Below are 144,179 nucleotides of genomic sequence, written 5' to 3' on the forward strand. Positions count from 1 at the left end.
TATGTATTTTTGTATGTATGTATATGTCTATGTATATATGTATGTATGTAGAGAGAGAAACAGACAGGCATAAATAGAGTATACTGAGAGGGGGGGGAGAGACAGTCAGAGAGAAAGAAAAGACATAGAATGTGCATATTGAGACAGACCGAAACAGATAAGGCAGAGGGAGAGGGAGGAGAGAAAGGTGGAGAGGGAAAGAAAGAGAGGGAGGGAGAGAGAGAAGAAGGGAAAGAGGGAGACAGAGAGAGACACAGAGACAGAGAGAGGGAGAGAGAGAGACAGAGAGAGAGACAGAGAGAGAGAAAGAGAGGAATTACAAGAGGGAGAGAGAGACAGAGAGACAGAGAGACAGAGAGATAGAGACAGAGAGACAGAGAGACAGAGAGACAGAGAGACAGAGAGAGACAGAGACAGTTTTGGGCAGAGGTGAGATTTGAATCCAAAGCTTTTGGCTCCTCAGTTAGGAGATTTTTATAATATATCATGCTACTTCTCAGTACACTCATTTTCAATTTACTTCTTATCTCTGGAGACTTGTTTCCCCTCTGAATATCTATTTTCTGCAAGGGAAATATCTAATATCTGGAACAAAAGCTGTGCTCTAGATTGTAACCACCTTGGGATCTATATCATTTTCATTTTTAAACATAAGGAAAGCAGCAAAAGCTGTGGTGTGAGAGTCCAGAGATCTGGGTAGAAGGTCCTAGATGAAACACCAACTGGCTGTGTGACCCCTGAGAGATCAATTTGCCTCTCCAGGTGGCAGACTTTTATTGTTAGAAAGAACCTTAGAAACCATCCAGTTGACCCTTCTTCCTTTTACAGATGAGGAAATTATGTTTGAATCCTGATGCTGACACTTACTCATTACTTGATTTTGGTCAAGTCACTTCCCCTTCAGTTTTACCATTTGGAAGTTTAGGTCATTGGACTAAGTGATAACCAAGGTCACTTGCTACTTGAAAATTCTATGATTCCCAAGTTATTTATCTACATAATTCTGAATGTCTTTATATCATATAATGTGGAACCTGCTCCAGTTTCTCTCAGTTTGTACTTAGGTGTTCCTAGGATGAACCTGTGTTCAAAGTTACTTAGTAAACCTTAAGAATCCATTTAGACTTGACCTCCCTGTCCCCATCCACTTGTGTCCCACTCTTAGGAAAATTTAGGACTGAGGTTTTGCTTTGGTACTTTTCCTTCACTTATCTCTGTCTTTCCATCTTTCCATTGCCCTCAGGATCCTGTTTCCTCTCTAGCTGTTTCCCCCATTCAGTCCTTCCCAATTCTGCTCAGCTATTTGGACACCTCTTTCCTTCATCAACCCTTTGGCTCTCTATAGTTATACACTGCCATTCTACCTCTTGAAATTATGTTGGAATGGTTAAGATGCTTTGGAATCACTTGCCAAATGATACTTCCAGCAGAATGTAAACTCCAAGAGGATAGGAACTATTTATTTCCTTTTTTATTTGTTTGTTATTCTTAGAATTTAGCCAGGGTCTTACACAGAGTAGGTGCTTAATAAGTGTTGAGTAAATTGAACTGGACTCTATCAAAGCCTGATTTGATAATAGGTTAAAAGGTTATTCTTGGTGGCACTTCATAACTCAAAGAAATATCATGCATATAATTATCAAAGACATCATGCACATAATGATTAGAAATAAATTGAGTCCATTGAACATGTGTATGTCCTCAAAAATCCCTAGGCTTCCTGTCAAAAAATTTAGTGCTTCTCCTACACACAAAGAATATGATAATCTATTGGTCATTTCCTCTTAATTCCTTACTACATTAGTTGATAGGTGGATAAAATGAAACAATAATTAAACAATCAACAGGCATATATGAAATACTACATGGGAAGAACTGCTCTAGATATTGGGAATTCAAAGACAAAAAAAGTAAATGATACAAGTAACTATATATGTGTACATACATTTTATATGTATATGCATTTTATATGTGTATATTTGTACATATCTATTTATCAATCTATCTATCTAGGGAAAGAGAATCTGAAGTCATTTCATGGAGGAGTGACTAGTCAAAGGCAGAGGGATCAGCAAAGTCCTACTATAGGAGGTAGGATCTGATTCATCATGTGAAAGGAATTTCAAAGGAGATAATTTTCTTTTGAAAATTTTATTTAGTCACTTTAGAACATTATTCCTTGGTTACAAGAATCATATTCTTTCCCTTCCTACCCTCCCCCCACCCCTTCCCATAGCCAACACGCAGTTCCACTGGGTTTTGCATGTGTCCTTGATCAGAATTTATTTCCATGTTGTTGATATTTGCACTAGGATGATCATTTAGTCTACATCCCCAATCATATCCCCTTCAACCCATGTAATCAAGCAGTTATTTTTCCTCTGTGTTTCTGCTCTCACAGATTTTCCTCTGAATGTGGATAGTGTTCTTTCTCGTAGATCCTTCCTAGTTTTTCAGTATCACTGCATTGGCACTAATGGAGAAATCCATTACATTTGATTGTACCACAGCGTATCAGTCTCTGTGTACACTGTTCTCCTGGTTCTGCTCCTCTCACTCTGCATCAATTCATGTTCCCATGGAATTTCTCCACTTGATTATTCCTTTGAACATAATAGTATTCCATCACCAACATATACTACAATTTATTCAGCCATTCCCCAATTGAAGGGCATCCCCTCATTTTCCAATTTTTTTGCTACCACAAAGAGCGCAGCTATGAATATTCTTGTACAAGTCTTTTTCCTTATTATCTCTTTGGGGTACAAACCCAATAGTGCTATGGCTGGATCAAAGGGCAGACAGTCTTTTATTGCCCTTTGGGCATAGTTCCAAATTGTCCTCCAGAATGGTTGGATCAATTCACAATTCTACCAGCAGTGTATTAATGTCCCAACTTTGCCACATCCCCTCCAGCACTCATTACTTTCCATTGCTGTCATGTTAGCCAATCCTTGGAGTTGTTTTGATTTGTATCTCTCTGATTATAAGAGATTCAGAATACTTTTTAACATGCTTATTTATATTTTTGATTTCTTCATCTGAAATTTACCTATTCATGTCCCTTACACATTTATCAATTGGAGAATGGCTTGATATTATTTGCACAATTGATTTTGCTTTTTATAAATTTGAGTAATTAGACCTTTGTCAGAGGTTTTTGTTATGAAGATTGATTCCCAGTTTGTTACTTCCCTTCTAATTTTGGTTGCATTGGTTTTGTTTGTATAAAACCTTTTTAATTTAATGTAATTAAAATTATTTGTTTTACATTTTGTGATATTTTGGAAATATATAGAAATGCTGATGACTTATGTGGGTTTATTTTGTATCCTGCAACTTTGCTAAAGTAGTTGATTATTTTCACTAGCTTTTTAGTTGATTCTCTAGGATTCTTTAAGTAGACCATCATATCATCTGCTAAGAGTGATAGCTTAGTCTCCTCATTGCCTATTTTAAAACCTTCAATTTATTTTTCTTCTCTAATTGCTACTGCTAGTGTTTCTAGTACAATGTTAAATACTAGAGGTGATAGTGGGCATCCTTGTTTCACTCCTGATCTTATTGGAAAGGCTTCTAGTTTATCCCCATTGCAGATGATGTTTGCTCATAGTTTTAGATATATCCTGTTTATTATTTTTAGGAAAGGCCCTTCTATCAAAGGAGATAATTTTAAAAAAGTTCTTAACACAGTATCTGACATGAAGGAGCTGTTTAATAAATGCTAGCTCCCTTGCCTTCCATTTCTCACTAAGGATTATAAGAAGGAAGCAAGGAAAAAATACTTTCTAAGCATAAATTTCAGCCTATCAAAAGGCACAGAAAAGGAAATGGAATGCTATGTAGGGGAAGCAGTAAGTTAGACAATGGCTAGATTTCAGGAAGGGTGGAAAAATGTCAAAAAAGTCTGAAAAGCTAGGATTCAATAATTGATTGAATGAGAGAAGTGGGACTAAAAAGATTGCAAAGAGTTAATGGTGACTCCTGGGTTACAAAATCTGATAAAATACTATAGAAATGAAATTGTCATTATTTGTTAAATGGGTAATGCTGGCCTAAACTAGCATTGCTTCCTGGTTCTTAAGTGCCCTGGCCTCATTTATAGCATTTTATATTCTCCTAGTCATTTCAGGATAATCCTCAGTTGGGTAACAACATGCTTTGGTAGCATGAATAAATGCTGGAAGAGCATAAGCAGCTTGAGGCCAGGGGATGTTCCATTTTGTCTTTATAAATTTCTCCCACATACTAGGTGCCATGAGAATTTAACACTAGGCTGTACCCCTTTTCTTTTTCTTTGTACCCTAAGATCAGACCTAGACTTAAAGGGAGAGTTCTGGCATTAAGTTCAACTGAATTGGATTGATCCTGATTGGATTGAGCTGTCACCTTCCCCCCCTCTGATCAAATCAAGACATTGAGGAACAAAAAGGAGACATGCATGGGGGATTCCAGAATCCTCTTGATTCCCTGGAGTCCAGAAGATCTGCCTATTGCTCAGAGTGAGGTAGGAGTCCTCCATTCAGAGTGACTTGGAAAAGAAGGGACATCACTCAGAGTATGGATTTTGGATTGGAAAAGAGGTCATTTTTGGCTGGGAACCAAGGAGAAGGAGAACATGGACGTGGCTTCTGGGCTCAGTGGAGGCTTGGTAACAGAATGGCCAGTCATACATGGCAAGAGTCCTTCTCTTTCTTTGATCTGGTATTTTTAATTTCTTTAATAAATAATTATCAATTAAGATTCAATCTCCAGAGAATTTTAATCTTAGCAGTGCTTATTACATGCTTTCTGAATTAAACTGAAGTCAGTACCCTCCAGTTTTCTCAAAAGATATTCTGTCCAGAAAATTGATCAAAAAGAAAAAGAGGGACTAGACATAAGAGATTGGTTTTAAGGCTCCAGGATCCTGGGTCTGGGCATAGTTTTCACAGCTGAGCTAATTCAAACAGCTGCTATGCATTTGAGGAGCTATTTGGATACATTATGAATCAAAAATCCTCTTTGGCACCTTGAACAATCACAAGCCATCCTGTATGTTCTAGCACTGTCCTTCAGAGAGTGCTCCATTTTCCTCTTTCCATTTGGTTAGAGGGTGTTTTGTTCTCTCATTTGGGCCTAGTGAGAAGTACAAAAAAAAAAAAGAGGAAGCAATGAGTGCCAAAGAAAAGTTGGGCTCATTTGACTCCCGCAGTCCTCAATCTACTTCCTTCTTTGGCTTTGACTCCAGCTTAAGTGAAAAAGCCTTGTCATCTGAGTCACATCAGTGCGTAAACTTTCCCTTAGCTCAGCAGGAGCTAGTTTTGACCAATAATGAAGGCAGGAGGCTGGAAATATGTAGAAATTGGAGTAAAGGAGGCTAGGGTTGGAAGCGACCTTTGAGACAATCTACTCTAACCACTAGATGAAGCATCATCCAATCTCTGCTTGAATACTTCCCAACTCACTACTGAAGTAATCCATTTTATTTTGGGACATCACTAAGTACTCAGCACTTCCCCGACCTAGCTAATTACTCTTCCTCTTCCCCTCTACACTGGCCATTATCCTAATTCTACTCTCTGGGGTCATCCAGAATTGACTGCAGATATAGTTGAGAGTCACTAGTAAATGACAATCAAATCCCTCACAAACATTTTCTCCCCCAGGCTAACTTTCCCAAATTCTTGGAGCTGCTCCTTCATGCCAGGGCTTGTAGGGCTCCTCACCATCCTCCTCTTTCTCCCTCTGGCCTAGGCTGAAGAATTTCAAAGTTCTTTAATACTATGTTCACTAAATAAAGCCCTAAATTATAAACCATACAATAATATCAACTCTGGCTGATATGGCATGGTGTTTTCTCATTTATTAGGGAATAAGAGACTCCTGCATAAAAGTGTCACACTGATGCTGTCTTTAGTCTTGGAATGATCTCCTTGGTGCCTCTGTTTAGCTATGCTTGCTAGCAAGACCAAGAATTTCAAGGAAGAATCTTCTCAACCTCCTCTGAGATCTGATTTCTGAAACAATCCATATAGTTTAATCGACAATTATCTGCACATGTACTAATGTGCAGTTCAATAGACCTCCCTTTAAAATTCCTATAAGATGACAGGTCTTGCTAAAAGGATACATTTTCCCCTGCATATATGCAATTTCCAATGGCCCCAGAGTATCTTAATAAAATATTAGTGGCAGAAGAACCCACAAGCCTCATTCAAGCAAAAAAAAAAAAAACTACTTAAAAAAGAACCGGGTATTATGGCCAGAATGAGAGACAAATTTGTTTGATCTATTTTGAGGAGAAGGCCAGCCCAAGGTCAATTGTGCATCGAGAACAATTGGGGGGAAAAAAACTAGGTAAGATAATTTAAACGCTTTTGGAATTAAGTCAAAGGTTTGACCTGCTCGAAATTATCTCAAGAGTTTGAGCCCTCTGGAATGGCTGACCTAGGAGTTAATTAAAAGACACCGCTTCCACCAACCCCCAAATCAGCTACTCCCTTGAAAAAAGGAACCTGATTTCATATGAGAGCCCCTCCAATAAAAGCTGCAGGTGGCATTTGAATGGAAAGTAGAATTCTATAGGTTCTGCCACCATCAGATCCATCTTTACTCTTCCCCAGAGAGAAAGGAAGAGATGGTTTATCTAGGAGGACTGGAGGGCTTTTATTTGTATTTATTGATTTATTTTGGAGATTCATCTATGGACTCTTAAAGCATTTCCAGACTTTCTGGACTGGCTAAATTTCTTTGGTTAATAATCAATGTCTCCTGCAGCAATATTGTAAATAGGATTTTGTCAAATAAACCCTGGCAGGGGTAGAAAAGAGTTTGAGGTCAGTTAACAATGGCTATAGCTGTCTTCTCTTCACCTGCAAATGAAAGGGTCTGTACTTGAGCTGCACTGATGCTATCAACTGTGGTGTCAAAGCAAGTTGTTTTCTTTCTTTCCTCCAGCGTGAGATGCAGGCTGAATATTCTCTGCAGAGTGCTCATTGTCTCCAGGCCCCAATGCAGCTGCACACACTTCAGACATTCTATTAACTTCTTCCTACTTCCTAGATCATGTTTAAAAAAAGATGGACATTTCCTCTTCTTCATTCCTCTCACACTGAGGAAGTTCCTGGATTCCCAAATTCTGCTTTCTTCCTTATTCTCCTGTGTGTGTGTGTGTGTGTGTGTGTGTGTGTGTGTGTGTGTGTGTGTGTGTGTTGGCTTCCATCATCCCCCACAATCCCCTTAGATTTTGAATATAACCATCACTATCAGGATTACTACTTTTATCTCAATCAGTGGTGTCAGACCCAAATAGGAACAAAGCCACTAAATCATAGGTAAGGATTCCCAGAATTATATATTAATTTATTTGTTTTGTTCAGTCACTTTCAGTTGTCTGACTCTTTGTGACTCAATTTGGGGTTTTCTTGGCAAAGATGCTGAAGTAGTTTGCCATTTCCATTTCCAGTTCAATTTGCAGATGGGGAAATGAGGCAAATGGGGTTAAGTGACTTGGCTGGAGTCATATAGTGCCTGAATGAAGACTCCTGGCTCAGCACTTAATATTCCCACCTAGCTTCTCACATATTGACTTAGAAAACCATACATTAACATTATCTATGGTTCATCGTATTTTTATTTGTTTTGTTAAATATTATATTTTAATTTGGTTTGGGCAGCATTTGGTCTGCCCAAGTTTGACAAACTTAGAGGTCATCTAATCCAACCTCTTTTAGTAGATGAGACAACTGAGGTCTAGAAAAATGGGTTAACCTGTCCAAGGTTCAGTCAAATGTCTAGATGAAAACCCAGGTCTCTTTTATACCCCTCCAGCATTCTTTCCACAGCACTACATGAAACAAAGATGGCATATTGACTTCTTAGGATGCCCAAAATAACTTGCTACCACAGGTCCATGTTACTACCACCAATATTTTCTTTATGATGCCAAATAACTACAAAAGATGGGACACCTTGATGTCAGAAGGAACAAGATTGCAGGTGGTCCAAAGGGCAATAGAGAGGCATTTGGTAGGTGCCAATAGACTATAGAATATAGATTACACATGAGAGACAGTGTAAAAGACATCATGAAAGGAAAAGTAGGGCCAGTCTTATAAGGAGAATTAAGGGATAACAGATGTGCCAAATGTTTAGAAACTGTACTAACCTTCATGAAATATTCAAAAGAATGAGTGGAAAACCTCCAGAGCATGGTCAATCTTCAATTGAGGATTTGGGGAAGAATAAGAATGAGAGGTGGATGCAATCTGTACCAGGACCAGAGTTGTGGCATTAATAATGGAGGTTTGAGAAACCAAGATCTGAAGGTGGCTGGAAAGCATGAGTTTGATCTACTTTCCTCCTGCAATAGACTTTTAGCCCATATTTTTTCTACTTCTTTCTCTTTATTCATTCTCTTTCCTTCTTCTCAGGGAAAAAGGAAGAGTCTGAATCAGAAGACAGTCAATTGCCCTGGAATATGTTGGATGGGAGAGATTAGATTACCTGGAGGAGGAGGCTGGGTTCCTTTGGGATAGGCTAAAGTTCACAGCTTTCTGTACAAAGTGCATATTCCAACTAATGCTTTGGCTAACAGTCAATCACTCTCTGTTAAGTGCCCTTGCTGTTGTTGTTGTTGAGTCATTTTGTCATGTCTAACTCTTTGTGACCACATCTGTGATTTTCTTTGCAGAAATACTGTAGTAGTTTGTCATTTCTTTCTCCAGCTAATTTTATCCATAAGGAAACTGAGGCAAACAGGATTAATTGACTTGCTCAGTCTCAAAATAGCTTTGAAGTCAGGTCTTCCTTATTCCAGCCCAGGCACTCTATTCACTTTGTCACTCAGATGCCCTATTAAGTGCCCACTATGTGTCAATTACTGTGCTAAGTGTTGGGGATACGAAAAGAGACAAAAGATAGTCCCTGACTTCAAAAAGCTTACAATATAATGTAGAAGCAACATGCAAACACATATATGAATATGTATGCATATATGAAAAACTTGAAATATTTAACAGATAGAAGGCACTAGAATTAAGAGGAGTTACAGAAGGCTTCACACAAAAGATTGCATTTTAGTTGGAACTTAAAGGAATCCAGGGATGTCAATAAGCTAAGCTAATTAAGGAGAGCATTCCAAACTTGGAACCTTCAACGACAGTACAGAAATTATTTGAGGAAGGAGTCTGTTGTGATAGAATGAACCCTCAGAAGATTTGGGTTTAATGTCTAATTCTAACACAATAATAGCAAAATGTTTACATTTATATAATACTTGGGGTCCATAATATAACATTTATTATCTTGGTCTTATAAATTAGGAAACAACCTCTGAAAGGTTAAATGAATTAATTGCCTTGGATCACATAACCAATAAATGTCTGAGGTAGGATTTGATCCCAGGTCTCCTGAATCTAAATCCAGAGCTTTGTCCATTACCCCATTCCTCTCTCTCAATAATTGTGTGATTTATGCAAATGGCTCAGTTTCCTTCATTATAAAATAAGCATACCTCAAACCCTAAAATGCTATATGTAAATGTAAGATATCATAAAGTGAGCTATTCAATAGCCCACTCTTGCCATTAGGCAACTAGATGGTACAATGGCTAGTGTTGGACCTGGAGACCAGAGTGATTCCTGAGATCAAATTTTGCCTGAGACAGATCCTTTAATTTGCATACTCTGTATGCCTTAACTTCTTCATCTATAAAATGGGACTAATAATAGCACCTACCTTCTGGTGTTGTGGAGATCAAAGGAGACAATAATTGTAAAGCATTTTGCAAACCTTAAAGTTCTCTTCATTCAGGAAAAACAATGAAGTGAAGTTTGAAGAATCCTCACGAGAATAAGAATTTATTCTCCTTGACCTGAGAGGGAAGATCTAGGACCAATGCATAGGTGTTGGGGGAAACAGATTTTGGCTTCATGGAAGGAGGAACTTACTAGCACTTATAACTGACCACTAATGATTAGAACTATCACACAGTAATGACTTTTCTCCCCAAGAGGGGTATTCAAGGAGCAGATGGACTTTGAGGGACATCTTTGAGGGACATCATAACTCTTTGAGGGACATCTTTGAGGGACATCTTTGAGGGACATCATAACTCTGTGACCCTATGATCCTGTGAACGTTCTTTCCTGTGTCTTATCTCTGCATCTTTCTACTCCTTTCATTTCTTCCTCAAACATCCAGTGCCCATAGAGTATTCTTTGATATCCAAACTCCTACATCCTATTCATGCCTGCTGTTCCCCTAACTCTAAGTCCATTTCCCCACTGACACATGATATCCATAGGGGTTGGAAAAACAGAGTTTGGATCTCTTGTATCTGAAAACACACGCACACACACACACACACACACGATATATTTGTGTGTATGTATCTCACAACTGCATGTAGATATGTATGCACATATATATGTGTCTCACAACTCTATCCTCAGGTCGCTTATTATCTACTTGGGAGCCCAGATACTTAAAGAGCTAAATAATCCCAGAAATCAAAGCAAGTGCTTTCAGAGCTCTAGGAAGGAGCTCACTATAGACTGAGACGATTAGGGAGGATGCCAGGGAAGAAATGGGCTGGAGTTAAAGGTCAAAAGATTAGGAGATTGGGATTTGGAAGAAATAATAAAGGACATCTAGCCCAGGACATTCAGTTCTACTTTGATGGAGGAGGAACTGAAGCTTGGAGATGTTAAGTGACACCAAATGAGAAGTTAAATGATAAATTATCTAATGATAAGATAAAGATAAATAATTTCTCTTCTGATCTACATAGTAAGTATCAGAACCAGCATTTGAATTAAGGTTCTCTGAAATCAAATTCTATGGACTCTTTCTCTTCTACCTCCATTCAAGTAAAATTAGATGAGCGCTGGGGAGGGAGGAGTCTGCAATGCACATGGAAGACTCTGGGAACAAGGAGCAAATCTTGGGTCTTTCATTTTCCTAGGTATGTTAGTAGGCTTTCAACTCTCCCACACCACCCAGATTCCAAAGCTTTAGACAGAGCAAAATACAATGGTCTCTTGAGTATTACAAAAGGGTCATTAAAGCACTATTCTAAGGTCAAACCCTGACCTCCTGCACTCACAGGGCAACTGCTTTTGAGGTGGGTTTGGGATCTCCATTCTGCTTTTGCCTGCAGGCATATGGGCCACATAAACCTAAGTCTCTGAGGGCTTTGTTTCTGATGAGGAAGGAATTTGTGGCTTCCCCCAACTCCTTGTTTTGTTCAAAGAAGCAGCCTAGGCAAAATGGATTCCTTTGCCTTTAGCTTTTACTTATCCTCAGATATTAATTTAGGTTTTAATTATCCTCAGAGTCCTAGACTCTTTGGTAGAAGTTTCTGCATACTGATTTCCCCTGTATCTTTTTAAACTCATCCATGACATCCCTATGGGCTTCCTGTCCTTCTCTCCCAAGTTCCCATCCCATTCTCTCCCCCTCCCCAATTTTAGATGATCTTTCCTTCTCAAGGCCTTTTATTTTAATCTTCTTCCCTTGCTCATCCCCCCCACCACAGTCCCTTCCACCCTTCCTTTCTTCAGCTCCTGCCACTTTAACTCCTATCTCTAAGATCTGAAAGCCCGGAAAAGCCCCTAAATCAGGAAAACACTGCACATATTGGGGCCCTGTGGAATGCTTGCTAGTTACATCTTTGTCAGCGTTGCTGCAGCCAACTCCCATTTGATGGGTTAATGTTTCTTTTATGAAGTGAGGACACCTGATTTCTGTCAGTGCTTGGCTTAAGAATGCATCATCAGCACTGTCTTCCTGGACAGCCATATCAAATAGACAGAAGAAAAAGTAACCCAACTGGTAATCAGATTCCAGGGAGAGGACGTCAGGGCAGCACCTGCTTCCCCTGCCTTGTGGAGGCCTCTGTTTTCAGGCAGAGTGCTCTGCTGTACAAAGAAGTCTCTTGTGCACACAGTAGATAGAATTACAGCAAGTTGGAGCGCTCCCTTTCAGCTGATGATTGGGAAACCGCTGACCTGCTGCAGTTTGTTCAGGAGCTCTAGACATTCTTTCCTTTCTCAAGGCCTCAGTTTCTCCCTCTGTTAATCCCAAAAGGAGGTTGGATTTGATCGTGGAAGACTGAACTCCCTTCCAGTAGGAGCAATCTAAGATGTTGGAGCCTCAAGCCCAGGACACAGGACACAAGTGCCTCTGGATTTCTTCTGACCTTGATGTTTTCTGAGGGCTGCAGCTGTGTAGCAGGCCTGAAACTGGCCACAAATCTGAGCCAGGACATTCTCACCTAGAGCCTGCCCCTAAGAAAATACTATCGGAGGCATGGACAAGGGTACACTTGAGCAACTCTTCTAAATCCTGACTCACCAGGGCCCATCCCTCTCTACTCTGCAGGAGAACTAGCTGTTTTCTATTTCTTTGGAAACCAAGAACCAAGGAACAGGAGTTAATTCCTACTGCAGAAAAGCCAAAACCATTTCCATTGTATCTTCAAGGGGCAAGCACCAAGACCGTATTTGTGATCTTCACAGATGCTGGAGAATGAATAAAAGAATTTCTTAATTCAGAGTCGCTTCTCCATTTAGTCCATTTTTTTCTGTCACTAACATCAGAGTGGAACTGACCAGACAAAGGTCTGGAAGTCAGGCACAGTTGAATGGGAAAAGCCAAACTAAGTGATTTTGTCCAGGGCTCCACCTTCCTAGAGTTCCACCATTATGCCATGCCATAATCTGATTGACAGATTGGGGAAGAAGGGCCTCTGTGACCTTCCCTTCTAAATTAGCATCTCCCTGGGGTTGGACTACTTCTGCTCAAAAGGTTTTTTACATTCCTAGGATGCTGTATGACTGGAAAGAGCTTCTGAAAAGTGAGATGCCTCAGGGTGAGTTTTCAGGAGATGCTTCACATTACATTGCTGGGGAATTGGTTTGAAGGCAGAGGTCAATAGTCAGCTATCTCTGCTCCTGTCCTAGCTAGCACCTAAAAAGAATGAGCTAACCTGCTGGTCCTTGACCAGAGACCCATGTGCCCTTTTGGGTACTGCAGCTTTGGGCCCCAGAGGGGTGCTACTGAAATATACTAGAAGTGGTAGAGTAGAGAGAACATGGTGGTACCTTGTCTTCTTCTATCCCAGCTCCTTAGAGAGAAGAGAGAGCTCTACAATGACTCACATTTATATTGTGCTGTAAGATCTCTAAAATATGGAGCTGGCCTTAAAGTTAGCAAGATCTGGTCTCAAACTCTTCCTCTGCCTTGTGCCCATCGTGTGATCCTGGGCAAGTTACTTAAACTCTTGTAGACTAGACAATTCTTTATGATTATAAATTGCAGAAGTATAGATTTGTTTTGATAGAGTTTCCTCAACTGGGAGTTCACTGTATCCATGAAATCTCTGGTCTAGAACCTATCTCTTTAAGATGACAAAGCATTTTTCTTACAATGTTTTTCCTACTGCTCTGAGATAAGTAGCACACATTGTCCCCATTTTTCAGATGGGGAAAAAGTCAGAGGAACAGAAACCCAACTAGTAAATATTAGAGCTAAGATTCAAATCAGATCTAGTTTATTTTCTATTATGTCATGGTGACTCCATGAGGCTTTCAAGAGAAGGCATTCTTCTCCCCTCTCTCCAGCTAAATTTCCCCTCTTCTGAGAGTCCTCTCTTTCCTTCCCTCTATGCTTTGTCTTTCTCTGGAGTCAACGACTCTAAGATGGTCCTCTGTGGAGCTAGTCAGTGGAAGGATTTGGTGGCTTGAAGTTCCTCTGGCCCAGAAACATTGTTAGATGCCATACTTTATGATCAGGGCTCTTTGGGAGCTGTTGTCTGAAATGAGAATGCCATGGTGGGTTCAGCAAATTTTGGGGGGAAAGTCCACAAAGACTGCTTCTGCAATCACAACCTAGAAAGTCGTTAGTTTCTGATTCCTATGGGTTGGGGAGGCAGGGAAGGAGTGAAGTGAGGCCTCTGACATAAATACTGCACAGTGTGTTTTTATTACCACATAATCCATGCTTATGCCACTTGTCCACATACCACTGGTTAATGGAAACCTCATGTTCTTCTGCTCTTAGCAGGCTTGTGGTTAACTCTTGACTGCCCAGTCCTACAAGAAAGGCCAAGGGAGAAATCCTTTTCAGAGGAAAAAAGCTGGGCTTGTCAGACAGTTAGGCGCTGCCCCAGCTGCCCCACATGCTGAAGGATGTTGACATGGGGTGGAGCTTTTTCTAGAACTTTAATGATGGAGGTAGGAATGGGGCAGGCTGATCTAATGGTGAGATTCCACATAATGCTCTAAGACACCCTCTATATGAAACCAGAGACATCCCTGGGGTACCATGAACCCGGGCCCGCCAGCATTATAGCAACTAGTCTCCTGGGCAGAGACTTGGGAGAGAGAAGGAAGGCAAGGAGAAGGTGCTGGCTCTGTCAGCTGGTACTAATAAAGACCTGAGGTTTATAAACTCACATATATTCAGTCCATCTTATAAAATGAGTTCTTTGAAAGAGATGCTCTCTAAGGTCCCTTCCAATTCTAATGTCCTAAAACTTGATCCTTATGTCATTACTGAGGTCAAGCATGTGGAACTGTCACTTCCAATCTCTACCCTACCCCCCTCCTGTTTTCAGTGTTTCATCCCTTCAAGATTTCCCTCAATATTCGTTTTAAATTGATTTCTTCAATATAAAAACAGTGGTTTTGGTGGAAGATACAATTGCATCCAAATCTTACTATCCCTCTGAATTTGGGATGGACTTAAGTACTACATTCCCCAGGGTTTCTTAACCTGGGATCAGCACTCTAGTATAATTTATTTCCTTCATAATTCTATATATTGTATTTATGGACTTAAAAATATTATTCTAAGAAGGGTTTATATGTTTCACCAGACCCCCCAAAGACATAAAAGAGTTTAAGAACCCCTGCCCTAGATATTTTTTATGTGAGCAAACTAGAAAATCATTCCTTAGAACTGATATTTTGCCACTTCTATATACCGGTGCTTCCTTCCAAAAAGGAAAGTCATAGGACAGCGGTCATAGGACTGGCAAGGTCCTAAGAATCTAGGATACTCCACCTTCATTTTACAGATGTGAAAACAACCTTGGAGAGGTCAGAGGTCACTGTTTAAGAAATATTTATGTTGTTGCCTGTTTCTTTGATGCTCACAAAGATTAGAATGTTACCTAGGTCACTCTGAGGAATATTTAATTGCAGGTGAATAAAGTCTTATACTAAAAATGAAAAAAGAGGGTGAAAACTACTTCCATTTAAGCCAGATGCCACAGACATGGGCAGAAGAATAGTAGGAGAAGGACACAGAAAGTGACAATAGACAATACCTGGGATGGAAGCTAATCATATTTGTGGTCTTAGATGTATCATTAATTGGATGACTGGTAAGGATTTAGGGCAGCTAAGTGGCACAGTATATAGAGCATTAGGCTTAGAATCAGGAAGACTCATCTTCATGGAGTTCAGATCTGATTTCAGACATGTACTAGCCATGTGACCCTGGGTAAGTCACTTAACCCTGTTTGCCTCAATTCCTCATCTTTACAATGAACTGGATTAAGAAATGGTACCCATTCCATTGTCTTTGCCAAGAAAACCCCTTAATGATGTCATGAAGAGATATGACTGAACTGACTCAATAACAACAAAAGTAAAGATTCATAAAGTTATATGGTAATCTCAGGAATTAACATGAATTCATCAAGAATGTGTAACATCATACTCAACTATTTCCTTTTTAAGGGAAACTATCATTACTAGCTTGGCAGATAAACAAAATAAATTAAATTAAATATACTTGGATTTCAGCAAGGTATGAGACAAATAACAAGATAGAGAAATATTACTTGAATAATAACAGTGCTAAATATATATTAGTTAGGAATTAATTGAATAATCTGATCCAAGCAGTAGAGGTTGATAGATTGAAATCAACTAGAAGTTCTCAAGCAGAATACCCCAGCATTCTGTCCTGGTTAGTGTTTTTAAAAATGACTTTAATGAAAGTATCTAAGGTATGGTTATCAAGTAATGGATGACTTGAAGCTGAAGGGATAATTTTCATATGATGGATCAGAAAATTAAAAAAAAGATTTCAATAGGTCAGTGTGTTGATTTAGGCTCTTGAACCTTATAATACTTGGAGTATTGGATATTAATTTTAATCTTTATACCAGAATGAAGGACTGAATCTATGAAAAGGAAATTCAATAGAATAATGTTATGTTGCATACTTGGGAGTTCAAGATGAAAGAGAAATGGCTAAACAACAATTTATATGAAAGAAACTTGGGTTTTAGTGAACTTCAGTTCAATGTGATTCAACAGTGGGATATGAAAATAAAAAAAAAAACTAATAAGATCTTATGTGGATACCAACAAAGAACCAAGAATAAGGGAGGTTTCAGTGCCATTGTATTCTACTATGGTCAGAAGACATCCAAATTATTGTCTTTTTGATGTCATGTTTTAGATAGATCATTTTAGAGCTAGAGGAATTCCAGAAGAAAATGAAAGGACCACAAGGGGATGAATAACTGTATTTAATAAAAATCTATGGAAGGAACTAGAGATTTTTAGACTGTAAAATAGAAGGATTGGTAGGAGGGGTATTTTTATCTTGCTTTCAATCTCTCCTCTCCTAGAGAGCCAAGAGACAGTACTTTCCTCTTGGGGTTCCAGTTCCACAGGAGAAAATGAGTAGGGATAGAAATATAAGATCACCGTGGGCACAGGATTTCAATTGACTATATGAGCCTTTCTGTCTCTGCTATATGACTTGTGGAATCATGGAATTTACAAGTAGAAGGGACCTCAGAAATCATCACTTTGAAGCCCTTTGCTTTAGACATTTTGGTAGACTATAAAAGGAGTAGCATTAGAGCCAGAGGACCTGAGATCAACTTCTATGGAAACATATAACCTACCTTAATGATGTGGAACATTTGTTCTGGCTTATCTAGAACCAAGATGGTTAGTTTCAAGGTCACTACCCTCAGAAAACATTTCAATGTTGCCTCATATGGACCTAATTCTGAGAAAGGACTGTCCCTATGTCAGGAGGAATTCATTTCTTCCTCCTTGCTTTTCTCCTTCTTCTGGGGAGGAGGGGGAGTAGTGGAGGAGAAAACCTTTTAAAGGGTCAGAACTTTATTTGGTGTTAAGATCATATCTCCAGAATGGAATAAATCCTGTGGAGATCAAAGAAGTTTTCACTGTCTGAAAGATTTAAGATTGTTTTGGGACTAACTTCAAGTCCAGTCCCTCTATACCCAGTCTTGCCCCCAGACTGAGGGCCATGCAAAATAACCCTGGGATTTCTCTACCCTCATATATGGAGGTGACTGGATGGGTGAGTCAGTATCTTCATGGGAAATCATTCAGAAAATTTCTTCTACTAGTTGTTCTACCTTGGTGACTTCTTTCCATAAAGCTTGTTCAGTTCTCCAACAAGGTTGAAAAACAATCCTGACAGACTTTCTTTAGAGACTAAGGAGGAACAACAGTTTTGTCATAGCTCAGACCCTCATTGAATAGGCCATTCCAGTCCCAGTTGGTTTCTCTGATGATTTTTCTCTGTGGCTTTAACTTAAGATTCATGAAGAGTCTCAACCTGGACTTTCACTCAAGTCACAGACAATGAGCATCCTCAGTTGCTGAAACACAGAGATAGATCAGTGCTGGCTTTTCTCAAACTTCTAGGCAACAAAGCAAAGTTTTTATGCCATTTCTCCTTGCCCTACTTATTAGAAGATGCTTGGCATGCTGAAACCCCTGGGAAGTTGCCATAAAGTGGCAATCCATCCAGCGAGTGATGTTGATGGGATTTGAACATTAACTCACCATCGCAGAAAGCCTGGGCACTTGTGAGGTTATCAGTGTAATGGATCCTGGCATTCCACTCTGACCATCTTTACAAATGTCACTTTCATTTTATTGTAAATTAACCCCAATCTCTTCCCAAAGCTCCAAAATAAAACTTCTTTGCAAACAACCAGCCCCATCTGCTCTGTTGTTAAAAATACCCCAACATGAAATGCACATAAAGCGTTAGATAAACACATAATGAGAGGCATTGTATGCTGGTCACTGTTCTACTCCCTTGCTTCCATCAGAGACAAATGAGTGCATTTCCCCTTCTTTCAGAGAAAGGGGTAAAAGTAAGGCCAGACCCCCTCGCTTACTACGGTCAGGGAGATTTCTCTAGGAGGACCCACAAAGAATCCATGAGACCCTTTAATGCATGAGGATTGAATTCATTCAGCAGGCTTCCTTTCCCATTCCTTTATCAATTATTCACCTCAGAGGGACACAGAGTCTCTCTGCCATTGCCAAAGGCTCTAAGGATTCAGTCTCATTTCTTCTCCTAAACTAGGTAACCCTTGACATCTGGTATTTGAATGGCCCAAGCCGTAAAGAGTCCATACATCACAGCGTTTTATGCCAACCCCACCTGAGAAGCCAGCTCTATGTATCATGTACTTTGAGATTACACCGCTCCAAATGCCTTTGTAAAGCAAACCTTTCATGAATAAATCAGGAAATACCCTGATGCATGCTTTATGTAGAGCAAGGTATTCTATTTAGGTCACAGGGAGGTTCTGCCAAGTTTGCTAAAATGAACTAATCCCCGGTGTGCATTCTGCCTCCACCACATTTCATAACACAAGCAAACATTCCCCGATCCGGGGCCGCTGTGCTGTGCAACTGTTGATGACCCCAAGCTTGTAAAGTGTGGGGCTGAACACCTGAAGCTCAAGTGGCTTCCCAGTCAAGAGCCAGGGAAGACGTTGCTCTAGCTGGCTGGGAAGATGGACACATTGGAGTACTTGCTAGATCTCAAAATAATGGGGTTAAGGTTTAAAGGGGCCAGGGACCGGACAGAGGAAGTCATCATGAAGCCCGTGCAATGCCCAAGTTTGCCCAAGAATTTAGTGGCTTAAGAGAATCCATGCAAGCGTGTGTTAGATGTCTGTCTGTCTGCCTCCACAGCACTGCAGTGTGCTTATTGAAATCCTCTGCCTCAGGGAGAAGGACCTCTCCTTGGGCTGGGGAAACATCTAGGATAAGATTCCAGGAATAAGGATTTCCAGATTTCTAGCTAGCCTAAAATTAGGAAAAGGTTGTCTAGAGTGAAGGAATGCAGAACTAAATGCAAAAGGTATCCTTTTCAACATCTGCAAACAGGGGTCAGCCCCATTAACTTCAACTGGTGGGAGTGCTGGAATAGTCTTCAAAATGGGCCACCCGGCCCAAAGGAAGCACTTCCTTAAGGTGGGGGCAAGAAGGAAGAATGGAAGGAGAGACAGAGGCAGAGACAGGGAGGCAGAAAGAGACATAGAGCACAGATATATGATGAGACAGAGGCAAAGGGAAAGAGAGAGAGACAGAGCGAGAGCAAGAGAGACAGACACAAAGACAGACAGACAGACAGACAGACACACACACACACACACACACACACACACACACACACACACATATAGAACCTTGGAACCTGGGAAGAGAATAACACCCTTAAAGCCAAGTTTCCAATATGGATTTCTTTCTATAATGGTCAAATCTAAAAGGGATTGTCCCATATTCTCTAAATATAAGAGGAATAAGGTTCAATAAATGTTTTAATACCTACTATAAGTAATAGGTGCTAGAGATACAATGATATAAAATGGCACAGTCCATTCCTCAGAGATTACAATGAAATGGATGACATGACAAGGACAAAAAAAAGGAAAAAAATTACAAATAATATATAATACAGATCCACATATAATGGGGAAAGGACTCATAGGTACAAAACTAGTTATAGTAGCTCTTTTTCTGGTGGCAAACAATTGCAAATAAGAGAGTACCTGACTATTCAGCAATGACTAAACAAATTATAGTGTATGAATGTAATGGAACACTATTATGATACAAGAAATGATTAAAGGTTTCAGAGAATCATCAGAAGACTTGTATGAACTGATGAGGAGAAAAGTGATCAGAATAAGAAAAATTTGTATTTAATAAAAATATCTTAAAGACTAACAACTCTGAAAGAATTAAAATCCCCAATCAAAACAATGGCCAATCATAATTCTAGAAAGCTGATACACATGCACATAGATGCATATATACAAATGCACACTCTGCTTTTAAAGCATTGTACTTTGCATCATGTATATTTTAAATTTATTTTTAAAATTAATACAATTATAGTAAGAATGTAGAAATGCTTATGTTATCACATATAGATTGTATGTCTATATATAAATATGTATGTATATACATATGGCAATATAGGAATGTAGGAATTTGTCTTCTATGATTATGCATAATTGATACAATGGTTGAAGAGGGAAGGTAGGAAGGAAAAATAAGTTTTTTTGTTAAAAAATTAAATAAAAAATACACACAATGCAAGGTATAATGTTTTAGAAGCAAAGGAGAAAATCAGAAGTCTTAAAGTATTGTTCCTGAGTTCTTCTGCCCTAAGCAGTCTTGGGTATCTCTCACAGAGAATACCTTTGTTCTAATATGGATGTTTCCTCAATGGTCAAATAGTTTCCTTGTAATGGGATTATTTTGTTTGTGAATGGAAATCTGAGAAATGTCTGCACTGCACATATTTTACTTTTTTTTTAATAGTTTCATTCATTTAAAACAAAGACATATTTTGATGTGAACAAGTTTGTCACAGACAAAGACCAAATTTAGATTGAAGTTCACAGCCAGGAAGAAAAATTCACTTCTGGTCATATTAAAACTCAAACATAGTACTTTTGTGGTGTGAGATAAGTAGTGAGAATATTATCCCCATTTAATGAAGATAAAATGATTTACCTACGGTCACACAGCTAGTAAATATTAGAACTGAAATTCCAAATAGACCCAACTTATTTATGTCTGTGTTCTTTCCATGATGCCATTTTGCACTATCGACTTTCCTTTTAAACAAGAGGTTCTGTCTTCACTGAAATCATTGTTCCCAAGAATGTAGGATAATAGAATTGAGTTATTACATGTTTGTTTGCACTTCATATATCTTTATTTTCTAGGAGAAATTCAGGCTAAGTCAGTACTTTCTTGAATAGACACTTGTAATCAAGAAGTGGGCTAAGTGATTGTAATCTACACTATAAGCTTAGGGGATAGCTAGGTGGATATCTGGGTAGAGTTCTGGACCTGAGTCATAAAGACTCGAGTTCAAATCCAGCCCTAGACACCTCCTAACTGTGTGACATTGGACAAGTCATTTAATCTCTTAATTCCCTGGAGAAAGAAGTGACAAACCTCTGCAATATCTATTGCCAAGAAAATTCAATAGAAAGCATGGTCCATGGAGTCATGAAGAGATGGACATGGCTGAATAACAAAAACACTAAAAGTTAAAACTGGGAACCTGAATATTGACTTTGCTTCCTACAGAAGAAATACCAGATTAGGAATGAAGATTCTTGAATTCGGGATGAGACTGTTAACCTATCTAGGTCTCATCTTTATTAACAATGAAATCAAGGTAATGTTATCTATTGTATCTTGTGAAATTCATGTGAAAGAGTTTTGAAAACATTAAAGTATTTTACCAATATGTTATATTTATTAGTTATTTTGATTCTTATCCATACATATTTTATAATTTATTCATTTGATTATGCAGGACAAATCATCAAGCAACAAAACCCTTCATGAAATACCAAATGTTCAATGGATATAATCCATAGATTGGTAAAAATAAGTTAGATATCTAAGGGAGCCACCTTAGGAAAACATTCAAATTGACTTCTGTTTATTGTCAGATAATTTTCTTTTATTGTCTACCTATTCTCTTTGGAAGTCCAAAATGGTTCTGAAGATTGCTTCTGAAATCAAAACCACAAAATATTCTATTAATAGTACAGCTTCAAGAACTCTTATATTTATAAAGTCTTAAAAGAGTAGAACCTACACATTAAAAAATCTCTCCAACTGTACTTTTTACATGCATAATCTGTTTTATGTCTTTTATATTTTATATATTTCATGAATTTAAAGAATGATCTCATGTAATCATCACAGAGTAGAATAATAGAAAATAAGAGCTATTTCACTTTACAAAAAAGGAAAAAAGAGAAGAAAACAAGACTGAAGACTGCTTGGAATGAGACCCACATCATAAGGATAGTATATATCAATGAAACTGGAATGAGAAAAACAGAGTGTTTGGAACTGACTCAAGTCAGTGACTTCCCTTGTCCTTTGAACAAAATATACACTTCATTTTATAGTTTTAAAGCCTACCACAATCTGGTTAATACCACAATCTTTTCAATCTGCTTATGTTGTTCTATTTCAAGAGGCATTTCCTGAATCCCTGAAATTATTCTGTTTCCCCAGATAATTGTATTCATAATTGTGTATATTCTACATGTACCTACCTGTATAAGGATTATAAGAATCACTACAAAATTCTACATTACCAAAGGGCTGAATGAAGTTGGATAGATAGTAAGGGGTGAGAGTTGGAGTCAGGGGCAAGAATCATTCTCTGGGTTAGCAGTTTATATCTTTTAAATTTTCGCAATTCTTACACTAAACCTCAGTCCCTCCATACAAATCTTACCAGGGTACCTGTATAGTATGGACATGGCTAGCATGAAATAAATGTTCTCTCCCTCTCCCCCTAATATAGTATATCTTTAAAGAAAGGGAAAAATGTTTACCAATATTGGAACAAATTGAATATCATCTTTGTATACAGAAAGGCCACTGACTTGTCAGAGAAGAGATCAAAATGAATACCAAAAAGATGAGTGAATACCAAAAATCACAAGTGATTAAAGTAAGTCAAAACAGACATTTTAAAACATTAATTGTAGAAAATGAGAAATGTATTAAAAACTCCCATGTTATAAAGTTTAACTGGCATAAATCAATTGCCATAGTAAGGAAGCCAAAAGATATTTGAAATTGTTTTAGCCAAAAACCACTTGATATCCTATCCTCGTCATTAAATGGTAACAATGGTTTATAATATAAATTTATTTACAAAAACTTGCCAAAAGGATGGTGTAAGATAGTGGAGTTTATAAAATAATTTAAAGAGTAGTAGGAAAAAATTTATAGATACTTTGCTAAGAAAGCCAAAGAAATCATATGTTAAGAATACATAAGAATGAAACTAGAGGAAGAAAAGGTAGATCTGTCAAGATAACAAAAACAAACCATTCTCTTTATCAATGACAAGGAAACCATTACATTTGAACTTTAATTACCTAGCTTCTGAACTTCTGCACAAAGTAGTATGTCATTAAGAAAACAAAAACAGAAAAACTAACTATACAGTGGTCTGTTCTAGAAATGTCATCACTTTTAGCATGTTGACAGATTAATTCTTTAGATACCCAAAAGAGAAGAGTTCAAATATTTTAAATAAGTGAGAATGTTTTTATTACAGAAAAAGATATGATGGAGGAAACAACAGTTACTGGTCTTGAATCTTTTGGGAACATTCTGCTATGATCTGGGAACTTCATTTCTTTTCTCTGTTTTATCAGAGTTGTTTCAATTTTATTAATCTTGAAATATTTATTTGGAGGTATTTATTTGTAATTGGATAAATATTTTGGTAGTTGTTTTCTCTTCTATTTATAGAGACCTCAAACACTAACTAACCATTACCCTAAGAAAGTCTCTTAAATCACTATCTGCCTCAGTTTCCTCAATTATAAAACTATGATAAAATAACACCTATCTCACATGATTATAGTGAAGGTGATATTTATAAAGTACTTAAATTGACTATATATAATAGACACTTTATAAATGTTTGTTCCTTTCTCTTCCCTCATGGACTCAATGATGTTCTAGTAATGCTATATGGCTGCAATAAGGGAAAGCCACCATTTCCAAAGAATAGGCTAATCTCAGAAGAATAAAACTTTCAAGTGATCTAAAACACATTATAAATATACACTGGGTCAGTAAGTAATGTATATTATCCATGCTTAACTTGTACATGAAATAAAGGACATTATTGTTCTGTGATTGAATTTCGGTTATTGGAAAAGGAAGTGTGCCAATTAGAGATGCAACTGGAGTTTGAGATAACACTTGCAGTCTGTGCTGATATCCAGAAGAAGGGCTCTAAAATGTTGGGAGAGGGGTATTAAAAATGAACAAATATTGAAAAAGAACTATGGCAGTTCTATCATTTAGCATAATAGCACACAAAGGGGATATTGGTACAAAAAAGATAGTGTAATAATTAAAGGGAATTGTAGAGGATTGAAGAGGTACAGGGGATAAGGAAGGTAACAGGAAATGGAGGAGTTGAAGGGACAGTGGGAATATGGAGGCTGGTTAGGTAAAAGGAGAGAAATGCCCCTGCTGAGAGGCAATAGATTGATACAAAAAAATGCAACAGGGAATAATTTGGTATCATTAAATATTATTTAGCTCCATCTTTTCCTCTTATTCAGTTTTGGCAAATTTATTTATCATCTGCTGCCATATCCATTTGATGTCATCTTTTGGACTATATGCATTTTTCATCCACTTTATCTTTTCAGTGTGGATGACCAGTATGATAATGTAAGAATACAAGGAATGTATAAATTGAAATCTGTACCAGCTTGCAAAACACTCACATTAATGAGATTATGAATCCAGTGAAATATTAAGGTAAGTATTTGATATTAGTATTCTATCATCTGAAAAAATGAAGTACGTGTAATGGATTACAAGTTAGCAAGCCTTGTAATATAAGCCATTTAGGATAATGGGTTGTAGGTGCTGTCTGAAGAAAGCAGGAGTAGGAAATACTTCCAGGAACTTCAAAATAAACCATAACATTTAGGCAATGAGTTGATTAAGTTTTTAATCATCTCAGGACATAGCGAAGGCACCACAGACTACATATTTTTTGCTTAAATGACAAAAGAAAATATGTAAATTTATTTGCCTAGACAACTCTTTTCCTGGAACTAAACTTAAGCAGGAACTCATAATGAAGATCCTTAAAAAAGGGAATTCCCCAAGTTACTCTTCAATAGTAACTCAATTTACACATCTAGAAAGGACTATTGATATTAATCAGTGAAGTAACTCCTCATTAGCTAACTACACCCCCATCACCACACTAAACTCTTACTCCGGACAAAACATATGACTTACCTCCTGGTAGAACCAAATAATAATCATAATGTGTTTGTGTTCATTTCAGTTTGAGAACTGAATGATGGTGTTTCACTATCAAAGACTCCATCACAGTAACAAGAACTACAATGACTGCAGGGATAATTTCACATTTATCTTACTGTTGGTCAATGAATAAACACTTACTATGTTCTAGGCTCTCTGCTGAATACCCAGAATATTAAGAAAGGTAAAATTATGGTCTCTGTACTCAAAGCCATGGGGGAGACACGTCAACTACTAGGAAGATATAAGATACATACAAAACACATAAAGGGCTCTCTGAAAGAAGAAGTATTTTCAGCTAGGTAGGGGAGGAGAGAAGAGGAATATGATTTTATGGTTATATACACATTTGGGCAATTATTTTATATGTTTGTGTACACATACACACTATATATATGCACATATATAATTTCATCTGTATAAGGCTATTGATAAGTAATCATTATAAATGTGACAATTCCCACTTTACAGATAAGTCACCTGAAGCTTAGAACTTTATTCATATTCCTAAGAATACACAACTAGTCTGTAACAAAATTGAGTTGAAGGTCTTTTAAATTTTTAATTAATTTTTAAAATTCTAATTCCAGGGCTCATCCCATTATATTAGGTTTCTTTTAAATAAGCATAACATGAGACAAATTGTTCTTGGGAAATTTAAGATCCAATCAGTTACAAGATTTCCCTCACCTCATGACAGCCTCTCTCAATGATTATCCTAATGTTTTTTATCAGGATTGTTTCATATATGGATCATAGACTATGCCACGTACTGTAGGATGAGAATTCAGTAATCTTATAGCATCTCAGAGTTGGAATGGAACTGCAAGGTTCACTGAGCTAATCCACAGCTACTCAAATGTCTTTCCATATAACATCCCTGACAAATGGTTATCCAGTCCTTGTCTGCAGACTTCTAGTGACTCTATATGCTAAGGCATTGCATTCTATTTCTGGTTTGCTTCCAATGAGCTGAAGTTTGTCCCTTGATTAATCAGCAGTTAATAAGTGCTTACCATGTACAGGTCACTGTGTAAGATGCTGAGGATGCAATAACAAAAGCAAGATTGTAATTACCTTCAAGAAGCTTATATTCTGTGGGAAGGATAACACATATACGTATTAAAATATATATGTATATTTTTATTATATTATTATATATTACATAATATTATATTGTGTTATGTTATGTTATAGTATAGTATATCATATTATGTCATGTCATGTCATATCATGTCATATCATATTATATTATATATTCAAGTATGGGGTAGACACTAACAGCTGGGAAGACTGGGAAAAACCTTGTGTAGAAAGTGGGGTTTGAGTTGAACTTTGAAAGAAACTAGGGCTTCTAAGAGGCTGAGGTAAGAATGAAGGGAATTATACACTTGGTGAGGTGGTCTGAAAACAAACCTATGGGACAAAGAATTTCATGTGTGAGGAAAAGCAAGAAGTACAATTTGTCTGAACCTAAGAATGAATGAAAGGGACTAATAGATAATAATGGTTCAAGACTATGAAGGACCTTAAATAATAAATAAAGGTTTGTTTGGATCCTAGAAGCAAAAGGAGTTCATTAGAATTGATTGAGTAGGGGAATCATGTGAACAGACCAGAACATTAGGAATAAGACTTTGGCATTTGAGTAGAGGATGATTGGAGAAGGAAATGACTTTAGGTACCAATAAGGATGTTGTTGGAATAATCCAAGGCAAAGGTGATGAAAGTCTATACAATGTGGGTGATGGTCATATGAAGCGAATGGAGGGAATAGATCTAAAACTTATTCCAGAAGCTTATTCAACTTATTGAAGCTGAATGGATATGTAAGGTGAGGGAGAGTGAGTTACTTCTACCCTTTGCTTCTGTGACCAAGAAGAACGCATCTAGGAAAAATAAGAGAGCTTCTATTTGATAGCTTTATTAATACTAAAAGATAGCTGGCATGTCTCCCTTGAACTTTCTTGTCTTCAGGCAAACAATCACTAGTGCATTCAACTAACTTCTTTATAAAGAATTATCTCAAGGTCTTTTGCCATTTTCAGTTTTCCATTCATCAGTTTCCATTTTTTTTAAATCTTCCTTTTCCTTCCTCTTTTTAAAAACCTTTCTCTTTTTCTTAATATTGAAACTAGGTATCAGTTCTAAGGGAAAGAATGGTAAGGGTTAGGCAACTGGGATTAAATGACTTGTTTGGGTCACCCAGCTAGGAAATGTTTGAAGTCAAATTTGAACACAGGATCTCCTGTTTCCAGGCCTGGTTCTCTATCCACTGAGTCACTTTGTTGTCTCTATCAATTTCCTTTTTAAAATGCAACAAGGAGAACCAAACATGAAAGTGATTATATGTGGACTGATCAACCCATTCTATGCATCTCTTAATGGAGATTGAAATAATTAACTTCCTTAGAAGCTATGTCATGTGATTGAGTATAATGAAGTTTGTAATCCAATAAGACACCTGTACTTTTTCCAGACAAACTGATCTCTAGCCATTCACTCATTTTATACTCATATAGTTATTTTTTTGAACATGGTTTTGAAAACTTTGCATTTATCTCTATCAAATATCATCATATTCAATGAATAAAATCTTCTAGCTTGTTGAGATCTTTTTAGATCTAAATTCAGTTATACAATCCATTACATTTTCCACTCATTTTTACGTTAGCTGCAGATTTGGTAAGAATACCATCTAAAACTTTATCTAGATCTGTACTTAAAACATTGATCTGCATAGACCCAAGGGCTTTTTTCTAAAGACATCTTTCTGAATTGATATTGATCCATTAATGTGTACATTTTGGGTTTACCCATTCAAATTATTCAGAAGCCACCTAAAGCAGAGTATTTTCTAAATACTCTCCATGTTAGCCATGAGGAAAGTAATAAGACTTTGTGGAAAGTGTGGCTAAATAGTAAAATGTTTCAATAATAATGACCTTATCTCCAAGTGCAGTCACCTTCCCTTTATAGTCTCCTATGTTTGTAAAACTTGGTGAGAACATGATAGTGTTGGAACTAGAAGCAGCCATTCCAGCTAAATAATTATTGCCACAAACCAACAACTGGACACTCGGATCTCCTATCTCTGTAGTTAGAGTCAGTGTCCATTACAAACTGGTAATGTGACTCTGAGGGTAAGGTGGGGGGTGGTCATGGAAAATAAGGAAATCCAGACCGTCAGGGGGATATAAGGATATCATTATATGCCCAGGGTATCTTTACAACATGCTTAAGGGTCATGACTCAACTATTTCCGAAACAGTGATTTAGTCCATCTGTCAACTCAAGGGTAGGGCTTCCCTTCAGTTATTCCCCAAAGAATTATGTCAGCTGCCCAAGGAGAATTCCCTGTGGCTCCCTTGCCTCTCCCTCTCAGAAGCATGGTAATCATAGAAGAATGAGAGAGTTCAATGGGCTGATCTATTTCAAATAATCATAGCTTTCCAGAGACAGGCACCCTAATGTTCTTAGTAGGGTTGTTTCATGCTGATGGAGAAGTTATTACCAGGCTGAATAGAAGGGCTGTGGCTTGCTGCTTCTGAAGCCATGTAGCGTGGCTTAAGTGGACATGCTAACTTTGGGACTCTGAAATTTGAACCAACCACTCCAGTGCTGGGTTAAGTGACAGTTGTTGCATCGCCAGCTGATGGCGAGACACCAAGGCATAGAACACTCCTGCCCAGTCAGCTCTGGCTCTGTTCTGGCTACTGCCTGCCTTCTGTGATGGCTGGCTTTCATTTGGCCCTCTCAGTTCACAGCCGAAGCCCCCAAAGGAGCTTTCTTGGCATGGTCCCTGGGAGCTGTGGTAAGCCTGTCTCCACTCAGTGACTCTGTCCGGAGCTTAGAGGCCACAGAGGAACCTCAGTAAGAAGAATCTCCCAGCACACAACTGGGGATGCTCAGCTTTATTCCTCATGTATTGCTTCACTAGCTCTTGTTGTAGGAACCTCAGCAGATTGATGAGTGTTAAGGGCACATTCTCCTCTCTTGCCTCCCCTCTTATCTACAGCAAGAATCTCTTACATATTCTGAGCTCACTCCAGAAGCCATACTCTTATTGATGTCAGTGGGAGTTTTATGTGTCAATCAAATGCCAGATATGCAATAGAGAGCCGGCATGGATGAGAGAGCATGTTTTCTCCCTGAATAAAGAGAGAGAGAGAGAGAGAGAGAGAGAGAGAGAGAGAGAGAGAGAGAGAGAGAGAGAGAGAGAGCAGGCAGACTCAGAGAGGGAGAGAGAGAGTATGTGTGTGTGTGTTTGTGTGTGTGTGTGTGTGTGTGTGTGTAAGTATATATGTGGGTATATATATATGTATATATATATATATATATATATATATATGTATGTATGTATGTATGGGTGTGTGCACAGCACCATAGTATGGATGGAAAGATTCTTTCCAGCGCAGCTCATTCTATGAGCATGGCATGATGGTGCCTGAGTTCATTTTTCCTTGCTAACCAGACTTCAAATTCCATCTGCTCCTGCAAAACTACAAGGTCAATGCCAATTTCCCTTTCATCTTCTATGGCTGTATCAGAGCAGCATGCAGCGATATAAATGAATGCTCTCCACAACATTCAGCCCAGATGCAGGAGCCTCCATCACCATCTACAAAATGCAATTGAGTTCCATTACAGTGGAGGAGAATGCGTTCACCCGGGTGTCAATGTCCTCTGGCTACAAGGCCACAAGAAGGAGGGGGAGGTCACTGCTTTTGAGGGAGATCCTCCAGTGCCCCACGTCTTCTCAAGCCTGCCTGAGAGCTGGAAACAAAAGAACCTAATACAGTATATGTAATATGAACTCTGTGGTTTTCCTCCCTTGCTTTAGGTATCTTGAGCTGACACATTTCAGATCTCCAGTGCTACAGAAACAAAAAGACCATATGTGTTAACCACGCAGCCCCAGAGATTAGATCAAAATCCTGATTGGGGAATAAGGTTAATCATAGGCTCATCAAACAGCACTCAACAGTGACCTTTACTGAGGAGACAGACAGTGCTGAAACTCAACCAAGGCTTTTCTCCCTTGTTAAATGACTCCTCAGTTGCACCATGATCAATTTCGGAAACAGCCAGGCAGCTCACTTAGTCCCAGCTGTCTGGAGACAAAACTGAGGCGGCTGAGACCCCCAGGTTGATACTGGTGAGGGAATGATGGAACATGTCACGGAAACTGTAGTTTACAAGTTGAGCTACCTTCGCCTTTCTCAGACTGTCAACTTCAGCGAGGGGAGGGAGAACGGAAGGGGTTGGGGGGGGGAGGGGAGTAGGGGAAGGAGTTCTCTGAAAACAAGCAGACAGGCTTTCTGTCACTGATGGAGGCACCTGGAGTCTCCTCTCCTGCTGCAAAGAGACCCATCTTCACAGAGACTGAAGAAATTCTAGTGCTAGACTGGCTGTCGGGGCGAGACCTCCCCTTTACGGTTTCTGCGAGGCAAATGCTCCCATGAGGGTGAACAAGATGGAAACTAGTACCACATTCTTAGTCCTCAAAATCCCAATCAGTGTCTAGCGCTGGCAGTGGGGTGTAGGGGAAAGTGCTCTGCTCTGGAGTCAGAGCCGCTGAGTCCTCAGTTCTGACATTTACTACATTTGTAGTATAGCAACACTGGCTTCCTTACAGTTTCTCAAACACAGCATCCCATGTCCTAGCTTTGGTCCTTTGCATTGGCTGTCCCTCACAGCTGTCCCCTGGCCTTCAGCTCTTAGTTTCTATGACTGCCTTCACCATGCCAGAAGATCGTCTACATCAGAAGTTTTTATCACTTCTTTTAATGTGTGTGTAATGTGTAACGGACTCCTTTGACATTATTGTCATTTGACAAATTTATAGGGCTCCCAAAATAATACTTTTAAATATATAAAATAAAAACGTTTAATTTTAAATTATAATGGAAATCAATTATATTTAGTTAATTATCAAAATATTAAAAAAAAGAAATAGATTCCTGGACCCCTTCCCCACAAAACTCTGTTCTACATGAAGCCTTTCGTGATCTTTCCAAATATCTTCTAGCTACCTTATATCACCTCTGAGGCTAATAGAGGGCCTTGTACTTATCATTAGAACATAGAATAAAAATGTAAAGGAGCCTGAGATGGAATAGTAACACACACCCCCCCACACACACAGAAAACACAGACACACACACACACACACACACACACACACAGTCAACATTGCTGAATGCAATAAAGAGGTTAAGAAGAATGAAAATTAAGAAAAGTATCAGATTTGGCAATAAAGAGGTCTTTTGGAGAGCAGTTTCAATTGAATGATGAGATTTGAATGCAGAATTGAGAGGTGAAAGTATAGAAATTTGAGGAAGTGATTAAAAATAACTTTTTCTTGGAGTTTGGCTATGAAAGACAGGAGAGAAATAGGAAGATATTTTTAAGGGACTTGAAAGTGTGTATGTATGCATGCACATAGATAGGAAGACTTGGGATCCCTAAAGGCAGAAGGCAAGGAACTAGAAGATAGGGAAACATCAAATAATATAAAGCTGTGATGGTGAACCTATGGCATGTGTGCCAGAGATGGCATGCGGAGACCTCTCTATGGGTCCGGCATCACCCATCAGTCAGTTACTAAAAGGGCAGAGGGACTCAGGTGGAGCTGCTTCCTTCTACCTCTCAAATGCGCCTCCCTGCCCCTCTTCCCAGCAGCCCAGTGGAAGTGCTTACTCCCTCCCTGAAGTGGAGTACTCTGGCTGCTCCCCAACTTTTCTCCTTCCATTATCTGAGGTAATAGGGGAGTCATGGCACTAGGTCTCTGGGTGCAGGGCATGGCACAAAGGTTTGTCATCACTGGTATAGAGGAATAATTGAGGGGGAATTGAATGAACAAAAGACAGAATGAAATGGAATCAAGAGTACACAACCAAATAGTAATTTAGACCAAGTATGCAGTATGATTTATTATAAGGAAAACCATTAACATAATTTATAACATCAAGAAAAAAGTAACAAAAATTATGTGATTATATTAATAGATGCTGAAAAAACTTTTGACAAAATACAATACATTCTTATTAAAACATCTGAAAACAAAGGAATAAATGGATTTTTCTTTAGATTAATAAGTATATATTTTAAACAATCAGAGAACATTATCTGCAATTTGAATGTTAGAAGTCTTTCTTTTAAGATCAGTAATAAAACAAGAATGCTTATTATCACCAGTATTCATTAATATTATACTAGAAATGCTAGCAATAGCAATGAGAGAAAAGAAGAAAATTGAAGATATTATAATAGACAAAGAGGTAATAAAACTATTTCTTTTTACTTAGGATATGATGACATATGTATACATATATTTATATAATTCTAGAAATTTAATTAAACATTAATTGCAACTGTCAATAATTTCAGCAAAGTAGCAGGATATAAAATAAACCCACATAAGTCATTAGAATTTCTATATATCAATAACAATGTCCTGCAAGAAGAGAAGAGGTAAGAGATAACCTATAGAAATAATATGAACATGATTATAAAATACTTTTTATACAAATAAAATAAGATTTAAATAATTAAATAAATGTTAACTGTTTGTGGGTATCGAAAGCTAATATAATGGAAATTTGACATGACAATTCTAACTAAACTAATCTGCTTATTCTATGGCATCCCAATTGAATTATGAAAAAATATTTTATTATGTCAGAAAAAATAATAGAAAAATTTGTTTGAAACACAAAAGGTCAAGAATATAAAAGGAAATAAAGAAAAATGTTAAGGAAGTAGGGCTAATAGTATCAGATTTTGAAATATATTATAAAATAGTAATTATCAAAACTGGTGCTGGCTAAGAAATAGAAAAGTAGATCAGTGGAACAGAACAGACATACAATAAACTCACAAAAGATTATAGTAACCTTATGTCTGACTGAAGTAACATTCTTAATTCTTGGAATAAGAATTCACTACTTGGTAAAATCATAGGGAAAACTGGAAAGCAATTTGTCAGAAACTAAATATAGACCAATATCTTACACCATTTACCAAGATCAAATCAAAATGGATACATGACCTAGGTATAAGGGAATATACTATAAACAAATTAGAACAGGGAACATATTACCTATAAGGTGATGGTTAGGAAAAGAATTTATAAGTAAAACAGATAGAAAGTATTATGAAATACAAATTAGAAAATTTTGGATATGTTAAATTAAGAGGGTTTTATAAAAATAAAATGAATGCAGCCAAGAAAGAAGGAAAGCAATACATTGGGGGGAAAAATATAGGTAGTTTCTTGGATAGAAGCCTCCTATATACTATATATACAGAACCTTGTCAAAAATATAAGAACATGAGCCATTCCCCAATTGATAAATGATCAAAAGAAATGTACAGTTTATGTATGAAGAAATCAAAGCTATATATAACTATGAAAATTTCTCTAAATCATTACTGATTAGAGAAATATAAATCAATACAATTCTAACATATAACCTCACATTTATCAGATTGACTAAAACTATAAAAGGACAAAATGACAATATGATGTGGAAAAATAATGACACTATTACATTGTTGGTGGACTGTGATCTAATTCAACCATTTTGGAAAGAAATCTGGAATTATACTCAAAAGAGTTATAAAACTGTGTATGCTTTTTGACTGTGTAATTGGAAATTCACGTACCTTTGGACTCTTTATCTCTTGGAATTATTTTTCATCTCCCAGCATCCCATTCCCTTCTCCACCACATTGCATGTTCACATTTGTATATGTTTTTGTAACTCCTCCCTCGCTTTCTTTTCCAGTGTGTGTGGCTAGGAAAGTGGTTTTTCTTTACTGAGGTTTTTTCTTCCCTTTCTTCAAGTTCATCATTAATAAACCTTATAAATATAATACTTGGAATGTTGGATATTAATTTTATACATTTGGCTGACTACAAAGGGACCCGAATTCTCAGAGTTTTCTCTACTCAACCTTACTCAGTGAAGTTGCTAGGCTTCTCTTGTGACCGTGGCTGAGTTGACTCTAGCTTTTTAAATTTTAGTTATTAATAAATCTTATAAAATATAATATTTGAAGTTATTATATATTAAATTTAAAGCTTACATGACCCAGTAATACCACTACTATGTTTATTTCCTAAGGTGATCAAGGAAAAAGAAAAAGAAGCTATAAGATTTAAAATGTTTATAATAGCTCTTTTTGTGGTGGCAAAGAGCTGGAAACCAAAGAAATGTCCATCACCTAGGGAGAAGCTGAACAAATTGTGGTATATGTTTGTAATGGAATAGTACTGTGCCATAAGAAATTACAGACAAGATGATCACAAAAAATTGGAAAGGCATGTGATTCAAAGTGAAGTGAGAAGAACCAATAGAATGTTGTACACAGTAACAGCAATAATGTATGATGATCAGCTGTGAACGACTTAAGAATTATCCCGGCTGACTCCAAGGGATTGATGCCATAGAAAGACTAGATAGAGTCCAAATGCAGATGGAAACATACCATTCTTTATTTCCTCCATGAATTTTTCTCTAATGTAAGCAATATAGATTTTATTTTACAACAGGAAGAACAAGGAAATATGTATTACATGATTTTATATATATATATATATATATATATATATATATATATATATATATATATATATATATATATATATAAGACCTACATCATATTACCTGCCTGCCTTCTTGGGGAGATAGAGGAAAAAAGGAATCAGACATAGATTTTTTGGAATAGCTAATGTGGTTTTTTTTTTCCTTTTGGGTAAGTATATGTATTAAAATTAATTACATTTATAGCAAATCATATCTATTTTGTTATTGTTATGTCACATATTATCTTAAGTTTTATATAAAAATAATTGCTAAGTCAAAAAAAGAGCACATGTAGAAGGCTTAGCCATGCCAAGGAGAAGGGCCACCTCATTATCAGAGACTGAATTAAAGGAAGAGAAATTGAGGAATGATGTCAAATGATCTTCGGATTAAGAGAAAGAGAAAAATTGAGAAAAATGTGAATGACTTCTATTTACAAAGTAAGATATAAGGAAAGGTCCTCAGCTTTAGGTCAGGAATGACCTTTGTAGGGGGAGTTTGAGGAGAGAAAAGGTTTAGAACAGCTTGGTGGAGAGTGAGATAATCATTTAGAGGGATTAAAAGGATTGCCTTTCTGCAGTGAGGGCCTAATTGATGTTAGATAGTAGAAAAAACAATGACATATATTTTACTCTCTGTTCTCAAAGTTCTCTAAAATACATAAGAAGAAATTAAATGTGACCAGTCTTTGCCCTCTGAAGATTTGAGGTGCTAAATTTCAGTTTACTTATGCTATGACTGGCTTCTAGATAAGCCTTTTCAATGTATCTATCTTTGTGCTGTTCAGAAAAACAACAAAAGTTGCCAAATATATTTCAACAAATATTTCAAAGGAACTACTGATAATGTTCAGAGAGTCTCAGTCACAACAATAACAACAAAACCTCTAACATTTTAACATTGTTTGAGAAGAATCAAACCAGTTCTTTACCAGTAACTACTGCTTTTCTTTTACTGCAGGACAATGAATGTACTGTACTAGAGTGAATTTGCCAGACGATTGATTTCTGAGTTGTAATAGATGGTTATTGATTGATATTCATTTAAAAATCACTTGTTAATTCTGTCACTCTATTGTCTAGCTGTGAACTCAGAATATTGTTGAGTAGCTCCAATTTAGTTCAAAAGTAATATGATTCTCCTTGTCCTTCATCCACTATACTCACAGGTGAACACAAAATACTAATGACCAGTTTAAAATTGTTTTTCGCAGATTTCCAGAGTTGGAAGACAATTCGGAGATAATGCATGCCAAACCATTTATCAATACATATTTTCCTTAAACCTGTCTGACCAGTGACCTTCTTGCTTGAAGAACTCCAATGAAAGAACATTCACGACATCTAAAGACAACCCATGCCACTTTGGGACACTTCTAAGTGATAGTATGATTTTTCTTTCTTTCTTAATTAACATGCCTTTATATTAAGCTTAAATTTTTCTCTTGTACTTTCCATTTATTGCTCTTGGCTTTACCCTATGGCAAAAACAAAACTAAAAACCAAAAGATAAGTTGAATCCTTCACCAACATACTTTATAAAATATTGTACAAAGAACTGAATAAATGAATGAAAGCACGAGTGAATGAAAAAGCATCTATGATGCCATTACTTTTGTTATAAACTTTGCTTAGTTCAGAGAAGTTTGTGGGTTTTTTGTTTGTTTTTTAGTATACTGTATTGCTGAATCAAGTACTGTTTTTTAAAGGCTAAATTATTTGACTTTTTAACTTTGTTTTTCTTAATTCTATGAACAAAATTTGAACATTAGTTGTTTTTTTAATTTTGAGTACCAAATTCCTTCCCTCTCTCCCTTTTGTCTCCCTCCTTGAGAAGGGAAGCAATTGATACAGATTATACATGTGCAGTCCTGTGAAACTTATTTCCATATAAGTCATGTGGCAAAAGGAACCATAGACAAAAGAAAAAGAAAACTAAAAAAGAAAGTTAAAAACTTATTCTTCAATCTGCATTCAGAATTTATAAGTTCTTTCTCTGGAGACAGTATTTTTCATTATGAATTACCTTGGATCATGGTATTGTCAAGAATAGCTAAATCATTCACATATTGAAAATTATAAATTGCTGTTACCATGTACATTATTCTGATCCTGTGCATTCCACTTTGCATCAGTTCATGTAAGTCTTCCTACGTTTTCTGCAAGCATCCTGCTCAACATTTCTTGTATTAGAATAATATTCCATCACAACCATCTACCACAATTTTTCAGTCATTCTCCAAAGGATGGACATATCCTCAATTTTCAATTCTTTAACATTCCTAAGAGAGATGTCGGAAACATTTACATATAAGCCCCTTTCCTTTTTCTTTGATCTCTTTGGATAAAGACCTAATAATTTTAATTTCTTTTTGATATTCTCCTTTATGATTATATCATAAACCCATTGTGACCTCATCTTGATATATAGTGTGAGATGTTGGTTTATACTTAGTTTCTGCAAAACTGATTTCTAGTTTTTCTAGTAATTTTTCTCAAATAGTGAGATCTTGTCCCAAAAGCTTGGATCTCTTGGTTCATCAAATATTAGATTATGATGATAATTTACCACTGTGTATTGTGCACCTACTGATACACCCCTCTATTTTTTAGTTAGAACCAGTTTGTTTTTAAAGATTACCACTTTATCATACAGTTTAAAATTAGGTCATACCTTTCTTCTCATTGTTTTTTCATTGATTCCCTTGATATCTTGACTTTTTCTTCTTTTAGATGAATAGTGTTACTCTATATTTTGGCCTTTTAAAATATCTTTTGGTAATTTGATTAGTATGGCATTATGAAAAAAGTAAACCAACTTTTAAGTAGAATTATTTTTATTATTTTGATTTCATCTACCAATTTAGCAATGATTATTTCTTCAATAGTTGGGTCTGATTTTATTTGTATGAAAAAAAATGTTTTGTAATTGTATTCATATAGTTTCCAATTTTGTCTTGTAAGATAGACTCCCAAGATTTTTATATTGTCTGCAGTTATTTTAAATTAAATTTCTCTCTTTCTTCTTATAGGACTTTCTTGGTGATATATAGAAATGCTGATGATTTATGCCTTTAAAAATAGTTTGCAACTTGGCTGAAATTGTTAATTATTTCCATTAGTCTTTTAGTTAATTCTCTAAGATTCTATACTATCATATCATCTCTAAAGAATGATACTTTTGTTTCTGCATTGCCTAGTTTAATATATAATTTATTTTTCTTCTCTTATTACGATAGCTAGCATTTCTGGTAAAATATCGAATCATAGTGGTGATAATTGGCACCTTTCTTCACCCCTGATCTTGTTGGGAAGACTTCTAGCTTATCCTCATTACAGATCATCTTTTGATGATTTTAGATAGATCCTACTTATCATTTTGAGGAAAGATCCTTCTTCTCCTATGCTTTCTAGTGCTTTTTAAATAGAAATGAGTTATTTTTTCAATTTTGTCAAAAGCATTTTCAGTATATCTTGAGATAATCATATGTTTTTCCATGTTTTTTTGTTGTTGTTGTTGAAATGGTCAATTACAATCATAGTTTTCCTAATAGTGAATCAGCCCTTCATTCTTGTTATAAATCCCACATAGTCATAGTTTATGATCTTTGTCATGTGTTACTGTAATCTCCTTGCAAGTATTTTATATAAAAAATTTGTATCAATATTCATTAAGGAAATTGGGCTATGATTTTATTGCTCTGTTTTCATTCTTTATGCTTTAGATATCAATACTATGACTTCTTTGCCTGTTTTTCTAAAAAGAAATATATTTTCAATATAGAAATGGAATTGATCTTTAAAACTTTGACAGAATTCACTAATGAATCCATTTGACCATTTAGTTCATATATGACTTATTCATATATGACTTATTCAATTTCTTTTTATTAAATAGGGCAATTATATTCTATTTTATTTAATCTAGGAGATTTATATATTCTTTATAAATATTCATCCATTTTAATTTAGTTCTTTCATTTATTTGCATGTAATTGGGCAAAATCCCTAATACTTGCTTTAATTTCATGTTCTTTGTTGGTGAATTAACCCTTGTCATTCTTTATATTGGTAAATTGATATTCTTCTTTCTTTTTTAAAATCAAATTAACCAATGATTTAAATTCTGTTATTCCCCCCCCCCAAAAAAAAAAACCCAGTTCCTAGTTTCATTGGTAAGTCCAATGTTTAGTTTAGAGTTTTTGTTTTTTACTTTTGATTTTATTCATCTCTTCTTTGATTTTCAGGATTTCTGATTTGGTATTTAGTGAGGGATTTTTAATTTATTATATTTCTAGTTTTTTACTTGTATGCCCAATTCTTTGATTCACTCTTTCTCTATTTTCTTGATGTAATATACATTTTCTCTTAAGTACTTCTTTGGCTTAATCCCATAAATGTTAGTATTTTGCCTTTTTCTTTAATTAAATTTTGATTATGTCTATGATTTGTTCTTTTACTCACACATTCTTTAGGATTAGATTATTTAGTTTTCAATTAATTTGTATTCTGTTTCCAGTACCCTTTATCAAATATAATTCATATTGTGTTATGGTCAGAAAAGGAAGTGTTTAATACTTCTATTTTTTCTATATTTGATGGTTTTATGTCCTAATACATGGTCAGATTTTATGAAAGTGCCATGTATAGCTGAGAAAAAAGTATACTGCTTTCTATTCCCATATATTTTCCCAGAAGTCCATTATATCCAACTTTACTAAAATTTTAATCATATTAACTACTTTATTGTTTATTTTATGGTTTGATTTGTCTAGCTCTGAGTGGATAAACTTAAGGTTACCCTGCTCATATAATTTTATTGTCTATTTCTTTCTCTAATTCATTTAACTTTTCCTTTAAGATTTTGGGTGCTCTGCCACTTTGAACATAAATGTTTAGTACTGATATTAATTCATTTTCTACAGTACCTTTTAGCAATATGAGGCTACTCTGATTGTCTCTGTTAATTACTTTGGTTTTGATTTGCTTGAAGTCATGATTGCTACCCCTTGCTTTTTTTTAAACCCCCATTGAAGCATCCTAAATTTTGCTCCAGCACCTTATTTTTACATTTGCTTTCATTTTATGAGGTTTTCCCCATTCACATTCATGATTAGGATCACTAACTGTGTATTTCCCTCCATTTTCTTTTCTTTTCTTTGTCCTTCCTTCCTTCCTTCCTTCCTTCTTTCCTTCTTCTCCATCTCCCTTTTTCCCTCTTTCTCCCTCCTTCTCTTCCCTTCCTCCCTCCCTTTCTTCCCTCCTCCCTTCTCTTCCCTCCCTCTTCTACCCTTTCTTTCTTTCTTTCTTTCTTTCTTTCTTTCTTTCTTTCTTTCTTTCTTTCTTTCTTTCTTTCTTTCTTTCTTTCTTTCTTTCTTTCATTCTTTCTTTCTCTCTCTCTCTTTCTTTCTTTCTTTCTCTCTCTCTCTCTTTCTTTCTCTCTCTCTCTCTTTCTTTCTTTCTTTCTTTCTCTCTCTCTCTCTCTCTCTTTCTTTCTTTCTTTCTTTCTTTCTTTCTTTCTTTCTTTCTTTCTTTCTTTCTTTCTTTCTTTCTTTCTTTCTTTCTTTCTTTCTTTCTTTCTTTCTTTCTTTCTTTCTTTCTTTCTTTCTTTCTTTCTTTCTTTCTTTCTTTCTTTCTTTCTTTCTTTCTTTCTTTCTTCCTTTCTTCCTTTCTTCCTTTCTTCCTTTCTTTCCTTTCTTTCCTTTCTTTCCTTTCTTCCTTGGCTTCCTAAGTGAGGTATTCTGGGTCAGTCACAACCTTGGCAAGGTAGACCTCTGTTGCTAACTCTCTGCATTACCTTGGGCAGGGAAAATTATTTCACCTGAATTTTTTTTCATTTTGTTCCTCCAGAATATGATTTGAGGAGCTATTTTGTTTTTGTTTGGATGGGAATTGGGGAGATTTGGGGCTAGTTCTTTGTCTTCCTTTACCATCTTGCCTCCTTCCAATCCCTGCCTTACTAGCTTGCATTCCAATAGAAGAACTCAACTCAACCTTTCAGCTATGCTCTAACCAAGACAGAGTATGGCAGTATCATTGCTACCTCTGAATATAATCTAAGATTGTATTAAGAAGCATTCCAAATGCATATATATTTTGGCTTAAATTTAGTTCACCCATTTATTCAGATTTTAAATTAAAAGTTCAGAAAATGCTCACATTGGGTGAGTAGTCCCTTACTTTAATTTATGCACACACTTTAGCACTCATCTAACTGCAGAGTCTACATTAAAAGTATATAATCCTACCCAGGAGAAAAGGTAAAGGTTTCCCCTGAAAGCTGAAAGAATTCTTAGCAAAGGCTTTTATGGGAATTTGGAGAGAATTTTATTGTTCTACCTGCCTGGTAAGTGTGAAGTAAATGAGTGTTTTTAACAAAGTGCTGAGACCCTGGGATAGTGACTAGACTCATGATTCCATTAGTATTCACTCCTTGATGGGAAAAACCTTTCTAGTAATTCAAGGGAGCATCTTCTCTGTAGTTTATAGTCTTAGAGTTACCAAGAGCATTGAGAGGTTAAATGATTTGCCCAGATTCACACAGTCAGTACATGTCAGAGGTGGGCTTTGAACCAACAACTTCCTGGTTTTGAGGCCAGTTATCCAGTCTGCCTTCATTCGTTCACAGCTTGAAGATCCTCTCCAGCAGAGAGAATCCCTATGCTCTTCACCTGTAACCACAACCAATGACCAATGTAATGTGAACAGAAACAGCAGACCAATACATGAATCTTTCCTAGCTCTGCCACAGGAAATCAACACTACCTTATGAGAAGTCCTAGAAATAGTGCACAAGATAAAAAGGCAGCAGCTGTACTTGCTTTTTTATACTTGGAAAAATAACTATGGGTACATAGCCATAAGTGGAAACGTAATAACTATCACCTTTTCAAATGCAGTGCATTTAGAAGATAAATCCAAAAAAGGTCTCAGCTAACCCAGTGATGATTCCAAACCCTTAGTAGTTGTGCTAAACATCATACCTCTATTCCTCTTACTTCTATTCCTCTTCTATTAAGGATCATTCAATTTTCTAATGAAAACCTGCTTGCCATTGCATTTATAATATTGTTTCTGCTAGGTGGCATGGTGGATAGAGTACATAGCCTGGAGTCACAAAGACTATTCTTCCTGAGTTCAAATCTAGCCTCAGACACTTACTAGCTGGGTGACCCTGGGCAAGTCACTTCACCCTATTTGCCTGAGTTTTCTCATCTGCAAAATGAGCTTGAGAAAGAAATGGCAAATCACCCTAGTTTCTTTCCCAAGAAAACCCCAAATGGGGTAATGAAGAGTCAGACATGACTAAAACAACTGAACAACAACAAAAATGAAACTAATTGTCCCCATACATGATTCCTCTTATAGCTACCTTTCCTTAGAATGAACCCACATAAACTGATCTACTCCCTACTAAAGTGGAGATTGAAAGGCACTCTGTTTACTTCCTTGGACTACTTTTTTCAGCTATAAAAGCCAAGGAAAACTTAACTGATTTAGTTTTGGATCCTTCCCCACTATCTTTTTAGAATGAAAAGGGCCATATTTTTCCTATGTTTTTTTTTTAATACATGAAATTCCATATCCAACCTCTGTGTCTTTGCACATGCTACCCCCTGTCCTACCCTCTCCACCCAATGTTTAAATGTTCTCCTTTCTCACTTCTGCCTCTTAGAAGTCCTGCTTTTCCTCAAGGCTTGGCACCAGTGCCACCTTCCACAAGAAACCTGTCTGGATTCCCTTCTGGGTGGTAGTGCTCTCCTCTCAAAAACAAATTTGTACATATTTTGTATTTTCTGATCTATAAGGCAGTGGTTGTGTAGAGGAAACAGAGATGATCTTAAAGCCAAGAAGACCCAAGTTAAATTTCTACCTCTGAAGTATTTTGACTGCCTGACCCTGGACAAATCACTTAATCTCCAAGTTCTGTAGACAGTGCTAAACGTAGAAATTGCAGAAAAGGGACTAACTTGCCATTGTTGAAGTTTTCTCACCTAGGAGTTCTCTATATCAATGACATTAAGTCTAATCCCTGTCACTATTATCTGGGTATATGTTGTTTCCCTGAGTAGACTATAAATGCTTGTTGACATTATATTCTCATTTTTGTCTTCATATTCCAAAGTACTCACTACTTATCGGGCCCTTAATAAATGCCTATTGACTGATTTATCCTACTTTTTTATGTCTTCCAATCTGCATACTTCTTAGTCAGCAATAAGTAGCACTTGAGAAGCTTGGTTGATATCAGCAAAAAAGCAAAACGGGATTTTTATTCACAAATGTTTTTATATAAAGATTACAAATCAGAAGCAAACAGGGGTCTACTAACTCTCCTGAGCTATTTTAGGACTGCTCATTGTCATTTTGAGGGTAAAATGTTATGTTCATCCGAATGTGTTCTCAGGTACCATAGAGTAAGCAGTTTCCCCTGAAGCAACCTTTCTTAGCTAGAGTCTTGTTCATGAATGAATTCACTCCACTTGGGGTCTGGTTTGGGGTTGTCAATAGTCTGAGGAATTAGTTTGGGGGGAAAGTGTCCTTGGTTGAAATCTCAGAAAGTAAGAACTTTCCCCTTGAAACATCTATCAGCCATATTGGTGCTTCCTCTTCATTATTTAAATGTTTGGCTGGAGGTGGTGGTTGAATACATAAATGAAACAGAATACCATAAAATACAGTTAAATGCTAGAGAATAATCAACATCAGATGAGATAAGAATGGTTACTCAGGACTTAACCAAGTCTAAAATAAACTCAAAGGTGTAAAGGTGAGAGTGATGGACACTTGGAAGGTGAAGTTAATTTTCTTCAAAGAGAAATATCAGTTTCCTTTCCACATCAAGGGTACAGCAGCATCCCAGTGTTTGGAAAATGTGTCTAAAATTCTTTGATCCTCTCCTTCCCAAAAAAGGACATCTGATTTTTTTTTCTTTTTCTTTTGTGGGGTGTTTACAGCACCTTATTATATAATGTGTGTTAAGCATTTTGTCATAGGCTATTTTGGGGTCAATGTTAAGATATCTCTACATTTCTAGTCTTTTATGTGTCATCTTCTGGCTTTTACATTTTTTTCACACTTTTATTTTTTTTTACAAATTTTAACTTTAAAAATATTGTGTTTATGGTATCAAAAGTTAAAATATAATACTAGACATATATTTTATGCATTTCTGAATTTCCAAATGTTTCCTGTGTCATCTGCCATCCTTCATGTGTCATCTGTGACTTCCAAAAATCCCCTCCCCCCAAATTCCCACTTAATTTCTTATGCTGACCTGTGTTATATCAGGACTTCAATGGGGAAAGTCACAGTATGGAAAAGATACCTGTATTTTCTTGAGCTCTAGGTTGTAGGAGTAGTATTGTCTGAGGTTTCTGAGCCTGAAACCTTCTAGGTAGAGTTTTTATATACCGTTCTTTTGTACAATTTGCCTCCGAGGACAGAATTAGGTCTCCTCTTAGATCTTAGCAAGACTGCTCTCATTAACTGAAGAGGTCAATTGACTACCCATCCAACTATATATATTATCATCAGGGGAAAATGAATTCTTCATCCATCTAGTGTTTTCTGTGTGCATTTCTGGAGCAATTTCCTTTAAGTGGTTAAGTTATCGGATCTCACCAACGAAGCTCCATTGTCATGAAAATCACTCTTTTGCCCAGAATGTATTCTGTGACGATGAAAACATATTTGGTGAGGTCTCATTTTCTTGTTTTATGCATTAATATATATTGGTAATAGGGGCTAATGAAAGAAAACTGTATATGTGATTCTATCTCTTAAAGAATCTTAGATGATCTTAACACATGCATGGCAGACAGTTTTAAGGTTGTTTTGCCATCTTGAGTTTAATGCTGTAAATAAATCATCAGAAAACAAACATCAAGGTGATATATTATCTATCATTCTTGGTCAATTGTGCAACTGTAAAGAGTGGAACTACTACCGAAAAAAGGCATCATCAAAACTCTAGCTATTCCTGTGTCATGTATTCATCAAGGACATCCCTGATCTGTACATAGCCTGTCCTTAATAAGAAAGCAGGCATTTTGGTTTGTAGTTAATGGTATTTTCTTGGCTGCCTTTGGTGGGGATGGGAGGAGGTAATAGTATCAATTGAGCTTTTTTCCATTTGTCTGGAATTTTCTCTTTTGAGCTAACTCGAAATTTGATTCCTGAGAACCTTTTAAATTGTGCTTTCTCATATATAAATGCTCACTCTATTTAGTTAGGTCCAACTAATCCAACTAGTGACTATTTTCAATAGGTAGTAAGAGCTTAGAATTCAAATGTGGGATTCTACTGCTAATGATAAGAATGTACAATCATGGAGTCACTGGCAGATTTTCTGCATCCATATCTACAATTTTTCTTTCAGTTTTATCTATAACTGCTCTTGGGATGATCTGCTCGTTGGGTATTAATGCCAACATTTCTGCAGGGTCATTTTCTATTCTATTCTATTGCTTTTCATGGTTTTTCAAGGTGATAGAGTATTTAAAAAACAAAACAAATCAAAACTTCTATCATCCCTCTCTGAAATGCTTTCAGTTAAGCTTGTATCCTTAAAAAAAGTGTTACCTGCATGCCACATCTCTATGGAGGTTGACCAGATTAGTTACTGGGTTTTTTTGTGGCTCCTTTGCTGTGATAATTGTTTTATGTCAATAATATTTTTGTAAGAAATATCAACCAGAAATTTTGTCTTTCCTCTTATCCAAGTTGAATTTTCCAGTGTCTAAAATTTCCTTAAATATGTCATTATGGATTGTGATTTTCTACATTGTTTTCTTCTGATCATTATGTTTTCTACCAAATTTTTACTAATTTCTATCATTAGTCATTTTGCATAGAAGTAGAAATAATCCCAGATCTATTTGATGCCCAGTATCTTTCTACTCTCTTTGTGAATAAAATATTGTTGATAAACAAAAATGAGACTCCTGAGTAATCAACAAGTTTTTGTCTTCTTTCCATGCTTAATATCAAACGTGTTTCCCAACACATTTTTGTTGTCTTCCCCTATAACCATCTTTTCATTGAAACCACTAAGTATCAAAATATATATTCACTTAGTTTTTAATAATCTGTTATGTTCTTAATAATCTTTCTTTTCATCCTCTGCAACAAATGGTAATGCAGAAGATGTGACTCTCTTAATGCTAAACTCTGTGTTCTTCATGAGACCTGCAAGGAGAAATGACCAAATTTTTCATGAAATAATGTTTATTATTTCCCTTCCAATTCCAATTTCTTTATTAATTTCTCCCAAGAGAAACTTATAAATTCTCCCTTTTGGGTATATCTTTTTAGGTCTTCTGATTTAATTTGTGGAGAGATTTTTAGTATAGATATACTACCATTTATTTTGTGGCACATCAAGTCATTGGTTTTTGAACAAACTTTTTTTTTAAATTGCAGAATAAACAGTTAATATTTGTAGACATTAAAAAAACCTATGTGATTCTTAGTTCCTTTTTCTGCTTTTTTTTCTGCCAGTACTTCTATCACTAAAAACTGAATGGCTTCTCCTAGAAGTGAAGACCATCTTGTATTTTCATCTGTGTCATTGGTTGCCATGGCTAAAGTGACCAACTTTAGTAGTGACCAACTCCTGTAAAGAAGTTTCTTTCTAATTAGCGAGACCAGCTTTTGGACCAGAAAGCACCACAAAAAGGATATTTATACTAAAAAAATGGACTTTTGAAATATTTTCAAAAATAGAAAATAACCATTTATTACCTGGAAAATTTGGTTCCTATGTACTATGTGAATCTTCCAATAATTCAGTATCTTTGCATAATGAAAAGGTCCCCAAATTTGAACTCAGAGGACCAATATTTGAAATCAAGCTCTGCAAATGTATTTATTATGTGGTCTTAGGCAAGGTATTCCATTTTTAGGGCCTCAATTTTTCCTCTATAAAAATTTTCAAAATGGACCGGCTCATTCACTGTTACAAAAAGTAAGCAGTATAAAAAAGGTAACCTCCAAAGCTGACACAAATGGGAAACTGAGTCAAGCAAATGTGTACTCTAACATATATTGGCTAATCAGCCTAGCTGAGTTTCTGATCAGTTAAAGGAAAGATATTCAGCAAATAAACCATTCTTATTCATTTAATTTCTAAAACAAAATACACTGATTATAGTGTAGCTATCAGAGGGAATATGTGCCAGTGTTATCATTATTTTTTTTTCTGTTATAGTGAAGTAAAGGTGTTGTACTCTGCACTCCGGGGTCATAATTGGATCCTGACTGTAATCAAATGTGTTAAATACCAAGACATTTTATATTGTTTTAATATAATAATAGTTCTGTGCATTAAAATTTGGCAAATATCTACATCATATCAGGCCATTTACATAAACAAGGACCTTGAACACATGAGAATCTAATGATCACGGCATTCTATTCTTCATGCTTACAAAATATTCCATTTTGTAATCTGTTCTTGACTTTTACTTTTGGTTGCTATCAAATCATCAGACTCAAAGGCATGCATTTTCTTAATCTGTTCTTTGCCTCTACAATAGTTTTCTGGTGTTGCTCTCATTTTCCATTTTCCATTGATTCCTCAAAATATACCAACCGTGACTCTAAATTTCTTCCAAAACTTCTGATGCAATTCATCTTGACTAGAAGAGCATATATGTGTTGGAATCTTCCTTCTGCAACTTACTACCATTGTGATTTGGACGAAGTCATTTAACTTCTCTAGTTTCAAATTTTCTCATGTATTCTAAATCTCTCACAAAAGGTGGGGAATGATTTGTAAGATCCCTTTCATTTCTAAATCCTAGGATATTATAAGCTAAACTCATTTAAAACAGTTAGATGTTTTCTTACCATCTTATCCTCCTTCCAATTTTCCTTATCCAGTCATTCTCTCCTCCCCAGTTTGAAGACCATTATTTTTATTGGAAAAGACAGAAGCAACATTATAAATTCAACTTCCACTTCTTTGTTATCATTTTACTGAATTCCCCAAGCAGTGAGCCGGTGCTTCTATAATTATTTTCTTGCCTCTCTGTCCCCTTCTTTCTCCTTTTAATCTTCAAAGCCAGGTTTACTTAGTTTCAGCTTGAATGTTACACCCCTTCACCAGGTTCTGGGAGCAATTCTGACCCCCAAGAAAGGATAATATAAAAAAATGTTAGCCTAGTAATTTTTCATCTAGTCAGTTGGAATTTTCATGGCATTCATGAAAGAAGCCAAAAGAAATAAACCTATATATGTCTTCTCTGTATCATCTACCTTCATTTTCAAAGTCTCAATTTTCTTCCAAAGGCAAAACCATCAACTGGAAGATAATATGAAAGAACCCTGACTCAGTACCATTTTTCTATGTTAAAGGGGTTGGCGATGTTAAATCTGTTTGCTTGTTCTCACCTTATATCTGTTACTGAGTATAATCAGTTATCAAAGAATTCATTGGTTAAATTATTGATAAGCTCATGCATAAAATACATCAGGATTATATGAATTAAAAAGTGAATTTTACCAAACATTAAAAAAGGGCCAACATTCTCTGTGATACACAGTATCTTCAAAGAGATGACATTCTGCTTAATTCTTTCTATGGGTCTTTTCCTCCAAACCTGGGAAAGATAAGTTAGAGAAAGAGAAATATAGACAACATAATTCATTAATTAACATTATTAAGATATTCATTAGCAAAGTATATCTCATATAATACACATAAGAGTGATAAAACAAATCCTTCCCCAACTTCAGGGTTGATTCTTTTACACAAAATAATGAGAGTGAATAATCATCTACATATTTTGCTCACTTTTTACATTTTCCCCTTTCCCCTCCCTTTTTTCTGCTAGTGCTCCTAGAACAGAAGCAAATAAGCTAATTCAAAACAAATGCAATTCGGACTCTCTAGGCTTGAAGAAATTTGAACATATTACATATGTTCTTATTCAAGTAAATAAAGTGATGACTTTCTCAGTTCAATTTAGAAAATGAATTGCTATGTAATTTTCTTCGTTTTACAACGATTAAGTCAAATTTCAGGGAGGTAGAACTACCTGCACAGGGTGATCAATCCCAGGGGGTTGAAATTTAAAAGACCTTGACTTAAAATTCATCACTGAAAAGCAAATTTAACCTAGTATCTGATAGCAAAAAATATTTCATTAAAGTAGAAATTTGTCACATGCCTCCTCAAACTGACATTTACATCTCCAGTTGAGATCCACCTGTGCAGGGCCAGTATTGAGTGGCCCAACTAAATCCCAGGCCTCTAACTCTAAGTGTGATATGCAAAGTCTCTGTCTCTACTCTCCCTCAAGAGAGTTTGTCTTAAAAATTAATTTCATCTTGCTTTACATAGTTTCCTAGGGTAGATTATCATAGGTTGCACTAAGCATGAAATATTCCAGTTATCACTATAAGTGCATACATAATGCAATAGAAAGGACACTGTAGCTGGAATCAGAAGGCTTCTGTTTTAATTTTGACTCTGCCACTTAATATTTGTGTGACCTTGTGAAAGCACTTTGCCTTCCTTGGCCTTCTTTTTCTCACTGATAAAATTAGTCAGAGGAATTAGAGGATCTCTAAATTTCCTTCCATCTTTAAATACTATGATCTGCTCCTCTATCTCTTCCATGCAACCTCAAGATCTAAAATTGTCAGATAGAAAAGTGCTGGTAATAGATAAACAATAAACCTTATTGTTTCAGGTGAAAGAGGAACACATTCAGAGAAATAAGGATTTGTAGGTAGTTATGTATAATGATTCAGAATAAATAGGTTCGGTCCTTTATTATTTAATGGGCATCATATGGAACAGGAAATTGGTTAATGAATAAATTCAATACAACAAATATTTGCTAAGTAAATCCTCTTTGCAAAATTCTGATGGGGGTGTGGTAAGAAGAGAAGCAGAGTTTAAGAAAAGTACATGCCTTGCCTTCATAGAACCTTCTGTCTAATAAACTAAAATTTTAAGATATCCTCAATATTTTACCAGAAAAGGAGACTATTCTATGCATATCAAAAGGGGCAGAGAGGAAGTAATGAAATCATATTTCCTGTCTTCTGGGTGATTATCAATGAAATGTTTCCAAGATAAGAACAATATATTAGTCATGCTGCCAACATTGTATGGCATTTGGCATTTATGTTTTATTCTTTAATATTCATAGCCAATATGCTCATGTTAGCAGTTATGCTCACAAGGGATGGAATCAACCATGGCTAGGATTCAGGGTGTTAGTAAGGATAGAAGGAGAGATACATGTGGCTATTTTCTTAGATAGACCCTATTTATAAAGAAAGGACTTCTGGACTACACAGAAATAGGTTTTTTACATTACTCCAAGTCCACTTCTATATTCTTTTTGTTATACCCAGTGTGCCTCTGTGTAAATAAGTGCTTCTATTTTTCCCTAAAAATTAGTTCTCTTCTAATACCAGTACTAATAACAACTCATATTTCTATAATACTTTAAGTTTTCCATTAGAATGTAATCTTCCTAAGGAAAGGGACTGTCTTTTTTTTTTCTCCTTGTATTTCTATTCCCAGTATTAACATAGCATAGTACCTGGAATATAGTAAGTACTTAATACATGCTTTTTGCGTTGACATTTCCTAATGGGAATCAAATCTCATCTGGGCTATCATTTGGGTCCTGTTACAGTGAACTGTGAAGTTATTAATATGATTATACCTCAGTTTCCCTCTTAGATCAATTAGAATAGAGTGAAAGAAATCACTATCAAAGGGTCCAGAAGAAATGTCTGATTTAGGATGATGCTTAAAGAGATGGCACAGTGGATAGAATACTAGACCTGGAATCAAGAAGATGTGTTCAAAGCCAGTCTCAGACACTTACTAGCTATATGACCCCAGGCAAGTCACTTAACCCTATTTGCCTCAGTTTCCTCATCTATAAGATGAACTGGAGAAGGAAATTTTGGTGTCAATCTGTCACCCATTTCTTACCTGTTTCTCTACAAAGCTATAGCATGCACAGTGGCCACACCCCAGGAAAACTATCTAGACAGAAGGAATAAATCAGGTTGAGGGTAACTAAGAGATCTCAAACCCGTTGGTGAGTGAAAGGGATATCTACTCCAAGCACTAAAAGACTTCCCCTGGCAGACTGGGAGAATAAAAATAATTTATTCCAATAGCAATAAAGGTGGCTGAAGTACATGCTATGGAGTATTTAAACTTGGCTAGACATTGAAGGCATGAAGGCAATCTACTGTATCCTGGACCACTGCCAATCATCTTGATTTTTGTCCTGCTACTGGAATTCAATCTCTCTGGAAGAGAGGATGAGTCTGACCCTTTGGGCAACTCTATTTCACTTAAATCCAACTCATATGCAAATCAAGATATCAGCCTAATGATGTAACTGGTCCTCTTCAAAAATGAAGGAAGAACAACAATTTAATAGGTATATGCATTTGGGCAAATCACAAATTTGATGGGCTTCAATTTTCTCATCTGTTAAAGTAAGAGGCATAAGCTAGATGATTTCTAAAGTCTCTCTTAGCTCTAAAATCCTATGGACTTCCCAGGTCAGGGAGTATTTTGGAAATATTTAAGGATTAAAGCCATAGCGTACCATTCCTCATGATATATATTCATCCAAAGTCAAGAGACCTTAAGGAAGGTCTCCAGAGCTTTGGGTCAATGGCTTGCAGAGAATTTATGGGAGGACATGGACAAATGTTCCACCAGATAAGAAGACATAGATGAATTTTCACCTTCATCAGGGGAAAAATATGCACATCAATGAGATCACAGACTCTTTAAAGTATCATCAAATGACTCAAGAGAATTAATGAACATCAATAAGGGAGACATTCAAAGCAGGAAGCAATTTTTATCAATTATTGATCAAACGGTCACTATTTAAACTGAATAATACTTTACCCTCTAGAGATGAACATGCTTTGCTGCTTATAGGCATAGAATAGAGAGTCAAACAAATGCCCCTCACATGGGGATAGTTCTAATGCAAATGGACGAAGTAAGAAATCTCACAGAAGAATATAATATGGGAACCAGTGGCTAGATAGAAATGATCACCTGCAAGGAAAAGATGTCCACAAATCTCTCTAAATTAATTTGCTTCCATCTGTGCATTCACTTGTACAAAATCTGACAAACAAATTCCAACAAATGCTGCCCTACCATAAATATAGACTTCTATCTATGTCAGCAGAAAAATGGAAATTTAGCACCTCTTCTGCTTTAGATTTAAGCCTTTGGTCTCTCTTTCTTTACTAATTTTCATTTTTCTCTGCCCTAGCCCTTCTAACCTTCTTAATCTTCTAGTGGAAGCATGATGAAGAACCCAAAAAAGAACATAATTTGAAGTCTTACCTTAGAATATCTAATAAGTCTTAGTGAGTTTCAATAAGGAATCATGCTTCATGCAGAAGTTGGATGCAATGATCTTTCACTCTTGAGATCTAGGATTATCTGATTCTTAGATACAATGTCAAAAGTGAGTTGCAAGGGGTGTTGAGCCAGGACCCAGGTAGGTCTTTATCAAATGCTTGCTAAACTGAACTGAATGGAATTAAATTAAGTTGATTTGGATTAAATTGAATTGAATTATTGGAGAAGGCTGCTGACAAAACACTTTGATGATAGCATGTCTTAGTGAATGAGACCATAAATACAAATATGTTATTTTATCATAAATGCAAGCAAAATGCCATCCAATATGATATTTTGTCTCTGGCACCTTAAAGCATTTTTAAATTCTAGATATAATAATAAAAAAGATGACCACAATGGTGATGATGATGATGATGATGATTATGAGGAAGAATAGAAAGCATGGGCTAGAGACAGTGACATTTATATAAAGCTTTACAGTTTTCAAAGCACTTCATACTTCCTAGTTAGGAAGGTAATTTGAATTTTTTTTACCTCCATTTTACACTTGGAAAAATTAAATTGCAGGAAAATTAATTGACTTGTGCAAGTTAACATGTTCCAAATTATAAAGCCCTGCTTTGAGCTCAGACCATTAGATATCAAACCATTGCCATGTCCACCATGCTGCAGTTGCTTTAAGGAAGAGTAGACATCTTTTCAAATCTGAGTGTGTTTCTAAGTGGCAATATATTTATTCTCATTGAGCTTCAGCGGTCTCATCTATAAAGTGGGCTTAATTCCAAATCATCTGATTTGGAGACAGGAGACTAAACCAGATTATCTCTTGAAGTTCTTTATTGAGCCAATTTCTATCAATATATAGCTTGTGGTACACTGAATCATCCTATCGTTGACCTCCCAAACCCCTGAGGCACATCAATCAATCAATCAATCAATCAATCAATATTTATTAAACACTTAATATGTGTCAGACACTGTGCTAAACCCTGAAGACATAAAAAAAGGCAAGGGCAATATTCTCAATAAGCTTACAATTTAATGGGAGAGACAATATGCAAACAAAGACATACAATGTAAATTAAATCAGAAATAATTAGGGAAAGCTTCCTGTAAAAGAGAGGATTTTAGTTGGGACTTAAAGGAAGCGAGGCAAGTTAGTAGTTGAAACCAAAATGGGAGAACATCCCAGGCATTCAGGACAGCCAGAGAATGCTCAGAGTCAAGAGATGGAATGTGTTATTCACAGAACAGCCAGGATGCCAGTATCACTGGATCAAAGAGTACCTGTTGGGAGTAAGATGTAAGAAGACACATATGAACCTGTAGGTGCAGGCAGAAGTGGTATACACACAAACACTATTATATCATATAGTAGGGACTTCCTTGGGTATTCAAGCATGGAGAATTGCCCTCTCTTTTATTTCCCTGGACACCTGGTGTATCACATCCACAGTGTGACAGATCTAATCATAACCAAGGCCAATTCGGCAGTCACCGCAGAATAAAAGCTCATCATGTTCCCAAGGAAATGATGGAAACATACAAATCAATTGCCCTTTCCTTTTTCTTTGTCCTTCTGAATGCAGGCACAAGATTTGATAATAATGCTGGGAGTGGGAGTGAATTTCACATGGTCAGGAGTAGTCAAAATGAAAGCTATGCAAAATTAAGGCTAGAGCAACAGTTCCCAAGATTAGCCAAGAACCCAATGAAATTCTCTGATGGCTTTCATAGAACCTTTCTGCATTCCTCCAGACTAAAGTGATGCCACTAAAAGGGATTTCCTCCAACATTCCATTTTTATTCAAGATATTTGCTTCCATAACTCACTCATTCCCTCTACTAAACTGTAAGGTCCTCAAGAGCAAGGAGCATGCCATATTTATCTTTGTCTTTCTCTTGGTGCCTCCCACTGTCTTACATTCCTTTCTATAATCTTACCAGTCCTCCCTCCACTTGTGTGGATAGAAAGCCTTACATGCCTCTCCATTTATGCGATTTTTACCCCTACAAAGTCTTCTCTAAATCTTTTTTTTTTTTTTGGTGGGATGGGAGACATCATACCTGCAGTTCTTCTATTGAAATAGAGAATACCTAGTGAGCAAAAGTACCTTTATGAACACAACGTGTCACCTATTTGGCAATGTATAGTCTTAAAGGGTGTTTTAAGAAAGATAGAGATTTGTTTAGGGTCCCCAGGCTCGCTGTTCAGTTATTTTTCACTTATGTCCAACTCTGGGGTTTTTATGGCAACAATACTGGAAGCATTTGCCATTTCCTTCTCTAGTTCATTTGACAGATGAGGAAACCAAAGCAAAGAGCATTAAATGACTTGCCTGGGGTCACACAGTTTGCAATGGTGTGAGATTGGACTTGAACTCAGGAAGTTCTGACTTCAGGTCCAGAACTTTATCCACTGTGCCACTTAGCTTCCCTGTCCATATTCTTGCAGCCTCCAAGGACACCATCTTAATCCACAATAAACCTAGATGTGGTTCCCATGAATGGAAAATAAGGTAACAGTTTTGAAGATGTTTATTTCTCATGATCACTCTCAATAAGAGGTCTGTTGGAAGAAATAAAATAGAACCTTGAACATTGCCCAACCCTGGGACCAAGAACCTTATTTTTGTTTTCTGGGAAGTAACTATTTTTTTCAGAGTGAGGTGATATTTATGGCCAAAGAGCTTCTATTTTGTTATTTCTTGAGACAGGTTCCTATTTCAAATACAGGAGGGGGAAAAGGAATAAATATTTACATGAGGCCTACTATATCCTTGGAACTATGCTAAGAACTTTACAAATAATTGTTTTGTTTAATCATTACAACTTTTTGAGGGAAGTGCTGTTATTATCTCGATTTTATAGTTGAAGAGGTGACTTGCCCAGGATCATAAAACTAGTAAGCATCTGAAGTTGGATTTGAACTCAGGTCTTCCTTTTTTTCTTAATTTTTAAATTTTTATTTAATTAATTAATTTATAATATCTTTCCATGGTTACATAATTTATGTTCTTTCCCTCCTCTTCCCCATCCCCGTAACCAATGAGCAATTCCACTGGGTTTTACATGTTTTATTGATCAAGACCTATTTCCATATTATTAATATTTGCACTAGGGTGATCATTTAGAGCAGCGATGAGCAACCTTTTGAGCTTGGCATGTCAAAATTCACCAAAAAACTGAGTATAACTCAGGTGGTGTGTCACTTTGAGGAAAAAAAAAACAACATAACTTCACAATATTTATAGTTTAACAAAAATATATAATTGTAATATATAACTGTATTTAATAAATCAAAAACTAATTATTTAACTTACCTGCTTAGTGACTTCTTTGTTCATCTGTCAGTCAGTTTCTTTTGTTGGTCTGAATATTATTTAACTTGTGTGGGGTGCCATGAATTAAGATAAGTGAGGGGGAGGGAGAATCCTTTAACTAACCTGCCTATTAGTGACTTTTTTGTTGCTGAATTTCATTGGCTAAATCTTCAATTAAAGTTTGGTATTTTGTACACTTCAAGCCCAAGCAAGAGCTACTAACTTCATCTGTCAATCTGCTTCTTTTGTTGGTTTTGATATTATTTAACACTGAAAATAAGGTCTCACAGAAATACGTACAGGGAAAAATTGTGAGTAAAATCATTGTTATATTTTTCAGGGTGCTAAAAGCGTCTGGTAATTGGTTCTAGTCACTCATCTGTTGCACTTAGGCTGCTCTGCCCCTCTCCTTCCCAGCTGCCTAGAGTGTGCCACCTGCACTAGGCCCCTACCCCTGCAGACAGTGAGTGGAGCAGCCTCCACCCCAACCTCACCCCAACCTGGGCTGGAGCATGGCTGTGGTCGAAGTTGAGGGCACACAGCTCCCAGGCCCAAGGTGTGCTGAGCCCACACGAGGCTACGTGTGTCTTTGAAAATGGCTACACATGTCAGTGCTGACACTTGTTCGCCATCACGGGTTTAGAGTCTATACCCCCAATCATATCCCCACTGACCCATGTGATCAAGCAGTTTTTTTTTTACTGTGTTTCTACTTCCAGGGTTCTTTTCCTGGGTGTGAATAGCATTCTTTCTCATAAGTCCCTCAGAATTGTCCTGGATGATTTTATTATTTGATTGTGCCACAGTGTATCAGTCTCTGTATAAGGTTCTCCTATGAATTCAGGTCTTCCTGATTCTGGCCTAAAATTCTATTTACTTCACTACCTAGCAGATCATAAAATCATTGGACTTAAAACTCACAAATCCTACTTTTATACTTGAAATATTGAATTCAGGATCAATAAAATATCAATTGAGAATTTAATTTTTTACATTATAAAATTATTCAAATTAGAAACCTGGGATCTATTTATTAACTAACTATGTGACTATAAATAAATAAAATTTCCTATCTAAATTTCATTTTCCCTCTCTGTAAAATGAGGGAGTTGGATGTTTGTGTTTGACCAAAATCCCTTTCAGTTCTAGCAGTATGAAATTTTCCCCCTTGCACAGTAAAATTCATTGGATGATTTCTCATAAATAGTGAGTTCCCTTCATGCACTCAGACTTCTAGAAACTAGCTCTTAGTTATTAGACAGATAAGTTAAGAAATAGGGATATATAAAACTGCTAGTGATTGGATACAAATCACAATATGTATATGTGGATAGATAGAAAGATAGACAGACAGATATATAGATGGATGATAGATATATAGAAAGGAAGAAAGAAACAAAGAAACAAAGAAAGAAAGGAAGAAAGAAAGAAAGAAAGAAAGAAAGAAAGAAAGAAAGAAAGAAAGAAAGAAAGAAAGAAAGAAAGAAAGAAAGAAAGAAAGAAAGAAAGAAAGAAAGAAAGAAAGAAAGAAAGAAAGAAAGAAAGAAAGAAAGAAAGAAAGAAAGAAAGAAAGAAAGAAAGAAGGAAGGAAGGAAGGAAGGAAGGAAGGAAGGAAGGAAGGAAGGAAGGAAGGAAGGAAGGAAGGAAGGAAGGAAGGAAGGAAAAGAAACATAGACAGGCAGACAGACAGATAGATGATAAGCAGACAGACAGATGGATGAGAGAGAGAGAGAGAGAGAGAGAGAGAGAGAGAGAGAGAGAGAGAGAGAGAGAGAGAGAGAGAGAGAGAGAGAGAACCTTAGAGATGATCAAGAAAAGTGATGGGAATACAAGATTCCCTGAGGAAAATAACTAGATTTTCATGCAACCTCGCAGAGACCCTTCTACTGCTCAAGGCCAGAAATACCCAGTAGCTCCTCGGAGGGTATATTTTCCCCTCCATTGATAGTGAGGCTGCCTGAATCAGCTGAACTTACTAAACACAGCTAACTGTCTTTTGAGGTCCACTCAGACATACCTCTTTGCATAGACATTTACACAGTTCCTTCTTTTCTCCTTTTCACGGTCCCCCACTGTCACACCTGACCCTGCCTTTCTCTTTTCAGTGCCCAATTTTTATGAAAAGAAAAACAAGCCTTGGTGGGCTCTGTTCCAGGAGAAACCTTAAATTGGGCTCTCTCTATTGACTCCCACCCACATCCCCCCAGCTCTGGGCTCAGGATGGCTGGTGAGAAATGTGGGTCTCAGAGTGAAAAGAAAGACGCCTCAGAGACCCTTTCTTTCAGCCAATTAAGTTACATTACAATACACTCGGGATTATAATCAGCATGCAGCCGATTAAGTAGCCTCCCAAGAAGCTAGACGCAAAAAGGTAGAAGATTGGACTTGCTCCCCAAGGAAATTCACCGTTCAGTGACTGCTCCGCTTTCTATAGAAACACATTGGAATAGCATGCGGTCCTCCCTCCCCCAACCCCTCTCCAGTCACCACACACACAGACCCCTCCTCCTCTACATCAACCCATACATGCCTTAATTAATAAATGGATGTGTGCTTGGCAAGGTCAGCTGGGGCATGGAGGGCTGAGGTTGAGGGACTGTTAGGCTTCCTGAACTAAAGGAGCAGGTTTAAACGTTGGAGGCCATATGTCCTTTTGGAATTTACCTTCTAATCCCCCCTGGCAGCAGAGGCAGGAGGAGATGATCCCAGTGCATGGGATTCCCCATCCTCAGGCATCTTTGAAAAAGAATCTGCCTCTCCTTCTGGGTTCATTGCTCCAATTGCCTGCCAGAGGAATTGACCAAAAATAAAGGGCAGATCATCCAGCTTGGGGTTAGTTTGTCTTTAATCAGATGTTGAGTGTCTGGTTTCCTTCCTTCCCTCCATCCTCCCCCCCCCCCAGATGTTGGGTATATCTGTGCATGTGTGTTTGTGTGTGTGGACAATAGGAGGGGGTGGTATCAGGCTTTCTAATTTACTTGCAGTGGCTCCTGATTCTGTCACTTGTTTTGCTCCCTTCATCTCATTAAGTGAAATTCTCCTTTCTGACCCACACAGTGGATCTTTTATCCACACCGCAGTCTTTTCCTTTACATATTCTGCCCTCATTCTCAGTGCAAAATGAATGCAGAATATGCAGAAGCGAGCTGTGGTGTGAATCAGAAAGGAGAGTCATAGAAATTGGAGAGGGGAGAGATGGAAAATTCCCATTAGTGTAGAAGAAATTGAAGCTCCCAGTTCTGTCCTCCTCCTCTGGAAAGAACACTTCACCCCTTTCTTGTGAGTGTGTGTGCGCGCGCATATGTGTGTATGTGTGTGTGTGTGTGTTGGGGCGGGGTATGGCTGGTCCTATCTGGTGTGAAAACAAAATAGACATTCTGTAGAAATAGTCCCTGAAGATTGTGCATTTTGTCAATGGTTTCTTCGTTCTCTGACAGTGGCGGGAGCAAGGACGGCTGCTGCTCTATGAGGAAGCTTTTGTATGTTTCATGAGATTCTCTGAAGTCTCTACCTTCCCACTATCTGATACCTAAAGAGTTACCAACTGGGGGGATGGATCTTCATTTATTACAGCACTCTTTCTAGTAACTCCACTGAGAGCAGAAAGCCAGCCTGGGAAGTCTCTGCCAAAGAGTGGGCCATTGTTCTCCTAATCACAGGAACAGAGACTGAAGGGAACTTGTGAAATTAGCAGCTCACACTGGGAAGAAGGCATCCACAAATTAAACTTCCTCTGTCTCATGGTCAGGTTTGAATGTGCCCAAGAACAAATAACCTCTGTGGCGGATCCAGACTATCCAAACCGACAACTTTAGACATTTAGAAGTGAAAGTCAAACAGACATGACCCGGGCATTTTTGTAAGATTCTCATATCCATCTCACATTCAGCTAAGTAAGCATCAAGTTGGACTGTTGATTAAAATTTTACCACTTGAATGTGATGGAAAGGGGAATGGATTAGGATTTGGAAAACCTGGGTTTGAGTGTTGGTACTTACTGCCTTAGGGACTTCAGTACACAATAGAGTCTCCCTGAATCTCAGTCTCCTCATCTGTAAAATGGAACTAAGGATACTTTCTCTAACTACTAGCTAATGAGATTCTGAAGATCTTTTTTTAAATAACTAATTAATTAAGAATATTTTCCCATGGTAACATGATTCATGTTCTTTCCCTCCCCTCTTCCTTTCCCAAGCCCATGCAAACATGCAAATCAACTGGGTTTTACAAGTATCAATGAACAAAACCTATTTCCATAATATTAATAATAATTATTAATATTTTGCACTAGGGTGATCATTTAGAGTCTACATCCCCAGTCATATCCCCATCAAACCATGTGATCTAGCAAATGTTTTTTTCTTCTGTGTTCCTTCTCCTTCAGTTCTTTCTTTGGATGTAGACTGAGGATCTTTGAAAACTGAAAATAACTGGCTAAATGTAAGGCATATTCCAATGATAATGTTGATGATTGTGACATAATGTAATAGAACTGAAATGTTCAGTAGAAACTCCTTTTAGACTGAAATAAAAATACTCAAATTCAGCCCTCATGGGATGGTACTCAAATTTCAATTTCAACTTTAAGAGGTAAAATATTTAATTGCATCAAATACATTTGAAGCTCTTTAAACATATTTATATAATATACATATATATGCATGTGCATTTATATATGCATATATTTATAAACAAAATCAATAAAATGAGACATGAAAAATGCACAAAGTTCTTACCCTTAGGAATAACATTTTAGTACCTGCTGAGATGACCGATTGTGATTTCAAAATGCTGGTTTCACTTTTCATTCTTCAATGTACTCATGATGTTCTTGGCATGGCTACACCTTCTACCAGTACAAATTGTAACCAATCAAATCTTATTCCTGATTATTTCCAAACCCTTAAGAAAGAATTGATTCAATTTACTAAAAACTTTCTTTTGGTCCATTTAGTATTCTTTGAATGTCTAAATGTAACACTTAGACACTCAATCTCTTCCTTTAGAGCCCCACTCTCCTTTTTCTGTCATACACTTCCTTGATAACATTTTTTATATAATTAATCATTGGTAATATGCTGTAAGTTACTTATTTACACCTTTCTATTGCACTTTGGGACACCCACCATTTTTATTCTTCTGAGATGATGGTGTTCTGAGATTTGTGGCCATATATATATATATATATATTTAATATATTTTATTTGATCATTTTCAAGCATTATTCATTAAAGACATAGATCATTTTCTTTTCCTCCCCCCACCCCCCATAGCCGATGCATAAATCCACTGGGCATTAGATGTTTTCTTGATTTGAACCCATTGCTTTGTTGATAGTATTTGCATTAGAGTGTTCATTTAGAGTCTATCCTCTGTCATGTCCCCTCAACCTCTGTATTCAGGCAGTTGCTTTTTCTCGGTGTTTCCACTCCCATAGTTTATCCTTTGCTTATGAATGGTGTTTTTTTCTCCTGGATCCCTGCAAATTGTTCAGGGACATTACACTGCCACTAATGGAGAAGTCCATTACGTTCGATTATACCACAGTGTATTAGTCTCTGTGTACAATGTTCTCCTGGTTCTGCTCCTCTCGCTCTGCATCACTTCCTGGAGGTTGTTCCAGTCTCCATGGAATTCCTCCACTTGATTATTCCTTTTAGCACAATAGTATTCCATCACCAACATATACCACAGTTTGTTCAGCCATTCCCCAATTGATGGGCATCCCCTCGTTTTCCAGTTTTGGGCCACCACAAAGAGCGCAGCTATTAATATTCTTGTACAAGCCTTTTTCCTTATTATCTCTTTGGGGTACAGACCCAGCAGTGCTATGGCTGGGTCAATGCCCTTTGGGCATAGTTCCAAATTGCCCTCCAGAATGGCTGGATCAGTTTTGTGGCCATATATTAGCATGGCCAATATTATACTTTTGTCAAAGATGGCTTGTCACAGCAGGATTAACATGGATCCCAAAGTTTGGGTTCAGTGGAAGTTCTATGGGGCTAAATACATTGTCCTCTTTTCAGTCCTCAACTTTCTTCATGTTCTTGCCTATGACACTGTTGATCATCCTCTTCATATTCAATTCTTTCTAGGTTTTCAAGATACAGTATTACTATCCTCTTGTTTTTCTCTTACCTATATGACCACTCTCTCGGTTTCCTTCACTTGATCTCCATTCAGGTCACCCTTGCTAAGCAGGGCTCTGTCCTGGGTCCTTTTCTTTTCTCCCTCTATATTATTTCTCTTGGCAATTTCATTCACTCCCAAGGATTCAATTATTTCTATATGGTTGATTCTCAAATCTATTTATACAGCCCTCTTTGCTGACTTCTAATCTAGCATCTCTAACTGCCTGTTAGATATCTCAAACTTGATGTCTTATAGATTTCTCTAGCTCAGTTATGTCCAGAATTGAATTTATTGTCTTTCCCCTCTAGATTTTCCTCCTTCCAAATTTTTCTATTATTGTAGGGGGTACTATCATCCTCCCAGTCTCCTAACCTAGCAACATTGGTGTCATCTTCATCTCCTTACTCTTAACATGTCCAAGGTGTATCCATTTCTCCACTGTAACATCCCTTGAATATACTCCCTTCTCTCCTCTGATACTACCACCACCACTGGTGTAGATTGTTAACATATCATAACTGGATTATTGCAATAATCTGCTGCTTGGTTTACATGTCAGAAGTCTCTTCTCTACTCCAGTCCATCCCCCACTCACTTTCCCAAGTAATGTTCCCAAGATATAGGTCTAATCATGTCTCCTCTTCTATTCAATAGACTCTGGTGGTTCCCTATCACTTTCAGGATCAAAAATAACATATTATATTTGGCTATTAAAGCTCCTTTACAATCTAACCCTTCTCTCATCTACCCACCTGCTTATACCTTATCCCACATCATTTTCTACATACCCTCTGCTTTAGTGACACGAACGTCTCCTTGCTAATTCCTTAACTAGGCATTCCATCTTTTAGGTCTAAATATTTTATCTGGCTGTCTCCCATGTCTGAAATCCTCTCCTTCCTGATTTCTGCATCTCAACTTTTCTGGCTTTCTTCATGCCTCAACTAAAATCCCATCCCCTATAGCAAACATCCCAAACTTTCTTAATTTTAATATCCTCTATTGATGATCTTTTGTTTGTCCTGCGTGTAGCTTGTTTGTATATAGTTGTTTGCATGCTGTCTCCCCTATTAGACTGTGAGCTCCCTGAAGGCAGGGACTTTCTTTCTTTCTTTCTTTCTTTCTTTCTTTCTTTCTTTCTTTCTTTCTTTCTTTCTTTCTTTCTTTCTTTCTTTCTTTCTTTCTTTCTTTCTTTCTTTCTTTCTTTCTTTCTTTCTTTCTTTCTTTCTTTCTTTCTTTCTTTCTTTCTTTCTTTCTTTCTTTCTTTCTTTCTTTCTTTCTTTCTTTCTTTCTTTCTTTCTTTCTTTCTTTCTATCTCTGGCACTTAACCTGGGCCAAGCACAAAATGAGAGCTTAATAAACGCTTATTGACTGTCTTCTCTATGTTTATCCAATTTTAGATACAGCCCGTTGTTCTTCTGCAGCAGCAGTTGAAGCTATATGCTATATAGTACAGTATCTGGCACAGAACAGGAACTTAATAAATTTTATTGATAAATGATGGACTAGTTCTACCCATCGAACTTTGAAAGAGTAATATGCATACTTAACTAATTTTGTTTCTTTTGAATGGATATCTAGACCAATTACTTTTGAATAACCATAACTATCTTAAATAATTATTAAAATTTATTAAAAAATAAAATTTTAAATTTTAATCCAAATAATAGAGATACAGAATCTAAGATTTGGAAGAGACTTCAGAAACCATCTCTTCCTTTTTTATATCTGACTGTGAATCGGTTATCCAATCTCTACTTGAAGATATTCAACATGGAAAAAACTAATATCTTCCAAGGTTGCTCATTCTGTTTTTGGACACCTATAATTAAGAAGTTTCCTAACATCAAACTCAAATCTGTCTCTGAAAATTTTACCTCTTATTTCTAGATCTAGTCTCTGGGCCTCTAACAAATCTTTGAAGACAGCTATATCCTTTGTTCTTGCCTCCAAGTTTCACATCTAATAAAGCATTCTCCCCAGGAAACCTGGGTCTACCTAATCATCTACTGTCTTCCCTGTCGCTGTCCATTTCTCTCCACCTAGAACAATCACCCTCCAAACCTGACCTTCTGATCTCCATTCTTCAACCCCTCCCAAGTTAATGAACTCAGCTTTGGAACTCTGCCATGGGACTGAGTTGTCCTGATTGGTGAGATAATAAGTTTAAACATGCCTGACCCACTATAACTAGCCATTTCTAAATCTTTACATCCCATGCAATCACTGACCAGACCATACTTAGGAATCTTGCCATCTCCACTGCCACTGAAGACTTATAGTCTCCCTTTTGACTCTCCCTCTCCACACACAAGAAACACACATGTTCATGCACACGCATGAATACCTCTCACCAAGGGACTCATAAATCAAATCAATACTTCCATTGCTCCAGTAAAAGACATGACCTCTACCTATAAGATGCGACCACTCATCATTTTTATATTTGTATCACTCAGTGCCTAGCATAATGCTTGGTATATAATAATAAGCACTTCATAATGTTATATTTGTTCAAAGTAAACATCTCCAATTCACTCAAATAATTCTTGTTTATATATTTTTAAAAAATCCTTAACCTTTCATCTTAGAATCAATACAGTGTATCAGTTCTAAATCAGAAGAGCAGTAAAGGCTAGGCAATGGGGTTCAATCAACTTGCCCAGTGTTACCCAGCTAGGAAGTGTCTGAGGCCATATTTGAACCCAGGACCAGGTCTCTAGGCCTAACTCTCAATCCATTGGGCTACCCAGCTTCCCCCTTGTTTATGTCTTTAAAAACATTTTAAAACCCTTACCTTCCATCTTGGAATTAATACTGTGTATTAGTTCCAAAGCAGAAGAGTGGTAAGGGCTAGGCAATGGGGGTTAAGTGACTTGCCTAGGGTCACACGGCTGGAAAGTGTCTGAGGCCACATTTGAACCTAGGACCTCCTATTTATAGGCTTGACTCTCAATCCACTGAGCTACTGTTGGTATTAAAATAGTGTATTGCATAAATTGTGATAGATATAAGAGTGGGTGAGTAAATTGTGACCACAGAAAATATGTTTTCACCACAGTGCTTTGTTTAAATCAAATATAAGGTGGTCACCAGGGAAATATTCCCAATTATGAATCTACCCAAGTCAACTGGGTTTTATAGAGAATTTAATTTATAATACAATGAGGAATTAAAGAAAAGAGAGAAAGAGAGAAAAAGGAAATAAGTATGAAGGGCCTTAAGCCAATATGGCCTAGACCTGAGTCTTAAGAGAGAGAGATCAGTCCGTCAGTCTTTTATCACTCACCACAAGGTCTATCTAAGCAAGGATTCTAGTGACACCAGGCCAGCTCCATCTCAGCTGACTTCACCAGAGAGCCTTTCAGCCAGAGACTGTTCCAAAAGGTCCCTTTCCAGAGCCTCCAGAGGGACAGAGTCCCCTCAGAGGAGCTCCAGCGAGACCTCCTTAGAGATTGTCCTCCAAGAGCTTCCCTTCTCCAGAGCCTCTCTCAAGAGATTCTTCCCAAGCGATCCTCATCAGAGGTCCCCCAAAAGGATTCTCCTCTCAAGAGATTCTGCTTTTTCTTATATAGAGGGTTTTCTCCTATGTCACCTCCCCTAAGTCCTTACATCTACCAATCACTGTAGACATTTTCCAAAGGACAACCCATTCTAAAAACACTGCTGGGTCTACTACTTAATCCTTTTAATAAGTTTGAATCAGAAAAAAACACTGCTGGGTCGACTAATCCCCTCAAGAGAAAACCTCTGAACAAGTTTTCACCTCTTTGCTCCTGGCAAGTTTACAAGTTGCCTGACTTTTATAGGTACCTAGCATCCCATTGTATCAATTCTAAAAACAGGCTTGGCTCAAAGAACTCCTTGCCTTATTATAAGCATGGGTCCAAGTACTTTCATTGTTTAGCAAGGAGTTTTCTCCCCTAAAGCAGTCTTAAGTACGGGTGGAGTAGGGGTCCTCCCATTTCTGATCCTGGCGAGTTCTCAGAGTCAAAATGGAGAATGTTCCCAGTAGGGAATTGTTCCAATTGAGAATTCCCCGATGGGGAAATTTTTAATATCCACAAGTCTGAGAAATTTCAAGATTTACAGCTACCCAGCTGCCCCCTGTTTATGTCTTTTTGACAATGCAGAACCAATAACTGAATATAGCATTTTAGACTTGGCCCAACAAGAGCAAAGTATAAGGAAATTATTATATCTGTTGTCCTGGATGCCATCTCATTAGTATTTTTGGCTATCATATCATGTTGGTTCCTATTGAGCTTGCATTCCACTTAAACCCCTGAATGATTTTTTCACAGTAACTAGACATATTCTCTATCCTATTCTCATAAAGGTACTGTCTTGAAAAAGAGCAGAATTTTGTTACCTATTTTATTTAATCTTTTTTATCCATTCTTCTTGCATTTTATTGATATCTTCTTGAACCTACACATCACATTGTATTTTAGGAATACTAACTTGGTAGCTTCATGGAAAGTTGGAAGTATGGAAACCAATTAGGAGGATATAAAATATTCTAGGGGAGAGGTGATGAGGGCTTAACCTAAGGTGGTATCTGTAAGTTAAGAGAAAGTATAGATGCAAAAAATATTATAGGGATTGGATAAACAAAACCTACCATCTGATTGGACAGTAAGGATGAGTAAAAGTGAAGAACGAAGAATGATTCTTCAGTTGCAGACATAAGTGATCTGAAGAATGGAAGTGCCCTTGACAAAAATAGGGAAATAAAGGGAATAGATGGGTCAAAGAGGAATGATAGAGTTCTATTTTGGACTTAAAGAGTTGGAGATGATTATGGACATCCAGGAGGAGATGTCCAGTATATAATGCTGGTAATATAGGACAGGAGGGAGGGAGTAAAAGGTGGATATACAGATTTGGAAGTCATCTGCTTAGAGATAGTAATTGAACTGATAGGAGCAAATGAGATCATAAATAGTGTAGTAAGAGGAGAGATGACAGTATAAAATTTGACATGGGAGCAGCCACGCATAAGAGGGTTAGACCTGGATGATGATCCAGCAAAGGAGAACCTCCCCAAATAACTTCATATTAAATCAGGTGGGAGGGAGATTTCTGGAGGAGTGGTTAGTTAAAAGTACAAAACCAATTACAAAAGAAGAGATCTAAGAAATATTATAAATGAGAAATGAAATGAGTGAGCAATGGTATTTTACATATATAACCCTTCACTGGCTATCTAGGACCTCCACAAACTGGACCCACCATAAATCTGCCACTTACTAGCTGTGTGACCTTGAGCAATAGTTTAACCACTCGGTATTAATTTCTTCTTTTGTAAAATGAAGGAAGTAATCTAATTAGCCTTTAAGGTTCCTTGCAGATACAGAACTATGGGACTTTCTTTTTACTGACTAATACCTTATCTTGCCAGGACAATCTTTTTGTTGTTCTGTTATCTATGATCATGCTTTATCCTCCTCCCTATAATGTTTTACTCTTTCTATTTTTCCTAGCTATGTGACCTTGGGTCAGCTGTTTAATCTTTCTGACCATTAGTTCTTTTACTTAGAAAATTAGTATAATGCTAGTTGTTACAGTTGATGTGAGGCTCAAATTAAAGAATGAATTGAAAGCAAATTGCAAATGTATAATGTAACATAAATGTGAGAGATTTTTCATCTCTGTTCTTATCAATAATATCTTTCCCTTCAACACCTCCATTCCCTGTTATGAACCTCCCTTACCCCCTGTCCCTCTTCAATCACTCTACAATTCTTTTAAATATTACACCTTCAAGAACCAAGTCAAGTTCTACCTTGTTGGTAATACTTTTCATGACTTCTCTGGCGCACACTGATTTCTCTTTTCAGTGAACCCAATGAAAAAAGGAAAAAATGTAACAAGTGTCTACTGTGTATATGTTATATGTAGTATCTAATTTGACATTCACAACAGCCTTGGAAATTTATTATTAGCCCCATTTTATCACATAATTTAGCAATTAATTATTTCATATATTTTCCTAGCTAGATTGTAAGCTAACTGAGGGCAAGTTTCAAATCTTATTCTTTATAACTGTTTGCTGAATGATTTATCTCTTATAGTACCAAGCACAATAATGAGCACAGAGTAGGTGCTCAATTAATGGCTGATAGAGGTGAAAACTTAGAAGATCAAGAATATGAACTAGAAAGGATTCAATTCATAGGTTGAATTCATAGTTCATAGATTTAGAGATGGACCAGTCTCTAGAAGTCATCTTAACTTAACCCTCTAATTTAACACATGTGTAAACAGAATAATCAAACAATTTGCCAAACGTTATATAGATAATAAGAGTCAAGATTCAAATATGAACCCAGGTTCTCTGGTTTTAAATCTAGTGCTCTTTCCATTGTATCATCATGCTATTAAAAGCATGCCCTTGTGAGGAGAGGATTGTATGTTACATAGAGTTCCCTTTAATAGTAGGTATCTTTTTTTTTTCTTCCTATCTGGAGGTGTTTTTAAGTTCCTTTTTATTTTGATGTCAGGTAAAGAGAACATGAATTATTTAGTGTGTGTGTGTTTACTACTCAACTTGGTGTTTTCAGACTAAATAAATAGCTCTGGAGATAGTCCACAATATTATGCTCTAAGCTAGTACAGACCACTCAGACTTGGTGATGTACCTAGTGGTTAGCACTTGTGAAATGGCATCTAAGTATCTTTTTAGAATGAGAGTAGACAAAGGGTCTATGGGACACACTGATTCAGTTTTTGATGACATTCTACCCTTCGAGGAGTAGGGGATTGTTAAGTTATCTTATTTCCATGCTCCTTTCTTTTCTTGTTTCCTTTCCTTCCTTTTTATATCTTTTAACTTCAATTTTCTCTCTCTTTTCTCATTTTTTATTCTTTCTGGGTAAGTCTTACACTTCTCAAACATGCCTTAGACATTACTTATCGCCATTAATTACACTAAAGGGAATCTGAACCGTGTCTTAGAAACTACACAGTTTTTAAAGCATATTTTTATTTTTAAAACTCTTGCCTTCTGTCTTGCAATTAATACTAGGTATATTGGTTTCAAGGTAGAAGAGCAGTAAGGATGAGGCAATTGGTGTTAGGTGACTTTTCTAGGTTCACACAGCTCTAAAGTATCTAAGGTCTTATTTGAACCCTTAGAATCTACTGTCTCTGGCCCTTGCCCTTCATTCACTTAGCCACCTAAGTGCCTCAACTTCCATGGTTTTATGTACATATATGATATATACCAAGAACAAAATCTCACAATTTTAAAGCATCTACTATGTGACCTTGGCCAAATCACAACTTTTCGGAACCTATTTCCTTTCCCTTTTATTGAGGGTTTGTACTACATGAACATTAGAGTTCTTTTCATTTTTAATTCTTATCTATAATCCCATAATCATAATTGTCACACAATGATAAGCATACTTTTGTCATTTGCTCAAAACAATCCTGCCTTTTTTTCCCTAGCTCCTGAATCCCTATCTCATTTCCTTGGAAAATTCTAGAACCTTTGCACATCCATCTAACTACCAAATGCGACAAATGGGTTTGGAGACAAATCAGCATTAATATTTCTTTCTTTTAGACATGCATGTTTATTTTAGAGACATTTTAGTGATGCCTGGCTAATAGAAGCAAACTACAAAATATTGCCAGCATCTTGAAGCATCATGATATTGACTAATCTTCTCGCCTTATAAAGTTCAATGTCATGACTAGGATGGGGAATGAATTGGGGCATTGGACAGTTGTTTGAGACTTTGTTTTTCAGTCTGACCTATAGTTAATAAAATTACTACTTAGAATATCTGCTAAAGACACTCTAATGCACATACAGATACAAACATGCTCACTTTTGATCACTGACCACAAAATTATATGTTTTCTCCTTTGGCAAATGAATCGGTTCAAGGAATTTTGTAAGGCACCCAAATCTAAGTTTTTTCGCCTTTCAATAAGGAGCAGAATCATAAGGTGTACTTCCTTTGCCTTTGACAGTTTGGTGTTAATCTACAGAGAAAGATGTAAACTAGAGTTGTGATTGCTTCTAGAAGTGCTTTGGGAAAGCACCTGACCTCAAGTAAGCTCGCCAGGTGGGTGATGCAACCGGTAAGCAATCTGATGATATACTTGTGCTGTGGTATCCGGTGAGGATAAGGATCCTGAAAACTCCTCTGGGAATATGATTGCATTAGAGCTTTTTGAGACTGAAGAAAAATAATAGTAATCATCGTGGAAGGGTGGCAATGGTGTTGCTGTCTCTGAAATGGTAAACAGGCAGCCAGGAGGGCCAGGGCTATTCCTTCCTACCCTCTCTTCCCCCTTCTGTGGGCTTCTCTTGGATGCCACTTTCTTCAGACTCCTGTCTGGAGTAGTGGCTTCCTTTTGCTCAGGGCTTGGTGGCAATTCTGAATGGCTACCTCAAGGCCAGACCAGGTAGTTAGCTAACCACTGCTGCTACTAACTGATTTACTTGTAGAAATCCCAGTTTAAAAAAAAAAAAACATCTCTCTACCCTAGGAAGTTGTAAAAATGAATGAACAACTCTCTCTTTCAGCCCTGATTCCCCACAGAAATCACACTTTGGCAAAATACCACAGCTTTAAATCTCTCCTTCTTCCCTTCCTGGCATTCCAAATCACCCCGTCTCAATGCTGCTTTCAAACAATGGTACACACAGTTTAGCAATGTGGTTGTTTAACAGCTTTATCATATTCACTGGCTCGAGAGATAAAGCAAACTTTTAACTAAACAAGGATAAACAAGCTTTTAAGAAACAGGAGTAAACTTTCTGCTCTCTGGGGGAAACATCAGTCACAGAACTGTGGACTTGCCCTCTGAGAAGAGAGGGGAAAAGGGGAGGAGGAAAGATGAAGAAAGTCTAACTTCACCAGGTTTTAGTGATTCAGGATCTTCCCCACATGGCTCATGGGTTTTGATCCTCAGTGACACTGTCTACACATTAAATTTTTTTTTCTGTAACTCTTGGATTCTTCCTTTCCTCCTTCTTTCTACAATAACCAAGCTAAGGAGGAATGAATTCGCCAGTAAAAGTCATCCCCAAAGTCAAGGTAAAGCTTCTTTAGGAAGCTTTAGGAGGGAGTTCAAAGAGGACATTGTGAGAGTTCTGTTTGATCATCAGGCATCCATATCTAGCATCCTAATTTCCTTGACAATGCCTATAGAAAGCATGGAAGGAGGATGGAAATTTGGGTGATAGCACCAGCCTCACATCTGTTAGTCACTGACTTCTTTCAGTCACATAAACTCTAAACTGAATCTGGACTACTCTTCATGTCTTTCTCTTGGGAAACCCTCTCCTGTGTCTTTGTTTTCACTCATTGTACCTGTAATGAACACCATCTCTCTCTATTTTTGTCAGTTGGACACCTTAACTTCTTTCAATGCCTATTCAAACTTGATATGTTCAGTGAAACATTTTCTGAGCCTTCTGATTTCAACCTTGTAAAAGGGGAGAGACCAATAAGAAAATTAGCATTTTGGACCTGGGAATCACCTATAAGCAGTGTATCTTTTCTGGTGGAAATGGAAACCAAAGAGAGAAGTGGTTCCCCCATTTTTAAATTATAAGGTATAGTCTTATGGAATAAAATTCAATAAGTAAACAGCCCAAGAGAAATGGAAAGCTCTCAAACATTAAACTGATGACACAAAGAAAAAAATTCTTGTGAATAGAAGAGTTAAAACAACACTTGTATGGATATGCAGAGGACTCATCAAATAACATTTTTTTTTTTAAATCCGGAAGACGAAACTTGAACAGGTAAAAGAGGGTGATTACAAAAGTAAGGAAAGATCCAATTATTTGAGTGTTAGCAGTACTAAAAGTTCAGGTTTAGCAAAACAAAACAAAACAAAATACAACATATTCTCTCTTACCCTCAAACAACAACAAACAATAACAAGTAGAAAAAATGAAGACGGTAAAAGAATTGAGAAAATGGTAGCTCAAGGTGGATAGAGCAATGTTAATGAATGATAGAAAGAGGGAAGATAAGCTAAAATAATTTGTTTCTATTTACTCTGAAGGGCATGACATTTTGGCATGAACTTAAAAAAGAGAGCTGATACCAAGATTAGTAAGATATAATGAGAACCACTAGTTGTTCATGATGATTTAATAGCCCCGGTAGATAAGGAAGAGATCTAGATTTAAAGCCAAGATTAGGGCTTGAATTCAGGTTCTGATCCTTATTATCCAATGGTGGCTATTGTTCAGTAGAGTCTAATTCTTTGTGTTGAGGTTTTCTTGGCAAAAATACTGGAGTAATCCACTATTTCCTTCTCTAACTTACTTTACAGATGAGGAAACTGAGGCAAACCAGGTTAAGTGACTTGTCCAAGGTCACACAAGTAGTTTTTGAGGCCAGATATGAACTCAATTTTTCATGACTCCAGGCCCAGTATATATCCACTGTGCCACTTAGCTGCCATCTATCTAGCTTATAAGTCACTTAAGTATTGAACCTCCATTTCCTTATTTGTAAAATATTGGGGTTTGACTGGATTGCTTAAGATCCCTTCTAGTGATAAATAAATGGTAACACAGGCTCATAGAGTCCTGTTCCTTTTATATCCTTAAAATATTGAGAAATGAAAAAGAAGGTTCCAAATTGTTGGGTTGATTCTCTGGGGCAAACTAATGGGAAGAAGATATGGGCAAGAATCTCATAGGATGGGAAGTCAGTAAGAAATTAAAAGAAACTCTACTTTTTTGAACCTAGACAAAAGGATTGGTGGTGTCCTTGACAGAAATAGAAAAGTTTGGAAGAGAATATTTGGCATATCTCACTTTGTTTTCTCAATGCCAAAAATAGGATGTGCATATCTTAGGAGCTTAATAAATACATGTTGAATTAAAGCTGACATCCGCTTTATTTGTTCCAGTCATTACAGATTTCAAAAATGCAAAGAAAAGCTTCTAAGGACACTTTGATAAATCCATCCCTCCCATTCATTTTCTTCCTCCTTTCCTTGTCACTCATTTTTTTATGTATAAATACATATAAAAAAGCCTTCTACACTTGCCTACTTACATACATGACTTAAGTGAAGTCAGTGCTTTCTTGGTAAAGTCTAAGACTAGCAGTTGTAGTCATCCTCAAAGACTAACTGGGATTAGGTCAAGTCACTTAAATTCAATTCACTGAAATGTAAAAAAAAAAAAAAATTGGTCTGCTTTCAGCTGGCAACATGAAGCAAATTGCTTTGAGGCAAATTGGCTCAAGGTAAATTGGTTTTAGGCAAATTATCCTGTTCCCAGTCCATAACCCCTTAAACATTTGGCATGGGTTGTGTACAAACCTGACCAACTCTTTTCAGTCTGTCCCTTCCCTCATAGCCTATAGGAGGACATTTGTATTACTTTATAATTAGTTCTCCCCTGGTGTAGACCTTCTTTCATTCAAGTACCTAATCATAATAGGAAAAACCTCACTGAGGTGTGAGATATCATTCAGGATTTGGGACTCAAGCTGCTTTTCATCATAAGTGCAGAAAAATAGTGAAATAAATGATGCAACCAAGCAGGAAAGGCATCATATTTGTAGGAATAAACTGAGCCATGGACTGGAAGACCTAGGCTATAGTATTGGCTGAGTTACTAACTGTGTGACACTAAGTAAGTCATTTAATCTTATTGGGCCTCAATTTTCTCATCTGTAAAAGGGGAGAGTTGGATTAGAGAATCTTTAAAGTCTGAGCCAGTTCTGAAGTTTATTTAATTGGGATTTCCATGTGGCTTAATTCTATAAAACATTTACTGCCATTTATAATATTAACAATACTAATATAGGGACTATGCTTTTACTTCTTTGAGGAACTCCTGGGTGAGAAAATGCCCTTTCTCAATGCAGGCTGGCATCTTCTTTGCAATTTATGGTTTTAGAGGACTGTGAAGAGTCTGGAGAGATTAAATAATCTTCCCAGGGAAAATAGAGTCAGCATGTGTCAGAAGCAGATTCTAAACCCATCTTTCATCTTTGAGATCAAATCTCTATTGACACTTCCACACTGCTCCTCATGACCATCGTTAACAAAATGTATATGATTAAAATGAAAAATAAATAAAAGGAACATAAATATGGAGGTCACCAAGCTCTCAACATGAGTTAATTACTGAATTTTTATTGATCATATCTCTGAGAAGACATTTAAACAATTAAAATAATGGTTCCTATATATTTGATTCTGTCTCCAACCTAGACTCCTTTGTACAAATGGTTTCCCCATGCCTGGAAGTCAGTCCTTCCTCACCTCTGCCTAATAGCACCTTCAGCTTTCTTCAAAGCACAGTTTAGGTACCATTTCCTACATGAGATCTTTCTTGATCTCTCTAGTTACTAGCATTCTCTCCCTCTTAAAATTTTTATATTAACTTTCTTAAACATGTATTTATTCCCCCAGCAGAATGGCAGCTCCTTGAGGGTAGAGACTATACCACTCTGTCTTGGTGAAACACAAATTGTTTCAAGCAACAATTGCTTGCAAGGTGTCTTGAACACAGTGTGTCAACTTGAAATTAATCTAGATGACATTTGAGATGACCATTTAAGGAAAGCCAGGATTCCGATAGGCTCAGGTAAGGAGGGAGTTCATTCCAGGCAGGGGAAATGGAGGGGCTTTCCATAATATATTTCTATAATATGTTATATCTACTGGTAGCTTGAGCTACTGTTGAGCAAATCTAGTTTTAATACGGGAGTCTGCTGTGTCCCCTAACATACTGGTGGGGTTAGCTTCCTTTGACTGGTGACCTGAATCTTTAAAACTACTAAGACCAAGGGGCTCTCTTTCTTTTCTGCTTTTTGGGAATCCTAGTTCCTATATCCCAGTCCATCTCAGTGAGCAAATTCATGGTCTCAACAGTTTTAAAGAAAAATTGGGCACATTTAAAGGTTCCTCAAGGCTGATTCCGTGTTAAAAAGTGGCCATGCAGAGAAGCTACACATTGATTCATTGTTAGTAAATTAATCTCAGTCTCATTGAATGACTACTATATTCTAGTCTTCATACAATTTGGCAAATAGGTTTTATGGAATGAGTCCTGGAATCTGGATTGGGATTCAGTCATATCCTATTCTTTGAGACCCTCTTAGGGATTTTCTTGGCAATGTACAGGAGTGATTTACTATTTCCTTCTTCAGTTCATTTTATAGATGAGGAAATAGAGGCAAACAGGGTTAAGAGACTTGGCCAGGGTCACACAGCTAGTAAGTGTCTGAGGTCAGATTTGAACTGAGGAAGATGAGTCTTCCTTAATCCAGACCTTGCAATCTATGCATTGTGCCACCTAGTTGCCTGAAGGGGATTGAGATATTTGAGTACAATTCCTGGTTTCATCCCTAAGTGATTTTACCTGTCTTTTTTTTTTTCTTTCTGGATTTTAGTTTCTTTTTATAAAAAAACAAAGGGATAGACCTCTTTGCTTCTCCTCCCACAAGGCAATGCATCTTCTGACTTTGTGCATCTTCACTGGTTTGAGTTGACAGGACTTTGCCAGACCACCAAAGTTCCTGGTGAGTCAGTGAGTCAACAAGCTTCTAGTAAGAGACGTGCCAGACCCTGTGCTAAATTCTAGGGTTCAAAGAATGACAAAAAAGTCCCTTCCTTCACATTCTAAGGGAGATGAGAGAGGCTCTGAAGCCAGCTATCACACCAACAAGGTTTTGGGCAAGCTGGGTTTCCCCTGGAAAATAGATCTCTCCCCCTACTTCTATCTCCTTTTAGGAGCAATAATATAATAGCCAACCTTGCCATTGGAAAGGACCTGACAAATACACTCCTAAACTGTGACTATGTAGATGAAAAATTTTCTTGCTAGCCTCCATTCCAAATATATGGGATTGAGCTCTATTAGAATGTAAGAACCTGGAGGGCAGGGACCTTCTCACTTTTATATATTTGTGTCCCCAGGGAATAGCAGACTTACTAGCACATATTGAGTGTCTCATATATGCTTGTTAAATGATTGTGAAGACACACTTCAGGTGTAGACCACCACTGGGTCTTTGCATTTCATATTTATAACATCTTTCATGAGTCCCAAGGTACAGAAGAGATCCTGCCATACATGTGTCTTACAGGCAAATAGAACTCACCCCTTTCTTTCCAGACCACCATATTCTATCGCTACTGGTCCAGCTGCTTTCACTCTGGCTCCAGGCTTAGTTTAGGGTCATAGCTTTGCTTATGGAGAAAGACAAGACACAACCTTGTGTTCAGGAGGTGCAGGGGCCAAAGAGTCTGAGCCCAGCACTAAACATTTCTGGGAAAGCGTTACTCCTCAGCCCATATGTACATCTGGAATGCCACATGCCAACCCCCCCTCCTCAAATGCTGATTACCTGATGCATTTTAATGATATGACATTATAAATAATACACCAGACCATTTCTTGTAAAAATCCAGAGGTTTCTGCAAAACCAGCAAATTATCCCAAATCATAATTTCATCAAAAACACTGAAAAAAAATCACCCTTTCCTTCATAGCCTGAGGTAGAAAAGGTGCTGGAAATTTATGTCTTTCCTTGAACATGCAGATTTATAACGGTGGATAATGTGCATTCATTTCATCCATATTTATACCTGCATTGATGCAGAGTCTGGGATCCATTACTCTAATCTATGTAACTTGATCATCAGAAATTTGAACCATAATTTTTAACACATATTACAAAGAGTTTCTTTTAGTTTTCAGAAGATGAGGACAAGGAAGAAGAAAGGTGCTCAAAATCTGCAGCTGCAGTCACTTATTAAGACTGCACTTCCTCCCTGCCATACATGTGTTCCTGCACGTTTCTCACACTAGACTGTCCTGCCTGGTCTCTCGCTCCAGACTAATCCACCCCCCCTCCCCAACCTCCCCCAACCACCCAACCACGACCTGAGAAAAATGATGCAGCCGAGCAGATCCAGGAGAACTCCTGTCAATAAATCTTTGACATCTTGGCAAAGCTGAAGCCCAAACTGGGAGATGGTGATAGGCTGGCAGTAGCCTCTAGTCACTTAGGCGAAGTGAAAAAATTCAGCCACTGATCAAAGCCTTCTCCTGACAGACAGTAGAAATTAAACCCAGATAAACTCAGTCCATAGACACTGAACAACTGGCACTCAACACATGGTTATCATCCAACTTCTAAACACCAAACATGCTCCAAATCCCCAATGGCTGGCCTTTGATTGAAGCCAATTGGTTGTGTGGTTTGCAGTTTCCAGGACATAGCCCTGGTTTCAAGGGGGATGGGGAAGAGGGGCAGGAACTCCCACATGAGGAGTCTCCCTCTACCCCAGGGAAGACTGTCAACTTCCCAGAAATTTTAAGTCTCAGCGAGGACACAAGAAGTTCAATGAATTATTCAAGATCACACAGCAAGTTCATGTAGCCCAGAGAGGGGGAAGATCTGGGTTCATATCCAGTCTCAGATGCTTACTAGCTGTGTGACCTAGACAAGTAAGTCACTTACCCTCTTTTTGCCTCACTTTCCTCATTGTAAAGTGGGGATAATAATAGCACGTACCTCCCAAGGTTTTGGGGATCAAATGAAATAATTGTAAAGTGCTTTGCACGCGCCTGGCATAAAGTAAATATTATTATTCTTGTTATTAATTACACAAGACCAGAAATTAATGAGACTTCAAACTAATGCTGTAATCCACACAATATAATTTAGGGTCAGATAGAATTGCCTTTGGAATATCATGGGAGGAGGGTTGTTTAAATAATAATTCTAATTCTAATAATAAATCTAATAATCTAATATCTAAAGAGTCTAATTAAGGTACTGTGCTTAGAAGAGGGGAGGAAAATATGATGGAAAGTACATTGTCTCTTGAATCAGAGGACCTTAGGCTCAAATCCTACCTCTAATATTGACTCCCTGTGACCTTACACAAGTCATTTAAACTCTCTTGGCCATGATTTCTTCAGTTGTGAATGAGGGTCAGGGAAGATAGACTAGACGAGACAATTAGGTGGTGCAATGGATAGAAATGGACTGGAGTCAGGAATACCTGAATTCCAGTGCAACCTCAAACACTAGCTGTGTGACCCTGGGCAAGCCACTCAACCACTGCCTGCCTCAGTTTCCAGTTTTATAAAAATGGAGATAATAATAACACCCTTGGGGCTATTGTGAGGATAAATGAGATATTTTTACAGCAAATTTCAAAATCTCAAAGCATTATATAAATTATGCAAATTTATAGTATTATTATTATTATATTATCTCTGAGGTTGTTCCTATCCTATAATTTTTCATGTATGATTGATTGATCCTAAAGTCCCTATACTTAAAGTGTTTTTAATAGGTGATAACACTGGTCTACCATCAAACCAACCCCTTTATGGATAAAGAAGCAGAGATCAGAGAGATTAATTGATTGTTTTATCAACATCATGCAAAAAATGAGTGGCAGAGCCACATTTTGGATCCTCATCCTCTGATTTCAACTCAAAGCACTATTTCAACTCTTCTGGGGATTATCAGGCAGGAATACAACCAACTACAACAGAATTTAAAAAGTGATTACAGGTATAGGAGCAATCATAGAGGAGTAGTCTACAAGATCCAAGGAGGGAGCTATCACTTTTAGCTGGAGCATCAGGGAAGGCATTTGGAAGAAGATGGCACACAAGTTAGAAGTAGTGGGAAAATGTCAACAGTCAAAGATGGTAGGGCAGGGTGAGAGTTCAAGCCAGACATGAAAGACCTTACACACATAGGTCAGGGAGGACATCAAAGGAATGGCTTAATTTGTCTGGAACATAGAGTTCATGTAGGTAAGTACTATGAAATTACGATAGAAATGGAAATGGAAACCAGATTGTGGAGGGCCTTGAAACCCAGGCTAAGGAGTTTTGACCCATCCTATTAAACAATGGGGAGCCACTGAAGGCTTTTGAGCAGCACATCAGAGATGTGCAATGGAAAAATAACTATAAGATTGGTTTAGTAACAGATGGCCATATAGCACTGTCATGGAAGAGTAGTGTATCCTGGTATGAATAATTATTAGGAAAGAATGCAGATATGAGATGAATGATTGCATTATCTGGGATTCAGAAAAAGCAGAAATCTTTTCATAAGATTTTCTCTTCTCCTTTCTATTATATAACATATTGACAAGTGTAAAGAATAATAGAAGACCTGTCTTGGGTTTTCATTTCAAGAGTCTTTTGGGTGAAAGTAAGGCATTTTCAATTCTATAAACATTTATTAAACACTTGCTATATACCCAGAAAAAAGAAAATAATCCTTGCCCTATAGAGCTTACATTCTATGGGGGAGTGAATTTGGGTAGGAAAAATGTGTGCACAAATCAATATATTAAAAAGTACATAGAAATATAAAGTGATTACAGGGATGGCATGAAAGTACTAAGAAAGGGTTGGAAGGGAGTGAAAGCAGAAGCCTTGTGTAGCCCTGGAGCCAAAGGCAAAGGTTCCCTGGATCTCCTCCAAGGAGTAGCTGGAATACACAGGAAGCTGACTAATAGAAGAAGCCTTAGGTCCAGAGCTGGATTTTTCCCATGTGGTAGAAGGCAAATAATGGTGCTGCTGTCACTACTGCATGGAAACACATGAATATAATGGGATGAGCCTTGAATATAGAACTGAGGGATTGATATTCTAATTCCAGCTCTAGGATTGTTAGATGCATAATCTTTAGTCAGTTAATCAATACACATTTAAGTGCCTTTTATGTGCTAGGCACCTAGCTAAGTGCTAGTGATATAAAAATAGGGAGAAGACAACCCTTACCCTTATGGAAGGACATACCTGGAAGTAGAAAGTTTTGGAGTCCCGGGGTCTGAGTTCAAATTACCACTTTACTGTTTCCTACCTGTATGAACTTAGACAGCTTTTTATTTTCTTTGAGCCCTAATTTACTTGTCTGTAAAATGGAAATAATGACACTTTACCTGCATCATACCTTTGAAGTAAGGACTTTGTGCCTGGTAAGCATTTACTAAGTGTTTTTGCATTTAATCATTCATTTGTAAAACTTAGTAAAGGAGGGATCAGGCAATTTTGCCAGTTTTCTGTTTAGGAAGTCCTTTCTCCAACACTAATGACAAGCTGTCTAAGATTTAGTAGCAAATCCTGGGGAGTTGCCCTGGGCATGCACAAGTTAAACTACTTACCCAGGGTCACTTAGAATCAAAGGTCAGACTGAGCCCAGCTGATTACCAGCCCTTTGCACTCTCTTGCATACTTTCGAAAGGGAGTAGAAACGAGTGTTCTCATCATTACAATGCTCTGGGGTCTGACTTGTTCTGCTTTAGACATTAGTGCCAAATTCCCAGACCACAGATTGCTGGAGGCCAGCGTTGCATCCCTTCGGTCTCCTTGGAGCTGTTTCTGATCTCAGTGAGGTGGCCACTTCATGACTCATTCCCATGTCACCTTCAAAAGAAGAATCGCCTAGTCCCCAGCTAATGCTCAAGTTAAAGAGCAGGAGGCTCTCCACTCCCAGGTGCCAAAGAACTCCTGGCTTCCCGTAAGAAATCTAAATGTAGCTCTGCCCTTGCTAGGAATCCGCATCCAGAGAGTCCTCTAACACAGGGGCACCTTTGCAGTTGGTTCATTTGGAAACTGAGAAGCCCTGAAAGTTTGGACTGAAAAGAACGACAATGTCGTCACAAGGCAGGGGAAAAGGAAAGGCACTGAAACTAAAGACCCATATTACGGACGGACGGCAATTGGAAGCATAATTCAATTTCACAAGGATCGAAGCATCCTGCCAAGAGGGCCAATCAATCTGTATTCTACACTCTTGTCACCCATGCAACCACCTGCCCTGGGCTTCCTGCCATACCATAGGCTAAAACTAACATTAAAGAATGTCTCTAGTCCAACGCACTTTTGTTTCCATTAAACTGAAAGAAATTAGAAAAGGGAATCAGGCACAACTAAATCTTTCTTAGTCCTTCTACCTGGTGTTTGAAGGAACAATTAATTAAGAAGTGGTTCTCAGATGCCTACTGGGTGCCCGCTATTAAGTGCTTTGATAAACCCTAGGGCATCTTCCCCATCAGACTTCCTTCAAAGCATATACATTGATCTCTTCATTAGGGGTATGTCCTCATACAGCCAAGGAATCGGAGATTTTATATGTGTATATATAAATATGTACATTTTAATTTTTCCCAGATTTCATGTTGATACAAATTTTAATCATTATTTTCTAACATTTTGTGATCTATGTTCTCTCCTTCCTTCTTAGCCTTTCTCCCGCCCAAAGACAGATGGCTGATTATATAAATTCAACTTATGGTTCAATTCAATAAATTCCATTCAATAAACATTTATTAAGCACTTACTATTTATAAGGTTCTGAGCTCACTTCATTAAAGATTGAAACAAATGCCTTTCATAGCCTCTGCCCTCAAGGAGCTTACATGTCAGGTAGAAAAAGTTAAAATAATGAAAAACTATTGGAGAGACAAAAAAGACCTAGATTCGAGTCTTACCTCAGACAGTAATTGGCTTTGTGACCAAGGGCAAGTCATTTAATCTCAGTGCCCTCAGGTAATTCTTACAGACTATAAATTACAGATGTGGAATTTCTACGCCAGGAAATTTATCACAGGTGGGGAAGGTTGAATAGAGATTCGTGGGAAGAATCTCAAGTAAGTGTTAAATAGCCTATGATTGTGTCAAGTACAAGATGCTACCTGTTCTTATACTCAAACATATCCTAATTTTGTTTAGTGTTGGATGATGTAAAAAAATAATAGAAGATCTTCTAAGTACTATATAAGTTTTGCAACAGCTTTTAACTTCTTACTTTTTAGAACTATGAGAGACTTTGGAAATCCCCTAATCCAGAATTTCTTTTTTTCCCCAGAGTTTCTTAAGGGTTCTTGAACTTGTTTTGTTTTTTTTTAACCTTAACCTTCTGACTTTAAAATGATACTAGTGTTGGTTCCAAGGCAGAAGAGGTATAAAGAATAGGCAATTGGGGTTAAGGGACTTGCTTAGGGTCACAAGATGTGAACAAATTACCTCCTGTCTCTTGGGCTGGTTTCTCTATCCATTGAGCCACCTACCTGCCCCCTTTGCATTTGTTTTAAAAATAATTTGATAATTTTATTTCAATATGATTAATTTCCTTTTTAATCCTATATACTTAATTCTGTTCCTTTAAAAGACCTTCTGAAAAGGGGACCATAAACTTCAACAGACTATACTAGGGATCCTTGACACAGAAAAAGCTTACAAACACTTTTCTTGATCCAAACCCTTATTTTTATCATGAGAAAACTGAGATCCATAGAGTTAAATTGACAGTCAATTCCTGTATCTAGTCAATGAGAGAGGTAAGGCTCAAAACTCCAGTAGTCCTGCCTCATATTCAGTCAATATTTGTGGCTACAGAGCAGGCTCTCTCTCTCTTTGGCCAGAAGTAATAAGATCCTGACCTGTCCTGTGAGTACAATAGGATTCCATTTCTTTTCACTACTAAAGTTGGTCTCACTAGTCAGAGTCAATCAAGAGGCCTCAGTTAGTGAAAGAATGTTCTAGGATAAGAGAAAATGCATCTATGAGTCTGGCTATTAAATTGGTAAAGATAAAACAAAACAAAAAAAAATAACAATAGTGGTCCCAATCTAAAGCCCCAAACCAAGGGAGATGTTTGAAAAGTTTGCCTTTTTCTGCTTTTTGATATGTCTTCCTCCACCTGTACACCCCAACCACCATCATCTCAAACTCAACTTGTCTGAAATTGGACTTATCGCCTTTTCCTCAAACCTGTCGAATTTCTCTTCATTCACTATTAATGGCCCCAAAACATCCTCCAACTCAGTCAGGGTCACTGAACCTTCTTTGACTCCAAAACGTCTCTGATGACTCACAGGCACGGATGGACTTCACTCTAGCACAGTGCTGGTGTATATTTAACATCCGACTCTTCAGAAAAAAATGAATTCATGATACACCTATAAATTTAATCTGTAGTGTTAATATTTTCTTCATTACATTATTAAGTGTAGAAATAAATAAAACAATAAACCAAACCTCGATAATTTCCCTGAACCATTCGAGTTGGCCCTAGCATACCTTACTCTAGCATAATACAAGAACTCTTAGATATAATATGCCAACCTGATCTCCTGAATTTCGTGATTTCCAGAAACTCATCATTCTGCAAGATGAAATCAACTTGGAAACTCACATCTTCTCAGCACCCTGTCCCTCCAAGACTCTCCCTCCTTCTGGTTGGAGAGGTTGGGGATTGGATATCTGGGTGCCAATTCTAGACTCTCTGTTTGAAAAGGGAATTCATCTAGTCATTTCCCACCTGACTGATCACCTAGATTTCATGATCTCCAGAAATTCAGCCTTCTTCAAGATAAAACCAACTCTTCCTCTGCTTCTTCTCAGCTTATTTTTGGGGGTTGTGATCTCCTTGAGGAGAAAAACTGTCTTGTACCTATCTTTGTAACCTTAGCACTCAGCACAGTGTATAGCACACAGTAGGTACATAATAAATATCTATTAATTTTGACTCTGCAAACCTTTGTCAGAGACCATTATAGGTTAAATAGGAAGATAGTCAGAGTATCCAATAGTTTTTATGAGTCTAAGAAGAAGGCCTAAATGAAGTGCATCATAGAGTCCCAATTATGTCTTTGCTATTAATTGTGTGACTTTGGGCAAAACACTTTTCCCAGTTGGTCTCAATGTCCTCAGAATGAGGCGGTTAGACTCAGTGACATTGAAGGTCCCTTTAAACTCTCAATCTAGCATCCCAGGAGTATACTCTACCATCCCAAGCTTACCCAGGCCTCTCTTGATTCTATGCCTTTTTTCAAGATATTTCTCCTGCATGAAGACTTTTCTTAACCCTAATTTCCATGTATGGATGTTCTTTCAAGGCCCACTTGAATACTTACTGCTCAGTGAACGCTTTCCTTCCCTCTTTCATCCCAGGTGAAAATGATCTCTCAGGTGAAAATCTATCTCCTGGGCCTCTTCTTTACCCATTTTACTCCTTTTGTATCATGTTTTATAGATGAGTGAATATATTTATATAGTCATTCTCGATCATGAGAGACTACCACTACTATTATGTTTTATATTAGGCCTTACTATTAGATTATATATAATATAATATTATTAGATATATATATAGATAGATAGATAGATAGATAGATAGATAATCTATAATATTAGATTATAAATTCTTAGAGAATTGGAGGATCTGAATTATAACTACTTTTGTTATCATCATGTCCACCATGTTGCCTTGTTCATTTTCCCAAGGAACTATGATTTCAGCTATTGGTAGACTTCTTGATACGGGAACTTTGTTCACTAGTGAAAGGGATACTCTGATACTCAGCACCTATGGGCCTTGGACAAATCACTTCTCTCATGTGTAAAATGAAAGGATTGGACTCGGTGACTTCTGAGGTTCCTTACAGCTCTAGTCTGTGAACTGAAGGACTTAATAAGTGTTTGTTGAACTGAACTCAATTAAACTGGATTGAAATGCAGTGAAAGCAGGCTCTAGGGCTGGTGTGAGTTAGGAAATCCCTCCTTTCTCAAGGATGCTACCTTTCCCAAGAGAGTTACAATTTTCACCCATCCTAATCCTACAACTCTTTTTGGCTCAAGTATCTAAAGAACCACAAAGAAAAGCAATCAGAAGAGAATCAATTTATTTTCTGAATGGTTCAAAGTTTCTCTGAAAATAGAAATTCATCTGAAGAAGGGAGAGTAAGTCTGACATTATCAAATTTCTTTACCCAGCCCTGGACCCCTACTCAGGACAATGTAACTTCCTCCCCATCCCCCAGGATCCCAACTCCCCAGTTTTCACGTGGTCCCACCTATCAGGGGGGATGGATGTTTCAGGGAGTCTGCATCCTATGGCTCTGGAAACTCAGACTTCCTTTCTATCGTACAGGCTCACAGTTGGGAAAACTAGCAGGCGGCTTGTTCTTTTTAAAGGAGTCAAGTTCTAGCTGCTGGGTGTATGAAAACATCTCTCGCTTCCCCTCTCTCTTTTTTCCCCTGCTAGGAGCAGCAATGTTCTGTCAGTCATCGTGTTTCCCACAGCTGCTGTCACACCACTTGAAAACAGAGCCCAGGTGACCAGAGTCCCTGATCCATCCCGCAGCCCAAGCAATATGTGAACTGCCATATGTTGCTATGGGTAATTGCTGACGCTAAACAGGTGTATGTCATCACAGCCAACCATCTGGAGGGCAGGAGTTTCACAGAAGGAAGGTAACGTTTTCAATTTACCAGAGGCTCTTAAAAGACTTGGGAGAAAAAGGAGGAGTCGCTGTGTTTATGCTCATTCTCCCCCCTCCCCCTTTCCCCCTCTATGTTTCTTTCTTCCTTATTTATTTATTTTTTTTCTTTTGCTTTTCATTCAGAAAGTCACAGAGTACACTCTTTGGAAAATGATGCTCTCGTTGCTGCTAGAATTATTTGCCAAGTTCACCAACACTCAGGGTCTCTCAATTACCGAGATGCCTGCGATTTCCAAAATATTTACAGGGATAACACTGTCATATTAAGCTATTATGACAGAAAGGATGACAGTTTTGCCTCATTCAGGTGTTTCTGTGGGTTTTTTCTATACATCATTTAAAAATCCTGGGACAAATCTGTAATTAACATGTATGTCAACACGAGTGTCTTAGAATTCAAATGTTGGGGTCTGTGTCTGGTATACATATAACATAGAGTCATCTTTTAGAATTACCTTTAGAAACGAAGATACTGGCAAATGTGGATTTTTTAAAGAAGTATTTTATGTGACTGAGAGCTGGCAAGAACATTAATGGTCATTTAGTTCAACCCTGTCATTTTATAGATGTGTGATAATAATAAAGACAGCTGACATTTATAGGGCACTTTCAGGTTTGTAATGTGATACCAATAAATTATCTTATTTTACCTGCAGAATTATCCTGTGAAATAGATATAGAGATTATAGTATCTGAGAAATTAGGTGGCTAAGTAGATAGAACAAAGGACTTGGGAGTGAGGAAGATCTGAATTCAAATCCTTCCTCAGACATTTATTATCTATGGAATCCTGGGCAAATTGCTTAACTTCTATATGCTTCTATTTCTGTACCTGTAAAATGGGGATAATAATACACCTACCTCACAAAGTTGTTGGGAAAATTGAGAGAGTTCACATATATAAAGGGTTATATAAATGCTAACTATCATCCTCCTCCTTATATTATTATCATCCTCATTTTACAGATGAGAAAACTGAGATCTAAAAAGGGAAAGAGATTTTCCAAGATCACACAGTAAGATAACAGAAAAAGAAATCAAATTCATATTTTCTGTTTTGAAGTCTTTGCTTACCATAATACTATGTTGTCTCTCATGATTTATTTATTTATTTATATTTATATTTATTTTATTTTTTATATACCCTGACCTTCTTTCTTAGAATCAATGAATGAGTGGGACATACTAGATGGGCTACCAAATTTTGCCCCAAATAGTCATTAGTCCTTGCCATAACAAATGCATTTCTGTGTATCATACTTATGAATTTTCAATGATGGAAAGAAAGGAGCTATGACAAGAGTGTTGTGTGGTTCAATTTTTCATCCCCTAGTCTTTTACTTCATTTAAATGAATACTCCTGAAAGGGAAACAAAGTTAGAGCTATTTTAAGTATTGGTTCAACAAATACTGTGCTGTCCTATCTTCTACCCCTCTAGAGCCTTGGTTTACTCAACTGACAAATGAAGGGGTTGTACCAGACCACAGGTAAGATTTGCTTTGAACTCCAGATCCTACAATCTATGTTCCTCTGATCCTAACCATTGAAACTGCAGTTGGCTCCTTTGTAGGGAAGCCAAATGAGAAAATGGAAATGTTGCTCCTATGTGGATACTACTTTTTAAAAAAAGAATTAGTGCAAAGGGCATCCCTATTAGATTCAGAATGATGTATCCAAGGACAAGGATTAAAAAGGGGGAAAAGGCTGATAAATATAAATCTAATTGGTTAGCATGCTAATTGTTTTCATCAGAATAAAAAGGATAATAATTTAGACATTTATTCATTCAATAAACATTAAAGACCTATTATATACAGAGCACAGTTCATTCCCATTATCTAGCACAGTGTTCTGTATACACTAAATGCTCAGAAAATATTTATGGAATGTATGGATAAATACATAAATTCCTTTAGTTTCTTTTTATTTATACATGGTTCCTGCCCATATAGAACTTATAGTCTTATTAGTCACACAACTTCAAGTTATTCTAACAACCTGGACGTGGACTTAAGTTTATTTATTTCCCAGAAACATTTCCTCTTGGTTTCAAAGCATCAGTCTAACTTTATAGATGTTCATTATTAAAATTTGCTATTGAGATTCTACTGCTAGAAAACATTCGATGATTATCTATTGTCTGGCTCATCAGGCAGCATTTTAGGATTTAAAGCTGCACAGGACAATAGACATAATCTAGTTTGGCCCCCATTTATTGCAAAAGAGGAAACTGAGGCTAAGAGAAGTCAAATGAGTTGCCCAGATTCACGTGGTAGAAAGGGACAGAGCTGAGATACCAACCCCTGTTTAGGACACCAAAATCCAGTGTCTTTTCTACCACTTCATGTTTAGATTCAACCTGTCTCAAGACCATCCATAATCTGGACCCAATCTATCTTACCAGTCTTATCTCCTACTACTCTCATCATATATTCCCTATTCCAATCAAGATGGCCTATTCCCATCCCTTGAAAATGATCCAAGTGTAACCTATTTTCATGACTTTACTCACAATATTCTCTACAGCAAGAATGCCCTTTTCCCATCCCTATCTCCCAACCTCATTTATTGACAATTTATTCATCCTTTGAGGCCCAGATCTCATCCATGATCCTTTCCATCTCTAAATCATATCAAGTCTTTCCTCATTCAGCAGTTCAAAGTGACCTTTTCTCCATATGACTTTGTAGCATTTTATTTTATTCATATATATGTAATTATTGAATATTACATTATAATTTGAAATATATGTATTTATGAACATATCTATTTATATCTGCTGAATTACAAACTTTTCCTCAGTCTCTATTAGTGCATTTATATGGTAGATGACTAATAAAAATTGACAACAAATATTGAGACCATTAAGGATTCATGTCTATTTAAAATGAGATGTGTAAAAACATTTTTTCTTCCATATCTATATAATTTAATGTCAGAAGAAAAGAAGGTTGACTTCTCTCTCTGAAAGTGTTAGGAGTTCTCACACTGTTTTCCTTATTATTATTTTAAAAGAAAGTGTTATTGGGCTACAGACCCAAAGAGAATCCACCTGATAAGAACCTTACTTCTCTAAGGTAGCTTCTAGCTTAGCACCTGGCACAAGGCCTGGCTTAACATAGTTCCTTAATAAATGTTGTTGATTGATTGAATTTGACCAAATTAAAAATTTAAATGGTTGATGGTAAGTTCTGTATACTGGAAAACGTACAGGACATAAAGTCAGGAGGTCTTGGATAAAACAGGTACTTTAACACTTATATTAGATTTGAAATGATAGGTAGATTACTTGATTTCTCTGAGCTCTGAGCCTCAGTTTCCTTATTTGTAAAATGAGGATAATAACAACAATTTTCTATCTTTCTCAAAGGAAATGGTTGAAGAAGACAAATTTTAAAGCTTAGAGCAATTTAGAAATAAGAGTAATGATTGTTGCTATCTTCATCATTTCAGTAATCATCCAAAAGATAAAAGGAAGAAAACCCCCCTCAGTGTCAAGAATGAATCTTAGTGTATAATCTGATCCAATTTTCTCATTTCACAGACAGGGAAAAAGTTCCGGGGGAATTGACTGATTTCTTCAGGGTCAAAAAAAGGTAGTTTATGGTGATTGTTCCTCGAACCCCCAGCGAGTTCTCATTTTACTGAACCACACTGCCTCTATTATTTTTCATCAAAGTTCAAGACCTCAGGCTCATAGACATACTATAGATATTAGAAGTGTCTTTCCTAACTATCTAGGGTGTCACTTCCGTGTTAAAATGTTGTATCTTCGTCAGACAACAAAACCATTTTGAGTGAAAAGTTTAAACACTGTTCAGGTCAAAGGGACTATTCTCTTTGAGCCAGAAGGTTCTTCAACACAGAGCCTGTAGATTTGTAAACACATTCCTAGAGCCAAACAAAGGCCTTATGTTTGCATGGAAAGGTATGATTTACCAGAGGATGTGAATGATGGTCCTTTTATCTGAACTGTCACTCTGAAAGACATATGCAAACCTCTTACTTCATGTAAATTGCCCAGTTCATCAGGAACCTTGTTGATCAAATTACTGATTTATCAAGATAGATAGGTGAATAAAGAAGGAACTTCTCAGTTTCAAGCTGAAAGCCATACTCCACCTGCTCAAAGTCCTGGGATTCCAAGTAAATGAGAAGTTAACCTAAGTTACCTCAATGCGCAAAGAATCCAGACAACTCTTATTGGATTCTTGCACCAGACTTTCAGAGATTCTTTTGTCTGAGCAGGAGCCTGTTCTTCAGGAATTTCTAAAAGTTTCTTTGGTAATCCTATAACACTCACTAGAGAGGTTTTGAGAGTTCTTTAATAGATTCCTGCACCTTGTGCCTTAAAAAAAAAAAAAAAGCATCACTCTTAGACACCTACTGCATAAGCAGCAGTCTGGAAAATGTGTCAAGGAACTATGAAAGGATATATACCCAATTCTAGGAGTCAACTAAGCTTCAAGATGATGAATGAATCCCTAATGTGATTGGCCTCATGGCAAGAAAGTGCCATTCATGGTCTAACAAAAAACAAAAGTGCCCTCCAAGGTTCTTCCTAAGCAGGTCTAGCTTAACATAAACATAAGGTCTAGCTGGGGCATCTCCAAGAATGATTCCAAAATGAATCTAATGTGACATCCTTTTATCAGCCTTAATTATTACTTATTGAAGTTTTATTTGCTATCCGCATGTTTTTTTTTATTGGTTCACTTTGTATTCTAAGAATGTCTATTAATACTCTTCTTTGTGGTGCTGAAGTTTTTTTTATCTTTCTATAACTTTTATAGGCAAAGGTCCCATTTTGGGGGTTAATATTTTCACAGTTTTTTGTTAGGATACTTTCCATTCTGTATTAGTTAAGTTAATTATTTGAATGGTATATAAAGCGTTGATGATGTTTTTATTATTATAATAGATTATAATAGATACTTATTATTTAAATATAGTTGTAATATTTGGATGAGGGATAAAATAAAATGTATTTAAATCACTGAAAAATGTTTAACTGAATGGAGCCAAGGATAGATCCAATCCATAAAGGTTTTTGCCTAAATTGAAAATAAGGCAATCAGCATTCTCAGTGATAATTAAGTAGTTGCAAGTTGAATCTAAATATGTAATATTTATCTAATGACCAAAACATGGGCATATTCATGGAGGAGTTGAATTCTTTTACTTGATATTCTCATTATAAATGATACCAAAACATAAATGCAAGTTTCTGATGACTAGAAGGATTATTCACAGTCTGACTTTGGAGAGGCAAATAAATTGGCAAATTTATTTTATTTTGTGTACAAAGACATCTGTAATTAAAATGTCATAGGAAATTTGGTTATTAATTAATTACTTATTTTAATATTAGAAAAAGGATCATCATTGAAATAGTTACTGCTTGTGCACCAACATGGACTGCAGAGCATGAAGGATAGATAAATTATATTAATACCTCAATAAGGTCTTCTAAATCAAATCAGGATATAGTTTGCTACTCAAGCACTTCAATTCAAAAGTGGAAACAGGTGATTATAGTGATAAACATTCTGGAAAAATATCATGTTGCTCAGGGATGAAAAATTCAAGAGATCAAAGATGTATGAATTATACAGAAATACAGTGCTATAGATCAGGAGACCAAGTGCCCAAATTACAACCTTCACATTGTATGTGAGCCCCTCGTCTTACCCCAGACACAGGAGGGAGGAAACCCTGCCATTAGGCTGCTGGGAAGAGTGGGGTGGGTGATATGAAACATGTCCTCAGGCCCTTGTGGAAAAGGGAATAGAGATGGGTGGGGGGCATCCCCCTCTGACATGCTCAGGAACCATGCTGTAAAGATTGGATTTAGTTCTCCCCTGATTATAACAAAGAAGGTACTTAGCTCTTCCTTTACAGTGAAGATTAAATTGTAATCCCCTGTCTATTTTTAGATTCTCATCCCTAAAGTGTAAACCCAGTATTTAAAGTAGATCTACCCATTTTAACCACAAAATGGTATGAACCAACCACAAAAAGTGTGAACTAACCAAAAAAGGTATGAACACCCATTTCATACATTGAGTGGGAGGTCTATGGCCCATGTGTGAAAGAGTGGGCAGTCCACTGTAATTGAGAGGTGACACAAGAAAAAGGTCTTTAAATAGTGGAAAACAGAGACACACTGGGATCAATCAGTCACTTGGGTTTAGAGTGGAGATCATTTAGTCACTCAGAGTTGTACTGGAGGACAGTCACTCGGGCTTGGAGTGAAGATCAGAGTCACTCAGAGTTGGAGTGAAAAGAGACACGAGGAGAGAATGGAAGACAGACCGTCAGACTTGGAGTAAAGCCACTTGGCAGTGGAACTGGACCCCTGAAGGAGCTAGTGCAGGAGACCTCAGACTGCTTTCCTTTTAGGCAGTCACCCTGGTGAGTGTAAAGGCTCACTTAGTTCCTTGCCCTTTCTGGAGGTGTGAACCTCCAAGAAAGGTCCACCGTCTTGAGACTCATTTTTTCCCTGACTGGTGCTTTAGAATTTCTAACTGGTTCAGAGAAAGAAAATTTTATTTACTTGAGTAATTCATTTTGGGATTTAGTAATTAAACCCCTGGCAACTACCAGTTAAATCTATTCGGTCCAGCCAACCATAAATATAACAATGACATAGGTTTGCCAACAAAGCTATAAATCGGTAATATTTTCTTTGAGAAAATGAAAGGAAATACTCATTCCTGAATCAGCTCCCTGTATATAGTTAGACTACTATTATTAGAGAAAAGATGAAAATTAACATGATATTAAAATGATTAAAAACACAACAATACCTATTTTATTGTTCATGAAAAATGGAAAAGAGAGAAAATAAATACAATTGATACTGATTACAATTCATAAAGAATTTTACACAATATAAATAGATGTCCAGCATGAGACATAAAGAGTCAAAAATCCTCCTCTGTTATCAGACACTTGAGCTCTTGCTAACAAGAAAATATGGCAGTCAAGTTTCAGAATGTAAATTCACTAGTCAAATTTCACAGTGAAGATAAACTGACTAAGTAAAATTTTCAAAAAAATAAAAGTGATTGTTATCACTAGCATTTCTAGTAAAATATTAAATAATAGAGGTCATAATGGGCATACTTACTTTACTCCTGACCTTATTGGGAAGGCTTCTAATTTGTCCCCATTGCAGATAATATTTGCTAATGGTTTTAAATATATGCTGTTTATAATTTTTGACAAATGACCCTTCTATTCCTATTCTTTCTATTTTTTTCAATAGGAATGGGTGTTATTTTTTGTCAAAGTCATTTTCTGCATCTATTGAGATAATCATATGATTTATGTTGGTTTAATTATTAATATGGTTAATTATGTAGATTGTTTTCTTAATATTAAACCATCATTGCATTCATGGTATAATCCTCCTGGGTCATAGTGAATAATCCTTGTGATAAATTGCTGTAGACTTTTTGCTAGTATTTTATTTAAGATTATTTTAATCTATGTTCATTAAGGAGATTGAGCTGTAGTTTTCTTTTTCTGTTTTTGGTCTTCCTAGCTTTGGAATCAATACAATATTTTTGTCCTAAAAAGAATTTGGTTAGACTCCTTTGCTTATTTTGTCAAATAATTTGTATAGTATTGGGATTACTTATTCTTTAAATATTTCATAGAATTCACTTGTAAATCAATCTGGTTTGGGGCAATTTTTCTTTGGAAGTTCCTTGATGGGTTGTTCAATTTCTTTTTCTGAAATGGGATTATTTAAGTATTCTATCTCTTCTTTTCTTAATGTAAGAAATTAATATTTTTGTAAATATTCACCCATTTCAACTAGATTTTCATATTTATTGTCATATAGTTGGGCAAAGCAGATCTTAACAATTATCTTGATTGCCTCTTCATTAGAGGATAGATCACCCTTTTCATCTTTGATACTGTTAATTTGATTCTCTTCTTCCTCTTTTTATTAGATTAATCAATATGTTATCCATTTGTTTTTTGAAAGTACCAGCTTCTAGTCTTATTTATTAGTCTAATAGTTCTTTTACTTTCAATTTGATTAATTTCTCCTTTAATTTTTAGGATTTCCAATTTAGTTTTTATCTGGGGATGTTTAATTTGTTTTTTTCTATGGTTTTTTTAAGTTGCAGGCCCAATTCATTGTTCTCCCACTTGATTTTGTTGCTATAGGCATTCAGAAATATAAATTTTCCCCAGAATACTGCTTTAGCTGTACTCCATATATTTTGATATGTTGTAACCTCATTGTCATTCTCTTTAATGAAGTCCATAATTGTTTCTATGATTTTTTTGACCCACCAGTTTGAGATAATAAGATTATTTAATTTAAAATTAATTTTTAATTTGCCTCTCCATGTATCCTTACTAATCATAATTTTTATTGCATTGTGATTGGAAAAGGTTGCATTTATTATTTCTGCCTTTCTGCATTTGTTTGCAATATTTCTATGCCCTAGTAGATGGTTGATCTTTTTATATGCACCATGTACTGCTGAGCAGAAGGTATATTCCTTTTTGTCCCTGTTCAGTTTTCTCCAGATATTTATTAACTCTAATTTTTCTAGTATTACATTAACTTCCCTTACTTTTGTATTATTTCTTTTTTTGGTTCAATTTATCTAATTCTGAAAGATGATGGTTCATATCCCCCACTAGTATGGTCTTACTATCTATTTCTTCCTTAAGCTCATTTAATTTTTCCTTTAGAAATTTAGATGCTATATCATTTGGCTCATAAATGTTAGTAATGATATTTCTTCATTGATTATAGTACCTTTTAGCAAAATATAATTTCCTTCCTTATCTCTTTTAATCAGATCAAATTTTACTGGAATCATGATTGCTACTCCTGCTTTTTTATTTTAGTGATGCATAATAAACTCTCCTTCAGCCTTTTACTTTAATCTCTGTGTGTCACACTGCCTCAAACGTGTTTCTTGTAAATAACATATGGTAGGATTCTGTTTTTTTAAGCTACTCTGCTTTCTACTTCTGTTTTATGGGTGAGTTCATCCCATTCACATTCAGTGTTATGGTAACTAACTGTGTATGGCAATACCCATATCAATCCCATTAGATCCTGCTCTATTCCCTTTTACTCTGTTCCTCTTCACCAATATTTTGCTTTTTGTCACCCACCCTCAACTTTCTTCTCCTTCTCTTGTCTTATTTCACTTCTACTTCTCTGCAGGGTGAGAATATTCTCTACCCCACTGAATATAATAGTTTTCCTCTCTCTGAGCCAGGTACAGTGAGAGTTTAAGCATTGCCTATTACCACTCCTATCCTCCCCTCTCTGTAATGATTTTTCACACCTTTTTATGTTATATAATTTACCCCATTCTATCTCTCTCTTCCCTTTTCTCTCAGTGCAATCCTCTCTTTCCCCTGTTTTTATGTATAATTCATATGCAAATATAGCATACATGTTGTTTCATATCATCACATTTATAAAAATATCATATCATCTTATATTATCATATACATCATATCATCATAATCAGCTTATTTCCCTACCCTCTTTCTGGGTAAATTCCTTATATTTTCTCTACTACTCAGAGTAATTTTTGAGAATTACAGGTTTCTTCTTTCCATGTAAACAAATAAACATTTTGACCTTGATGAATCTCTTAAATTTTCTCTTTCTTATTTACCTTTTTGAGCTTTTCTTGTGTCTCATGTTTGTACTTCAATTTTTATTTTTTGGTCTGGCTTATTCCTCAGCAATTTTTGGAAATCTTCTATCTTATTGAATGTCCATTTTTCCACTGAAAGAATATACTCAGTTTTGCTGGATAGGTGATTCTGGGTTGTAAACCCAAAACTTTTGCCTTCCTGAATATTATATTCCATGCATAATCATCCTTTATTGTAGAAGTTGCTAGGTCCTGTGTGATCCTGATTGTAGCTCCATAGTATTTGACTGATTTATATCTGGATGTTTGAAGAATTTTCTCCTTAGCTTGGTGGCTCTTGAATTTAACTATTATATTCCTGGAGTTGCCATTTGAGGATATTTTTCTGGAGGTAATCTGTGAATTTTTTCAATGAAAATTTTATTTTCTTGTTCAAGGACCACTAGACTGTTTTCTCTGATATTTTCTTGTATGTTTTTTCTTTATCAGGTAGTCCAATAATTCTTAAATTGTCTCTCCAATATCTATTTTCTTGGTTTTTCATGAAATTGTCATTTTCTAGATGGTCAATTCTGATTTTTAAAGTTTCATTTTCTTCTGTCAGCTTTTGGTTCTCCTTTTATCAATTGATCTATTTCTTCTTACATCACTTTCATTTTTCTTTCCCACTTTCCCTCTGCCTCTCTATTTGATTTTTGAAGTCTTGTTATTTTTTTATCTCTTTCAGAATCTGTGTCCAATTCATATTTTTCTTTTGGACTTTGTGTGTGTTTCCTATGCTTTCTCTGTTCCCTTCTGTGTGTATACTTTGCTCTTTGTCTCCATAAAAACTCTTTAGAGTTGGGTGCTTATTTTGTTGTTTTCTCATTTTTCCTAACTAAGTATAGGTAGGCTTGAGGGATGATGTGATGGTCTGAGATCTGAGAGCTCTGATAGCCTCCTCACCCTGCTGATTAAATTTGCCCTTGAGATGCTAATAGCTTTAAATACTTGCCTCAGACTTAGGCATAAGCTTTTGATCTCACTCTGAACTTGATCAGGTCAGGGGCTGAACAAATTCTAGCTCTAGGCTTAGGCTCAAGGTTCTGTTCTTACTGTGTACTCGATCTAGTCAGGCACACCCTTGGTTGTCCTGTCTTACAGCTCTGCCTGAGTTTTAGGCAAAAATATCAGTACTTAGTACTATCAGCCACCCCAAACTGTGTACTATGTCCTTATGCCAAGCCCAGACTAGGATTCCTGTCTTAGCTCAGGGCTTATACAGATCCCCCCACTTTATCTGTGGCTGCCCTGGGATGGGACATCAAACTTCTTCACAGGTTTGACATTTTAAGGGGAGTGTGTTGGCTTTTACCACTATTTCCCAGGCAGGATTTTAGGATCTAGATGTTGGCTTGAGCTTAGGTTCAGAACCTGGGACCACAGATGTGGGGTGTGGGTATGTGGCTTGTTCTTGGTTTGCTCTTCAATCCTTGCTACAACCTCTTCCTGGCTCTGTTTTCCTCTCATCCTAGTGCCCCAGATGTTCTCTGCCTGCCCTTTGGGTTTTTCTTTTCTTGAAATTTGTTTTACTCTGTCTTCTTGTTGGTTCTTCCACTCCTGTATTTGATTTGTGGCTATATTTTAATCTTTGTCAGAGAGGATTCTTGTGGTGGCACAGAGTGGCTCTGGATTACTCTGCCATCTTGGTTCCATCCCTGAAAATCATACTTGTTTTTTAAAAATACTTACAAGTGAAGGTATATTAGATATAATTGTTGAGACTATGAAAAATCTTCAAAAAGAACATCAGAAATAAGAGAGACAGAAGAAAACAGAGAAAGCAGAGACACAGAGAAAGAGAGACAGACAGATGCCTCAGGATTGGAGAAGGATAAATGTTCATGTTTTCAATAAGGGGAAGAGAACTGAGTTAGCAAACCACATGCAATGATATTGATTGATTGACAAAACTTGGAGATCCTTTATTAAAGAGGGTATAGGTAACATCTAGAAAATGAGCACAAAAATCTAAAATATCTTTATCCCTGCTAATATTATGGATAGGGACTGAACCTATTCTACAAACTACTTGAAAGGGAAATTCCCTCTTACTAATGCAAATCCACTTCTTGTCTGCAATTTGTAATCATAGAGCTGAAATTATTAACCTTTGGTCTCTGATCTCATTTCTTTTTTAAAAACTGTTCAGGAGCTTCTCAAAGTCTTTGTAATGCACAAATACTTTTAGAAGATCCTTTATATATTTTGATAATACTATTTTAATATAATTTGTTTCTCTGGTAATCCACTGTGTTTTCTTTTATTCATTAAAAATACTGTTCTGAGAGCACATATTATATAGGAGTAGATAGATTTCACCATATTGTTGAAGGGTCCATGACCCACAAATGGTTAAGAACTCTGAACCTATAGAGTTACCTAGATCACTGATTGGTTCTTGGGTCAATATTTGTCAAATGTGACACTCAGATCTTCCTGGATCAGAAGTTAGTATTATACTTTGCTTCCTCTCATGATTGATAATAATACTTGAAATTCATGTAGTTTTTTACACCCACAATATTGTCTGATTCTCCCTGTAATTTTATAGAGTGGATATGTCATTAAACCCTGTAGGTCATAACATGAAGGAGACCTTTAATGTAATCAAAAGTTTTTCTTTAAAATCAAAAGACAGAAATTTTTAAAGGAGAAATACTGGAAGTTTTTAACACAGAGATAGTACAATAAGGAAATTCTCCACATTATTGCTTGACACCATTGTATAATTATTAGCTATAAAAATAAGGCAAGAGAGAGAAATTAAATGTAAAACATCAGTAAAAAGGAGATAAAATAATCACTATTTAAAAAAAATCCCCAAAAGTGATCTACTTAGAGGACCCGGGAGAATCAGTGAAGAAACTGAGACAATTAATAGCTTTAGCAAATTAGCAGATTGTAGAATTAATTGACAAACATCACTAGAATTTCTGTATAGTAATGACAAAACACATGAGAAAATGAAAGAGGAATTCCATTCAAATTAGCTACAAAATAAAGAAAAGATCTGAAATTTAACCTACCAAGGCTCACTAAGGACCTATATAAGTAGAAATACAAAATAATACAGAGAAAAAATAATTTAATTCGACAAGCATAAAATGTTTATAATCTCAAGGGAAATAATAAAAAGTTGGAATTAAAGGGGTATAACATTACCAAAACTCTATTATAAAGAAGTAATCATTGAAAATACTTTGTTAAAAATATTTCTAAGAATTTAAAAAGTAGATTATTTCATTTCTAGATAAGCAATAACCAGAAGAAAAAAATTTATTTCAAGAACATATACTTTTGGAGAAAGGACTTCTCATTTGCCAAATATTAATAGTTCTGTAAGATCTGAGATTCTAGATAAGTTGGATATAGTTAAAAAAAGAGATAACTGAGTGAATTTAATTTGGGTGATTAGTATATATAATACTGTGAGCAAGAATTCCTTAAATTCAATGGAATAACACCTTGGGAATATAATCTCAGCAATGACAGAATTGTATCTGTTTGAATCCAAGGCAAACCATAAAGATCTATCCTTCAACCACTCATGCCCAAAAGGCCAAAGTTAATCAGTCCTATGAGGATTAATAATATCATCTAGAAATAACATTGCTCAACCTCACCCCATCTCCCCCCAAAAAATGTATCATAGGGGATTAGAATACTAATGTAGGAAATATTAAAAAAAATGAAATAACAAGCAAGTTGGACTTTGGACTACAAAACAAAGCAGGGCAAAGACTAAAGGATGTTTGTCAAAATAACTAGCTGGTCATAGTTAACACTCTTTTTTCAGTGACCCCAATGGTGACTCTACACATGGACATCTCCAGATACTGAATATCGAAATCAGATTGATTATATATTTTGCAGTAGAAGGTAGAGAAGCTCTATACTGTCAGCTAAAGCAAGACCTGGAGCTGACTGTGGCTATGATCTTGGGCTTCTTATTGCAAAATTCAGATTTGAATTGAAGAAAGTAGGGAAAACCATTATACTATACAACTATTACCTAAATCATATCCTGTATGAATAGTAATATGAAGTGGAAGAATTTAATAGATTTAAGATATTCGATCTGGCAGATAGATTGCCTGAAGAACTATGAGCATAGGTTCTCATTATAATGCTGGAAGCAGCAACAAAAACCATTCCAAATAAAAAGAACAAAATAGCAAGATTTCTGTCCACTTTACAAATAGCTGAACAAGAAAAGAGAAAGGGATAGGAGAAAGGAAAACTGAATGCAGAATCCCAGAGAAGAACAAGGATAGATAAGATTTTCTTCAATGAGTAATGCAAAGAAATATAAGAAAACAATAGAATGAAAAAGGCCAGACATTTCTTCAAGATAATTATAGATACTGAGGGAATGTCATGTCAACATAGGTATGATAAAAGACAAAAAAGGTAAGGACTTGACAGAAATTGAAGAGATTAAGAAAGGTGGCAAGAATATAGAGTGTTATATGAGAAAGATCTTTACATCACATAAAACCACGATGGTATGGTTACTGATAAAGAGTCAGATACCCTGGACAATGAAGTTAAGTTGGCCTAAGAAAGCACTGTTAAAAATAAGGGTAAAGGAGACGATGGAATTCCAGCTGAACCATTAAAAATCATAAAATGTTGTTAAAGTGTTACACTTAATTTGCCAGAAAATTTGGAAACTTCAAGTCATCACTGGATTGGAAAAGATCAGTTGACATCCCACTTTTAAAGAAAAGCAATGCTAAAGAATGTTTGAATTACTAAACAATTGCACTCATTTTACATGTTAGAAAGTAACAAGCAGATTTATTTTTTAAAGGGAAAATCTACATAAAAATGAGAAAAGTGAAACAAGCAGAACCAGGAGACCATTATATGAAGCAGTAGAAATATTTTGACAAATGACTTGTATATGTCCACCTCCAAAGAAAGAACTGTTAAGTTATCTTTTTTTTATCTATGCTAGTCTTATTTTATTTTATTTTTCCATTTGAATAAGTTTATTTAGTCAATTTATAACATTATTCCTTGGTTACAATAATCACATTATTTCCCTCCTTCCCCTCCACCCACTCTTCCCTCAGCCAACATGCAATTTCATTGGGTATTACTTGTGTCCTTGATCAGAACCCATTTCCATGTTGTTGTTTACACTAGGATGTTCATTTAGAATCTACATCTCCAACGATATGCCTTCAACCCATGTATTCAAGTAGTTGTTTTTCTTTGGTATTTTTACTCCCACTGTGTTTCCTCTGAATGTGGATAGTGGTTTTTCTTGTAGGTTCCTCCAAGTTGTTCAGGGTCACTGCATTGCCACTAATGGAGAAGTCCGTTATATTTGAATGTACCACAGTGTATCATTCTCTGTGTACAATGTTCTCCTGGCTCTGCTCCTCTCCCTGCATCAATTCCTGGAGGTTGTTCCAGTCCCCATGGAGTTCCTCCACTTTATTATTCCTTTGAGCACAATAGTATTCCATCACCAACACATACCACAATTTATTCAGCCATTCCCCAATTGAAGGGCATCCCCTCATTTTCCAATTTTTTGCCACCACAAAGAGTGCAGTTATGAATATTCTTATACAGGTCTTTTTCCCTATTATCTATTTGGGGTACAAACCCAGCAGTGCTATGGCTGGATCAAAGGGCAAACAGTCTTTTAGCACCCTTTGAGCATAGTTCCAAATTGCCCTCCAGAATGGTTGGATCAATTCACAACTCCACCAGCAATGCATTAATGTCCCAACTTTGCCACATCCCCTCCAACATTCATTACTTTCCTTTGCTGTCATGTTAGCCAATCTGCTAGGTGTGAGTTGATACTTCAGAGTTGTTTTGATTTGCATCTCTCTGATTATAAGAGATGTAGAGCACTTTTTCATGTGATTATTAATACTTTTGATTTCTTTAACTGAAAATTGCCTATTCATGTCCCTTTCCCATTTTTCAATTAGAGAATGGCTTGATTTTTTTTTTACAACTGGTTTAGCTCTTTATAAATTTGAGTAATTAGACCTTTGTTAGATGTTTTTGTAATGAAGATTGTTTCCCAGTTTGTTGCTTCACTTCTAATTTTGGATGCATTAGTTTTGTTTGTACAAAAACGTTTTAATTTGATGTAATCAAAATTATTGATTTTACATTTTGTGATTTTTTCTAGCTCTTGCTTGGTTTTAAAGTCTTTCCTTTCCCAAAGATCTGACAAGTATACTATTCTGTGTTCGCCTAATTTGCTTATAGTTTCCTTCTTTATGTTCAAGTCATTCGCCCATTTTGAATTTATCTTGGTGTAGGGTGTGAGGTGTTGATCTAAACCTAATCTTTCCCACACTTTCCTCCAAACCTAATTTCTCCAATACTGTCTTCCAATTTTCCCAGCAGTTTTTATCAAAAAGTGGGTTTTGGTACCAGAAACTGGAATCTTTGTTTTTTTTGGGGGGGTTTTTGGGTTTATCATAGACTTCCCTGCTGAAGTCATTTATCCCAAGTCTATTCCACTGATCCTCCTTTCTGTCTTTTAGCCAGTACCAAATTGTTTTGATAACCACTGCTTTATAGTATAGTTTCAGATCTGGGACTGCAAGTCCTCCTCCCTTTCCATTTTTTTTTTCATGATTTCCCTGGATATCCTGTAAGGCTGGAGCAATTATGGAGGATCTCCACAGCTCTGGGAAGGCTGCTAGGTATATGCTCCCTCTCTAGCTCCTTCCCTGCCATCTGGGTTGGAAGCTCTATACTTGACACAGCCATGCCCACAAGGTACACTCTCCAGACCAGCACTTTTGCCTGCCCAGAAGTTCCCCCTGCCCCTGGAGTCTCAGCACTCAGGGTGGGAGGGGGTATGGGTCCTGAAACCTTCCTTCTGTCTTCCTGTCTTCCCCTTAAACCCGAGTATTCCTGGATTCCGGCTTTGGGCAGGGGGGCGGGGGGGGGGGGGGGGGGGGCGTGGCGCACCTTTTGAATTAAGTTCAGTAGGAGGGTTCCTTGGCTCTTTCTTGTTGATAAGTTTGATTTCCAGTCCCCTAGGATCATTCAGTTTGTTATCAGTTTGGAAGGGTATTCAGAGATCTGAACTTCTGCTCCTTCTAGGCTACTATCTTGACCTTAATTGATCTTAAGTCTTCTTTAATGTTAAGTTAATGTTAAGTGTAATGTTAAGAAGACTGTTAAGTCTTCTTTAATGGGGGATAGGAGAGAGGAAAGGAATTCCTAAGTATTTTAATGCAACAAACTAACAAAAAATAATTAAATTTAAATTAAATTAATTTAATTAAAAATTAAATTTTAATTAAAAAATCTATAATCTACGCTTCAGCAGTATATGAACCAAGAATGACCAGAAATATAAGCTGTTTTTTTAAAAGACAGAGGAACTAGTGGTCAAATCATCAACATTTGCTGGATTGTAGAAAAAGCAAGGGAGTGACAAGAAAATATATATTTCTGTTTCATTGACTACACTAAAGCATTTGACTGTGTGGATCATTACAAAAATGCATCAAGTATTCAAAGAGTTGGGAGTACCAAATTATCTTACGTGTTTCCCAAGGAATTTGAATACAGATCAAGAATCAAGTTAGAACAAAATATGGAAAAAATGATTGGTTTGAGATTGGAAAAGGAGTATGGCAAGACTTTATTTATTTATTTACCTTATTTTTAGAGTACATCAAGTGAAATGCTAGGCTGAATTAGTCAAAGATCAGAACCAAAGTTACAAAGAGCAATATCAACATTTTCAGATATGCAGGTAATATAACTCTTAGGAAGTAAAGAGGAATTAAGAAGCCTCTTGATGAGAGTGAAAGAGGAGAATGGAAAATCTAACTTGAAACTTAAAACCCCTGAAAAAACTAAGTTTGTCGGGACTGGTCTCATCACTTTCTGGTAAATAGAGGGAGAAGAAATGGAAGCAGCATTAGATTTTATTTCTTGGGCTCAAAGATCAATGGAGATGAAGAGCATAATCATGAAATTAAAAGATACTTGCATCTTGGTAGAAATTCTATGCCAATTCTGGACAACATACTAAAAAAGTAAAAAATCACCTTGCTGACAAAGATTCATATAATCAAAACCATGTTTTTTTTTTTTCAGTAGCAAAGTATGTTTATGAGAGCTGAACTCTAAAGTAACCTGAGTGCTAAAAAATGACACTTTTGAATTGCAGTGCTGGAAAAACTTTTGAGAGTCTCTTGGACAGCAAAGATTTCAAATCAGTCAATACTCAATGAAATTAATTCAGACTATTCATTGGAAGGTCAAATATTAAAGCTGAAGATTATTTTGTTTACCTAGTGAGAAGACAGGACTCATTGGAAAAGACCCTGATGTTGAGGAAGATTGAAGGAAAACAAAGGGCAAAAAAAGGACAGTGGATTATGAAATGGATACGTAGTGTTACGGAAGTTCCAAATCTGGGCTTGAACAGACTTCAGGCATTAGTGGAACGTAAAAGGACCTGGCATATAATATTATTGTTAATGAGATCACAATGAGTCAGAAATCAATAAATTATTGAACAACTAGAAAAAAAGGAATTTTTATCTAAAAAAATCATTCCAGCATAAAACAAATATAATTCCTATCCCCAAATCATTGGTATGGGATCATCTCCTCATTGGTAAGAATGAATGCCCTGAAATTTTGAGGGTGTAGTAAGGGATTTCTAGCAAGGTATAACATGGCAAGTTGACAGTATGAGACCCTGAAGACCAACATTCCATTCAGAACTCCCAGGACTGGGACTGGACACATAATCAGTTGCTGGGGAGAGAATTGGTGGACTCTGTAGGAGAGAGAAGCTGTTTCCTCTAGCTGCCAAGAAATTGGACCATCTTGAAGGAGTGGTTGAGTGAGAGATTATCTCACACTGGTGGACTGTGTGTGTGTGTGTGGGGTGTGTGTGTGTGTGTGTGTGTGTGTGTGTGTGTGTGTGTGTGTGTGTTAATCCTCAGCCCCTCCTGAATCCTGTGAGGACTCTGCATCCTGAGACTGCTTGATCCAGAAGGGGGACTTCAGTGTTGTTAGAATCATGGGCCCTATAGACTTTACAAATCCCTCTCTAACTTTAATTACTCATTTAATTAGATAGTTTAAGATAATTTAGGAAGTTTAGGTTTTAATATCTGTGGTGGGGTTAGAAGTAAGTTACTCCCAGATTCCCTTCCCTTCCTTTCTCCCTTTAGTTAAATAAACTTTCATTTTATATTTAGATATAGTTTGAACTCTTCCTTTAACCCTCCTATAACAAGGGTCAAGGAAATGTTGGCAAAGAGAGGGGTTACTCTGGCCTTCTCAAGTCTTTTAAGATTTGAGTCATTTTGAATATATTTGGCTTCTGCATTTGAAAGGAAAGATGAAATTGCTTCTGCATTCGAGAGGAAAAGATCCTGAGAAGCCATGAGAAGAGCTAACAATCTACACATCATGTATCTGTCCCTAGCTTGCTCCAGTAGAACAGTTTCCATTGGGTTGAGTTATCCCATTATTAGTGGGAGAGTTCCTTCACAGTGTCATGTGACTTATATTCTCCTATGTGTACCTTCTCTGATTTCTATTTTACAACTAATATGAAGAAATTTTTTTTGTTTTTTGTTTTTTTGCTACTCATTGGATGTGTTCAATGTGGAACTAGTATTTGGTAAAGGGTCAAGCCTCTTTCCCCCAATCAAAAAAAATGATCATCAGAAATTATATTAAACCCCATCATATCCTCTAGAGTAACAATATTTAAAGGAGCAGAGAGAGAAAATCTAGCCAGGCATTCCCTTATTCAGAGCACAGCAGAGTGATGGCTTGTGTTCCCAAATTTCTATTTCCTCTTTTTGGAATAAACTAGTCTCTCAGAGATGGGTGGAAGGAGAAGAGATTAGAGACGTCCATTCTGCATCCATTTAACTCAAAGCGAGTATAAATATTTCTATGATTCATGTAGGAGAAACAGCCCTCAAAATATGTTGACCCTCTCATAAAACACACACACCATTTTTCTGTACTGATCTCAAAGGAAGAGTAACCTTTTACAACAATGCATGATGATAAGGGAGATTCTTAGTAAATGAAAAGGGATTTTGTTGTTTTTCAGTCATGTCTGATCTTTTTATCTTCATTTGGGCTTTTTTTGTAAGGGGGAAATGTGGTTAATTTTAAAAGGGTTGGACTTGATTATTTAAAAGTGTGGTCACCATGAATTTAATTAATTCCAAAGAGATTTTATTTATAATTTATTTACAAAATTTAGAAAGAGTGAAGTAAGAAATCAGAGAGTAAGATATCTAGCCTAAAAACTAAGAAATTTACTACTGGTCCCTGGTCAGTGAGAGTTAGTTCTTAACTGGAGGGGCCTCAGCCAATGTAGCCGAGGCCCTGGGGATACAGGGAATATCTATCAAGAGGATAGATCTCTCCTGAGGTTAGTCTCTTCTGAATATCCAGCAGTTAAGAGACAGCTTTTTACTTACCATGTGTCAGTCTAAAGGAACAGGGTCTCAGGTCCATTTAGCAAATCCTTCTTCCCCTCTTTACCAGCCTCAACTCAAAAGCATGAAGAATTGAACTCCTTTCAGGAAGTTGTCACTCCCTTTTAAAGACATTTTCTCTAGTGTCACTTCCTGTGTCTTCCCCTAATTTGACATCTACCAATAATAATTGACATTCTGCTCTACGACTGCCCAGAAGACAGTCATTTGATTCTGAATTGTCATCCACTATCGCACAAGTGGGTCACAGACCTCCCACATAGTGATTAAGTGGGATGTTTACACATTTGTTGATTAGATCTAAAAATGGGCAGATGTCCATACTCAACTTTTAAGTAGGTTGTTATAAAAATAATCAGGGGTTATAATTCAATCTTCACAATCAGGGGAGGGTTAATTAATTTCATTGTTATAATCAGGGAGAGTTAAATTTAATCTTTACACTTGACAAAGATACTAGAGTGGTTTGTCCTTTATCCAGCTTATTTCACAAATGGAGAAACTGAAGCAAACAAAGTTAAATGACTGGGCCAGGGTCACAAAGCTCATAAGTGTCTTAGGCAAGATTTGAACTTAGGCCTTTCTGATTCCACAAAAATAGAAAAATTTCAAACAAATACCATTTGAAAGATTTTGAAAAAATATTTCATCTACATATATGAAATTTTTTGTTTCTCTTTTATGAATTCAATTATTCCTTGATTTACAGTGTATTCTTCTACTAAAAACAGTTGTGAAATTCATGACTTTCTATTGTCTTCTTTTAATGGTATAATTTATTCATTACTTAATTTGCAGGCTTGGAAACTATTGTTTCCAATATAAGGTTTGGGGATAAATATTTTTTCTATCAGGTTGCTTTCCAATTTCCCCAATAGATTTTGTAGGTTCAGAAGATTAAAAAAACATTTAGAAAAAGGAGAAAAATTATGTATTAGAAACAAGTTTTTATGTCATATTTATACCTCAGTACTTCAAGATATCTATGCTCCTGCTAAATGACTTAAAAGAATGTTTCTTTGCCTATTGCCATTCCTACTTGCCTATATCATGTGACTTTTTTCTCCTTTGTCACATAAATCACAGATAGCTGATCCATTCCAAATGCTAGCAGTCTGGTGAAGATCTCTTGATATATCCTTCTTCATGTAATTCATAGACTATCGATTGATCATCCCTGTCTCTATGTCTATATTTCTCTTTGGATATCCTTTACATTACTTTTTATTTACAGTTATATTGGTAATATCCTGTACCCTATTCACTCCTACTATAAAACCATATCTTTGGGATGAACTTCAACTTAAATTCTTTTAGGTCTGTGTTATTACTTCCTGCCATACAGCTTCACTGGAAGAATATTGATGTTAAAACAGATAGGCCTTTGTTTTTGGAGAGATACTTGGAGCTATGCAAAAAAATAATTTCCCAAAGGAAAAACCAGTTTTCTCCTTTTTTGGTTCATTTTTATCCTAGATTATTATCCATCTATAATCTGGTCATATAATAATACAGACAAATAATGAACTTTATGAGTTGTCTAGACAATAAACACTCTTTATTCATTTAGATTAGTCTTAAATCATTTAAGAAATAAGGTTTTTAAATAGCTATGATGTATTTCAACAAATTTTTAAAATCCAATAATATGATAACCAGAGGAGGCAGAGTCAAAATGGCTGCTTAAAAGCAGCAAAAGTTCAGACCTCTGCAAACCTTTCCTCACTGATCAAAAATACAATGCTTCCAAGGTACTGAAAACCAAATCTAAAAACAGGACAGAGTTACGGAACCCTTCTCCTGGAACCAACATAAAATGTACACCCCCCAAAAAAGCCTGAACTCTAGAACATGTGGTTTTAAGGGGAAGGAGGAAGAAAGGTCCCAGGACATTTCCTCCACCTATAGCCCTGAGCCTCCAGTGGTGACTGGAATTTCTGGGAGGGCAAGGGTGCTAGACCAGAGGGAAAACATGGCTGGCAAAGATGTGCCAGGCTCATGGATTAGAATACAGGCATGCAGAGGAAGCTGGAGGAGAAATGCAGAGCAGGCAGTCCAGTCTCAGCCAAAACACTCCATTCCCCATCTCTTCCCCTTTTTTGGAGGTTTTGGCCTCAGCAAAAGCAAAGCCAGCATTGCAGATCAAGTCAACCCTGGCTCAATCTCATCAATAAGGGCAGATAAGAAGCCTTCAGAGGACAAGGAAGCTCAAGCTCCAACAGCACTCCACAACAGATTGATCTGAGAGCCTCATTGACTGAGACAAAAAAGATGAAAGATGCCCTCAAAAGAAAAATCAGAACCCAAAATACAATTATAAAAACAATTAAGAGAAAATTAAGACAACTGGAAAAGAACTTAGAAAGCAAAATAAATCATCTGGGAGGAGAAACTTGAAGTAAAACTAGAAAAACGTGTCTTGAAAGCCAAAATTAAAGAAATTGAAATGAGATAAAGAAGATAAAAGATCAGAAGCAGAAGGATGACGAAAAAGCCAAGGATGAAATTCAGTCTTTAATAACTAGAAACCAACAACTAGAATCAAATGACTTCACAAGGTAGCATGAAGCTATAAAACAAAATCAAAAGAATGAAAAAATTGAGGAAAATATGAAACACCTCATCCACAAAACAGAAGATCTAGTAAACAGGTCCAGGAGAGACAATTTAAGAATCACTGGACTACCAGATTATCATTACAAAAGGAAAAGCCTGGACATTATCCTACAGGAAATTATCCAATAAAACTGCCCTGACATTCTAGAGTAATAGGGAAAAGTTGAGATTGAAGGAATACACAGATCACCTCCTGTACTTAATCATCAATTGAAAACAACCAGGAATGTTACAGCCAAATTTAAGAACTGCCAGACAAAAAATATATATTACAAGCTGCTAAGAAGTCATTCAGATACTATGGAACTACAGTGAGGATAGCACAGGATCTGGCTGCATCTATAAGAAAAACACATGGAGGTGGAGTCAAGATGGCTGTATAGAGGTAGCAAAAGATCAGACCTCTGAAAACCCTTCCTTACCAATTACAAACTAAATGCTTCTAGGGGACTGAAAATCAAACCTAACAAGTAAACAGTGCCAAGGAACCCTCCTGCTGGACTCAGTTCAAAAGGTATGCTCCCCCAACCCCCCAGGCCACGCCAAAAAACTGGAATTAGAGAACACTAAGGTTTCAGGGGAAGGAAGAAGGAAGGTCCTAGAATCTCTCCCCCACCTGGAGGACTAAGCCTCCAGAGACAGAGGGAACCTCTGGGCGGGCGAAGGAGCTGGTCTGGAGAGAGTAGTTTGCAGAAGGGATGTGCCAGACTCAAAGTGTCAAACACAGGTGGTGGGGAAGGAGCTGGGGAAGGAGTTCAGAGTGGGCCACCTGGTCAGAGAAGCATAGACCCTCCATATTGCTCCAGTCTTCAAGGAGGTTTGGCCTCAGGGCATATCCAGCCCAACCCAGCCGGACTTAATCCCATCAAAAATCTTCAAAGGTCAGGGAAGCTCAAACTCCAACACCCCTCCCCCTCAGACTGCTGGACTTTAATCCAATCAAAGCCTCCAGAGGACAGGCAAGCTCAAGCTCCAACACCCCTATCCAACAGACTGCACCAAGAGATCTCCTGACAAAATTCCAAGAGGGGAGACTGAGAGAAAACCCCAAAACCAAACAAAAAAAAGAGAGGAGAAAGATCACAGACAACTGCAGGGAGCAAAGAAGGGGTAAATATGAGCAAATAACAGAAAAAGAAAAAAAGAAATTACAATCAACAGCTTCTACACAGGCAATGAACAAAGAGCAAATGGAACAGAGAAGGAGGAGGGAAGATCAGGAGTGAAACAAGATGCCCATTATCACCTCTATTATTTAACATTGTACTAGAAACACTAGCAGTAGAAATTAGAGAAGAAAAAGAAATTGAAGGTATTAAAATAGGCAATGAGGACACCAAGCTATCACTCTTTGCAGATGATATGATGGTCTACTTAAAGAATACCAGAGAATCAACTAAAAAGTTAGTGGAAATAATCAACAACTTTAAGAAAGTTGCAGAATACAAAATAAGCCTACATAAGTCATCAGCATTTCTATATATTTCCAACACATACCAGCAGCAAAGATTAGAAAAAGAAATTACATTTAAAACCACCCTAGATAATATAACATACTTAGGAATCTATCTGCCACGACAAACACTGGGACTATATGAATACAACTACAAAACACTCTTCACACAATTAAAACTAGATGTAAACAATTGGCAAGAAACAGTAACTGCTCTTGTATAGGATGAGCTAACATAATAAAAATTACCGTCCTACCCAAACTAATTCACTTATTTAGTTCCAGACCCATCAAACTATCAAAAAACTTTTTTTACTAAATTAGAAAAAAAACCATAACAAATTTCATTTGGATGAACAAAAGATCAAGGATATCCAGGGAAATTAAAAAAAAAATTAAGGAATATATATAGTCAGTTTTGATGGATAGGTGATTCTTGGTTAAAGATCCAGTTCTCTTGCCTTTCTGAATATTGTGTTCCAGGCCTTGCAGTCCTTTAGTGTGAAAGCTGCCAGGTCTTGTGTGATCCTGATTGGTGCTTCTTGGTATCTTAATTGTCTATTTTGGGCTTCTCATATCATTTTCTCCTTAGCTTGAAAACTCTGGAAATTGGCAATTACATTCTGTAAAAATGGAGATTTGAACTCTGGACTCCACTTCCCACCTGGGGTGAGAGTGAGATGGGGTATTTAATCTGGTTGTAAAGACTACTGGGGCTCTATTCCTACTTCCACATCTGAGCAGATGGTCCCATCATGTAGGTGAGGTCAAATGGGCCTCTCAGCCCATGTGCTTTCCATACTTGTATTTTCTTTATATTTTAGTCTTTAATACAACCTTATAAAATATAATATTCCTTGTAGAGAGAAACTAATTTCTACCTTGCCTCAGTTTCCCAACTTTTAAATCTTTACAATTCTTGGAAATTATCTTTTGGGGATTTAGTGTAGAGGGTGTTCTATGAACTCTTTCAATGTATACTTTTCCCCCTTTTCCAAGAACATCAGGGCAGTTTTCTTAGGTAATTTCTTGTATTATGATGTCAAGATTTCTGTTTACTTATGGATTTTCAGGTAGACCAATGATTCTCAAATTGTCTGTCCTTCCTCTTTTTTTCATGTTCTGTTACCTTTTCAGTGAGATATTTTATGTTTTATTCTATTTTGTTAGTCTTTAAGGACTGGTTTTCCTTTTCAGTTTGGCCTATCCTGCTTTTTGTGGCTTCCAGCTATTTCTCCAATTGGGAGTTCTTGACCTTTAAACTGTTATTTTCTTTTTTAATTATTTCCCACTTTTCTTGCCAGAAGTCTTCTATCTTTTTGATAAGCTTCAATGTAAAATCTTCAAGAGCTGGTGTATAATTTCCATTTTTTAAAGGTTTTGGTGCATTTATTTTTATTTCCTCTCTAACCTGGGTTTTTCCTCTATAAAAATTATCCAGAGTCAACCCCTTCTTCTTGTATTTCTTGGTGTTCAGAAGTTAATGTTCCTGGGCACTGTTTGCCATTACTGTGGTGGTTTTTCCTTCCCTTTACAGTTAGAAATCTGAGTGAGAAGGGCAGGCTCTCTGTGTATGGAGGTAAAGAGCAAGGATTTTGGCTGAGGCCAGCTCTTGAGTCTCTGCAGCTTCCACAGTTTTCTCTCCCTCTCTGTGCTATCTCCCTGCCAGAGCCCACCAGTCTGTGCTCCTCAGCCTCCCGGGCCCTTAGGTCTAGCTGCTCTCAGGGGTAGTTCTTCAGTGGTCCTAGTCAGCTTTCAAGGAACCAGAGATACCCCCCCCCCAACTAGTTTCAGAGGTACCTGTTGATCACTCACTGATTCTAGTGCATGCTGGCTCTGACTCTGGCTCTGTAGGTGGGGTGGGGGAAGGTGGATCAGGTCTCATTTTGGTGGAAGCTTTTTCAACCCCTTATGGTGTGGAAATGCCCAAATCCCATGTACCTTCAATGCTGAGCTCTACTATAGAGTCCCTTCATTCATTTGAATTTTTTTCCTTTGGCTTATTGAGGTAGTCTGTATCAGCTGGTAGTGAGGAGAGGAAGATTCTTGTGTCTAGACTGCTGCCATTTTTACCCAGAAGTCTATTATACATACTTTAGAGAAATAAAGGAAGAACTATTTAACTGAAAAATGTTCTATGTTTACATTTAAGTCCAAATAAAATCAAGGATTAAAACTGCTTATATTAAAATGTTAACAACATATCTTTTTTTAACATTATTTTATTTGTTCATTTCCAAACATTCACTGGAAACAAAGATCATTTTCTTTTCCTCCCCCTCCCTCCCACCACCCTTAACTCTCCCATATTGTATACTGTCTTGCTAAGGTCGCTTGCCCCCAGTCTATTCCACTGATCCTCCTTTCTGTCTCTTAGCCAGTACCAGATTGTTTTGGTGACCGCTTCTTTATAATATAGTGTGAGATCTGGGACTGCAAGGCCCCCTTCCTTTGTATTTTTTTCCATTATTTCCCTGCATATCCTTTATCTTTTGTTCTTCCAAATAAACTTTGTTATGGTTTTTTCTAAATCAATAAAAATTTTTTTTGGAAGTTCCATGGGTATGGCACTAAATAGATAGATGAGTTTCGGTAGGATGGTCATTTTTATTATATTGGCTCGATATGCCCATGAGCAGTTAATGTTTTTCCAATTGTTCAAGTCTAGTTTTAGTTGTGTGGAGAGTGTTTTGTAGTTGTGTTCATATAGTTCCTGTGTTTGTCTCGGGAGATTGATTCCTAGGTATTTTATTTTGTCTAAGGTGATTTTGAATGGGATTTCTCTTTCTAGTTCTTGCTGCTGAGCTGTGTTGGAATTATATAGAAATGCTGATGACTTATGTGAGTTTATTTTGTATCCTGCAACTTTGCTAAAGTTGTTGATTATTTCGATTACCTTTTTGGTTGAATCTCTAGGATTCTTTAAGTAGACCATCATGTCATCTGCAAAGAGTGATAACTTGGTCTCCTCCTTGCCTATTTTAATGGCTTCAATTTCTTTTTCTTCTCTAATTGCCACTGCTAGTGTTTCTAATACAATGGCAAATAATAGAAATGATAATGGGCATCCTTGTTTCACTCCTGATCTTAATGGGAATGGATTTAGTTTATCCCCATTGCGTATGATATTAGTTGATGGTTTTAGATATATACTGTTTATTATTTTCAGGAACAGCCCTTCTATTCCTATGCCTTCCAGTGTTTTTAATAGGAATGGGTGTTGTATTTTATCAAAGGCTTTTTCTGCATCTATTGAGATAATCATGTTGTTCTTGTTGGTTTGCTTGTTGATGTGGTCAATTATGTGGATGGTTTTCCTAATATTGAACCAGCCCTGCATCCCTAGTATGAATCCTACTTGATCATGGTGAATGATTCTTCTGATCACTTGCTGGAGTCTTTTTGCTAGTATCCTATTTAAGATTTTTGCATCTATATTCATTGGGGAGATTGGTCTATAATTTTCTTTCACTGTTTTTGGCCTGCTTGGCTTTGGAATTAGTACCATGTTTTTGTCATAAAAGGAATTTGGTAGAACTCCCTCTTTGCTTATTATGTCAAATAGTTTGTATAGTATTGGAGTTAGCTGTTCTTTGAATGTTTGATAGAATTCACTGGTGAATCCATCAGGCCCTGGGGATTTTTTCTTAGGAAGTTCTTTGATGGCCTGTTGGATTTCTTTTTCTGAGATGGGATTATTTAAGAAATCTATTTCTTCTTCTGTTAGTCTGGGCAACTTATATTTCTGTAAATATTCATCCATATCGCCTAGGTTGGTATATTTATTGCCATATAGTTGGGCAAAGTAGTTTTTAATGATTGCCTTAATTTCCTCTTCATTGGAGGTGAGATCCCCTTTTCATCCTTGATGCTGTTAATTTGCCTTTCTTCTTTCCTTTTTTAAATTAGATTGACCAGTACTTTGTCTATTTTGTCTGTTTTTTTCAAAGTACCAGCTTCTAGTCTTGTTTATTAGCTCAATAGTTCAATCAATTTTGATTTTATTAATTTCTCCCTTAATTTTTAGGATCTCTAGTTTGGTTTTCTTCTGGGGGGTTTTAATTTGTTCGTTCCCAAGTTTTTGATTTGCATTTCCAATTCCTTGATCTCTGTCCTCCCTAATTTGTTAATATATGCACTCAGGGATATGAATTTTCCTCTAAGTACTGCCCTGGCTGCATCCCATAAGGTTTGAAAGGATGTCTTGCCGTTGTCATTTTCCTCAATGAAATTATTAATTGTTTCTATGATTTCTTCTCTAACTATCTGATTTTGGAGTATCATATTATTTAATTTCCAATTAATTTTTGATTTGGCTCTCCTTGTACCCTTACCGATCAATATTTTTATTGCCTTGTGATCTGAAAAGGCTGCATTTATTATTTCTGCTTTTCTGCATTTGAGTGCCATGTTTCTGTGACCTAGTGTATGGTTTATATTTGTGAATGCGCCATGTGGTGCTGAAAAGAAGGTGTATTCCTTTTTGTCCCTATTTATTTTTCTCCATATGTCTATTAACTCTAATTTTCCTAAGATTTCATTCACCTCTTTTACCTCTTATTTTGTTTAATTATCTGACAAAAATTATAAGTTTAAGTGAAAGGAATAAATACTTACAAAAAATAATACATAGGTAAGCTGAACAATAAATAAAGAATTTAAAAAATTTGGTTTCATGGAAAAGAAACTCACTGAAACTTAAATGAACTCCCAGAAGGGAAAAAAATTGGGTCCAGAAGAATTACTATGTTCATTCTATTAAATAGAAAAAAAGCAGTTTATTCTAATATTACACAAATAATTTTGAAGATAGGAAGAAGGTATCCTATCAAACTCCTATGAGATAAATATGCTCTTGGAACATAAATTAGAAAGAGTTTGGATAAAAGAGGGGGATAAATATTATTGACTAATATTTATAGTGATAATAGGTCCAACTTTTGTGTCTATATAATGTAATATAATATTAAGAAAGAAATACATTATTAAATATAATAAAATAATACATTAAAATAATACATTATGACTATTTTGGAATTATACTATGACTATAAGGTTAGTTCATAATTGGAAAAACTATGATAAGGATATGATTCAATATTAATAACATTTTCACATAATAAAATGATTAGATCAATAAATTCAGAAAAATCTGATAAAGCACAATGGCCTTTTATGTTAAAAGCACTAAAAATTACAGAAAGAAATTAACTTTCCTCAATATGATAAACAGTATTTATCTAAAACTTAGAACTATCCTTATTGTAATGTAAAGTGCTAAAAACCTGTCAAAAAGTCATGGTAATCCATTTACCACAATTACTTAATATAGTTCTAGAAATACTAGCTACTGAAATTAACAATAAAGAGAAAAAATGAAAGGAATAAACATAGTTAAATGTAAACAAAATTTTCACCTATTACACTTGAGATGATGGATTAGAGAAACTAAGAGATTAAAGTTAATTAAAATAATTTAGTCAGGATATGAAATAAATCCACAAAATCACCAGTCTTTCAACCTAGCATCCAGCAGGAGGAGACAGAAAGAGAAATTCCAATAAAATAACTATAAAGTGTATCATATTTATAACAGTGTATCTACCAAGATAAACTTAAGAATTATTTGGACTACTAAACACTATAGAAATAAAGCAAGGTTCAAATAATTGGAGAGCTATTAATTGCTCATGGTTGGGTCATGCTATTTTAATAAAAGGTTAATAATTAGTTGGATTAGTTTCTAAATTAGCTATACTAATTTAACTACCAGTGTTACTTGATAGAAGTATAAAAAATAAGAAATTAATATATTTAATAAATATAATTCATACTCCCCCCCCCAAAAAAGAATGCCAAAGGCAACATTGAAGCAAAATGTTGGGATGAGGGGAGCCTGGGAGGATCAAATGTTCAATTGCAGTACCAAGAAGGAGTCATGAGAATGTTTAGCGCTGGTTAAAAAATGGAAAAGTGGAGTGGTATATCAGATAAATTAAACTTGACTGAAAGAAAATAAAACACAGTATCAGAGTATTTTAGAATCCCAAAGGCACAAATTACTAGAGTTAGGACTCACCATTAGATGAGATAAAAAATTGCTTGATTGTAAGTAAGTTGGCAAGTATTAATTTAAACCCATACCTCACACTTAATACTATATATATTATACTTCAAACATAAAATGACCTAAATATAGTAGGTTATATCATATACAAACTAGACACAAAAGGAAGGTGATAGATTTCTCCCTTTAATTATACAGGAATGTTTATTGAAACAAGTGGTAGAGATGATTAGCTTGACTTGGATAGGACATAGTTAACTGGGAAGAATTTTTGCAGCACATGTATATAATAAAGGACTGATATCGAAGACATTTAGAGCCTAGCAGTTATAAACTTCCAAGAACAAGAGCCATTTCTCAATAGACAAATTTTCAAATGATATGGACAAACACTTTTCCAAACAAGAAATTGAAACTATCAAGAACTGATCATAAAAGATATGCAAAATCAAATCCATAAGATAGGCAATGACAAAAAGAAGAAAATGAAAATTGTTGGAGAGGTTGTGAGAAGATGTATAAAGAAATGCATTGATGGTAGAACTATGTGTTGTTCCAATCATTCTGGAAATCAGTTTAGAAAACCATTCCCCAAAAGTCATTAAAATATTATTGCTGTAGCTCCATGGATACTACTATGAAGCATATAACCAAAAGAGGCCAAGGACAGAGAATAAAGACATACAGAAAAGTATTTATTATTTTTATATACATGATATTGAAGATATCTTGTATCAAAGAACTACAAAGTGGTGGTGCATTGCTTGAGGAATTGCTGAATTAATTATGAAATATGAATATAATAAAACATATAGCCACATTTATATAATTATGATGAATTCAGAAAAATCATGGAATTATATGATCTGTTGAAAAAGGCATGGGAATGGTTTTAATAATTACTACAATAATACAAAGGAACACAATATTTGAAAGATGTAAGAACTTTCATCAATGCTCAGAAAAGAGATACAGAATGAAACATACATTTTCAGTTGTAATTAATGTTATTTTTTACATGATTATTTTTCAGGGAAGAGTTCTACTTAGGAAAGAGGAATTTAGTGGATAGTGATCAAGATGACAAAGTAGAAAATAGAAAGGATAATTTAAATGTATAGAAAAGAAAAATGTTTTGTTACTACCACGTGACATTTAATAGCTACTAAAAATATACTTGTGAGAAATTCATAGTTTTATATGGAATTTTCTTTCCTACCTTTTCTTTATAGAACCATTCATACTTGTTATTTGTTGTTTGTAATAAAAACATATGTATACATAAATCCTTATTTGTGGGAGTGGAAACATTATTACCTTTTGGATCTGGAAAGACTTGATGTGAACATTCTATATAATCGTTTTAAAAGGATTTCTTTATATATAAACATTACATGAATAAATATGAACGTTCTTCAAAACTATATACATAGAAATATTTGTACTTGTTTAGTATATTTCACATATAAATCCACAGGTATTTTTACACATTATTTATACTATGTATTTATAAACTAGATTTTTATTTATTTAAAGACATTTAAAATCATCCATATATATCTCTTTATATTGTGTATGATTGTTAAAGTCAGGGCCTATTTTATTTCTGTCTTTCTATTGCCATTGCCTAACAAATAATAAATGTTTAATAAATAAAAGCTCATTAAGTTCCTTATTATTATATCAAAAGAAAATACAAATATGAAAAACTTTAAAAATATGGGGAGCCATTAATAATTCAGGTTCAATAGGAGAGCCTAAGAAAAAATAAATGGGTATTTCCAGCAAGATGAACAAGTGAATGATCATAACTAAGTACAATTCCTCATCATTATCTCAAAATAGCAGAGAATGCTAAAAATAAAGTCCTAAAACAATAGCAAAAAGGATGACCATGAAGAAATTTTTACAAAATATATATTATGGATAAGCCAGTAAAAAGATTAAAGGAATGAATATAACACAGACACAAGAAATCCTATTTCAATAAACTAATACTACTGGGCAAAATAAATTCAGAAGGTAAAAATAATATTGCAATATTAACTAAACTACAAGATGTAGAATAGAACATCTACCAGACCCTTTACAATGATTGTTGGACAAAGAATTAAAGCAAAATACATTAAACAAAAAAAATCATTCAAAAACACTAAAAGAAGAATAAGCAGTTGAGGACCAAATGTTTTTCAAATTTTTTGAAATAAAGTGAATTTTATGGAAAAAATGAAATGATGGGAATAAAACATGTGGAAATGGAAAGTTATTAGAAGAATAATTCATAACAAAAAAGGAAAAAGAAAAATGTAATGGATTGTGAAAAAGTTGGGTGTGAGAAACTACTAAACATTTACATATATATATATATATACACACACGCACATATATATGTATATATATATATATATACACACACATACATACAAAAAATTCTGAATCATCAATTTCTAGAACTTCAATTCCAAGGAGTCTGAAAGCAGTTAGGAGAGGCACTCTATATTTAAGAAACCAAGACATCTAAACATGTAGATTACATCTTGCCAATAAGAATTTATAGAAAATAATGGAATAGAGCACATTCCTAAGCAACAGAAAGCATCCTGTCACTCAAGATAACATCTTTAATAGTTTAGCAAATGCCTATATGACATATTGTCATGGTTAATAAAAACATCAAACACTTCTATAGAGCCTACTATGTGTCAGATTCTGTGCCAAGCACTTTATAATTATTATCTCATTTGATCCTTACAACAACTCTGTGAGGTAAGTGCTATTTCCGCCACTTTATCAATGAGGAAACTGAGGAAGAGACTAAGTGACTGGCCAACAGTTACACAGCTAATAAATTTCTGTGGTCAAACTTAAACTTGAATCCTCCTAACCCCAGATGCATCACTCTATCCAATGTGCCACCTAGCTGTCACTGAAAAAACATAAATCTGCAATAAATTACATACTTAATTTTTGCATCAAATAAAATGAAACATAGAAAAAGGCATTCGAAATAAAAAGTATAATATAAAAATATAATAATAGTCAATCAACGAATATTTATTGAGCACCTACTATGTACTTTTTTTTTCTTCAAGTTTACAATGTAATGGGGGAAGACAACAGATAAAAGGATGCTGTAAAGAAATAGAGGAGAAGGTACTGAACTTTGGGGGATGGTTTCAAAGTTGTTCAGCCAGATGAGAAATGAGATGTTCTAATCTGAACTGCATCCTTGAATAGAGAATTTGGATTTTATGGTTCCACCCTCTAATCAGCAGGGCAGGGAGTAGTGATGAATATGAGGTCCAAGTAATCAAGTCTATATAGCATGAAATATCTGAGAGAGAACTCAGTGTCTATACATTGTAAGGAGGTGACAAGGCTAGTGTCTACCTCTCCTAGGTCCCAGCCTGCCTCAAGGTGATTAAGAACTATAGGCTAATGGCATGTTTAATTTTCTTTTTTAAAAAAGTTAGAGAAAAGAAGGAATGCAGTGTGAAAAATGAATTAGCTTTTATTGAAAGTTAGTAAAGAACATTAAAATAAGGAGATGACTAAAACAAAGGTGCTGGCAAGGACTAAAGAGGAAGCCTCATAAATTACATTCTTTCCTGGGCTAGGTAAAAGAAGTATAAAAAATTATACTTCTAAATACAAACCATATCCTTTTAAATAAATATATTAAGTAAATAAGTATATATAGAAGCATATATAAGACAAGTGTATATTTCATACATATGTACTATCCTGTTTCTCTCTAATCGAGAAAATATTTATAAAAGCACATCATACAGTTCTCAGAGAGATGGAGGAGTTTTCTATGGAGCAAGAACTCAATCTTTGATTGGTAGAAGAACCACCTCTAACAAATATAATTTTTTAAATTGCTGATAGAGTGAAAGGAGGGGAAGAACAATGATAGCAGATGAAGTGATGAGGAAAGATTTGTGTAGATGGGAAATGAATTCAAAGGTTATTGACATAGTTTAGATGAGTAGAGTAGATGACCAGAACTTAGGTGGCAGCTATGGGTAGGTAGCCATGTATAGATTATCATGGAATCGATATTAGATGATTGGATATATAGCATGAATAAGACTGAATATTCAAGTATGACACACAATGATATTGTGAACATAGATAACTGGAAAAATGGTGGAGGGTCTTGGCATAAGTGGTAAAATTAGAAAGAAAATTTTTGAAGAAAAATTCACGAGTCCTGTTTTAGACATGTTTAGTTGAAATGCCTGTGAGACATCTGGTTTGAAAAGTCCAATAGGAGATTTAGGACTAGCATTTGGACAAGAGATTAGGGAAATATCTGAATCCATTTATATTAAATGGCCATAGCTATCCAGGAGCTTGGATAATCTATGCTTGAATAACTCTCTTTGGTATTATGGCCATCACTTATTGGAACATATACACATCTCTAAGAGATAGCATTTGCATTCTTAAAGAATTTCTACAATTCTTTCTTTCAGAACACTGGACCAATTCTTCCAATTTCACTATTTTCCACACTTGTCAATAAGATATTGTGTTGATAGTAGAGTAGTGCCACTTCATGGTGGTGGACTCCTTCTAACAGGGAATAGTCACATAAAGGAGCCCACATTGGAATAAAGAGGATATTCATTATTATACATGTACCTTCCATGAAAAGATAAATTTTTTTCTCTAACATTTCCTCTTCTTCCAACTCTAAATCCTCTTTTGAGGGAGTAATAACTCTTGTGTACTACCATTAAAATGGCTTGGTAACTTGATTTACTTTAATTGATCTTCTATTTAAAGACTTCTCATTCATGTTCCTTTCAGCGTTTTTTTTGCATCAGATGGACTTTCAAAAATAAGAAAAGCAAAATTTCTATATTTGTTGATTTTGATTTTTTCATCAAGAGAAATTCATCCATTTCCCCACATTCCTTCAAGGCCTTTTTTATTTGTTTTGTATTGATTCCATCAATTAATAAATTTCCCAAATGTTTTACTTCACCTACTTTTATAACATTTTTAAAAATTCACAACTATCTACTCTTGATTAAGATAAGTCCAAATGCACTAGCTATCTAGGGATGTCTTCTCCCTTTTTTATTAATAGAATTTAGGTACAAGTATCTCAGCCCCAGCCTTCCCTCCCTATATGTGCATACATACATACATATATATATATATATATATATATGTGTGTGTGTGTGTGTGTGTGTGTGTGTGTGTATGTTATGTCTTTCATGCTCCCATATTTCAGTTTGTTCTCTGGAGGTGACATTCACAAATTATTATTCAAGTATTAATTCTGTAGCTATATATAATATTCTTTTGGTTCTGCTCATTTGCCTGTTCATTATCTCATGAAGTTCTTTCCAAGTTTTTTTAAATTTAATTAGCCTGCTTAATGTTTCTTATGGTACAATAATATTTTACCACAATTTATCTACCTATTCCCCAATTAATAAACATCTCCTCAATTTACAGTTTTTTGACAACACAAAGAGAGCTGCTATAGATATTTTGGAACATATATATTCTTCTACTTTTTCTCTATCTCATTAGGAATCAGACCCAGCAATGGTTTCTGGGTCTAAAGGTATACACAGTTTTATAATTCTCTGATTGTAATTCTAAATTGCTCTCCAAAATGATTGGATAAGTTCACAGCACCACCAACAATGTAGTAGTGTCCTCATTTTCCATCATCCCCTTCAATATTTGTTGTTTTCCCCTTATCATTTTAGCCAAACTGATGGGTATGAAATGATATCTCATAATTGTTTTGTTTTGCTTTTCTCTAATCAGTAGTGATTTGGAGCATTTAAAAATAGTTATACATGCCTTTGATTTCTTTTTCTAAAAATTGTCTGTTTAAATCTTTTGCCCCTTTTCAACTAGGGAATGAACTGATTCTTTTTGCTTAGAGTATCATCAATGAATTCCAAACCAAAGGTTTTGTGTAAAAGAAGACATACAGAGGAATATACCTATGTTCTTATGAGATGTAATAAAGAATTTTTATTTTTGAAAATCCCCTTTGTTGTATTTATTTTGAGGTTGTGTTTTTTCCAGGATATGGTGAGAATAAGGGAATGTTATAATCTCAGTAAACTTGAGATAAAAGGAGACAGAAAAAACCAATGGAAAGTTCTAGTATAGGAATAATGATGATTTGCATTTGAAGAATAGCATAAAAGGTCTCAAGAACATAGAAGTAGAGATGAAGTGAAATGTTCAGGCGGCAAAAATGAAGTAAAGCACAATATGAGTAGTCTGAGTGCCTGCCATTCAAAAAATATTCACAGACTGCAATGACCTCCAGGAATTGATGCAGAGTGAGAGGAGCAGAAATAGAACATTGTACACAGAGACTGATACACTGTGGTACAATTGAATGTAATGGACTTCTCCACTATTAGCATTCAGTGATCTAGAACAACTCAGAGGCATTTACAAGTAAGAACACTATCCACATTCAGATGAAAAACTGTGGGAGTAGAAAAGCAAATGAAAAACAAATGCTTGATTACATGCGTCAAGGGGAATATGATTAGGGATGTAGACTCTAAATGATCAACCTAGTGCAAACATCAACAACATGGAAATAGGTTTTGATCAAGGACACATGAAAAACCCAGTGGAATTGTACATTGGCTATGGGAAGGGGTGAGGGGGAGGAGAGGGAAAGAATATGATTCTTGTAACCAAGGAAAAATATTCTAAATTGACTAATTAAATAAAATTTAAAAAAGTCACAGAACCAAAAGGAAATCTCTAATAATATTGGATATATCCCCTAAAGAGTATATAAAGAAAGACATGAACAGAAATTATATAGGATGACAACCTATAAGTAGGTATTCATGTTACATGAAAGGTACACCCTTCTACTGTGAGACCAAGAACCTAAAGTATTGAAATGAATTTATAGTTTCAATAATACTTGGATTCATTTTCCTCTTGATATTGATATATATTAGAACAAACTTCAGAGATTGTTCCTCATCCCTATTGGAGATAATCTGAGTAACTTCAATTTTAAAGACATTAACAATGCTTTGGCACAGGAAAGAATCACTTGGAGAATTAAATACCATGGAAATATCTGGAAAACATGCCATGAATACACCATTTTCCATAATCAACAAGTTGACCAAGTGCTTGGAATAGAGTTATAAGGCCTCTCTAATTTCAAAACAAGACTTTGCTGCATGATTAGTCTAGGGGAAAAAATTACACAAGTGTCCTTTTTAAAGCTGTAAGCAAACTTTTTTTCCAGCTCTTCTGTATCCTACTTGAAATCTAATGTAGCTGCTACATTGTCTAAACTTTGTGGCATCAGATCAGGGCTACCTTGACCATCCACAAAACCCCAGTAGGCATCAGGGATGGCACAACAAGTGGAAATAAATAGATTCAAGTAAGATTCAAGTAACTTCATAAATGATAGTATTAAAATTATTAAGAAACATTGTGAGATTCAAGGTATGTCTAAAAATACCCCTTGGTTTGGAACAATATGGCACTTAACACAATTTGCCTAAAATATATATGTGATATCAAATCCTAGTTAGGTTTCATGAACCTTTTAATTTCAAAGTTTAATAATTTAATGGTTGGGAGGGTTGACTAAAGGCTTCTCTCCCAATTACAATATTTTCAAGTGGAATTTCTTGTTGCTACTTCTGCCTTTTCCACTATGGAACTTGTTTTGTCTTATGGGTGATTATCTTTGGACTTCTTCCTTTGTTTTAGAAAACCAACAGTCCCAGTCAACATATTTTTTCAATGGTAGGAAAGGAAGAACTGATTTAGAACCAGAATTTCTCAATCCAAACCCTCCTCTTTCTCCTTTGTGTGATTTTGGGTGAACTCACTTCTCTTAGTTTTTGTTTCTTCATTAGATTCTGAAAAATATAACATCTCTCCTAGTAATAAATAATATGATCTCATGATATTTAATGTCTTGTTTTCTGATTTTCTGTAATCCTATTCTTAATGTTTTGAGGAAATGTCCATAGGTCAATGGACTGACCACCTTCTCAACTTTGCCTTGGTCAGTTTGCTGCTGACTCAACAAGTTGACCAAGTGCTTGGTATAGGGTTAAAAGGCATCTCTAATTTCAAAACAAGGCTTTACTCTATGATTAGTTTAGAAAGAAAATGACACCAGAGTCAATTTCAAAGCCCCAAACAAGTTTTTCCCCCTTTGTGAGACTATATCCTTGCTTGAAAGTAAATGTGGCATTAACTGCCACATTGTGGTCTTATATCAGTGCCACTTTGACCACCCACAAAATCTCAGTAGGCATTTCTTGATGGCATCATATGTGGAAATAGGTTTCAGCAGGTAAAAACCATTGGTTCCTTAACCTAGATCTATTAACCATTCCTAGATCTATTAACCATTATGGATCTGATTTCCCTTTTATTCAGAGTCAAGTAACAATTCAGAGATTACATGAAATCACATATTTTCAGAGGTGTAAAGAACCCTGAAGACATCTACTCCAAGATGTGCCAAAACAATTCCTTCTGTCACACATTCAATAGGAGTGCCAAATAAAGAGAGGACCCACTGCAATCTAAATTAGATCATTCCACTTTTGTGAAGTTTTTTAATTGTGAGTTTTTCCTTATATCAATACAAAAACTGTCTCTCTGCAACTTCTACCTATTGAGTTTCATTTTGCCTTCAAGTATTTTGACAGCTGTCATTTCCTAGCAAACAATTCCAGTGTTTCCTTTTCCAATCACTTGGGAGAATGACAGTAGAAAATTGAGTGAGGAATAGTTATCTCTGACCCATTGTCACAGTTAGTCGAGTCAGAAGAAAAAAATAGAGGAAAGATATATTTACCTGGAAATTCTGGCAAAAACAAAAATGAGGGTTTGTTTCACATGGGAGGTCTAAAAATCTTAACCCATTCCTGTTTCATATTTAACTGCAGAAGTAAGATAAGGTAAAATCCATGGATTTTTAAAAGGAAATCTATGAGATAAAAAAGACTAGTATTTCTGCCTCCTCTTGCCCCAATACTTACTGTTTTTTCCCTTCTCTTCAAAGTATTGATATTATACCAAGTTAGATCTTTTCCAATCATAATTTAAAAACTGTATCCCATGTGAGCCTTAGCTAGTACTAAGGTTTGGTCCTACATTAGCATTATTTTAAAGGATTGTTTCATGCTTTTATATTAGTCTTATCTTACTTTCCTTCCAGTTTTTGAACAGCCCTTTTTAAAAAATCTAAGTCAATGGGTTCATTTACATTGATATCTTTATACTTCTCCCTCTCTTCTGCATCATCCCTATTCTTTTTCCTTTTTGCATTTTTTGAAAATGTCCAATAGTTCTTGGCCCAACTTATCCAATAGAAATTTAGGCAATGCAATTTTAGTATTCTTTCTTAAAAGCCACTGAAATCTAATATCCAAAAAAGTTTAGGTAAGTACAATTTGACCTACCTTTCCTCTCTCTATCATAAATTCCAGGATAGACTTATACATTTCATAGTGGCCATTACTTCTTTTGTAGCAAAAATTTCCTCTTCTTCGGCAAGGGATATATCCAGAAGGTGTAGCTCTCTTCATCACTTCCTTTAACTTTTAAAAGATAACGTCCTTAAGGCATGCCAAAGAATTATTAGCAAATATTGCAAGAAACCAGAAAGGTACAATTCATATATCAAGAGGCATCAATAAGGATTACATAGGACTTGGCATTTTGCACACTAAAGGACTGCAAGGCTTGGAATATGATATTAAAAAGGGCAAGATAATTGGGTCTACAAACCAAGGATCATCTACCCATCAAAATTGGCTATATACTTCCAGGGAAAGTATGACATTTAACAAAATAGAAGATTTCAAAGTATTCCTAAAGAAAAGACCAGAAATAAATGGAGACTTTTATGTCCATATCCAAAATTCAAGAGAAACATGAAAAGGTAAAAACAAGAAAGAAGGGAGAAAATTCTTTTTAAGGGCTTCATTAAGGTGAAATTGTTTATATTACTATATGGAAAAAGGATATTTGTAACTCCCAAAAACTGTTTTCACTGTCATAGTATATAGAATTATTCAAAGTCAGAGTTTGGGTACTAAGTGGTTTAAGATGATATGTAAAAAAAGGGACGGAGTGGGTTGTAATAGAAGATGTCACCAAGAGAAACTTGAAGGAAGAAGAAAAATAGATTAATTTATACCACATGAAGAGGCACTTGGGATGGTGAGGGGAAGAATATTATTCCAAGGAGAGGAAGAGAGTGCTAATAGGTAATACTTAGACCTTACTCTCAGTGGAATCAATCTGAGAGAGAAGAGCAGCTAGATCCACTAGGGTACAGAATTTTATCTTACCCTACAGGGAAGTTGAAAGGGGAAAACCAAGGATGGGAGAGGGATAAGGAGCATTAAAATGAATGGAAAGGGAGGGGGAAAGGGAATTTAATAGACCTTAAAGAAAAATAAGGGGAGAATAAGAAGGGAGGAGGTTGGAAGGAAAGCAAAATAAAGGTGGGCATAGGGGAACTGATTAAAAGCATAACACTGGTACAGAAGAAAATAGTGAAAGAAAAAAGGGCAAGACTAGGGGAGGAAATCAAAATATGGGGAATACACAGGTGGAAATCAGAACTCTGAATTTGAATGGAATTAACTCACCCATAAAATCAAAGCAGATAATAGAGTGGATTAGAAATCAAAATCCTACCATATGTTGTCTACAAGAAACACATATGAGGCAGGTAGGCACACATAGGGTAAAGGTATGAAGCTGGAGCAAGAATTTATTGGGTATCAACTGAGAAAAAGAAGGCAGGCATCACAATCATGATATCTGACAAAGCCAAAGTAAAAAAAAAAAAGATCTGATTAAAAGAGAGAGGAATGGTAATTATTTTCTACTAAAAGGCAGTATATATAATGAAAAAATAGCAATACTCAACATGTATGAACCAAATGGCATAGCAACAAGATTTTTAAATGAGAAACTATTAGAGCTTAAGGAGGAAAGAGATAGTAAAAATATACTAGTGGGGGACCTGAACATTCCTCTATCAAAAGTAGATAAATAAAAACCAAAAACACAAATATGAAAAAGGTAATAGATGTGAATGAAATCCTAGAAAAAGTAGTGTTAATAGATATGTGGAGAAAAATAAATAGGGACAAAAAGGAATACACCTATCTCACAAAGATAGACCATGTACTAGGGCATAAAAACATTGCAAATAAATGCAAAAAAAAAACAGAAATAAGAAATGCAACTTTTTCAGATGATAATACAATAAAATTATGATTACTAAAGCTACATGGAGAGGCAAATAAAAATTAATTGGAAATTTAAAAAATATGATTCTCCAAAATTGATTGGTTAAAGAAGCAATTAATAATTTCATTGAAGTGAATGACAATGAGGAGACATCATATCAAAATCTATGGAATGCAAAAATCTATGGGATGCAGCTTAAGTAGTACTCAGGGGAAAATTTAAATCCCTGAGTACATATATCAACCAATCAGAGAGGGAAGAGGTCAATCAATTGGGCATGCAAATTAAAAAAAAAACTAGAATAAAAAAAAATTTTAAATCCCCAGATAAAAACTAAATTGGAAATCCTAAAAATCAAAGGAGAAATTGATAAAATTGAAAGTTGAAGAATCATTGAATTAATAAATAAAACTAGTTGCTGGTACTTTAAAAAAACAAATAACATAGGCAAAGTACTGGATAATATAATAAAAAATGGAAAGAAGAAAATCAAATTAAAAGTATCAAAGATAAAATGGGTGACCTCACCTCTAATGAAGAGGAAATTAAGGTAATTATTAGGAACTATTTTGCCCAGTAATATGGCAATAAATATGGCAATCTAGGTGAAATGGATGAATATTTACAAAATAGAAATAGAACACTTAAATAATTGTATATCAGAAAGATACATTGAACAAGCTATCAAAGAACTCCCTAAGAAAAAATCCTCAGGGCCAGATGGATTCACAAGTTAATTATATCAAACATTTAAAGAACAATTAATCCCAATATTATACAAACTATTTGACAAAATAAGCAAAAAAAAGGAATTTTACCAAATTACTTTTATGACACAAATTCAGTACTGATTCCAAAGCCAGGCAGACCAAAAACAGACTTGAAAACTACAGACCAATCTCCTCAATGAACATAGATGCAAAAATCTTAGAAAGAATACTACAAAAAGATTCCAGCAAAATATCAAGAGGATTATTCACTATGATCAGGTGGGATTTAGATCAGAAATGCAAGGGTGATTTAATATTAGGAAAACCATCCACATAATTGAATGTAAAAACAACCAAATCAACCAGAATCACATCATTATCTCAATAGATGCAGAAAAAGCCTTGAACAAAATAAAAGGGATAGTTAAGATAGGCAATGAGGAAACTAAACTATCACACTTTGCAGATGATATGATGGTCTACTTAAAGAATCCTAGAGAATCAACTAAAAAGCTAGTGGAAATAATCAACAACTTTAACAAAGTTGTAGGATACAAAATAAACCCACACAAATCATCAGCATTTCAATATATTTCCAGCACAACTCAGCACTAAGAATTGGAAAGATAAATTCCATTTAAAACCACCCTAGACAATCTAAAATATTTAGGAATTTGTTTGCAAAGACAAACCCAGGAATTATTTGAACACAACTACAAAACATGACACAATTAAAACTAGATCTAAACAATTGGAAAAACATTGATTACTCATGGGTAGGATGAACTAACATAATGAAAATGACTATTCTACCCAAATTAATTTACTTATTCAGTGCCATACCTATCAAAGTACCAAGAAATTTTTTATTGAATTAGAAAAAATATAATAAAGTTCATTTTGAAGGAAAAAATAGCAATATTATCAAGGGAAATAATGAAAAAAATTGTGCAAGATGGGGGCCTAGCAGTGCCAGATCTTAAACTGTATTATAAAGGAGTTGTCATCAAGACAATATGGTATTGTCTAAAAGACAGAAGGGAGAATCAATGAAATAGACTTGGGGTAAATGCCCTCAGCAAAGACATTATATGATAAACCCAAAGATCCTGGATTTTTGATTAAGAATTCACTGATTGACAAAAAAACTGCTGGGAATATTGGAAAACAGTATGGAAGAAATTAAGTTTAGATCAACATCTCACACCACCAAGATAAATTCAGAATGGGTAAACAATTTAAATATAAAGAAAAAATCTATAAGTAAATTAGGTGAACATAGAATAGTATACCTGTGAAATCTATGGGAAAGGAAAGAATTTAGGACCAAGAAAGAAAAAGAGAATATTACAAAATGTAAAATGAATAATTTTGATTATATTAAATTAAAATTTTTATGCAAACAAAACCAATGCAACCAAAATAAGAAGGGAATCAAAAAATTAGGGGAAAATCTTCATTATATAAACCTCAGACAAAGGTAAAATTTCTCAAATTAAAAAAAATCAAGCCATTCCCCAATTGATAAATAGGCAAGGGACATGAATAGGCCATTTTTAGTTAAAGAAATCAAAACTATCAGTAAGCGCATGAAAAAGAGTTCTACACCTCTTATAATCAGAGAGATGCAAATCAAAACAACTCTGAGGTATCACCTCACACCTAGCAGATTGGCTAACATAACAGCTATGGAAAGTAATGAATGCTGGAGGGCATGTGGCAAAGTAGGGACACTAATTCATTGCTCGTGGAGTTGTGAATTGATCCAACCATTCTGGAAGGTAATTTGAAATTATGCCAAAAGGGCTTTAAATGACTGCCTACCCTTTGATCCAACCATAGAGCTGCTCGCTGAGTACCCCAAAGAGATAATGAGAGAAAATATGTGTACAAAAATATTCATAGGTTCATTCTTTGTGGTGGCAAAAAATTGGAAAATGAGGGAATGTCCTTCAATTGGGAAATTGCTGAACCAATATTGGCGAATGTTGGTAATACAATACTATTGTGCTAAAAGGAATAATGAAGTGGAGGAATTTCACGTGAACTGGAACAACCTCCAGGAACTGATGCTGAGTGACAAGAGAAGAACCAGGAGAACATTTTACACAGAGATTGATACACTGTGGCAGAATAGAATGTAATGGACTTCTCTACTAGCAGCAATGCAATGATCTAGGACCATTCTGAGGGACTTATGAGAAAGAACACTCTCTACATTCAGAGAAAGAACTGTGGGAGTAGAAAAACAGAAGAAAGACATTTTCTTCATCACATGGTTTGATGGGGATATGATTAGGAATGTAGACTCTAAATGATCACTCTATTGCAAATATTAATAAAATGGAAATAGGTCTTGATCAATGATACTTGTAAAACCTAGATGAATTTTGTGTTGGTTATAGGAGGTGGTATTGAAGAGGAGAGGGAAAGAACATGAATCATGTTACCATGCAAAATATTCTAAATTGATTAATTTAATTTAAAAAAAATTAAAAATTGTATGAACATGAATTCAGGAAAATATTAAAAAACGAAAACTAAAAAACACATGCCATATATATCGTTATAGACTACAATATAATAAAAATCTAAATTAATAGGATGTAGTCAACCAAAGCTACAACCACAAATGGAGACATAATGTTGACTCTTAGATGAGGTGACCAGTGCAAATTCAGAGAAAAAATAACAATATAATGTAGAATGAAGACTGGTGTGATAATATTAAAAAGAATTGATAAGCATATAAAATAATCTTCTGAAGAAAAATATTTTAAAATAGAAGATTAATGGGATAAATACATGAATCAAAAATACAGAATGAGGAGGCAGAGTCAAGATGGAAGCATATAAGCAGCAAAAGTTCAGACTTCAGAATACCCTTCCTTACCAATTACAAACTAAATGCTCCTAGGGGACTGAAAATCAAACCTAACAACATGACAGAGCCAAGGAACCCTCCTGCTGGACTCAATTCAAATGGTATGGCCCCCAAAATCTGGAATTCAAGAACATGTGGGTTTAAGGGGAAGACAGAAGGAAGGTTCCAGGACCCCTACCCCCAACCTAGAGTGCTAAGAGTCCAGTGGCAGCTGGAACCACCAGGTGGGCAAAGGAGCTGGTCTGGAGGATATACCTTGTGGGCAGGGCTATGCCAGGCTCAGAGTGTTGAACACATGTGGTGGGGAAAAAACTGGAGAGGGAACTCAGAGCAGGCAGCCTGGTTACAGAGGCGGAGACTCTCCATATTGCTCCAGCCTTCCAGGAGGTTTTGGCCTCAGAGCACATCCAGCCCAACCCAGCTGAACTTAATCCCATCAAAATTCTTCAGAGGTCAAAGAATCCCAAACTCCAACACCCCTCCCTCACAGACTGCTGGACTTTAATCTAATCAAAAGCCTCTAGAAGACAGGGAAGCTCAAATTCCAAGGCCCCTCCCCCACAGACTGCACTGAGAGATTTCCTGGCAAAGCTCCAAGAGGGGAGACTGTGAGAAAACCCCAAAATCAAAAAAAATGAAATGAGCCAGAGCACAGACAAATACGTGGAGTAATACGGTAAATATGAGCAAACAACAGAAAAATGAAAAAAAAATTACAATTGATAGCATCTATACAGGCAATGAACAAAGAGAAAATGGAACAGAGACGGAGGGATCATCAAACAACAAATCAGAAATCCCAGAGAATTGGATACAGGCTTTGGAAGTACTCAAAATGCAATTAAAAACACAATTTAGAGAGGCTGAAGACAATTGAGAAAAGAACTTAAAAAGTAATATAAGTCATCTGGAAACAGAAAATAGTGTCTTGAAAGCCAACATCAACCAGTTTGAAAATGAGACAAAGGAGATGAAAGATGAGGCAAAGAAGATGAAAGATGAGGCAAAGGAGAGTTGAGGTAAAGAGAATGAAAGATGACCTCCTAAGATAATCAGACCAGAAAGAGGATGACCAAAAAGCCAGGGATGAAATCCAGTATTTAAGAACCAGAATACAACTAGAATTAAGTGATCTGACAAGGCAAAGGACACTATAAAATAAAACCAAAAGAATGAAAAAATTGAGGAAAATATGAAGTATCTCATTCACAAAACAGAAGATTTAGAAAATTGTTTGAGGATAGACAATTTGAGAATCATTGGTCTACCAGAAGACCATGATGAAATTAAAAGCCTGGACATAATATTACAGGTAATTATCCAAGAAAACCACCCTGATATTTTAGAACAAGAGGGAAAGATGGAGATTGAAAGAATCCACAGTTCACCTCCCACATTTAATCCCCAAATGACAATACCCAGGAATGTTATAGCCAAATTCAAGAACTATCAGACCAAAGAAAAAATATTACAAGCTGCCAAGAAGAAGTCATTCAGATACCATGGAACCACAGTGAGGATAAGAAGGATCTGGCTACATCTACACTGAAGGACTGAAAGGTGTGGAATATGATATTTCAGAAAGCAAGGGAACTAGGTCTATAACCAAGAATCAACTACCCAGCAAAACTGACTATATTCTTACAGGGGAAACTATGGTCATTCAACAAAATAGAAGAATTCCAAGAATTTGTAAAGAAAAGACCAGACCTAGACAGAAAATCTGATGCCCAAGCAGAAAACTCTAGAGAATCATCAAAATGTAATTTAAAAAGAGGGAAAGAAAGAAAAAAAAACAACTTTTTAAAAGAGAATCAATAAGTTAAAATGATATGTACCCCTATAAGAAAAGAGGTCATTGGTAATTCTTAAAAATTGTTATTATCACTTGGGCAGCTAGAAGAATTACACTTATAGGGAACAGTGATAAACTGTATAGGAATAAATGACAAGACATAGATAGGTATATAGATATATGTATGCATAAATACATATACATGTGTGCATATATATACATATACAGAACTAGAGACAAAAAGAGGTTAATACTAAAAGAAATGGAAAAGAAACAAAAGGGGGTAAATTTATATGTCACAAAGAAACTCACAGTAGGAGGGAGGAGAACATCAATACACTGGAAGGGTAAAGAGGTTGGAGATAGGAAATACTCAACTCTTACGTGCTTTGTGGGGGTAGCTTTAAAAAGACTGCAAAGAAAATAAGGGTGGGAATAAGAAGGGAGGGGGTAGAAAGGGAAGTAAAATAAGGGTGGGAATAAGAAGGGAGGGGGTAGAAAGGGAAGTAAAATAAGGGTGGGTACTAGGGGAACTGATTAAAAACAAACAATGGTGTAGAAGGAAATAGTTAAAGAAGAAAAGGCAGGACTAGGAGTAGAAATCAAAATGCTGGGAAATACACATCTGGTAATCATAACTCTGAATGTGAATGGAATGAACTCACCCATAAAAAGCAAGTGAATAGCAGAGTGGATTAGAATCCAAAATCCAAGCATATGCTATCTACAAGAAACACAATGAAGTAAGAGGATGGAGCCAAATCTATTAGGCATCAACTGATAAAAAGAAGACAGCAGTCACAATCATGATATGTGACCAAGCCAAAGTAAAAATAAATCTAGTTAAAAGAGATAGGGAAGGTAATTACATCCTGATAAAAGGTAATATAGACAATGAGGAAATATCAGTACTCAACATGTATGCACAAAATGGCATAGCATCCAAATTTCTAAAGGGGAAACTAGTGGAGCACAAGGATGAAATAGACAGAAAAACTTTACTATTGGGAGACACGAACCTTCCTCTATCCAAACTAGATAAATCAAATCAAACAGTAAATAAAGAAGAGGTAAGAGAAATGAATGAAATCTTAGAAAAATAAGAGTTAGTAGATATATGGAGAAAAATAAATAGGGAAAAAAAGGAATACACCTTCTTTTCAGCAGCATATGGTACATTCACAAAAATTGACCATGTATTAGGGCATAAAAACATTGCAAATGAGTGCAAAAGGGCAGAAATAATAAATGCAAACTTCTCAGATCATAATGCAATGAAAATAATAATTATTAAGGGTACATGGAGAGGTAAATAAAAAATTAATTGGAAATTAAACAATACAATTCTCCAAAACTGGTTAGTTAAAGAACAAATTGTAGAAACAATTTCATGGAAGAAAATGATGATGATGAGACACCCTTTCAAAACCTATGGGATGCAGCCCAGTAGTACTCATGGGGAAATGTATATCCTTGAGTTCATATATTAAAAAATTAGGGAGGACAGAAGTCAATGAATTAAATTAATGCAAATTAATACATTAAATCAATGCAAATGAAAAGAAAAACCTGGAAAGCAAACAAATTAAAAATCTCAGGTGAAGACTAAATTAGAGATCCTAAAAATCAAAGGAGAAATTAATAAAATTGAAAGTCAAAGAACTATTGATTTAAGAAATAATACTAGAAGCTGGTACTTTGAAAAAAACAAATAAAACAGATAAAGTACAGGTCAGTCTGGTTAATAAAAGAAAAGAAGAAAACCAAATTGATAGAATCCAAGATGAAAAGGGAGATATCACCTCTAATGAAGAGGAAATTAAGGCAATCATTAAAAACTATTATGCCCAATTATTTGGCATCAAATATAGCAGTCTAGGTGATCTGGATGAATACCTACAAAAATATAAATTGCTTAGACTAACAGAGTGTGATCTTTAAAATTACTCCACCCTACTTAGATGTACTTTAGGGGAATATGAAGTTGTAATCTCCTGATTGAACAATGAAGGTACTTCGTTTTCACCTTATAGTGAAGCTAGAACTTTAAGCTAAGTCTATTTTTCGGTCTTCATACAAAAAGGTGTTAAGTAACTATAAAGGTTAAATTAATCACAAAACATTCAAGTATCTTAATACAAAAAGATGTTAAGTAACTATAGAGGTTATATTAATCACAGAAAGGTCAAGTAACTAACAAAATGTGAACTTAACAAAGTAATGTTAAGTAACTCAAAAGATATAATCAAAGAAGATGAGAACTAAAAGTATGGGGAGTCCTGGATAAATACTTTCATGTGATTTGTAGATGTGAAAATTTAGAGGAGAAGACACAAGTGTGATAAGCTTATAGACTTGGGATTTTTCATCTCTCAGAACACTCTCTTTCCCTGATTGGTGGTGGACAATTAGCTGAGATCAGTGTGCTGGCATTTCGGCATCTTAGTGTGGCTACAGGCTATTGTCTGGTTCAGTGGTGAGTTTCTGGCTGAATTTCCCTCCTTTACTTTTCCAACTTTAACCCCTTAGAAGTCTATTCTTCTTCAGAGACCTAGAGGTGGGGACTTTAAAACTCCCCCTGGCACAGGCTAGGCAGGAGAATCATATATCCTCTTCCCTCCTTCTACTTAAATTCCCTCCCTCTATATTAATTAAATTACCATAAATTCCCAGACTGACTTGGGTATTTTATTTGGAATTTTCCCCAGTGACCAATTAACTCTAGATCTTTGAGTCACAACCCTAAAATTATCTTTACAAGAGGATGAAATATATTACCTAAACAACCCCATATCAGAAAGGGAAATTGAACAAGCCATCAAAGAACTCCCTAAGAAAAAATCCCCAGGTCCAAATGGATTCAAAAATGAATTCTATCAAACATTCAATGAACAATTAATCCCAATATTATACAAACTATTTGACAGAATAAGCAAAGAAGGAGTTCTACCAAATTCATTTTATGACACAAATATGGTACTGATCCCAAAGCCAGGCAGGTCAAAAACGGAGAAAGAAAACTATAGACCAATCTCCTTAATGAATATAGATGCAACAATCTTAAATAGGATACTAGCAAATGGACTCCAGCAAGTCATCACAAAGGTTATTTACTATGACCAGGTAGGATTCATACCAGGAATGCAAGGATGGTTCAATATTAGGAAAACCATCCACACAATTGACCATATTAACAAACAAACCAACAATCACATGATTATCTCAATAGATGAAGAAAAAGCCTTTGATAAAATACAACGCCCATTTCTATTGAAAACACTAGAAAATATAGGAATAAAAGGGCCTTCCCTAAAAATAGTAAACAGTATATATCTAAAACCATCAGCAAACATCATCTGCAATGGGGATAAACTAAAAGCCTTCCTAATAAGATCAGGAGTGAAACAAGGATGCCCATTATCACCTCTGTTATTTAACATTGTACTAGAAACACTAGCAGTAGCAATTAGAGAAGAAAAAGAAATTGAAGGTATTAAAATTGGCAATGAAGAGACCAAGCTATCATTCTTTGTGGATCATATGATGGTCTACTTAAAGAATCCTAGAGAATCAACCAAAAAGCTAGTCAAAATAACAAACAACTTTAGAAAAGTTGCAGGATACAAAATAAACTCACATAAGTCATCAGCATTTCTATATATCTCCAACTCATTTCAGCAGCAAGATTAGAAAGAAATATTCCATTTAAAATCACCCTAGACAAAATAAAATACTTGGGTATCTATCTGCCAAGATAAACACAGGAACTATATGAATACAACTACAAAACACTCCTCTTCACACAATTAAAATTAGATATATACAATTAGAAAAACATTGATTACTCATGGGTAGGACAAGCTAACATAATAAAAATGAGAATCCAAGGGGGCAGCTGGGTAGCTAAGTGGATTGAGAGCCAGTCCTAGAGATGGGAGGTCCTAGGTTCAAAAATCTGGCCTCAGACACTTCCCAGCTGTGTGACCCTGGGCAAGTCACTTGACCCCCATTGCCTAGCCCTTACCACTCTTCTGCCTTGTAGCCAATACACAGTATTGACTCCAAGATGGAAGGTAGGGGTTTTAAAAAAATGACAATCCAAATTAATTTACTTATTTAGTGCCATACAGATTGAACTACCAAAAAACTTTTTTTACTCATTTAGAAAAAACCATAGCTAAGTTCATTTGGAAGAACAAAATAAAAAAGGATATCCAGGGAAATCATTAAAAAAAATGGAAAGGAAGGAGGACTTGCAGTCTCAGATTTCAAACTATACTATAAAGCAGTGGTCATCAAAACAATATGGTACTGATTACAAGACAGAAAGGAGTATCTGTGGAATAGACTTGGGGTAAATGACCTCAGAAAGACAGTCTATGATAAGCCCAAAGATCTCAGTTTTGGGGACCAAAAACCACTATTTTATTAAAAACTGATGGGAAAATTGGAAGACAGTATAGGAGAGATTAGGTTTAGATCAATATCTCACACCGTACACCAAGATAAACTCAGAATGGGTGAATGACCTGAATATAAAGAAAGAAACTATAAGCAAATTAGGTGATTACAGAATATATACTTGTCAGATCATTAGGAAAGGAAAGACTTTAAAACCAAGCAAGAGCTAGAAAAAATCACAAAATATAAAATCATTAATTTTGATTATATCAAATTTAAAAGGTTCTGTACAAACAAAATGAATGCATCCAAAATTAGAAGGGAAGCAACAAATTGGCAAACAATCTTCATTACAAAAACCTCTGACAAAGGTCTAATTACTGCTAAGATTCTGAATTAGAACAATGAGAGTAGACGGAGTGGGACAAACTCTCTGCCAGCCTCTGGGGCCTGGCCTCAGGTCTGAAACTGAGAAAAACTCCAATCCCAACTAGTAATTAAACTTTATGTTATTTGAATTTGCAGTCAGATAAGTGGACTATCTTTTCTGGTCATAGAGTGAGCTGAACTTCTGTTTTAGTCATTCAAAGACAAACAGACCTCTTTGGACCCCTGGGTTTCCTCTCAGCAGGGGGCATCTTCCTCCCTTGCCTCACCAAGCAGTGTTCCCTCTCTCCCCTTAACTCCTCCATACCCCTATACAAACCTCCATTTATCCCTGTTTTCCAATCTTCCTATTTCCTTTCCCAATAAAATATTACATTACTCAAATTTATGAAGAGATAAACCAATTATACAAAAAATCAAGCCATTCTCCAATTGATAAATGGGCAAGGGACATGAATAGGCAATTTTTAGTTAAAGAAATCAAAACTATTAATAAGCACAGCAAAAAGTGTTCTAAATCTCTTATAATCAGAGAAATGCAAATCAAAACAATTCTGAGGTGCCACTGCACACCTAGCAGATTGGCAAACATCACAGCAATGGAAAGTAATGAATGCTGGAGGGGATGTGGCAAAGTTGGGACATTAATGCATTGCTGGTGGAATTGTGAATTGATCCAACCCTTGTGGAGGGCAATTTGGAACTATGCCCAAAGGGTCATAAAAGACTGTCTGCCCTTTGATCCAGCTATAGCACTGCTGGGTTTGTACCCCAAAGAGATAATAAGGAAAAAGACTTGTACAAGAATATTCATAGCTGCGCTCTTTGTGGTGGCCCAAAACTGGAAAACGAGGGGATGCCCATCAATTGGGGAATGGCTGAGCAAACTGTGGTATATGTTGGTGATGGAATACTATTGTGCTCAAAGTAATAATAAAGTGGAGGAATTCCATGGGGATTGGAACAACCTCCAGGAAGTGATACAGAGTGAGAGGAGCAGAACCAGGAGAACATTGTACACAGAGACCTACACACTGTGGTACAATCGAATGTAATGGACTTCTTCTCCATTAGTGGCAATGCTGCGATCCTGATCAACTTGGAGGAATCTATGAGAAAAACCATTGCCTACATTCAGAGGAAACACTGGGAGTAAAAACAACGAAGAAAAACAACTGCTTGAGTACATGGGTTGAAGGGATATGATTGAGGATACAGACTCTAAATGAACATCCTAGTACAAACATAAGCAACGTAGGTGGAGGGGAGGGAGGGAAGTAATGTGATTATTGTAACCAAGGAATAATATTCTAAATTAACTATATGTGCAAAAATTCTTATAAGCATCTCTTTTTGTAATAATAATTAACTGTGGGGATGTTAGAACAAATTGTGCTCTAATTATTAAGGCTTGATTTCAGAGAAGCTTGGGAAGATTTGACTGAGCTGATGGAGACTGAAGTGAGCAGAAATTAGGGAACAATTTATATTATAACTTACTTTTTTTGAATACTTTTGAAAGATTTAAAACTCTAATCAATATAATAACAATAAAATATGAATCCAGAGGACCAGTGATGAAGAATGCTACCCACTTTTTAAAAGGCGAGGGACTAATAGTAGAATTATACATAGATTTTTGTGCATGGTCAAAATGAGAACTTATTTTTGTGACTACTTTTTAAAGATATCTTTCCCCTTTTTTATAGAGGGGAAGGTAAAAGCTAGAAAAAAATTCTTGCAATTGAAAAAAAATTAATAAAAACCAAACAAGTTGCTATCCTATTATTGTTCCTTTTTTTTTTTTCTTGTTCAGCAGTTCATTGGTCTATTGGGTTGGTGACAATGTAATGGCTTTTTGAAGATGAATAAAGGAAGTGGGATGCAAAAAATAAAACACATGATTGTTGATTGATTTTTTTAACCCAGTATTATATTATAAGCAGACATAGGCTGGAACCCAATCCAAAATAGAATCTAATGCTCAATTTTTAATTTGAGCATTTATATTTCAGGAATTAGCAAATGTTATATTCAAGTATTGATTTATTGTTTTGTTGAGTGACTGTACTTAATTCACCATTTTAGCTCTGCCTCCCAATTATCTTTATAATGTATTCTTTTCTTTAGTATTTTTGTGCCTTTTAAAAAACCAAACTGTTAATTCTTTTTTTCATATTTTTCTTGCATCATTTCCATCTCTTTCCTCATTTTCTTTCTTCACCACTCTCATCTTGTTCTTTAACTCTTCCAGGAATTCTTGTTAAACTAGTTTCCAATTAGCATTTTCTTTGAGGCTTGCCTATACCTTTTCTGTACTATTTTCTTCTGAGTTTGTGCCTTGATATTCATTACAGCTTTTTATGATTAAGTTATTTTATTCCTCATTTTCCCAGTCCATTTCTTGACTTTGAACATTATAGTAAAGTTTGTCACTGCTCACCTGTGAGATAGGGATAAGTATTTTATCAAGCTTCAGGTTTTTTTATACTGTTGTTTTCAGAGTTAGTTCTGAGGGTCTGAAAGTTTTTGGTGCTTTTAACATATGATCACTGGTCTTCTGGTCTGCTCTTTGGCCTTTATCCAGGAAGGGCTCTTGCTATCCTCTGGTAACTAGCACTAGAGCTCCTCTCTGCCTAGGATCTGTGACCAGGGCTCCTGCTCTCTTGTAACTGCTCACAAGCTCTCCTTTCTGTGACCCAGAATGGTATATTGACAATAGATTTGCAAATCCATGCCAACTGTATGCAGTCCTTGCAAGAGTCCTCTCTACTATCTTTCTAATCAATTTCTCACCCCTTCACTGTCTCCTATCTGAGGTCTCAGAAACTGCTACTGCTACTGCAGTTGTTTCTGCTACTGCTGCTTGTGTGTTTCAGAGAGGTCTCCACCACAATGTCACAGACCTCTCCTATTGACTTTTTACATTTTGATCTTTTGTTGGCTCTGTTGCTCCAAAATTTGAGGCATTATTTTAAAGTTGTTTAGAGTGTATAATTTTGAGGATTCAGCTTGGTTACTGCCTCAAAATGCCATCTTGGGTCTGCGACAACTTAGTTGTTTTGTGATGAAATACTTCATATATTATTCAAATTTTTCATTCTTTTTGATATCATGTTTGTTTTTTGATGTCTCATAGTCATTAGGTCATTGGATTCCTATTTTTAAGAAATCTTTTTTTTCCCACTTTGTTTTTCCCCATCTTTTTCTGTTTGTCTAATGCTTCTTTTGAAGAAGCTATTCTTTTAAATGAATTTTCATACCTCTTTTTCCATGTGGTCAATTCTGTTGTTTTTTTAAGATATTATTTTCTTCAATATTTTTGTGCTTCTTAATGAAGCTTTTATTTGTCTTCTTATAATTTTCTTCCTTTTCTCTCATTTCTTTACCTTATTTTTCTTCTGTTACTCCCATTTGATTTTGAGATTTTTTTTTTTACTTTTTGCAGGTAAGGGCTTATGACAAATTTACTTTTTCCCCCTTTGAGACTTTGCTTTTACCTATTTTGACCCCATTGTCTACTTCTGGGTTTGTATCTTGATCTTCCCTGTCTGATAGTAGTTTTTTTTATGTTGAGGTTCTTTTTTTTTGGCACATTTTCTAAACCTATCTCTTGATTTGGAACTTTATTTTAGTGTTGGTCTCTGTTCATAATGTGTTTGGGAAAGGGACATTCTCAAACTTAAAGCTTTTTCACATTGCTATTCTCAGAACTTCTTGACGATGTGGAAGTTTTCAGTTCCTTTCAGGTGAAGTAATTTGGGGAGAGGTTTGATCATTGCTTTCCTGGTCTAAATTCAGATCCACAGCCAGGAAGGTCCCACCATCCTTTGAGATTGCAACCACTACTACTGCTCAAGGCCCCTGCTCCCTTGGGATTGGAAACAATACTTTTCCTCAGTTTCCCTAATCCCTTAGAACTAGAAGAGCTACTGCCCCTCAAGTCCTCAATTTTCTTGTAACCAAAAGTGATACTTTTCTCAGGGATACCACTGCCATTTGGTGGGAAGAGCTCTTCTCTGCCCTTGAACTCTATGCTGAAAATGTATACGGGCAATGGAGTTATAAAAATTCTTCTGATCCTGCTTCCTGTGCCTGGTAGCACAGTAGTCCCCTATAATATCTTTCTGTCTATTTTCCAGGTCTTCTTGCCATCTCTGGCTTGAGAGTTCCCAAAGACGCTATGTCTGTCACCACCACCTAATCTCATCATGGGTGTTTCATCCAAATGGGCTCTAGGCCAGCCATCATGCCCATGTCAAAGAATTCTCTTTCCAATCTCCTGTTTTATTTCATATTTAATAATGTCTCACTCTGGACTTTCAATACCTCCACCACACCAAAAAATTGACATGAAGCATTATTTTAAAGTTATTGGGAGGGGAATGTTGGGACAGTTTGGCTGCCATGCCTCTTATACTCTACTATCTTGGTTTCCCTTCATATTATTTTCTAACCAACTCTAGTGAACTGAATCAAATCCAGTTGATTATAATCCAATCAAAATTACTCTAGGACAGTAAGCATTTATTAAGTGTTTATTATATGTAAAGACTGATGTTAGGATCTGGTAACATAGAGAAAAATGCAAAACTGAGCTTCTCTTCAGGGATTTTCTCTGCTGGAGGAAAGAGGAGAATGTGCAATGTTTAAGTCTACTTCAAAAACTGGTGTGATGATTGACTACTATCTGAGAACTAGGCTAGTTAAGACAGAGAGGTTCATAATATGGTAATATTAGTTTTTCATTCAGTTTTATTTTCAATTCTAAATTCTCTCTTTTCTTTTACTCTTTCCACATTCATTGGGAAGATGAGAAAAAAACAAAGCCCATTATAAATATCTATAGTTTTACAAAACAAATTCATGTATTAGCCATATTTAAAAAAGGAAAAGAAAAAAGAAAGAAAATAAAATATACTGCTATCTGTACCATGAGCCCATTAGTTCTCTATCTGGATATGAGGAATATATTTCATGATCCTTTTGGAATTGTGCTGGTCATTGGTTTGATTGGTATTCTTAAGTCTTTCATAGTTGATTATCTTTCCAACATTGGTGCTACTGTAAACATTCATTTTCTTGTTATGCTGACTCTACTTTGCATCAATTTATCCACACTTCTCCAGATTTTTCTGAATTTATTATTTTTTCTTATAGCACAGTAGTATTATGTCAACTTCTTTAGTCATTCCCCAATTAATGGGTACCTCTTCACTTTCTAATTCTTTGCCACCCCCAAAAAGAACTGTTAAAATATATAGTCATTTTCCTCTTTTTTTGTCTTTTTTTCATGTACAACAGGTGATGATATTTTTCATACACAGAAATTTATGAGGACTATCTAAGATATGAAGAACAGTGGGATTTGCCCAGTCCAGAGCAGATTTACTTAGAAGAATATTGGTTCCACATTTGGCTAGCTCTACTAATCAGGGTCTTTTCCTTCTCTTCAAGCTTAATCCTAAAACATTGCAGTAAATTGGTTGCTTTGAAAAATTATCCCCTGTCTAAAACACATTTTGCATAGGACATAACCATTATACCTAGAAAATTTTATTTCAGCTAGAAAGATGATGCCCCAGTCAATCAAACAAGCATTTATTTAGTGCCTACCATGTGTTGGGCATTATACTATATAGATCCTGAGGGCAAAAGATTAAAAAATCACTTTTTCTTAAAGAAGTTATATTCTATTGTGAGAGACCACAGATGGCTATATTAGTAAATACAGAGTCAATATAAAGTAGTCAAATCGAATGTAATTAAGGAAGTTGGGCAATCATAATTGAGGTGATCAAGGAAGACTTCATGTAGAAAATGATGCTTAAAGTGTGTCTTGAATGAAAGTAGGAAATTCTATGTGATAGAGGGTGGAGGCAGTACATTCTAGGCATGGGGGATAACCACTGCAAGGACTCTACAAAAGTCTTATTCTGATGTTTCATTAGTATATGTAAGTGAACTTGAGTTCTCAAAGAACATGAAAACAGAGCAGAAGTTCTGGAATATCTTTCAATCTTCAATGGCTTTACATTTGCTTCCTGAGGTCAACCTAAGGAAATTTGGAGAATCTCATCACCAAGTTAACTTCAGTGTTAAATTTCACAGCCACAGTTTTTCTCAAAGACCATTTGCTAAACTGAGGAGGATTTGAGATCTGTGAGAGAGGGAGAAGTCAAACAGAAATCACAGGACTTCTGGAGTACTGAAGCATGAAGTAAGATATAATCTTTCTTTAATATTTCAAGGAGCTGTCATTTTATCAGTGTGGGTGCCTGCTTCACTGTCACATATTCTATCTTCTCTAAAACAGAGTAAATGGTCCTAAATTTCACAAAAAACTTAGGGTGGAAGGGATTTCAAGAGCTCCTTCATGCAACTCGTATTTTAACAAGAAACCTTCCTGCAACATTTCTGAGAAGGGGTCATCTAACCTTTTCATAAAGATGTTTAGTGATGAGGAACTCATATCAAAGGCAGATCATGCCACAATAGTTCAAATTCTGAGAAAAGTTTCCTCTGCCTCAAACCAAAATCAGCCTCACTTCACCTTCCATTCATTGTTCCTATTGCTATTTTGAGGCTAACTATGATATTTCTTTTCCCTTTTCCACAGGACAACTCTTCAATAATAATGATCAGCTGACAAGTCCTACCTAAGTTTTCTCCTCTTTAAGCTAAACTTCTCTTTCTTTATTTTTTCAACTGATCTTCATATGGCATGGACTTAAGGCCCTATAGCTATTTGGTCCCTTCTTTTTGTGTGTGTGCTATCCAGCTTATAATCGGCTTTCCTAAATTTTGTATTTTTTTAAATTCTTAAAAATGAAAACTTACTACAGATTTGACTGGACCAAAATAAAGTAGAGCTAGAATGTGTACTTCTCTTAATGTGGCTTAAGTTCACATTAGCTGTCCTGGCTGCCATGTCACAATGTTAACTTATATTGAGCTAATGGATCATGAAAATCCTCAGGTCTTTTGGGAGAAAGTATTGATATCTATCCATGTCCTCTCCATCTCAGGGATGTGAAGTTAAGCTTTGTTTCCTAATGTGTTATGGAGTCATTAGCTTCTATCTTCCTAATTATATTTTAGAATATTATTTTCTTCATTGATCTTTCATACTTCCTTTTGCATTTGATCAGTTTTATTTTTTAAGAATTAATTTTCTTCACTGGATTTTTGGCCTCCTTTTCCACTTGCCCAAATATATATATTTTTGAGAGTTGCTTTCTTCAGTGAGTTTTTTAATAACTTTTACCAAGCTATTCATTCTTTCAGGTACAACTGGTACTCATTTCTTTCCCCATTTTCCTTTTTATCTATTTTAATATTTGAGATTATAACTTCTTTTCAAGTTCTTTCAGGAATTCTTTGGGGGCCTCATATCCTTTCATACTTTACTTTGAGGCTACAATGTTTTCATTTGGGCATTATTGTCCTTTTATGAATTTGATCTTCCCTGTTGCTAAAGAACTTTCTAAGGTCAGGTTTTTGGTTTTTTTTTTTGTCTTTTGTTCATTTCCCCATACTTTTATTTTATTTTATTTTAGTTGACATTGCTTG

This window comes from Monodelphis domestica, chromosome 7 (assembly GCF_027887165.1).
Source record: "Monodelphis domestica isolate mMonDom1 chromosome 7, mMonDom1.pri, whole genome shotgun sequence".
Taxonomy (NCBI): domain Eukaryota; kingdom Metazoa; phylum Chordata; class Mammalia; order Didelphimorphia; family Didelphidae; genus Monodelphis; species Monodelphis domestica.